Source organism: Arachis ipaensis, chromosome B3, assembly GCF_059453495.1.
Source record: "Arachis ipaensis isolate K30076 ecotype BB chromosome B3, ASM5945349v1, whole genome shotgun sequence".
Taxonomy (NCBI): domain Eukaryota; kingdom Viridiplantae; phylum Streptophyta; class Magnoliopsida; order Fabales; family Fabaceae; genus Arachis; species Arachis ipaensis.
Genome location: NC_142438.1, coordinates 6,912,575 through 7,023,577, shown reverse-complemented (window position 1 = coordinate 7,023,577; position 111,003 = coordinate 6,912,575). Strand labels below are relative to the sequence as shown.

General features: G+C 31.2%; 10 protein-coding genes and 3 pseudogenes across 12 annotated transcripts; 9 read left to right on the top strand and 4 right to left on the bottom strand.

Annotated features, from left to right (window-relative positions):
• The first annotated feature begins 1,859 nt into the window (after positions 1-1,859).
• Positions 1,860-4,614, top strand: LOC107628909 (BURP domain-containing protein 6-like). The gene is made up of 3 exons (XM_021117956.2): positions 1,860-1,906; positions 3,274-3,345; positions 3,411-4,614. The coding sequence occupies exons 1-3, from the start codon at positions 1,866-1,868 to the stop codon at positions 4,609-4,611; spliced, it is 1,314 nt and encodes a 437-aa protein (XP_020973615.2). The 5' UTR covers positions 1,860-1,865; the 3' UTR covers positions 4,612-4,614.
• Positions 4,615-18,499: 13,885 nt separating this feature from the next.
• LOC107628910 (BURP domain protein USPL1-like) lies at positions 18,500-19,355 on the top strand (annotated as a pseudogene).
• Positions 19,356-20,551: 1,196 nt separating this feature from the next.
• LOC107617036 (uncharacterized) lies at positions 20,552-26,158 on the top strand. The gene is made up of 5 exons (XM_088506604.1): positions 20,552-22,066; positions 22,391-23,895; positions 24,103-25,030; positions 25,110-25,196; positions 25,298-26,158. The coding sequence occupies exons 1-5, from the start codon at positions 20,552-20,554 to the stop codon at positions 26,156-26,158; spliced, it is 4,896 nt and encodes a 1,631-aa protein (XP_088362730.1).
• A 1,713-nt stretch (positions 26,159-27,871) lies between these two features.
• LOC107628911 (polyol transporter 5) lies at positions 27,872-30,449 on the top strand. Its single transcript, XM_016331543.3, has 3 exons — positions 27,872-28,209; positions 28,456-28,802; positions 29,115-30,449. Exons 1-3 carry the CDS (start codon positions 28,062-28,064, stop codon positions 30,168-30,170), a joined length of 1,551 nt encoding a protein of 516 aa, XP_016187029.1. The 5' UTR covers positions 27,872-28,061; the 3' UTR covers positions 30,171-30,449.
• A 5,245-nt stretch (positions 30,450-35,694) lies between these two features.
• On the bottom strand, positions 35,695-39,292 carry LOC107628912 (polyol transporter 5). 2 transcript variants are annotated; one of them, XM_016331544.3, is made up of 3 exons: positions 38,749-39,292; positions 37,942-38,288; positions 35,695-36,930 (listed from the first exon to the last, which is right to left on the bottom strand). In XM_016331544.3, the coding sequence occupies exons 1-3, from the start codon at positions 38,897-38,899 to the stop codon at positions 35,845-35,847; spliced, it is 1,584 nt and encodes a 527-aa protein (XP_016187030.1). In that variant the 5' UTR covers positions 38,900-39,292; the 3' UTR covers positions 35,695-35,844. The 2 variants fall into 2 exon arrangements, with proteins under 2 accessions (XP_016187030.1, XP_088364519.1); XM_088508393.1 differs by having other exon boundaries at positions 37,942-38,316; positions 38,429-39,019.
• Positions 39,293-56,468: 17,176 nt separating this feature from the next.
• LOC148569719 (uncharacterized) lies at positions 56,469-58,513 on the top strand. Its single transcript, XM_088506603.1, has 5 exons — positions 56,469-57,447; positions 57,526-57,699; positions 57,798-58,002; positions 58,087-58,253; positions 58,365-58,513. The coding sequence occupies exons 1-5, from the start codon at positions 56,469-56,471 to the stop codon at positions 58,511-58,513; spliced, it is 1,674 nt and encodes a 557-aa protein (XP_088362729.1).
• Positions 58,514-70,136: 11,623 nt separating this feature from the next.
• LOC107628913 (uncharacterized) lies at positions 70,137-73,569 on the bottom strand. Its single transcript, XM_016331545.3, has 4 exons — positions 73,041-73,569; positions 71,060-72,283; positions 70,903-70,979; positions 70,137-70,596 (listed from the first exon to the last, which is right to left on the bottom strand). Exons 1-4 carry the CDS (start codon positions 73,470-73,472, stop codon positions 70,314-70,316), a joined length of 2,016 nt encoding a protein of 671 aa, XP_016187031.1. The 5' UTR covers positions 73,473-73,569; the 3' UTR covers positions 70,137-70,313.
• A 1,209-nt stretch (positions 73,570-74,778) lies between these two features.
• On the top strand, positions 74,779-75,785 carry LOC148569718 (protein NUCLEAR FUSION DEFECTIVE 4-like; annotated as a pseudogene).
• Positions 75,786-76,054: 269 nt separating this feature from the next.
• LOC148569717 (protein NUCLEAR FUSION DEFECTIVE 4-like) lies at positions 76,055-77,012 on the bottom strand (annotated as a pseudogene).
• An 11,840-nt stretch (positions 77,013-88,852) lies between these two features.
• LOC107628915 (lipoamide acyltransferase component of branched-chain alpha-keto acid dehydrogenase complex, mitochondrial-like) lies at positions 88,853-89,928 on the bottom strand. Of its 2 annotated transcripts, none has more exons than XM_088509571.1 (3): positions 89,511-89,928; positions 89,282-89,370; positions 88,853-89,182 (listed from the first exon to the last, which is right to left on the bottom strand). In XM_088509571.1, exons 1-3 carry the CDS (start codon positions 89,788-89,790, stop codon positions 89,045-89,047), a joined length of 507 nt encoding a protein of 168 aa, XP_088365697.1. In that variant the 5' UTR covers positions 89,791-89,928; the 3' UTR covers positions 88,853-89,044. The 2 variants fall into 2 exon arrangements, with proteins under 2 accessions (XP_088365697.1, XP_016187035.1); XM_016331549.3 differs by having other exon boundaries at positions 89,571-89,928.
• Positions 89,929-91,175: 1,247 nt separating this feature from the next.
• On the top strand, positions 91,176-93,987 carry LOC107628914 (HVA22-like protein k). Its single transcript, XM_016331546.3, has 8 exons — positions 91,176-91,386; positions 91,477-91,538; positions 91,614-91,711; positions 92,031-92,082; positions 92,386-92,449; positions 92,664-92,759; positions 92,865-92,937; positions 93,362-93,987. Exons 1-8 carry the CDS (start codon positions 91,369-91,371, stop codon positions 93,466-93,468), a joined length of 570 nt encoding a protein of 189 aa, XP_016187032.1. The 5' UTR covers positions 91,176-91,368; the 3' UTR covers positions 93,469-93,987.
• Positions 93,988-97,342: 3,355 nt separating this feature from the next.
• On the top strand, positions 97,343-100,064 carry LOC107628916 (arabinosyltransferase RRA3). Its single transcript, XM_016331550.3, has 2 exons — positions 97,343-97,838; positions 98,717-100,064. Exons 1-2 carry the CDS (start codon positions 97,641-97,643, stop codon positions 99,830-99,832), a joined length of 1,314 nt encoding a protein of 437 aa, XP_016187036.1. The 5' UTR covers positions 97,343-97,640; the 3' UTR covers positions 99,833-100,064.
• Positions 100,065-103,381: 3,317 nt separating this feature from the next.
• Positions 103,382-106,696, top strand: LOC107632294 (uncharacterized). The gene is made up of 3 exons (XM_016335991.1): positions 103,382-103,549; positions 103,670-105,108; positions 105,214-106,696. The coding sequence occupies exons 1-3, from the start codon at positions 103,382-103,384 to the stop codon at positions 106,694-106,696; spliced, it is 3,090 nt and encodes a 1,029-aa protein (XP_016191477.1).
• Positions 106,697-111,003: the final 4,307 nt, after the last annotated feature.

Below are 111,003 nucleotides of genomic sequence, written 5' to 3'. Positions count from 1 at the left end.
CGCAGATAACACTATAATATAATATATTATTTGAACAAAATGTTAGAAAAAAAATTGTTTAAATAGAGCCACTGATTAAGTTATACAATTTCCATTTTCATTACAATCATGGTTAAGTACCCATAAAATTCAAATAATTTTAAATGAAAACCCATGACATTTATTTTCATCTATTTAAGTTAGTTAATTAATCGAAATTACTCTTAACTTATACAGTGCAGAAAGGAATTGATCTCCAAATTAAATAACTCCTGAAAAACGACACTTCAATTACATTTTTCTTGTGTTAATTAGCGTACGTGCATTACACAACTGATTATGTTTTATATCACATAAATTTGCATTGATGCGCATCAATTGCTCATCGATAGAACTTAAATATGATAACCTTCTTAAACTGCAGACTTAACATCTGTGTAATTCTTTAATGGTTAATTATCTTGTCTAATAAGCAACTTCTACTAAATTAAGTAACACAATCACCAAGTTTTGTGCAATGTGATAATATTATCCTATTCAATATGTTAAGTGGAAGAAGCCAAGTCTCCCTAGTGCCTATAAAAAGAGTAGTTCTCTTCAAGTGGAACTCATTCTCACTTCACAAGTGATATTAGTGAAGAAGCTTTTTTCAACATAGTACAAAAGATGGTTACTAAGCTTACTCTTTGGGTTCTTCCTTTTCTCCTTTTCTTCTTAATGGTAATTCATTTAATCTTGCTTTATATCATATTATTGGGGTCAATTTCCATTATGCATGTCCTAGTATCTAGAAATATATCACTATTCAGTAAAGGAAAAGTATGGATAAACAATAAAAATACTAAACAATGTGAACAATGGATATATCGGATGTTCATTTCACTATGTGTGCAGATGGTTATTCTAATATTAAGATTTAGATGAATAATTTAGAGGTGTATTGTGTTTTGATTTGATTGGTAGTTGTTTATGTTGTTGTTCAAGAAAATTATTGGTTATCTAGTATAACTCGTAAAGGAAATTAACTGCAAATATACATAGTTACATTTTTTACTTTTTTTTTATCTATTGATATTAGTATCTTTAATATATATTGGTGGGGTACAAAATTTAAATAGAATGAATTTCATATATTTTTTTTATTAAAGATAGGGATATTTGAATTCACAACCTCTAATTGAGTATGAGAAGATTCTGTCATTTGAGATATAACTCATTGACAAATGAATTTTATATTCTATTTTATAGTAAAAAAATAATGTGAATGATTTGGTGTCGAATAAAATTAAATTAGTTTCTGTACATATTTCTGTGCCTTCTTCTGTTATTTTCTTAATGAAGGGATATAATAAATATTTTAAAAAATAAACCTTTTTTGGGTAATTTTGTCTAAGGAGAATTAATATAAAGCGAAGGACATCTGTTTATAATAATAAATAAAAAATACTATGTATAGTTTGTTTTATCCACCGAAAATTAAACTCCAATGAAATTAGTAATTAGTTGCTAGCTGTGGCCAATAAAAATTCGATAAGTATCCAATAATTAAAATTCATTAAAAGAAAAAGACGGATGCTCCCGTAAAGACGCGTAAAATATATTTTTGTAAAGACGTTTACATATCACATTATTATTAGGCGTATTAATGAACCGGTTATTTTTAAATTTTTTAATAAATCAGAATAAAACCGATCTTTTTATAACAATAACAATAAATCTAATTGTTATCAGATCCGGTCGAACTTAATTGTATTTTTAAATTTTTAAAGATTTAAATGTCTGCAAAATAAAAATCAAGGATATATTTATCTTTTTATAAAAAATTTAAAGATGATTCGGTTTAGATTGTGTAAATCGATCGGATCGAATCAGGTCTAATAATTATAATGTGGACAATTAAATTTATTGTTTTTGCTATAATAAACCGGTTTATTTTGGTTTATTAAAAAAATAAACTATTAACCGATTTAATAAAAATGTCCAATAATAACAAGCCACGTATAAACATCTTTAAAAAAAAGATATTTTTAGTGTCTCTATCAGAGTGGTTTCCAAAAAAAAAAGAATGTTTTCTACAAAAATTTTGGAGATAAACAAACTGTACATATTATTTTTTATTATTAAAGAATAAATTATAAGATTTGATTTTGATAATAAAAGTGTTATCTTTTTTTTAAAGTGTGACTAAAAAAATATATCACACTTTTAACATAAGTATATTCATAAAAAGATGTTTTTAGAGAAAATTTCACTCCCATTTTCTGTAAGATGCTAAAATGACACTCCCCTCCTTTCTATTTTATAAATGTACATTTCCCTCCTTTCTAACTTTTAAAAACCTATTCTTTAATCCATTTTAAACTTTTTGTGTTAACTAATGTTAACTTTATCCATTTTTTAAGAAAAAATAAATTATTTTAAAAAAATACCTATTAGCAAAAATTTTATTTTTTATCATTAAATTTTGCTTACCAAAATACCCTTTAATAAATTATTCTTTTATTGATTAAATTATATTTTTAAAAAATTTAATAATTATATTATTTTTTTTCTAAAATATTCTTCAATAATTTTTTAATTATTAAATTATAATTTTATCAAAATTTTTGTTAACAATTTTTTTATATTTTACTATTAATTTTTTGATATCTATATATATTATTTTAACATTAAATAAAAATTTTTAGTAAGATTATTTTTCAATATCAATATATATTAATTGTTATACATATTAACAGTTGTAAGATTTTTTATTTAATATTAAAATAATATATATTGATATCAAAAAATTAATAATAAAATATAAAAATAATTGCTAACAAAAATTTTGGTAAAATCACAATTTAATAATTAAAAAATTATTGAAAGATAGATATCTTAGAAAAAAATAATTTAATTATTAATTTTTTAAAAATATTTTGATAAAAATACAATTTAATTAATAAAAAAATAATTTATTAAAAAGTATTTGGTAAGCAAAATTCAATAATAAAAATAAATTTTTTGTTAATAGTATTTTTTTTAAATAATTTATTTTTTCTTAAAAAATTAAAAATGAATTAAAAAGGTGGTTTTTTAAAAGTTAGAAAGAAGAAGAATGTAAATTTATAAAATATAAAGGAGGAAAATATCATTTTAGTATCTTATAAGTAAGGACAGTTAAATTTTCTCATATTTTTAACATCTTTGTTTGAATATATGTCTTATTTGTTACTCTCTAGATTCGTAGCATACCGAATTTCAAAGTTTGTGTGGCTGATGGATCCCTTGTTCTTTAATTGCATAACAGAATAGGCATGGCATCAGTGGCAGAGATCTGAAGGTAGAGTTGCAAGATCATACAGATACAAATTCACAATCATATATTAACCATATAACCACTTCAGACACTACCCAACTACCCAAGCAAATTACAAAGCATCCGTGAAACACAACCATGAAAAGCCCAATGAACCTTACATAACTAGCTATGCAACTTCAAGTGTTCATGATGCCAATAAACTTAACTACCTTACAGGTTATAAAACTGGTGCCCATGGTTCTGACAAAGATTTTTCCTTAAGCTCAACTAATAAACCTTATATTACTGCCTACACAACTACTCCCCGTGATGCCAAACAGCCATACATCACTCAATATAGTCGTAATACTAATTTCAAAGGAGATTCAAATGCACCATACATTACTCAATATGGTGATGATGTTGGTGCCAAAAGAAATTCAAATGCACCATATATCACTCAATATGGTAGCGATGTTGATCCCAAAAAAGATTCAAATACAGTGTACATCACTCAATATGGTGATGAACCTAGTGGTTCCAACAAAGAAATAAAAACAAAGTCTGCCACAGCCCAGGATTCAGCTAAGCCTTATCTGACAAGCTATGGCCCTCATTTCATGGAAGCACAATTGTTGAAGGGAGGGTCACCATCTTCTAATGTAGACCACAGTGAGGCATTCAAGGTTGGATTCTTTGCCATGGATGATCTCTACATAGGGAACATTATGACCCTCCAATTTCCTGTCGAAGACTTTTCTCACTTCCTACCAAAGAGACAAGTTGACTCCATTCCTTTCTCAATCCCACAACTTCCAAGTGTCCTTCAACTCTTCTCAATCTCTGAAGATTCTGCACAAGCCAAGTCCATGAGAGGCACAATTGAACAATGTGAAGCAGGAACCATCACGGGGGAGACTAAGATCTGTGCTAACTCTTTAGAGTCCATGCTGGAATTCGTCCACAACATCATTGGATCAGAGGAAAAGCACAACATTCACACAACTAGTCCATCTTCAGGGGCTCCTCTGCAAGAATACACCATTTTGAAAATATCAGAAGATATCTATGCTCCTAAATGGGTAGCTTGTCATCCTCTGCCATACCCTTATGCTGTTTACTATTGCCACTTCATATCAACAGGGACCAGGGTGTTCAAGGTCTTGTTAGATGGTGAGAATGGAGACAAGGTTGAAGCTCTTGGCGTATGCCACTTGGACACATCTGATTGGAGCCCAAATCACATTCTGTTTAAGCAGCTTGGGTTCATGCCTGGGGAGGCTCCAGTGTACCACTTCTTCCCTGTGAAGCATCTTATGTGGGTTCCCCAACCCTCAACAGCCACCGTGTGAAAAGAACAGAGTTCTGTTGTTGCTTAGTGAGCGAGTATCTGTGCAATAAAGGGTCAATGATCATCTTTGTTTCTATCCTTGTGTTTTATGTGTGAATTTTAACTTTTAAGATTATGCAGCAGATAGCTGCAATCCTAATATGGAAAAAGGTTAATATTGTTCTTAATATTTAAAATGGTTTATTTTTATTTTAAATATTTTATTTTATTTTTTGATTAAAATTAATATTTTCTTTTCAATTTTTTTTTCTATATTATTATGGTCTTTTTCTTCAAATTCTTTAACTAATTTTACTCCCAAATTATTGCAATTATCATTATACACCCAAACATCTATCCCCCTAATGCTTTATCCCTAAAACCCTGAATCCTAAATCCTAAACCATAAACACTAAAATCTAAACCTTAAATCCTAAACCTTAAACACTAAAATCTAAACCGTAAACCCTAAAATCCTTAAACCCTAAAACCTAAACCCTAAACCATAAACCCTAAAATCCTTAAACCGTAGTTAAAAAAAAAACAAATAATATTTTATAACATAATAAACAGCAGATTGTGAAAATATATATATATGTATATATGTAAAATGTGAAACACAAGAAAATCCACAAAAATACACCTAAAAGAACAGTACTTTTACACCCAAAGAGTTATCCGCTACTTCTGGTACCCTGAACTGATAATTCATAACACGTCTTTGATATTGGCTAGAATTTGAATGCACAACTGATGCACCATCAAAGAGGTTTAACTGAATATAACAAACTCACATATTAGCTAAACTATTAACGAGAAAATTAAACTCAATCACCACATATTTAAAGAACATTACTTTTACCTCGTTTAAAGCTTTCGTTTTCTTCTTCTTTGTGGCATTTACAATCTATTTGTCTAACTTTGAACCTAGCCTATTTTTTGGACGTCCTCTTGTTCAAATCCTTGGAGAACTTTGAAGCTCGTTAACGGATTCCAAGTTGGCGTCTTCGTGAGATAAAGAAGATATCCCCTTCCATTTGGCTTTCAATGATTCCATCTCAACCATGACGTTATCGTACGCACGGTGCAGAATTGCAGTCAGCTCCTCCGATTCTGATGCAAATTCGCAAATATTTTACGAACGAAAAATCAATTGGTCAAACCTCTTGCTTCTTGGCTCCAACAGTGGATCGTCGTGGCTGCTCTTGATGTGTGTGTGTCGCCTCTTTACCTTCTTGCTCCATTGTTCCAGTATATATCTAGGTGACACTTGGCTTACTCGTTCAAAACTTAACACGCTTAGTGCGTGACGGCACAATATCCCTCTTGACTCGAATAATAAGCATTGACATTTTACCTCGGCTGCTACTGAGTCGTAAGTAACTACAAACTTGTTGAATATTGAGCTGAAAACTTGTTCTTCAACTTCGTATACTAAATAGCCTAGAGCAGAATTTGTTAATCTAGTGATGCAATTCGCCTTTCCTCTGAATTGTGCTTGGACTTCCCTAAACTTTTGAAGAGTGTACACATTTTGAAACTGAGTTTCAATGGAGGATTTTGTTGCACACGGTATGACCGTATGAAAATCTGCAGCATCTGATTCTCTCTCTGCTTGCTCCCTGCTTTCGAGGCAATTATCGTATTGTTTGATAAATTGAATAAGCGAGCTGTTCTGAGTAATAAACTTGTTAAAAAATGAATGCATGCTCTCGCTCCTTTGTGTGCTTCTCATCCCTGTCCAGAAGTGGTGATCCAGATAGATTGGAACCCATATATGACGGTCTTCATAGAGATCTGCAGAATACACCCAAAAACAGACTATAAATACACCCGAAAAAAAATTTAATTTACACCTCTACTGCAGATTTTAAACAAACATTACCTGAAAGTCACTTGTTGTCCACAAGACCAAAATTCAGCAGAAAATCATTCCAATTCCTATCAAATGAGTCTTTACTATGAGAGTTTCAAACAACTTGGCTCATTTCTTGTTCAATTTCTGCATGTCCCTTGTACCCATTTAATTTGCTTAGAATCTTCTTCATGATGTGCCAAATACACCAACGGTGAACTGTTGTTGGCATACAAGCCTCTAAAGCCCTTTTCATTGATGCGCATTGATCGGTGAGAAACCCTTTCGGAGCATTTCCTCCCATACAACGGAGCCAACATTGAAATAACCATTTGAATGATTCAATTTCTTCATTTTTCATCAAAGAGCATCCAAGAAGTGTTGACTGACCGTGGTGATTCACCCCGACAAAAGAACCACAAACCAAATTATACTTGAAACAAGTTACCATAGTGCAGAATGAAAAATCATTACGTACACCCAACAAATACTTTGTATACACCCAAAAATACCCAATATACACCTCTGCGGTAGATTCATAAAAAAATATTAATTTAGCATCATAAACAGGGACATTTTATTACCTGTTTGTATTGTAGGTGGTGTCAAATGAAATAACATCTCCGAAATACTCAAAGGCAGCTCTACTTCTTGCATCGGCCCAAAAAGCCAGCTTAATCGATTGATCCTCCTCGAGTTCAAGCTCAAAAAAGAAATTCTGATTCTTCTCTTTCATTCTTAACAAATATTTTCCGAATTTCTTTGCATCTTCTTGTTCAGAAACATTTTGCACTTCTCTCGTAATGTAATTCCTCACATTCTTTTCAATAAAATTTAACTCGCGATGACCCCCGGCAGCCGCAACAAATGATTGGTAAGTTTTGCTTGGTCTAATACCAGCCTTCGTTATTCTCTATTGTACGACGAATGGACATGCTTAGTTCCCTGTACTGTTTGAGCATCTCTGCTTTACTTGGACAGCAAGGGTGTGAATGATCCAGCACAATCTTTGAAATGATCCAAGCACCAACATCCTTCAATGTGTGTATATAAATTCCTGCAGGACAGTTTAAACCAGCTGTTGAATTTGTCTTCTCGGTCGGAGATATTTTAGATTTCCATTTTTCCTCTCTGCTATATGTAATCAATTGATTCTTAATCTCGTTTTCCTTCCTATTTGTGCTCCGAACTCTTATAGAAAAACCTGCAGCCTTGGCGTAGTTCCTGTAAAATTTTCCAGCATCTTCAAGGGTAGTAAAGGTCATTCCAACCTTGGGAACAAACTTGTCATCAACAACAGAGAGAGGCTGCAGAATACACCATGTCAAACACTAAAAATACACCCAATCATGTCTGATCTAATACACCCGAACGACAACAACTCAACTAAAATAACAAAAAAAGCCATAAAGTGTAAATACACCCACACTTCCCCCTAAAATACACCAAAAAAATTCTAATCTACACCCGAGCGTCTGCTATAAATTGCAGATAATTAATCAAAACTAATACATTAGATTCAATCCACAGATTTATGCTCACACGTTAATTTCACAGTCAATGTTCACGATTTATTCAGCTAGACAATGATATACGAATAACTGCAACAAAATTCAGAGTAATCGTAATTAGCTGAATGTAAATCAAACCTCAGGAACTTCGTTAGATTCAAATTCAAAATCCACTTCGCCTTGATTCAGCTGACAATCTGAGGTTGAATCATCCATTATCTTCAAAACGAGTTCAAAATTTGATTTCAGAAACCAGAATATAAAAAAAAAAAACGAAGCTGGAGTTACAAAGAGAGGAACTCACGTCAATGACGAAGAACAAACCAGTGATAAAGGAAGGGAAAAAAACGATCGAAAAGGCAGGGGAAGACGCTCGAGAAGAAGAACGAAGAAATTTGGCAAGAAGGAGAACGAAGAAGGAAACGAAATCTTTTAAAATTGGTAGTTATATATTCGCGGGATCTGTTATATAGCGCGTGTAAGCTACGTAACACTAGGAGCGCGTTTTGGGAGTTACTGATTAATTGAACTTGTAAGGGTTACAAGCCTTAATCGCTTGTATGCGAAGAATTTCTGTATATTATTATGCTCTTTTTTTTCTTATTCTTTAACTAATTTTACTCCCAAATTATTGCAATTATCATTATAACAATTATAATTACAATTTTATTGTTACAAAATAAGATATATGCTATAAATATGAAATATTTTAAAAACTAAAAATAAAATTTGAATGTAGTCCGAAAATCAAAACAGTAATTTACTCAAACTATTGCGATCATTTGAATGAGCAATCATGATTGTGATGATTCAGAATCAAACATAATTGTAAGTGATTAAAATTCAAGCAATAACCACATACATATATATTGAAAAGGTATCTTATGGCAGTTATGGGAATAAAATTTTCATATAAGAGTGTATTTATAATTATTGAATTAATTTAAATGATTAAAATTAAATGTATCTAATAAATAGTATATAAATAATGTATTAATTATAGTCATTGAACTTATACGTGAATGGATTTATCACTATTAAATTTTTTTATTTTTGAAATTTACTAAAAATTGAATTCTAGATTTTTCAAACATAAAATTTTGATAATATATGATAAAATCACTCATCTCAAAAGTTTAAGTTTATATGAGAAGATAACGTAAATGGTTATATCGTATATATTTTTGTTTATCTTCTCATTAAAATCATATCTATTAAGTATCTCAAAAATTCAAATAATTATAAATGAAAATTCCTTGAATATTTATTTATAGGTTAGCTAATTAAGTACAGAAAGGAATTGATCTCAAAATTTAAAAAACTCCTGAAAATGATACTTGAATTATATTTTTCTTGTCTTAGCGTGCACATCACAACTTATTACGTTTTGTATCACATAAAATTTAGCGTTGATGCTCATCGATCAATAAACTTGAGTATGATAACCTTATTATTAAACTGCAAACTTAATTAGGTCATTCATTAGAGGTTAATTATCTAGTCTAATAACAAGCTAGCTCTATTAATTAAAATACTAAATTACCACAATCACCAAGTTTTTGTGCAGCCTGAATATTATTATCCTATTCAATATGTGAAGTGGAGAAACCTCCCTAATGCCTATAAAAAGAGTAGTTCTCTTCAAGTGGAACTCATCCTTACTAGCTAGTTACTTCACTAGTGAGTGCTGAAAAATCTTTTTCCAACATATATATAGTTGAAAGGATGGCTGCCAAACTTGGTCTTTGGTTTCTTCCTTTTCTCCTCTTCTTCTTAATGGTAATTCATTTATGCACATACACTGATCTCAGTATTATATTCTTTATTATATCAAATTATTGGGCCAATTTCCATGCATTATGTCCTAGTAGAACTATATATCCCAATCTAGCATATATTAATTAGTTACTTGTTTTTTTCTTTTTTTGATAATTATTAGTGACTTATTATACCTTTTTTTAATATCTTTTTGACATGCATAACTCAGGCCCCATAACTTTCATACATATATAAAATTTAATTTTAATGTACTAATAATATAAATTATTTTATACTATCATTTAATTATGTCTGTTTATTTAGATAATTATTCACATATTAATTGTTAAAAATAGTTATTTTTACTAATTTGGTGATACGTAATTAAATACACATATAAAATTCTTTTTACATATTTAGTACATTAAAATTAAATTAAATTATATATATAGTGACGGTGTAAATTTTACATAGAATAATGAGTTTTATACCCTATTTAATAATAATAAAAATAATGTGAACAGTTTGATATTGAATAAATAAGTCCAGCACATACATATTTTTCTATGCATATCTTTAATATATATTACTGGAGTATAAAATTTACATAGAATAAATTTCATATTCTATATAATAGCAAAAAAAATAATGTGAACAATTTGGTATTGAAGAAAATAATTTTAATACATATTTCAAGAATGAAATCATCAATTTTATATTGTTCTTCATTTATCTATACCAATATATAAAGGCAATACTAGAGTTTGGTGTCCAATTTTTATAGACACCATTTGCCCTCAAATAATTCATTTTACAAATCAAATTTATGGATAAAATAGTAATAATACATTTTTGTTTATAATTAAAAAAAAATCATTAACCCATTAAATAACTGCTGCAATCGTGAGGAAAATAAATAACTGCTCCACTTACAAATATTTCTCATGTTGTCGATCCTTTTTTCTGCATCTTGCTGCTATCTTTTGGTTCTGACATGTATTTACTAAGAAAGGGACACCTGCAAATCATCGTGAGAGAATTTGACAAGGAAGTTGATACAATTTTTATGCCAATTCCATTGCCAAATACAGCTACCTTTTGAAAAATAATAATAGACGTTATGAGTACTAATTTTTAATTTTTAAAAAAAATTCAAAGGACAAGTACTCTTTATCTTATTCCATTTTTACATCTAAAGTTTGTATTTTTTGTGTATAATTATAGATCGAGCACTACTACTCAAATATATTCTATAGTATTAAAATTTATCTATAAATATATTCTATATTTATTAAAATTTATTAATATTTTTTTTGCATTGTTTGATACGTATTATCAAAGTCTATGTTTATTAATTGATACGTATTATTAAAGTCTATGTTTATAATTTTCTAAACTATTTAAACTATTAATTATGTAGAGTATTAAATTTGACATTTATTTATAAAGAGTACTAAAATTGACATTTACTAATTTTTTCTTTATTTTTAATATGTTCTATATTAAAAAATATTATTTTTTATTAATTATTAGATTCACATATAACACAATAAATATAATAAATATAGTGAGATACAATAAATATAGTAAGATACGAACTTTGTTAATTGATTTTTTAAATAATCTGGCAACTTAAGATAAGAACTTTGTTAATTGATTTTGTTAATCTCTTTTTTATTTTTAATCTATTTTACATTGGATAATATTATTTTTTATTAATTATTAGATTGACATATAACATTTAAATGTGTTAAGATAAGAACTGTGTTATATATTTTTTGTTATTTCAACTTTCATGATTATTTCGTTCTCTTTATTTTTCTATGTCATAGACCAAGTAAGTTTTAATTTATTATTTTTCTTATATATATATATTCTATTTTAAAATTATTTTATTTTTTTAGGTTTTCTAATATGTTTTATTGTATTTTTCTTTTACTTTAAAGATTTTTTGGTCTGAAGATCTTCTGTTAAACGATTCTAATCACATGATCAAGGAAGAAGTTCAAGATAATAAGTTTGAATTTTGGTAATTTATTGAGTCTAATTGAAATAAACACATTGAAATATAATAAACAGAATCATTAATGCAATATTTATTAATGAATAATTACTAAAAAAATATTATCTATACCAATGTATAATAATTGTGGTATCCAATTTTTTCTTCTTATTTTATCCCTGTTTTCTTTTTATTAAAAATTGGCTTTATCATATGACAGGACTTAAAATTTAAAAACATACTCAATTCTTTTTATTTTATTTTATTTTTTTCAAAAACTGGCTTTAACTCACGACAGATTTAAAACCGATTCACTTTCAACCACGACAGAATTTAAAGTTGATTCACTTTCAATAAAAAAAACTATTAATACCTACTCAATTTAAATATCGATTCATTTTCGATAACAAAAACTTCTGCGCCTTCAATCGTACTTTATTCACTTTCGATAACAAAAACTTCTACGCCTTCAATCGTACTTTACTCAATAGAGTTAAATATCTGTTTCACTTTCAATCATGCTCTTGCAACCTTATGTTGTGACAAATATAATTGGAAAATTCAACGAATCAGCAATCATATTATATCAACTAATATAATTTCTATTCCAAATCCATTGTCAAGTACATAATTAACTACAATTAGACAAATGATAAGAGCCACCCATCATCATCATCATCATCATTTTGTTTCAGGTAACATAAAACTTAACATGTCTTATGATAATTTAATTTTTTTCGACTATAAATTCAATTTTTGCTTAAAATCTGTATTCTACTCTTTGAAAAATCTAGAATTGAAAGCGCATGATAATGAAATTGGTCCAAATAACAGACGTCATAGTAACATAATTGGTTGGTATTCTATAACAAAATTAATTAAATTAATATACACTATTTATATATTTCTGATGCTTATTATTTAACTTAAAAAAAATTACATATATAACAGAGCACTCCTTAATAAAAAATACAAAAAGTTACTAGAATTTGGTGTCCAATTTTTTTTAGACTTCGTATATCCTTACATAATTTATTTCATACAATAAATTTAGTGGACAAAATAATAATTTTTTTAATATTTCATCTTTATCATATAGTATATAAATAATTAAAAAATTAAAATAAACAATGTATTCATAAAACTAATAATAACAAATAAAATAAAGAGAAAAAATATTAACATATAGCTTATTTTTTTGCCATGTGTATTTTTAAATTTGAGTGATTAAATATATTTTACAAAGTAATAACTATAAAATGAAAATAAATTTTTTGCTCTAAATTATTAAAAGAAGTATTGAGTACTCTTTAACTAAAACTTTTATTATAAATTTATTACAAAAAAAATATATTTATGTTTCAAATTAATGTAGATGCTTGGGATAAAATATTAAAAATAAAAAAAAGATGCATTTGCATTCTCATATTAAAAAAATAAATAAAGTCATTTTAAATACAAAAATACTATGTTATAAGATAATTATAAAAAGTTGTCAAACATAATAATTTTATTATCAAAATAATATTTATATATTGTGTTAAATTAATGTAACATAATGATTTTTAATATACTTTAATTTAATTTTTTTAGTTTTTATTTTAATTTATATATTTTCATATTTTAAAATTTTGATAATAATATATATTTTTTATAATTTTAAAATAAAACCAGGAGAATTATGACTTAAATACAAACATAATGATAGAAAAAGAATACAAGAATATTGATATTTTATCTCATGTATTTAAATACATGGCATAAATAAAAATTAATCCTTCTTATTATAAAATTATTTTTCATTTAAAAATTTAACAAATGCCAAAATTTGATCACGGTAAAATGGGTCATAATTTTATAAAAAATCTAAATACTATATTAAATATTACAAACAGTGATTGGATAAATAATTTTCAAATTCTAAAATTAAAAATATAGATAACACTCTACATATTTATATGAGTTACTGAATCAATTTTTATTGAATAACTATCTTAAATATTAATTATAAAAAAATGCTACTATATCAGCCAATAATAATAATAATCATGAGACACGTAACATTATTTATTATTAAAAATATATTAATTTAATAATATTAAATATGTAGTAAATTTCTAATGTGAAATATTAAAATATAAACACAAAAAATAAAGATAAATTAGAGTATAACAAATAAACTATTTTTTAAAAAATATTTCTGCAATCTTAACGGACAAAATACTCATCATATTGTTAATTTATCATAATAAATTTAAAAAATAAATTTAAAAATGTCACAAATTAATGGACGATATTCAAACTTTGAAAAAAATCAATGAAAAAAATATAATAGAAGAATATTATTTTTAAAATATTTTCTGTTTTAGAATAAAATTAAATAAATTTAAAATAATTAAAATCACCTTTATACGCGACATAAAAGTTAACTTTAATCATGATAACTAATTTTAATCTTATGAATTCAAATTATGCTTATTATTATCTGTATTGCTCTTTAAAAATATAGGTCTGGAATCACATTATAATGAAGTTGTTCAAGTAAAAGATGTGGTGATGTCCTAACTGGTTAGTACCCTATATATTCAAAACATGTAATAACGTCGTTTTAAGTCATTTTGCCTATACATTAAATCTTAATATAGAAGATTAACAAAATTAATTAACTTAATTTACGCGATTTGATTTGATTTCTGAGAACTAATTTTTAATTCTTTTAAGATAATCTACAATATATTAAGTTTGTATTTTTTTGTATTAGTGTAGGTCGAGAAATACACCACTGCTACTAATTCAATGCCTCAATCAATCTCTTATAATGAACCAGTTACAAATAATACTAAAAGCCATGCAAATATGAAGTTAGTACTCACTTACTCTACTTATATTTTTAATATTTTATCTTCATCGCATAATATTCATTTAAAATATTTTTTGTATTGAATAAATTAAGAAGTTTGATATTGTGCACTATTATATAAAATGTCTAATGTTAAACAAAATTATGAATTCTATAATAAAAAAATAAAATAAATAATTAACAAATACTATAAATTTTAAATAGGCAATACATTCGTAAGACTAATAATAACAATAACTTTGTAATAAAATTTTGGTAACAACATATATTTTTTAAAATTAAATAGTAAAATTAGAAAAGATCTACCTTAAACACAAAATAACAACTATTGTAAAATAGTACAAAAATATGTCTTATTTTATCTCATGTATTTATTAATGTATTGTATAAATTATATAGATCCTTTTTATTATAGAATCTTTACCCAATTAAAAATTTAATAGATAGTAAAATTTGGTCATGGCAAAATGTGTTCTAATTTTTTAAAAAATATCAAAATACTATATTAAATATTATAAGTCAATAGGTAACTAAACTAAAAATCCTCAAATTAAAAATATAGATAACATTGTATATATTTTTATGAGTTATCGGACAAATTTTTATTGAATAACTAATTTAAGTACAAACTAAAAAAATGCTACTACAAATATTATTTAATGACAATAATCGTAATACATATAACATTATTTAGTGATGAAAAATAAATCTTAATTAAATTACAGTAACTAAATAATAAGTCCTTGATGATAAAAAAATTATCAAATTAAAATTTAATAATGTATGGAATATAACATAAACACCCAAAAAAAAAAACAAAATAAAGTACAATGAATAAACTAATTTTTAAAAATATTTTCGCAATTTTAGCGGACAAAAACTTCATCATATCGTTATTTTGTCATAACAAATTTAAAAAATTAAATTAAAAATATTATAAATTAATAGACGACATTTAAAACTTTTAAAGAAATACAAAAGAAGCATTATCATTCTGAAAATACTTTTTGTATATTTTAGAATAGTTGAGAATAAAAATTTACTTTATCGAATATTTCACCTCATATATTACCTAGAACTTTAACTATGACGATTTTATATTATCTCTTTATTGTGTGGTTTTATAATTTAACATTTTAAAGTGTTTTATAGTAATTTTAATTTCAACAAAATATGATATAAATAAGATCACGTCAATATTAAAATAAAAAAATATTTATCTAATAAATTTGAAAAGTAAATAATATATTAACAAAAAAATAAAATTAATTTCTTAAAAATAATAGAAAAGCGGCTGAACAGGCACGTTAGTGCCTGTTGAGCCGCTAGTAATATATAATAGCAAAACCTGTTTTGGTGTTCAAAATTTTTTTTTCATTTTTATCCTTTTTTTTAATAACCTACCCCACGTCAGTTATTCCGTATTACAATACTCTCACTACCTCGTCTTCATTCACGTTCTCTCTTATTTTATAAATCCACGTAATTTCTATAATAAATATCTCTTTCTTCCTTTATTCTCTCTCACTTCACGTTGGCTGTTACTAGAAAAACTTCCTTCATTTTTCATCAATCTTTTCATGCATCTTTCTCACTTTATCTAATATAATTTATTTTTCGTCATTAAATAAAAGTGTGAAACTATGTTTATACGTTTGTTTTGATTAATTACCGTTGGCAGGATACCAATGAAAGTGGTCGACCGACTTGGCAAGACTATGCCAGGCGACGAAGACAAAACATGAGTGAAGAATGATCTAAATAATCATGTATATTTATTTAATTAATAATAATTTATTTTTTCTTAAGTTTTGATTCGATAAACCTTCCATAATTATCCTAAATAATATTGTTATAGGTATTATTATAATATCTTAATGTACTTTAAATTAAATATTTATAATTTATAACAATATATAAAGGGAATAGCAGAGTTTAGTGTCCAATTTTCACTTTTCTATCTTAATCTTATTGATAAATAGTGTTTAATATAATTTTCGTCTTAAAATTTGGTCAAGAATGTAATTATTAGTTAATTTTTATTTGTTATTTGTACAGTTACTTTTTTATTCTACACATAACTTCTACCCACGTTGTGTTTTTTATTTGTTCCATAGAGTACATGTAGTATTTTCTCCCTATCTTTATTTCACATAATTAAAAAAAATAATTATAAATATGTGTATAGAGAATGGTAAAAAATAATAAAAATGAAAATAAAATTTTTTTAAAAAATAGTGAAACAAAAAATGATTTAACATATTGAATATAAAATAAAAAATAATTAAAATTATGCAAGAAAAAGAGTTCTTTAAATTTAAATTTTTATATCTGCTTCAAATTAAATAAGATTAAAAAAATAAATAAATTTATAAATATTTATAAATATTTATAAATATTTATCTTAATTGTTACATATAAAAATAACATAATAATTTTAGTATCATACTTAAATTAATTTAAATTTTATTATTCTATACATTGAAAAAATAAATAACTTATAAAATTTTTATTTTTATTTTTATTTATTAATAATTTATTATTTATTAAAATTTTTTTTATCTCAAATTTATAATTTAAAAAGCATAAAAATTAATTTTCTAAAAATATTAGAAAAAAATAACAATATAAAAATTACAATTTTGTTTTGAAATTAAATGAAATTTTAAGAACATCTTAAAAATTTTATTAGTTAGAGACATAGAAGTTGACATATTAAATTTAGAAAAAGATTAAGAATTATTAAAAATAAGTGTTAAGAATAGGAGAGATATTCAATAATAATGTAATATCTTTATATTCAATTGTATATGTTAATAGTAGCTAAAATAGTAGTGTCCATATAATATTACTCTTTTAAGAAGATATAAAATATTTGATATTATTTTTTTATAATTGTTGACAAATTTTATAATTTGATTAACGAAAAATATGAATCGTTGATATCTTAAATTTTGTCTGAAAGCAATAAAATATGACTTAACAAGTAAGTCTGAAAAATAATAAGGATCTATATAATAGGTATACATCTAGATATCTAAATCAAAGAAGAAAAAAATTTTCTTTAGAAAATTTGTAATAACTCAAAAGTTAACACCATGGTAGTTATAGATCAGAGTGATAAACAAAGATGAGAGTTAGGATAATGGTATGGTGATAATTAATTGCTATTAGGATGAATAGAAGAAGAAAAAATAAAATAAAACAAGGCAACATAATAATAATGATAAGAGAAACGATAGTGTATAATATGATGAGATAATATAATCAAAATAAAAATTAATAATCTTAAAAAATAATAAAATTAAAGATAATTAAAGAGGTTCAAGATAAAATTAAAAAATATATTTTTTTTATCTATTAGAATTATGGATGAAGATAAAAAAATATTTTAGATATAAATTTTTAAAATTTGCTTCTAATTAAATAGGATTGAAAAAATAAATAAATTCAATAATATTTATAAATAACTAATCTTTAAATAATATCAATAAATTTTTATATTAATTTTATTATACATAATAACAAATTAATATTTTTTTAATCTTATTTTTAAATTTAAATTTATTTTTTTTAATATTTTACATGTTAAATAATTTAAGATATTTTATTTTTTATAATTTATTTTTAATTATTATTAAATTTATAATTTAAAATAAAAATATAAAATTAATTTCTTAAACTCAATAGAAAAGCGACTCAACAGAAAAGCGGCTCAACAGGCACGATAGTGCCGTGCCTGGTGAGCCGCTAGTGGTATTAACGAGAGAATATAATAAAATATTTAAAAAATGCACCTCTTTTTGTTAAGTGTGTATAGCAAGCATCGTAACCAACCTCCTACTCAATAGAATTATTTTTGCAAGTTTGTGTTGCATATGAATATGAATTCCTTGTCCTTTAATTGCAAAACAGAATGGGGTCAACATTGGTTGCAGAGATCTAAAAGCAGAGTTGAATTCACACCATGGAAATCTCAATAAAGCTAACTACCTTATAGGGTACAAAACCAATACCATGGTTCTGACAAAGATTTTTCCTCTTCGTCAACTAATGTAGACCACACTGAGGCATTCAAGGTAGGATATTTCGCCATGGATGACTCTCCAATTTCCTGTCGAAGAGGTTGCTCACTTCCTATCAAAGAAAGAAGCTGACTCCATTCCTTTCTCAATCTCTCAAGATTCTCCACAAGCCAAGGAATGCTCACACAAGAGACTAGGATTTGTGCTAACTCTTTAGACTCCATGCTACAATTTGTCAACAACATCTTTGGATCAGAGGAAAAGCACAACATTTACACAACTAGTCCACCTTCAGGGGCTCCTCTGCAGAATTACACCATTTTGAAAGTATCAGAAGATATCTATGCTCCTAAATGGGTGGCTTGCCATCCTCTTCCTTACCCTTATGCTGTTTACTATTGCCCTTCATAGCTACAAACACCAGGATATTCAAGGTCTTGTTAGTTGGTGAGAGTCGAGACAAAGTTGAAGCTCTTGGTGTCCGCCATTTGAACACATCAGAATTTAACCCAAATCACATTATATTCAAGCAACTTGGGTTCATGCCTGGGGAGGCTCCACTCTGTCACTTCTTCCCTCTGAAGAATCTTATGTGGGTTCCCCAGCACACAACCACCAGTCCACCACCATGTGAGAAGGACAAAGTTCTGTGTTGCTTAAGAAGTAAGTATGTATGCAATATGCAATAAAGGGTCAAGATAGAAGACCTCTGCAATAAAGGGTAAAGTGTTTTATGTATAAATTTCAAGATTATGCAGCTGGCTAGGTGGCTGGTGTTTAACTTATCTTGTATGTCTATTTAAATAAACTATAATTATTTCTAATTGTTAAAAAAAGGTTAAATCAATAGAAGATCAGTGTACGGTGTAGAAAATAAAAAATACGTGTCGTTATTTGAAGAATGTTGCGTGCTAGCAAAAATATTAATGGAGATAAGTTCTGCACTATTAAGTCCCACAAAATCTTAGGATTACAGAACGATAGATTCCATTTGAAAGGTAATTTATGTTAAAAGCTGCTTACCGCTGAATCAAATTAATTAAGATATTAATTAATGATTATTTTTAATTCTTTTTTATCTATTTCTGTGACTGTATGGATATTTTAGAGGCTTGAAGTTTGGATATGGCTTTTTTGTAAGACACCAAGATATTAGGGAATTGAATTGGGTTATTGACTTTTCTTTCTTAAGTGGTCCTAGCCCAAACAACTGGTCTCATCAAAATGGATAAAAAATTTTTAGTGGTGGGCCTTAATATTTTTATTAGAGAAATATTTAATATCATTCTCAACTATTTATCACAAAACAAATAATCACATGAATATTAATGGATATAATAATGAGGAGTGTTAGAGGCAGCAAATTTGTGATTTGTAGCTATCAATTAGTTATCATTAATGTTTTTAATGGTGTGAGATTACATCTAATAGTGTGAGATTACTCACTTTTCTTTTGATGATTAAGTACTTGCCAAATTTTAATAAAAATGCTGGTCCTCTAGACTTTCTCTATAATAATATTGTTTTGATTTATTTATATCTTTAAAATTATAATATTTCAACATAATTATAATGCAATGTCGATGTAACTTCTAGACCTAAGTACAAATGAAGGGTGTATTTAATATAGTTTAGTTACACATTTTAATTAATTATTACTTATAGGGCTAATCACAGCTAGCGACCTGTACATCTACTGGCACTCCAGAGATTATCGTTTTGAATTTATGTCTGGATTTAACTTAGACAGGCAGCTTATCTTTGTGATGGGATGACACGTGTATTTTTATAGGTGTAGAAGAAATTTATCTTCTACACCATAGCATTCGCCTAAATAAAATTTAGGATTATAATTCCAACAAAAAACACACTTAGTGGAATAAACTAACTAAAAAAAATAAGACTGAAAAACCCTAGCAGAGAAAGAGTACGTACTCCGTACTCAAGGAGAATGAGAGAAGGAGAGAGCGGGGGCGAACGGTTGAGGGTGAAACACAGTGAGGAAGATGGCCATGCCATCGGAAGAGATAAGGGAGAGAGTGTGGGTGGGTGTGTATCCGGTGTTAAGGAGGGTTCTTTTCGAGAGGGGTTAGAAAAGCCATCCAAGGTCTCTTTTAGAGATAAAGTCATTGGTGCAGAAAAGTCTAAGGCCTTTGCATTAGTAGGGTCTTTATCTGGGGATGATATCGCGACGGTGACAGGTAAGCAGGGTGATTCTCGTCCACCAAGTGTCAATTTTACCAAGGAGGCAAAGAGTTGTCTAGCTGAACCTTATAAGGAAGCCATCGTGATCAAGGTGCTGGATAAGCATTATGGCTACACGGCTCTCATGCATAAGCTTCGGATAGTATGGCGCATCAAAGGAGGGTTTGATTTGTTGGATGTGGGATTTGGATATTTTTTGGTTAAATTTGATATTGCTGCGGATCGTGAGAAAGTCATTCTTGGTGGCCCGTGGTTGATAGACGGTCACTATGTTGCAGTAAATCCATGGGATGTGGATTTTAGGCCATGCGAAAAATCCTTTGGATCAACGCTGGTATGGATTCGAGTCTCGGGACTTCCAATTTGGTGCTACCAGGAACAAGCAATGCTGCGAATTGCTTCTGCAATAGGGATTCCGGTGAAAGTAGATTTGGCTACTAAGCTTGTAGAAAGAGGAAAATATGCCCGAGCTTGTGTTCAAATTAATCTTGAGTTGCCTGTAATCAAACATATTATAGTGGAGGGTGTGACTTATGAAGTGGAGTACGAGAGTTTACCGTTGATTTGTGCTACTTGTGCACGATATGGGCATGATAAATCGTTGTGCATGGAGAAGGAGTCCTTGGAAGGAAACGGAAATTCCTTTGGTGATGAAAAAAATAATGAAGCCCCGACACTAGTGCCACACAACAATCATGAGATTCAACAAGAGGCTGAATCAGAAGCTCGTGATTTGGGTGAGAATCCTCGTAATTTGGGTGAGAAATTAGGAGTTGTTAAAGGGAAGGATGTGGTTACGAAATCATTGGCTCCTCACGTGCCTGATGGTCATGTTAATGAGGCATGCATGGATGATGGAGAGGGCTGGCAACAAGTGCTCCGTAAGGGAAAATTCACAATGGGCCAGTCATCAGGTTTGAAGGACCAAGATGGAAAGCAGCACAAGTTTGGTTCGAGAAGGATTCCAAGACCCAATTTTCATGGTGATGGAGGTAAATCAATTGGCATTAGGATGGGGAAGCGAGAAAAACATGAAATTGCGCCATCTCCATCACGCAGAACTCCTGCACGTCGTGGAATTTCTCTACGGAAGCGTCCTCGGCCTTCCTCCTTGCAGAACTCGCCAGTTGATAAAAATGGTGGCACAATGGAGGAAACCTTAGTAGATGGAAGCATGGCAGGTGCAGTGTCAGGAGGTTCGAAGGTGGCAATTATTGAGGATCAGAGTGTGCCAGTACCGCAGGACAAACCACCTATTGAGGTTGGTGATTCTGTTTAGAGTTTTATGTTCTTATTTATTCTGTCCCTATTATCTATGGATAGTTTAAATATGATTGTTTGGAATATTAGGGGTGCTTCTAATAAGTTAGCCCGTGTGCATTGCAAGGAACTTGTTAGGAAATTTAGACCTGTTTTCTTTATTGTGGTTGAAACTCACTCCCCTTTTCAGCATTTAAAATTATTCTGGGAAAGATTGGGGTATTACTCTGTTGGTATAGTAGAAGCAGAGGGGCATAAGGGAGGTATTTGGTTTCTATCCTCTATGAAGGGTGTTTGTTGTAAGTTCATTGATGCTTTTGATCAGGGTGTTACTGTTGAGGTTCACTTTGATAATTTAATTTGGAGGTGTAGTGGTATTTATGGCAGTCCTCAATTTAATAAAAGGGTTCTCCTTTTGGATTATCTTGTTGCACAATCCATGGTTTTTCAAGGACCTTGGATTGTTCTTGGTGATTTTAATGAAGTCAAATTTTCTCATGAATCTAAGGGCTGTCAGTTTTCTCATCAAAGAGCAGACATGTTTGCTACTTCATTAGGGGATAGTGGTTTGTTTGATTTGAAGACTATTGGGAGGCAATTTTCTTGGTACAAGAGGGTGAAAAATTATGTTGACGTGGCAAAAAAGCTTGATCGAGTCTGTATAAATAATAGTTGGTTATCTATCTTTCCAGAGGCTTATGCAGAAGTTTTAAATAGGCTTCAGTCTGATCATTGCCCTATTCTGGTGCGTTGTAAAGGTCGTGCTCATCCTAAAGGGAATCGACCTTTTCGATTTGTTGCTGCTTGGGCTACTCATCCTGGGTATAGGGTTATTGTGAACCAGTCATGGTGGTCTGGTAATAGAGGAATTCATGGCAAGCTTTTGGAAGTACAGAAGAATTCACTAGAGTTTAACTCGAAGGTATTTGGTAACATTTTTGTTAAGAAATGTGAATTAGAGCAGCAGATTAATTATTTACAAAAGCGTTTGGAAGTGGTGGATAGTATTTATTTGCGTCAGAAAGAGCGACAGTTGCTTGATGATTATAATAATACTCTAGTGCAAGAAGAGCTCCTATGGTTCCAAAAGTCCAGAGAGCAGTGGGTAAGGTTCGGGGATAGGAATACAAGATTCTTTCATATTCAAACTCTTGCGCGAAGGAAGCATAATAAGATTCATGGCCTTTTTCTCAAGGATGGAGTGTGGGAAACTGATCCAGAGGTTCTGAGTCAAGAAGCAGAGTCTTTCTATAAAAGCTTATTCTGTCATTTGGATGATGTTGATTTGGGTTGCCTTGGTGATGTGCCTCTTCCTTCTCTAAATGAGGAAGCTTGCAATAACCTTACGGCACCAGTTACTATGGAGGAAGTCAAAGCAGCGGTTTTTCACATGAACTCTTTTAAAGCTCCGGGTCCTGATGGGTTTCAAGCTTTCTTCTTCAAAGAATATTGGGAGATCATTGGTCTTGATGTTTGGAAGATGGTTAAGCAGACATTCTCCGGTGTTCCTCTTGATCCGAGAATGTTGGAGACTTTACTAGTTCTCATTCCAAAGGTTGAATCACCGGTATCTATGAAAGATTTCAGGCCGATTAGTCTCTGCAATGTAGTTTACAAGATCATCACGAAGGTCCTTGTTAATAGGCTTCGTCCTCATCTTGCGGAGATTGTTGGCCCGCTTCAAGGAAGATTTATTCCGGGACGAGGAACTCCTGACAACATCATTATTGCCCAAAAAGTCCTCCACTTTATGAAGAAGACTAAATCAAAGAAAGGCACACTGGCATTTAAGATTGATCTGGAGAAAGCTTATGACAGAGTTGACTGGAGGTTTTTAGCTCATACCCTTAAAAGCTTTGGTTTTCCTATTCCTACACTTAATTTGATTATGAATGGTGTCACTGCTTCTTCCTTATCTATTCTTTGGAATGGGAGTCGTCTGAATGGCTTTACTCCTAGCCGAGGTCTTAGACAAGGAGACCCTATGTCACCCTATCTTTTTGTGTTGTGTATAGAGCGATTGGCATGCTTTATTAGTCATCAGGTTGATTTGGGCTTGTGGAAACCGGTTGCTATTTCTAGAGGAGGACCAAGAATATCCCACTTAATGTTTGCGGATGACTTGCTTCTATTCTATAAAGCTACAAAGAGACAAGTGCAAAATGTGATGTTGGTTTTAGAGACTTTTTGCAAAGCATCTGGGATGAAGATTAATGTGGAGAAGTCTAAAGCGCTTTGCTCCAAGAATGTCTCTGCAACAAGGAAAGAGGTTTTCACTGGGGTATCCTCTATCAGATTTGTCCAGGACTTGGGCAAGTATCTTGGAGTTACCCTTAGCCATTCTAGGGTGACTCGTTCAGCTTTCAATGGTGTCCTGGATAAGATTCGGAGTAGGCTAGCAAGCTGGAAAGGAAGTTTACTCAATCGGGCTGGTAGACTTTGCTTGGTTAATTCTGTTGTCGCTGCTATTCCCACGTACCAGATGCAGGTCTCTATTTTTCCCAAAGGAATCATTAGTAAATTGGAGTCTATAATGAGGAATTTTCTTTGGAAAGGACAAGTTGATGGAAGAGGATTGAATCTTGTTAGTTGGAAGGTACTGGTTACTCCAAAAAAATATGGAGGTTTAGGGATTAGAGATCCTTATTGTGTAAATATTGCTCTTCTTGGGAAGCTAGTTTGGACTTTCTTCCAGCAGCCAAACAAGCTATGGGTCCAATTGTTGGATGCCAAATACCGATCATCTCTATATGACTGTTTTAGTTATCCTAAGAACAAGGACTCTCCCATTTGGAGGTGTCTTTGCAAGGCTTGGGAAGTGTTGAAGGATGGGTTTGCTTGGTGTATTGGAGATTTGAACCAGAATTTTTGGTTTTCTAGCTGGAGGAAAGAAGGACGGTTATCTAATGAGATCGATTATGTTCACATTTCTGATTCGAATCTCCGAATTCAGGATATTTGGTCGGTTGGTAGGTGGCATTTGGATACTCTTTATTCTCCTTTATCTCAAAATCTGAAAGATAATATTCTTTCTTACAATCCAGATGAACAAGCAGGTCCGGAAGTGGGTTGGTATTGGAGTGGGTCTGCTGCCAAAGTCTATAACTCTCGCAATGGTTACTTGTGGTTGTGTAAGCAGCTGTTTGGTTGGGAGGAGCGGGAGAATTGGCTTTGGCTTTGGCGCCAGCTTGTTCTGGAAAAGCATAAAATTTTGGCTTGGTTGTGTCTTAAGGAGGCTTTTCCTACTGCAAGTTTTCGCTTTAGAAGAGGGATGTCGTCGTCGGATAAGTGTCCAAGATGTCTTTCTAGCCAGAAATCGGTTTTACATTGTATTCAGGATTGTCCCAAAGCTCAGCTTGTCTGGCATAGGTTGGATATTTCTTGTCATCCTTTGGATTTGAAGAACTGGTTCTTGTATCATAGCAGAGAGCATCCGTTCAAGTTCTTTTCGGGACTTTGGTGGATATGGCGAGCAAGGAATAATGACATCTTTAATCCCGATGAAACTTGGCCTCCGGAAAAAGTGATTTGTCTGGCATTAACTTCAGAAAAGGAGCTTAGGAATATCTTTGAATTACAACGTATGTCCCTTCCCTCTGCTCTAAATGGTTTTTGGAATCCCCCATCCATTGGTACTTTTAAGATTAATTGTGATGCTAGTTATTTTGGTTCGGGTGATAGTGTTGGTTTTGCTTGTGTTATTAGAGATTGTAATGGGAGCTGGCAAAGGGGGTGTTTGGGAATGATTGAGAGTAATAGTATTCTTCAAGGAGAATTGTTTGCTATTTGGAGAGGATATCTCTTAGCTTGGGATGTGGGTCAACGAGATGTTATTTGTGAGACGGATTGTGTGGAAGCATTTAATCTTGTTACTCAAGATGGTTTTGGGTTTATTGATCCACTGGTGCTCAAAATAAGAGATATCATGCATTGGAATTGGCGGGTTGACTTTCGTTTGATTATGAGAGATGCAAACACGGTGACAGATATTATGGCAAAGATGGCGATGAAGTTACAACTTTCGCATGTGGAGCTTCTTTCACCTTGGCAGGAGTTTAAGAGTAGTCTTAAACAGGACTGTCCCTCTATTTAGACAGTTCCTTGTTTTGTTTGTTTTATTTTTCTTTGTTTAATTTATTTCAGTCACCAAAAAACTAACTAAAATATAGAACTATAGTTATTTATAGCATCTATATATGCATATGCACATAAAACACAAAGATGCATCACATGATCCTATCCTTTGCTTCGCAGGATCCACAAATTAAAATCCTCAGCATCATTACGTATTCACATGCTACATTAAACAATTAAAGTTTCAGCTTGAAGCTTTCTAGTGCAGCATCTATTGCTGCTCTTTTCTGGGTATACAAATTTTGTTTCGATTGTCGCAGTAACAAAATCTTGATACGCATTGTTTAGATAATCAACTAAATCCTTCATTATTTTTCAGTAACTCTATGATCTGTGAAGAATACACAATCCAATCCTCATCACTTCTACACGACGGTTCATGAGTCTTCTTTTCTTCTTTTTTTTTTTTTCTTTGTTATTTTTGGCCATATTTACATTGGGCGAGGAATACGAAAGCCCAAAACACACATTCTTTCGCACTTTGGGCCCATTTCTATTTAACTGCCATTCACTTAGGCCCATTATTAGAAATTTTGGAATATTTTTTGTCAACACTGCCGGTCAAAATAATGACAAGAAAAGTAGCATTAGTCAAAGCTGCTTCCATTATTGTGGTAACAGGTGAGTTTAACTTTATCCTAGTTGCCAGTGTCCAGTGACACAAATAATAATATTAATATTATTTTTTTATTGTCTTCAAATATATAAAGGGTCCAATAGAGCAATTTCTAGCATGAATATATATAAAAGGCGATGCAGATTGCATATGCTTATTAATTGTTGTTATGGTGGTGGGGATACATGTGTTTTGGAAGTGGCTTGATTAGTGTGAGCCACAAGATTGGTAACATGCAGAATTCTATCTCCACAATCATATGGGGTTATGAAGAAAGAGAAGTGTGGAAATTAGGCACTCTGAAAATGACGTTTTTGAGAGAGAGTTGGACACTTTACTACTACTATTAAAAATACTATTTGAATATATGTATCAATTAAATTTATTTTTATGATATATTTTATATTAATAATTAATTGAGTAAAGTATCGTTTTTGTCTTCAATGTTTGGGGTAAGTCCTATTTGTGTCCCTAACGTTTAAATCGTCCTATTTATATTCCTAACGTTTATAAAAGTGATTCAATGTTATCTTATTATCAATTACACTAACAAATCAGATTATATTTTTCAATTATTCTCACTTTGATATATTCATTCTCAATTAGGTCTCACTTGTATGTGTTCGATTTTAATATTATACCCACTATTTGTGTTTAGATTCAATTATATTCCTAGAAAAGTGAATTATGTAAATGTTGTAGGAATTAGTTTCAACTTTTGATGAGCTATTTTTCGGAGTGGATCATCGATTCTATCCCATACATTTGTATTCTAACTTAACATTAAATCACTTTTACAAATGTTAGAGATACAAATAGGACGATTTAAATGTTATGGACACAAATAGAATTTATCCTAAACATTAGAGACAAAAACGATACTTTACTCTAATTAATTTTAGTACATATTTATCATACATGTGAGTGTGTGACTTCCACTACTCGGGAGGATTGCTCCTACCTAGGAACACCACATGATGACATCATCATCATCTCATTTTTTGCATTACCATAAGCTAACTCGTCTAATAGGAATATTCACATTTTAATTATTACTACCTTAAACTTACGTCTATTCAAAAAACTAAAACATCTGCATCATTATTACTTTATAGCAAGTATCCACCACCACTCCTTCCTCTCTTCTCTATTATCATGATAATTAATCATTAATATAGCAATATAAAGTACCTCACATGCTCATTATTCACAACTAATACATACACTTTCATAGCAGTGAAGACAGATGATGAATATGGGAAAAGAAGAAGTTGAAGCAGAGAGCAAGAACAGGAGCCTTGAGGATTTCGATCCACAAAAGAAGCCTAAGCGAAACAACTATGCTTTTGCTTGTGCCACTTTGGTTTCCATGACTACCATCTTGCTTGGTTACGGTAAGTACCACTAATTACCTACAACATCATCACACATGCACACATATAAGTATATAATTAATTAACCCCGTTATTAGTTCACCATAGCTTCAATATCTTATCCTTTCATTTTTCGCTTAGTTTCTAGAGAAAATGAAAACATGTCTTGTTGAAGGAAAAAGACAAAAACAAATACTATTTTTTAATAATAAAAAAATGAATGAGTGTTAATTAATTAATTAATTACATGTTGTTTATGTTGCATAGACATTGGGGTTATGAGTGGAGCAGCAATGTACATACAAAGAGACTTGAAGATATCAGATGTGAAAATTGAGATTCTGCTGGGAATCATAAACTTGTATTCTCTAGTAGGGTCATGCCTCTCGGGAAGAACCTCCGACTTGATTGGTCGTCGTTACACCATAGCGCTTGCCGGCGCAATCTTATTCGCCGGAGCCATATTGATGGGCTTCTCTCCCAACTATGCATTCCTTATGTTTGGCCGTTTTATTGCTGGTATTGGCATCGGCTACGGCGCCGTCGTTGCTTCCGTCTACATCGCCGAAATCTCCCCTGCTTCCTCCCGTGGATTCCTCACCTCATTCCCTGAGGTTGCTTTTCTTCTCCTACTCTATCATTTTAAAGACTTATATCAAATTAATTTCTTTTTAAGGAACTTTTTTAACATTGAAACACATATTCCCTGTAAATGTGCGTAGCTTCGACAAATTATTTGAATATACTGAACTTTGTTTTATTATATTTAATGAATTGTTGTAGGTAAGTGTCACTATCAGAGACATAATTAAGTTTAGACAAGATATTTCAGTCTTTTGTTTTAGTAAATACTTTATTAACATGAATCAATTTTTTTAATTAAAAAGTATTGCCCATACTCTCAAAAAAGTCTCATGTACATGCAGGTATTCATAAACGGAGGGATATTACTGGGATACATTTCAAACTTTGCATTCTCAAAGATGAAACTCCAAGTCGGTTGGAGAATGATGCTCGGAATCGGAGCTATACCTGCTATGGTTCTAGCTATTGGAGTCTTAGCTGTACCAGAGTCACCAAGGTGGCTCGTCATGAAGGGTCGCCTGGGCGAAGCAACAAAAGTGCTAAACAAAACCTCCGACACAAAAGAAGAAGCACAACAACGCTTATCAGACATCAAAAGAGCCGCGGGAATCGCACAAGACTGCAACGACGACGTCGTTCAGGTCGCAAAGCAGAACATCGGCCAGGGTGTATGGAAGGAGCTTTTCCTCTACCCTACACCCGCGGTTCGCCACATTCTAATCGCAGCCCTTGGTCTACACTTCTTCCAACAATCTTCTGGCATCGACGCCGTTGTTTTGTACAGCCCGCGAATATTCGAGAAGGCTGGGATCAACAGCGACACGGAGACACTACTTGCAACTGTGGCCGTTGGGTTTGTTAAGACGGTTTTCATTTTGGTTGCCACGTTTACTTTGGACCGCGTGGGGAGGCGTCCCCTGTTACTCTGCAGTATCGGCGGAATGATGCTCTCGCTTCTCACGCTCGCTACCAGCCTCACGATCATTGATCACTCGGATCACAAGGTGACCTGGGCCGTTGGATTGAGCCTTGCCACTGTGTTGTCTTTTGTGGCCACGTTCTCGATTGGTGCGGGGCCCATGTGGTCGGTTTATTGCTCTGAGATCTTTCCGTTGAGGCTGAGGGCGCAGGGTACGGCTGCGGGCGTTGTGGTAAATAGGGTCACGAGTGGGGTTGTCACAATGACGTTTTTGTCCCTCTCCAAGGCCATTACTATTGGGGGCGCGTTTTTCCTCTTTTCGGGGATTGCCATGCTTGGCTGGATATTCTTCTATACCATGCTCCCTGAAACGAGGGGCAAGACCCTTGAGGAAATGCAAGGGTCTTTTGGTAAATTCTGGGAAAAACCCAATTCCACGGAGGTTGATGGTGGTAACGCCCAAGTTCAGCTAGGATAATATAATGTGGATATTATCGTTACGAAAATAAAATAATGTGGATTATTACAGCAGCTAAGTTTTGTCTCTATTTAGGTATCATATGCTTCGATTATTACTGTGGTGGCAGGCTAGCAGGTCAAGTTGCAATTGGCAATGAATTCAAATATAGCAGCTTAGTTGCTCGTGACACATTAATTGATATGGACTCATATATATATTTATATGATGCTAGCATACATTAATTGATATGGACTCATATATACATTTATATGATGCTAGCATGCAAGGTGTTCGCAATTCTTTCTGAATTTCGTTTACCCTTGAAACTTATCCCTCCACAATTCTATATTTATGAAGCGAGACAAATATTTAGTAGTTTTGGATGGAAAAACTAAAAAGTGAAGGGAATTAAATGAAGATACATGATAACTAAGTTGATCAAGTTTAGATTAAGCGAAGATACATATCGATACATGTGACATAACTTCTGTTTCAGAGTCATTACTAATTAATTTCCTATTCTTTCTACTAAAATTAAAATACTAAAAGTGTTAGTCTCTTTAACGTTTTTCTCAAAATTATTTCCTACGCAAGTCTCTAATGTTTAGCATATAGGGGACTACATAACTAGCCCCTCATAACTTTGAGATGCATTAACGTTAGACAGCGATATTCTTTTGTTTTTTTACAGCAAGGACAAATATGACCCAACCAGAGATCTTTGGTAAAGATTTTCATCCAGCGATTTGAGGTAGCCTGATGTAATTAGATAGATGATATGAGTATGTATGACTTGATAGGGAAACTGCAGCAGTGTACTAATTAAACAACCATAACAAAATAAGAATTAATACAGAATTTACACTATATATATGTACGTGGTTGTTTTCGTTTGTTGCTTCATATATATATAGTATTTTTCTATCTCATATTCTCATTGTCCTTTTTTTATCTTTATTTTGTAATAAATATATCTTAATAAGTACAAATTTGTTTGATATAATTAAACACAATAACAGTATGACATATTCCCTCTATCGTGTTAAGAATCTTATAATGATGCGTCTTAGACTTATTTGTCATGCAATTATTTCTCGATAAAGAGTAGTAGACTGAAATTTGGTAGTGTTTGGTAGAGAGACAGAGACGAAAAAATTGAGATCGAGAGACAGAGACTAAGAGACAGGAATTAAAATAAATCTCAGTATTCTGTTTAGTGCAAAATGGGAAATAGGAATTGAAACAAGAATGAAACTCTAATTTAATTTGCACAAAGGGTAAAATTAGAATTAATTAATTGAAATGAAAGTATTTTAGGTATAAAATGTTATTAAAGTTTCAGTCTCTATCTCTAAAAATTTCAGTCCCCTGTGTCCCTACTTTTTGGAAGTACTAAAATACTGAAATTTTAGAGACAAAGACTGAAATTTTAGTACCAGTCTCTGAACTAACAAATACGATACTGAGTATCAGTCTCTCAGTCTCTGTCTCAGTACCTCAAAACAAACGCTACTAAAAAGAAATAAATAATATTCAAGTTAAGGAAACTAGTGAAGTGTACAACATTAATGATCCAGCTCTGCAAACTTGATTATTTATGGTATACAGGGGTGTTAGGGGAAAAAAAGTTAAAACTGTACGAAATTATAAAATAATTTAGTAAAAAATTAAGAAAAATGTGAGGATCAATATTTTTTTTATCAATATTAACTAATATTTTATATCATTTATATAACTAATATTTTATTTAATTATATCTATTTTATTAAATAATCATTTATGATATTAATATAAAAAATAATTATATTTGATGATGTAGCACTATGTAATTAAATATACATATAAAACTGTTTTACATTAAAAATACATCAAAATTAAGTTTTTAAAATTTAATATAAAAAAATATTTTTATCAACTAAATATTAACAAAAAAATAATAAAATTTATTGATTATATAATAATATCGTTAAAAGTTAACCTAAAATCACAATTTTTTATAGAGAAAAACTGAACTTTGATGTCCACCGGGCTATGATGGCCAAACCTGGATGATAGACACATGTGGATCGTGAATTTACACAAATGCTTACAAATTCCTCATCTCTTCTCATGTTTGATTGATGACTCTTAAGAAAAATTTTGCATAAACAATCTTAAAAATAACTTAATTAATGAGGATTTTGAATTCAGTAAATGAGTCTGGTGTGGAGCTATATATGCACAAATACAACATATTAAGATCCTAACACTTACTAATGAGAGATTTTTGTAGGGTTATACTAGGTAATTAATAATATTTTTGAACAATATGAATAATTACCAATCAAATTAAAATATACTATATTTTCAAATTACCCACCTAAATCTTAATATTAGAATAATCATCCGTACACCTAGTGAAATGAACAACATCCAATATATTCATTATTCATATTATTTAATATTTTCATTGTCTACCTATATTTTTTCATTTTTGTATTAGAAAAAGAAAATTAATAATTTATGACACATTTATCCATTCTGGTAACTTATATAGTCTTTTCTGCAACGTAGATATAAATATATGTGAGCTTGTTAAACTTAATTTTCTGCAACATAGATATTTTTTGCCGGTATATATATATATATATATATATATATATATATATATATATATATATTTCTGCGTGAAAATGAACTCTGAGGTATAGCTCGTTTGGCTGACGCTTGAATTGACTTTTTTTTTGAAGTAAAGAGTGTGGAACGTTGTCTTCTCGTGAGGAGGCGGCGTTGGATACCTGCAAAGGGACTCCAACGCTCAAGTAAGTATGAGTGTGAGAGAGTTCAAAATAGGAATCAGAATGAATTGCGTACCTTTAGATTAGCAACTCGTTAGCATTTATAGTGGGTTGTTCGAATGGTTTGTTATCTGAATTAGGTTTGTTATTAATTCGTATCCTTGTTGCAGGTTTGACGGGGTTTATGCTGGTCTGTCTGGATTTATTGGGATAGTGATAATCTTGAGTGAAGTGGTTATTCTAGAGAAGTTATCTCTGCCAGCTATACTAGATTCTGAGATTGTTGTTGTTGTGGGCCAGGTTTTTGGTAACGGATCATGTATATATATACATTTCAATTCTCAAGACAAATGGCACATGCCTGGTTTCCCACCACATCGATCGCCTTGATCCATGCTTAGTGATATTTGCAAATTATTTAGGAACCTTAGTTTCATTATCATCTTGATACCCTACAACTATAACTTATGGGGCATCTTTGTTTTTCAATAGCGGTGGAAAATTTTGATGCTAATCAGCCTCTCACAACTGGCACCTGTGAGAGACAATGCAGGTCTTTTTTGCTTGAGCTTATTAGGAAAGTAAAGGTCCATTTCATGATTAATGGTTTATGGTTGATTTGTGTCTAAACTAAACATGTGATGGATTAATTTGATGAAGCCGGACGATATATATGAGTGGATTATTATTATATGCATTAATCTTATAGTCCACATATAGTTGGCAAAGATATTTTAACATGTCATGATGGCATTGTTTAAAATAAGGATTCTGTATTATGGTAACAAATCAATAATAAAAACCAATTTTTAGGTTAAGTTTAATTTTAATTGATTGAAGGGGTAAAAAATTTTACATAATCATTTATTTCAATTTATGCGTGTCAAATGATTTTTTAATTATTTTATTAAAATTTTAAAAATTAATTATTTTTGTTGATATGACAATTATATAATTATTTATGTAAAACTCTTTTATACTAATAATAATATATAAAATTTAGTTATTTTATAAGTTTTGGTTGAATACCATGTGTTCTTGTGTGATGAGTCTTGTTAAATGTATAACTCTTCCGTTCAAGTTTAAGTTTGTTAAAAGAAAAAGTATAGGTAACAAACAAGATTTTTGAACAATGTGTAAACAATAGAAATTAATAGGATTAAAAGAGTAAATTTAATTAATAGCATTAAATTAGAGTATAGTTGGTAGTTGTTCATGATTAGGAGATTGACCCTAGCTATCATTACTCAATAGTAGCTTACGTTAAATGATTTCTTTTTGTTAATTGTGAATATTACTATATCTTCATGGTATTTCAAAATCATCTAATAAGTTCTCAATATCACTCCTCCCGTCACTGTGTATTTTTTATGTGCATTCACAGTTGGGTTTTGCTGGTCACAAGTTTCAAGGCCTTAAATAACATATATCTTGTATGTCGGCAAGTTATTAATTAATTTGCATTTTGCATGAGAACCCAAATTAAAATATCCCTCGATTCTTTGACGTGAGATATACTACTTGATATGCATGCGTTGAATATATTAGTCTACCACTTGCTATATATATATTATTGTTGTCGTGTATAAATAAATAAGAGAAATGTTAGGTAAATAAATTATTTTTTATAATTAAATTTAATTAAATTTTTTTATTTTTTTAATTAAAATTTTTAATTAGTAATCTTTAAATTATTAGATTAATTTAATTTAACTTAATTATTAATATAATTTGATCATCTAGTATTATCGAATAAATAAATACAATAACGTCACTCTCTTAGGCTTCTAGTTCAATCCATAGAAAAGTTATTGCAAAATTATTCGCCACAAAAAGAAAAATGAAATATGCAAGGCTGAAATTTCCATTGATATTGAGAGGTAGGTTGGAAGGAAACGGTTCTTACTTAATTAACTTATTAGAAAAACTTTAACTCATAAATACGCTGTTTTAAATCATGATCACGAAGAACCAATAATGGTCTAAAAATAATTATTTATGTACAGTTATTTTTATGTAAAATTATTAATTAAAAATTATTAAATAATTTAATATATTTGACTAAATTATTATAAGATAATCTCAATTAATAATTTTATACAAAAATAATTATATATAAAAACAATTATATATAAAATTTCATCTTATCCAAAACTTATACTTCATAAAGAAATATAATTGACTCTTAAGAAATACAACTAAAAAACTAATTAAATAATTATTAAATAAAATTTACTTTTAATATATTATTCGTATAAAATAAATTTATACATAAATTTAATTACAATTATTTAAAAAATAAATATAATTATACGATTATATAAAATATTTTATATTATCAACACATCAAAATTAAATTTTATTAAATAAAACATAAAGTGAACCCGAGGTCAATGTTATTAAGATGCTTGTAATATTATCAAATTCAATCAAATCCACAAGACAACAAGGGCAAGTGGACCACTCTTAATAAGACCCTCGAAAGATTCCTGAACACAACAAATAACAAGAAAGCAGGGAAAAAGTAATTACAACCAAACAAAATAATAATATTGCATCCACTGTCCAAATCTATCAAATTTCTACGTTTAGCCCTCCATCCTCATAGGAACTTTTTCCACTTTGTGGATTAACTAAATAAATAACCACTTGCTAATTAAGTGTCATCCAATCTTCAATAATTTTAATCAACTTTGTAATCGATAACTCTCCTAATTGGAGATCTATTTCTAATTGCATATAAGAAACGTGTGGGGAAGTAAAAATAATTAAAAAGCACCATTTTTTTAAATTTTCTTTTTGATTACATTACATACACACACACTTGCTCGTTGCACATTTGAAAGGTCACTCCTACCCTAAAGAACATAAATATAATTTATATATAAACCCTTAATAATACACATTTTTCCCCTCTAAGATTGGACATTATTGGTTGTTGTTCCTAGCTGGACTTGTCCCTTATTACCATTGTCAACTCCCTTAGTACCAGCAGGGTTAGCCCTGAATTGACCAAAAGACCCTTCCATGTCCTCAAGAGTCTTACCTCTTGTTTCAGGTAGCATGGTATAGAAGAATATCCACCCAACAGTGGCAATTCCACCGAAAAGGAAGAATGCACCACCAATAGAAATTGCCTTGGACAGGGACAAAAAGGTCATTGAAATAACCCCACTGGTGACTCTATTCACCACAACACCCATAGCCGCGCCCTGCGCCCTCAACCTCAACGGAAAAATCTCAGAGCTATAAACCCACGTGATGGGACCCGCACCGATCGAAAACGTGGCCACGTAGGACAAAACCGTTGCAATACTCAATCCAACGGCCCACATAAGCTTCTTATCGGAGTGAGTAATAATCGTAAGGCTAATACCGAGCGTGAAAACAGAGAGTATCATACCGCCCACACTGGATAGTAACAGTGGACGCCTACCCACACGATCCAACATAAACGTGGCAACCAAGATGAACAGAGTCTTAACAAATCCAACGGCCACGGTTGCAAGAAGCTTATCGGTGTCGCTAGTGATCCCAGCCTTCTCGAATATTCTAGGGCTATACAAAACGACGGCGTCTATGCCGGACGCTTGTTGGAAGAAGTGTATGCCGAGTGCAGCGATTAGGATGTGACGAACTGCGGGTGTAGGGTAGAGGAAAAGCTCCTTCCATACACCCTCGCCGGTGTTCTGCTTTGCGACCTGAACGACGTCGTCGTTACAGTGTTCTGGAATACCGGCGGCTTTTTTAATGTCTGAGAGGCGTTCTTGAGCTTCTTCTTTTGTGTCGGAAGTTTTGTTTAGCACTTTTCTTGCATCGCCAAGGCGGCCCCTCATTACGAGCCACCTTGGTGATTCTGGCATAGCTAACACTCCTACTGCTAGGATCACTGAAGGAACAGCTCCGATTCCGAGCATCATTCTCCAACCGAGTTGAAGTTTCATTTTTGAGAATGCGTAGTTTGATATGTATCCTAGTAATATTCCTCCATTGATGAACACCTGCATGTAAACGTAATAATAAGATAATATAATCACATTTAATTGATTGATTAATTTTTGTTTTATTTTATTTGTTTACTTAAAAGTACTACCATTCTTTGGTAACTGATGATGTCTATGAGTCAGAGCTGACCTAATACGCTAAATTTCGTGTTTACATGCATGTGGATTGTGAGTACCAATCAATTCTCACTCTCCATGTTCATCTTAATATTTTTATTTAATTTAGGTTAAGCACCAGATTTGTCCCGTTCAAAAATAGTGAAAACATATCCAAACTTAACAACTTGTAAATTAAGATAATGACGATTGCTTATATTTATCTGAAGATGAAATACTACAACATTTTACTGCTTAGTCCAATTTTTATTTTTTGTCACACTTAAAAATTTTGATCTAAAATCTCTTATGATCATGGTTTTTGGTCATGGTCTAAAACAAAATTTTTTATCATGCTTTATTTTAAATTCATGATCATAACTATTATGGTAAAAATTTTAAAAGATAATTTATTTTATAAATTTATTTTAATTTTAGGTCACACTTTTATGTTTAAAAATTGAGACTTAAAAGTGTCTAATATTACGATTTTAAAAAAAATATAAAAACATTATATATATATTCTATAAAAATAATTAATTTACAAATTAATTTTTTATAAAAAAGTTGTAAAAACAAGTTAATTTTGTTACGTGTATATTTTTTTTATAATAAATACAGTTTTAATTTGATATTAGTATTTTTTAATAATTAAATATGTATTCTCTTTGTTTTATTAATTAAAAAATAATTAATTAAAAAAAAACTATATTTTTATATATGTTTTAAAAACAGTCGGCGTATAAATAGTGTTTTTTGAAAATATAATAAGACGAAGAGAGAATCTAAAGAGCACAATAAAATTACCTACACATATAGAGTGCACATGCATGTATTTGATTTTCCAGCTCAGCATCTCAATTTTTAATAGATGGATAATAATAAAGAAAATGAATTCCATATTGAACGTACCTCAGGGAAGGAGGTGAGGAATCCACGGGAGGAAGCAGGGGAGACTTCGGCGGTGTAAACGGGAGCAATCATGAGGGCGTATCCGATGCCAATGCCGGCAACGAATCGCCCGAACATGAGGAACGAGTAGTTGGGAGAGAATCCCATCAAAATCGCTCCGGCGAAGAAGATAGCGCCGGCGAGCACTATTGTGTACCGGCGTCCGATCCAGTCGGAGGTTCTTCCGGCCAAACATGACCCTATCAAGGAATACAGATTGATAATTCCCAATAAAATTTCAATTTGGACGTCAGAAACTTTAAGGTCCCTTTTTATGTAGATTGCTGCTCCACTCATCACACCAATATCTGCAACCATAACATAATATTAATTACACTAAAACCAAAAATTAAGATTTTAGCATATATATATATATATATATATATATATATATATATATATATATATATATATATATATATATATATATATATATTATATTCTTTACCTTTTTCAAAATTTTGAATAACTGGATAATACAAATCTTTTTTTTTTCAATTTCACTAATTTTAAATAATTTTTTCAGCTAGCATATGTGTGGTACAGTATTTAGTTTTATTCTTTCCTTGGAATAAACGATTTTTTTTTTTATTATTTTTCTCTTGAAACAATGAAGAAGAAAGGACAAGAGAAACAAAGTGTAACCAGGCCTAGTTTTCTTCAATTCGTTGTAACAAGATGCAGGGGATAGGAAGACAAATAAGCTCAAAAGTGAAATAACAAGTAAGATTAGAAGGCAGGTAGGAAATGAAAGCGGTGAGTGCTGACCATAGCCAAGTAAGATTGAAGTCATGGAAGCCAAAATGGCACAAGCAAAAGCATATTTGTTCCTTTTAGGTTTCTTCTTGTGAGGATCGAAATCCGCAAGGTGGTTAGTGTTGTTGTTAGTTGCAGCTTCAACTGCTTTGGCCTCAGTCATTTTGACTAATTATTGCTTGCTATAGAGAAGAAGGAACGAAGAAAGAAAGATGGATGAGAAGTGTGTGTGTGTTAATGGTACATGTGTATGATTAATAATTAAAGTGGCATGTGATGATGCAGGTTTGTGAGGATGGTCTAACTGCTTGCTTATATAGACATCACCCCCTTGGACCATGGACTTATGGACTCACACACATTACTCATTTACTCTCTCTCTATGTACAGCCTCACAATCTTCTCTCTCTTTCGTCAACGTCTTTTTCACTCTGCCTAATTTTCACACTTCTCTTTTCAATTTTTTTTTAATTATTATTATTATTTAAAATCCCTCTACTTATTGAAACTATGCAAATTGAAGTGGATCTCACCTTACAACATATTTTTCTTATTTGTTATTTGTTTTTGTTAGGATGAATTTTTGAGGTATACTTCGTCTCTTACGTCGGACATCAAAAAATAATGGATGGATATATGTAAAAGATATTTAGTAAATATTTAAGAGGTATATAATAATTTTATGAATATAAAATATTAGACATGAAATTAAACTTATTATATTTGTGTGTGTCTGAGACTAGATATAAAAAAAAAATTTATAAACATAAAATTGATTAATGGAATTCATGTTATGACCGTTTGGTAATTAAAATAGAAATGATGGTCATTAAATCAATAATAAAAGTGTCGGTTATAAACAAAAAATGAATAATAATTAATACCAAATTATGACTCATAATGCACAATAAAAATCAAATTATAAAGTGACATATCACTATTTATTAGTGTATATTAATATATTAGGCTGCGTTTGTTTTTTGAGAGAAGACAGGACATGACACTAAGACATAGACAATAGGACAGAGACACTAAAAATTATTTTTTGTGTATTGTGTTTGGATAAGATGGACAATACACTAATGTAATGTTCTGTATTATGTTTGGATAGACATGGACAAAACTAAGATATTATGCAAAATGACTAAAATAGTTATGTGATTCTAAATTTTTTACATCAAGTACAAATTAATTTAATAAAAAATAAGAGTATATAGGAGTACAGAAAAGTACAAGAAGAATTGGTCTATGAACCAATAAGATAAATAAAGTAACAAAATTAAGAATAAATAAAGTAACATAAAATAGAAAAGTGAATTAAGTCTCCATTAATACAGCATGCCATAGAGAAGAGAATAAACGATAAAAAAGAATAAATTAATTATCTAATAAGAAGTTCTAAAAAAAAAGAGTATCTGAAAAAAAAGAACGCAGAAAAAAAATTACGATATAAAAAAGAAGTTAAAATTAGAAAAAATAAGGAGAGATAATAGTAGAATAATAAAAAATATCTATAGATAGAAAAAGAAAAAATTTTGATAAAAAGTCTGTGTCCACTCTTTAAAATTTCGTATCCATTATTGTCTTTCATAAAAAAATAAACACAAAAATATAAAATAATATCCTAAAAACACATTTTAATTATTAATTATCCATGTCTCTGTATCCTATCTCTAAAAATAAACGCTACTTATAGATTAATATTTCATTTAAAAATTTATCATTAACAAATAAACTATTGCACAAAGCGAAATGCAAAACTCCATACTTGCAATGAGCTAACCACTAAAAACAAATACTACTATGATAGCTACAGTACAGTTAACCTATATTTTCATATCTCAATAATAATAATAATAATGAAATTAATAATGTATTTATATTATTAATTAATTGATAAATGCTTTATCTCCATAGAGAAACATGGCAGCCGGAGAGAGAATGACTTACATTAAATCAATGGTAAAACAAATAACTACAGTTGTTTTCATTGATCTGCGTGTATATCTGAAAAATGGTTTACCAGTCTGGAGAGAGTTTCATTACGGACTTAATTGTATTAAAGATTCAAATTGACTGAATAAGACGGAAAAACACTTTCATTGTAAAAATTCCAGTTTCATTTTGCTGTCATCAATTTGATTATATACGTCGGCTAATCAACTTTTAACTGCCATTCATTTTTGGAATCAAGGAAGCTAATATAATGAGTCGGAACAATAAATAATGATGATTATCTTTTACATGAAAATAATAATTAAAAATGTAAATATCTTAACTATAATTATATATGTAAATATCTTAACTATTATTTTCATATAAAAAATATATTCATGTGAGTAGGTATTATTTAAGATAATACCAACTAACATTAATAGTCACAAAAAAAAAAAAAAAAAATTAATTAAAACATACCGATTATCATCTTTACCTGAATCTGCCACATATGGGTGGGTGGGTGCATGGAAGCAGAAATTAAAGTGGGCAATTTGATGAATTTTGTTATTTTTAGTGAAAGGACAATCCATACATTATAAATATTATTATTATATAATTACCTATCTGTTACTACTTAATAATGTGTTATTGCTTCTTTACCTAGCTAGCTACATATAAACTTTTTATTCGAAAATGGAAAAGATATTGCAGTGCTATTCATTTTTTTACCTCTCATTTTTCAAGTGCTAGGGTTAATTATCTTACCAACAAACACCATTTAATTATGACTAGACGATTATCGCGAGGTATTAAGAATGTTATCTAATAACTGTATTATTTAAGACTATCATTTTCTCATTAAAATTGTTGATTTGATATACAAATTAATGTAGTGCACAAGCTAAGAACTTGAAAGCTCTTAAGAATTTTAATTATCGATCATTTGTTGTTTGAAATAAAGGGCATAATTTATAATACTCAACTCTTTGATGTTAAGACTGTTTCAACAGAAACAAACTTAAATTAAAAAAATGAATAAATAACTAATTTTTAATTAGTTAATATTAGTTATTTTTATTACAAAAATATCTTTTAACTTATTTTTTGAAAGATTTGGGATTACGATTTAGAGTTTAAAATTATAATTTAGATTTTAAGATTTAGAATTTATTATACAAAAATAATTTTAAAATATTAACTGAAATTACCTAACAAAATTAATTTTCTAAAATTAAAAAATATATATACACTAAAATACTGTAGTTAATATTCATGTATTTTGTGAAATATGCCATAATCATCCCTATTACAAATATTATAATAAAAGAAATGCTCATGTAATCTTACCTATATGACTCAAGAGATTTTAGTATAATTTATGCTAAAATATTACTATATATCCATTTGTATTGATTTCATATTGTATTGTTCTCTATCATTCATTAATTATTGTAATAATTAATAAATGCTAAATAAAGTAAGTTATGACTATTTTTGGTTGATTTTTTTTAGTTACTAAATATTTTCGTTATATTAAATAAACAAAAATATTTGGTAACAAAAAAAATCAGCCAAAAACAACCAGAACTTACCTTATTTAGTATTCATTAATTGTTGCGAAAATTAATTAATGCTAAATAAAATATTACCCAAAAAAAGGGGAAAAGATTTGTTGCGATCCAAGACATTAATAAGTCAACAAAGTGAGTGAATTTGGATGGAAACAAATTGGCATGGGAGCTTGTTTCAGATAATTTACTTTCTCAAGTTGTTCTAAATAGTAGCTTATTAATATTTAAATTTATTTCCATTTATTTAGGTCAAGGGTCAAGTTTTGAAGTTCAACAATGACGGGCTGATGATATCTTTGATTGAGGGCCCCCTCAAACCTTCAAAAGTCTTTTTGTGGGACACCAATTACCTTTTAACCATTATTTCCAACTTGCAATTTTCCTTCTATTCAATGTCTTCAATTATTGAATAATGTATTTTATTCAACTTTTTCATATATTCCTGACCTAAAGAGGAAAATTTTTTAATTAAAAAAATATTCAATAAATACAAAAGATGAAAAGATCAGTCCTCATCACATATTTGTATATGTGTATAAATATTATTTTGTATATTTTTTTAACAATATAATAATTATTAAAATAATTAAATATTTTTGTAGCGGTATATATAATTAAATATTCTCATGAATACTAAATATATATTTTTATACTGTAGTTAATTCGTGGCTAATTTTTTATTCAATAAATATGGTTAATTAATAAAATAATTATTATTAAAATTTATTTTATAAAATTATTCTAACGCATGAAAACAATAACCAGATGGACATGAAAACAGAGTTTATTTTAAAGATTAACAAAAAAAATTATTATATAAATAAATTTTAATTTTAATATACTAATTAAATATTTTACAAAAGTTATTTAATTAATTTTTTATAATTATTTATATAATTAATATAAAAAATAGTGAGATATTATTATTTAAATAATATTATATAATTAAATACACATATAAAATTATTTTCTAATAACAGTACATTAAAATTAAATGTATAAATTAAACTATGCGTGGTTTGACTATTGAAATTGAGTACGTAGTCATTGACTCAGTGAGTCAGTGTGTGTTACATTATTTGAGTAATTGAGTCTACTATAATTTATATAGCACAACGCTAACTTAAACGGCAGTAAAAGAAGCTGACATAATCTTCAATGATTTTGTGGTCACATACTCACATGGGAAGTCATCTAAGTCTAAGTGAGTAACACCATCAGAACTTGGAAGAACGATCCACAATATAAAAAAATATAATACATAAGGAATTCATAGATATTCAGATAAGTTATGTTGAATAACAGTTCTCCTATTTCTCGGTAAGCTAGCAAAGTTATTCTTCAAAATTTATGTTCAATACGTTTATATTATTCAATTGATGAGTCAAATAGTGTTGTAACTTGTAAGAGTTCAATAATAATAAAACAATCAAATTGAAAGAAGTAATATGAAACTAGCGTATATATTTGCAACACTACTTTATACACCGCCGCATTTAAATGCTATCTACTCAATGACCAAATACATTTTCAAACATGTAATAAGTTGTGGGTACGATTTTTCAAATATATGAAGTTATTAGGGATGGCGAATAGCATATAGATGGGAGATGTTTTTATTTATTATTTTTTGAAACTGTTTTTTTTTTATAATAAATAAAATAAAATAAAAAACAAAACAAGTCAAGCTTGGTAAAGGTTAATTATTTCGGTATCAATTGACTCAATTCCATATACAAGAATAATGAGACACGGATAAATACATAAACACACATATATAAATTTTTGTTGAAAGAAGAGCCGCCATTATTCAGTAAAATATTTATTATCTCATTAATTATTTAATTTACACATCATTTACCAGCTCTTTTCGAAAGCCTAGCAAATTAAAACAATCACATGAAACATTGTTTATCTATAGTTTATGCGTATGGATATACAGCTGCTGAATTTAGGCCAAATCAATTACAAAAGATTCATCTTATCCGTATTATTATATGTTTTCTCATTTGTAGATATAAGATCAGAAAAATTTCAAGTGTACCGAAAACACCGGTATTTTAGTTGTTTTAATCGTTGATTTTAATTAATATATATTATATATATTTTTTATAATTTAAATCAACGGTTAAAATAATTAGAATACCGGTATTTTCAGTATACTTAAAACTCTTTCTATAGGATCAACTTTATTTTACAATAAATTCTTATGAAAAAAGATTTTAATTTTTAAAATTACAGATAATTATTTTCTTGGATTGTGTTTAATTTGAATCATTTTAAAACACTAATTGACTGAAATTAAATCCTACTAAATGACCTAATATTGAATGATCTTTATTTAATATGATATTACACAAAAATCAATAGTGATTGATTTAAACTATAAACTTGCATATGTATGTATGAATGCAAGTATAGCAATGATGATGGATATACTTGTCCATTTTAGGTTTAACCAACTTAACTACCATAATAATCAGAACGGTTCAATATGATAATATATAATATCTCCTCTGATAATGGGGTTGTCTTGTACCTAATCAAACTCTGGCCAGCCACCAATAAAAATACTCTACTTTTTTCAACTAGATATTTCTGTTTTTATATTTTATTAAAAAAAAAAAAGAAAAAGCGTAATTGCTTGAGTATTAAGGTTGAATTGTACCTCATTAATGTCCAATCTAGTTGATTAAATTGGGTGAAACAATTTCTTACTTTGTTTGCAAGTGGCATGGAATATAATATTTCACATATGTAGATATATTAAGATGTGAATTAATATTATTAAATCTTCTATCTATCCCTTTTTTAGGTATTATTTCATTTTAACATCAAAATTAAATATAAAAGTAAAAATGCTTGTTCATTAAAGCCTTCTAGTTGTGAGGATTTTTTTGAATAGATTTATAGTTAAGTACTTTTAGGTAATATTTCTTTGAGCTTAGTTATTATCGCTATAAGAAAAATGTTAAATACCGTCGGATTTATTATCGGATTTAACGTCATATATTAATGTCAGTTTTATCGACGAATTTATTGACGGTTTTGATGTGAAATTCATCAGGTCAAATCATTATCGACGAATTACTATTTTCAACGGTAAATTTGCCGATAATAACTGGAGAAAAAACGGAAAAATAGGTACAAAATGTAGCGTGGAATATACTGGCGGAAAAATCTGCCATTAAACATAATTAGTGGAACGCTGCATTTTGGTGACTCGCAATGCATTACCGTCAGATTTATCCGCCGGTAAATTCAACGGTAGCGCGCCCTAAAATTCGGAATACGAACCCTCTTCCTCTTAATTTCAAATTAAAATCCACCCCCTATAGCTCCAATGACAGAACCGCGGTGGGTAATTCCTCTAATGCGTCCCAGTCAAATGCGCTTCCACCACTGCCGTCATACGAATGAGAATTTGGCTTTATGGCATGCAGGTATGAGTACTATCTTAATATATTTTATCCGCAATCTATTTTGACTTTGTTAAGTTTTATGTGTTTTTATGTGTTTGTTAATATTAAGTTTTTTGTTGATATGTTTGTACCAAATAACAATGCATGTACACAGGAGATTTCCAATATGATTAAGTTCATGTACAACAACTCATGGTCGAACTACATCGAAGATCCCTACTTAGACCAGAGAGCGATGGTTTTATTTAACTATATTTTATTTTGAATAACTAATGTTGTTGAATTACTTTGTGCAGGAGAAATTTATATGGGATCAGGAACATGATATCTTGATCAAGAAGATCTTCGACCACCAGATAGCTAAGCGATTTTAGCAGACGATGCATGACGTTCATCAGGGTCATGACCACCTTATGATTTGGCTCCGTCTAGATCCTAAAAAGGAACTGGAGGTCTATTTTAGTACTGATAAGGGGTTCAAGCGTCGCTGTCTGACGAACAGAACTAACATGGCTTCACAGAGATTGTCGAAGTATACCGATGGATCGACGACTTTCATGAAGACGAAGAGCAGGCTGGTATGTAATTTATTTGCTAATCTTTGGTAATTATTACTTGAATTAATTGTTACTTGATTTATTTTATTAGTTGGTTTCAATATGTGTAGTCTAAGTCATTGGATCGTGAGGTGACATTGGTGGAGACCTTCAAGTATACCCATACGTTGAAAGCCAACAAGAAGGACTACACGCAAAGATTGAAGGCTACGACCTAGCAATCTCAGCTGCCTGGTGGGGTCATTCTTCGCCAGCAGCCTCCGCACCCCCGCATTTGCGGCTTTATCTACCTGTGCCTCTGCCACCAATCCTGTCGTTCTAAGGAAGTTGATGACTTGAGGGAGGAGGTGCAGAAGCTCATAAAGGAGCTTCATCAACAAGCTCAGTAGTCTGAGCAGAGGTACAATGAGCTTCTTGCATGCGTGGGAGACACCGTTGCTATCAGCTTAGAGCTGACGAAAAAGCTGGAGCGGCTAGAGCGTTTGAGAAAGTAGATGGAGGTGTACAACGAGTAGATGCGCGCTAGAGGGACACCGACATCAATACCTACTCCGCTGCCTCAGCAGGAGGAAGACAATGATATTTACCGTGATCCGTAGGGTCTAAGAATTTAATTTATTTTATACCTATTTCATTGTATTTTACTTCTTTGACTTTTTATAATATTCAAATTATTGATATTTAATAAAATCATTAGTTGATTTCTAGTAATTTTGTCTTTGTGCCTAATTTTGTAAACAAAAAATTTAATTTGACTATCAATTGTGTGCTAATTATACAAAAAAAAAGAAAAAAAACTATTGCGAGATGTACCGATGAAATAATCCGACGGTAATTGGACGCTACAAAACATAATATATTGCCAAATTTACTGTCAAAAAAATATGACGATATTCAACCGCTTATTTTTATCGTATTAATTAAAAAATTATATGCAAAATCCGTCGATAATTAGCATCGGACGAAATAATTTGCCAATAATTTTTTTTGACGCCGTTTATACCGTCAACTTCAATTCGACGATAAATAATCCAACGATAAATTAATTACTAATTAAGGAGGATTTATTTGATAAATCTGTCAATAATTCTGATGGTACTTAATATTTTTTTGTGGTGTACGATTAATTTTGATTTTAATAGGGTGAGTTGCATTGCGCTAAATTGATCTAAAATTTTGTGTGTAAAAAAAAAAATATACTCTTTTGAACCTTATATTTAATAATTTGTAGAGATGAAAAGACATAATTTTTCATTTTTAAAGCACTAATTAAGTATGCATATTTTGTAAGATATATCATTACTTGTTAAGTAAATCCGATATATAGTTAAACTTGGCTCGCTAGTATGTGTGTGTGTTTGATTACCGCTTTATTCACTAAATATCTACCCTTTTTTTGTTTTATTTTCTAAATATGAATGAATTTGTAGCTCCAAATTAATTATTCTAGTATTTGTATTATGTTTATATTAAGAGACCAAAATGCTGAAGGATTAAAGAGAAATGTGTAGCTTATGTGGTCCCAACTCCCAAACATAATGGATCCCACAATTGTCATTCGCGTTCAAGAACTTAGCACCTTTTTATTTTTCAACTTCATTTTCACACGTGGTTTTGAATTTAGAAATCTCACACTGCTACACGTACGTTTACTTATATTGCCATCAATTGATTACGAAGTAAAAGCCAAAATAATAATAATAATGAAATAAAGTGGCATCATACATATGCCTATCACATTGATTGCTTTATTTGCTTAATAGTCGCACCGGCCAAACAATTCGAGTGTGCACCTTCTTTATTTTTCTTTTCACTTTTACTATTTTAAGTGAATTGTGAGGTTGTATATATATATATATATATATATATATATATATATATATGGTTGCGTTTGTTTATGAGAAAACACTGAAACACAAAATTTTATATTTTTATATTTTGTTTGGTGATAAATTAAAATAAATTATAAAAATTTAATTAATTTTTATTTTTTTTATTTAAATAATTTGAGATAAAATTTTTAATAATAAAAAATATAATTATAAAAAATTAACAAGAATAATAATAAAAGAAAAAATGAAAAATGACTTCATATTTATTCATACAAAATTATCCCAATAACAAAACTGATTTGAATCCAATATGTTTTTACCCTTTACTTCCCTCCCATATTCATATTATGAACTGGTTTCATTGCTTCCGATGCAACTATAGTTACTTGTAAAGAAAAAATGTCAAATAGCATTTAGTCGTGGCTCTGAATTTTTAACAAAATGCTTTTCATTTGTTAAATTCGCTTTGGTTTACAACCTTCAATTTGGGACTTGTCTTGAATTGTTAGAAGTGCATTATGATAGCTAAGCTTTAATTTGATCTTTCTTCATTTCTAGAATAGTTCATATCAAGTGGAATGTAAGATGTTGTTTTACTTTATGCTCTAATTGTAATTTCAGCTTTGTTGGAGTGATAATGAACTCGTTAACTTGTTGCTTCAGAATTTTGGCATTACATTAAGGACCATTCTAAGGTTTGTTTCTACTTATAATATGTGTAAATTACCAAAGTATAATACTAAATAAGCTAAGCAATAATTTCAAGAAGAAGAACAACTAATGAGAATGAATTAGGATTATATAAAAATGAGGGATTAAATTTGGTCGAAATTTGAATTTGGCCACGTCAATTGGCCATTGTAGCGTCCAGCATGATAATGAAGTGTCACGTCATCACTGTAATTTATTACTGAAAAAGAGGTTTAAGTATCACTATAGTACTCGGATCTCAGTCTGAGAGGATTACTATATTAAAATTGAAATCTTAAGAACAAAATTGGATAATAACATAAATCAGTCTATTATAAAAATTTACTCATGTACAGTGACATAATACAACAAATAATTACTATTTCGCTTTATTAGATATTTATTTTTGAGTAATACTAATAAAGATAAGGTAGTATTATAACAAACTGCTAAATAGTCTAGTATAAAATCTATTGAAGATCACTACAAAAAAGGGTTAAAATGGCGGTTTTTTATAGAAATTACGGCGGTTACAACCGCCATTATTACCAAAAACGGCGCCTCCAAGAAACGCCGGTATTCTAGGCGCCATTCGAGTTATTACGGTGTTTTTCTGAAAACTGCCGTAATAACCAGTGGATAATACGGCGATTTTTTTACGGTTAAAATGGCGGTTTTAACCAAATAAAACGGCGATTTTATTGTTGTTTAAAATGGCGATTTGTAACCGCCGTTTTTACCAGGGTTTAATGGTATCCTTCTTGTTTAAAATGGCAGTTTCTAACCGCCGTTATTCTTCTAGTTTAAAATGGCGGTTTCTAACCGCCGTTTTTACATGAGTTTAAAAAGGATACCATCCTGTTGATTTCGAAAAATCATATATCAGTCATAAGAGTTGATTGATTTAGAACAAAAATAAAATTTGATCACATTAATAATAGGATGATAAAAATACAACAGATAAGAGTACTAAATCTATCTGTAATGTTACAGAGAGAGTGAGAGGAGCGATGGTATTCAATGCTAACCATTCCATCCAATGTTTTGCTGTCAGGTGTGCAGAACATAATTGTCGAGACAGGTGCAAGATGGAGTTCTATTTACTTATTTCTGACCTCAGGAGCAGGGTTCAATCATCATCCATTTTCACATTTTGTACCAATGAAAGAGCCTTGAAACCAGATAGTCAAATGTATCATCTTTAGCAAAATGATGATGACGTTGGTCTCTTTTTAGCTGCCATGATCTCCATTTAGATATGATTTTATCTACGCACATTGATTAAGTTATAATTACAAAAGGCGAGATACTAATTTACGCCAACAATTTGGACACAAACATAAATGAATGGTAAAAACAGAATAAAGGGATAATTTATACCGGAAAATGTTTCTTGACGAATGGCAAGCAATTTGAATTGTGGGATGTGAGCAATGTTTTGCCAATTCTATCCTCTTACTCTGGTGCATCACTTCTGCAGCTCCTTATGGCAAATTTTACAGCTTCATTTGAATGCATGTTTTGTTTCATGTACCTAAGTAGTTAAAATTTGGAACTGTGCTTTTCTTCTATAGGTTCAGAGATTAACCACGATGAAGCTGTACTTAATGCATTGGAAGCGCCTCTTAAATTGCAACGTCTTGAGATATTCTTTTATCGAAGACAGTGGTTGCCTGATTGGATGAAAACATTTAGGAATTTCTTAAAAGCTTTCAAAATTGAAAAAAGTATAACAACTCAAGTAAATTCCTTAAAAGTTTTTTTTGCAAACAGAAAACATGAAGAAGAACATCTATGCAGTTCACAGTGCACGTAATACCAGAAGAAAATAAGTATTCACATGATTCTAGTCAATCCTATAATTATGAAGAAATTCAGTGAAGACCTTACTCAATTTCTTCTAACAATCCCCGATTTTTGACCTAAAAATAAATTGAACAAGGAAGAAAATAAAACCTATAATTAAATAAAATAACTAGCAGTTAGCATAGAATAATCAAAACCTAGAATCAAACAAAATAAGGTAGATGAGGAGAAGAGAAGCTCGAAGAACAGAAACTAATAGAATACCTGGCAAATCGCATCCATGGAAGCAAATGTACCATCAGAGGAGAAGCATTGATGGACATGACATCGATGGAGGGGAAGAATCATTGATAGAGGAGAAGTTCGCAGAGCAGCTGTGATGATGATTTTGAATTCTGCCACACCAACGCAACTCTCACACACATAAAACAAGGAATCGAAAGAATAGTAATAAACAGAGAGGAAGTAACAAATCATGAATCAAAAGAAGATGAAGAAGAAGAGGATGAGAGTTTTGTATAAAAACCTAGAAGGGAGAACGGACACGGAGAAGACGAGTTAGGGTAAGAAGCTCGCACAACATAGAACGCAGAAGCTCGATGGAGGAGAAGCTCGCATCAATGGCATAGAAGCTCACAAGAATAAAGGAGAAGCTCGCATCAATGGCATAAAAGCTCACAAGAATAGAGGAGAAGAAGCCACCGGAGGAGAAGCTCGTTGCTCACGCTCTACTCTTCTACTCGCAATTAGGTTTAGGTTGGGTTTTTGCTACAGCGGGCCAAAATCACTAAAAATGTCCCTGATTTACAAATATATTATGGCAGTGATATAAACTGCCTTGATCTATGAATATTGTGGCGTTTTCACAAAATTACCTTAATATTAATAACGTTTTAACCAATTTTTTTGTAGTGGATGAATCTTTGTTGAGATAAAATTTTGAATGATTTTTTAAGGAAAAGTATAAATAGACAATGAAAATATTAAACAATGTGAATAATGGATATATCGGATATTCAATTCACTAGGAGTGCGGATGGTTATTCTAATATTAAGATTTAGATGAGTAATTTGGGGAGTAGTGTGTTTTACTTAAATTAGACTAATTTTAGAGTTCGCTGTTCATATTGTTCAAAAAAGTAATTAATTACCTAACATAACCCTTTCTTTAATTGAGTTTCACATGTTCTTATTTTTAGGAGTTTTAAATGTTCTTTTTCTTGTATTATGTTAGCTACAATATTAGTTATGCAATATTAGCTCTCGCGATTTTTTTGTATATTCAAGGACTCATTTGTGAAAATTTTTTGTTATTTAATCATGTTAATTAGGGATAAGAAAAAAGTTCGCAGAAACGGATATTTGCAAAAATTACCTATATGAAAGAGATAAATGAAGATATGCAAATTTACATAAGACCCATCCGCATAAATAAATAGAAATAAAAAAATATCAATTATTTTTAAGAGTTTTTATTAATATTTTTTTAGTTATGGAATATTTTCAATTGACTAACTAACTCTTTAAGGAATAATTATTGTTTTTGCTGAGTTTGGCCGTGTATAGCTCGTCCGTCGATGAATGTCTTCAAGTTTCTCATCGGGATGAGTTATACGTTGGCAAGGAGAGAATAAGGGGGTGAGCGGGTACCTGCAAAAGACACTCCGACACTCAAGTCAGTAAGTGTTTAAGAGGTATAAGAATAATTCTATGAATATAGAATGTAAGACATAAAATAGAAGTTATCATATGTTGTATATTATAATAATTTTATGAATATAGAATATATCTAGAATGTATATAGAATCTATAATGTATATAGAAATTGGTGCCTTTTATAGGCATAGAATTGATGAATAGAGTTGATGGTATTACCATTGATCATTAAGTCAGAATAATGGTCATTAAGTTGGTAATGAAGGTGTCGGTTACAGAATGAATGATAATTAAGGCCGAGTTATAACTTATAATGCACAATAAAAACCGAGTTATAAGGTGACGGATCATAGCCCCCAAGCTTTGTCTACCGATCATATGATCCAGGCTAAGCTTAGAAAATAAAATGATTTATAACTCGGTTAAAAGATAAGTGAATAATGATATGGTGAGCCCAAGCTTAGTCGGGTTATTATGTCGGCACTTATTCAAAAAATAATTGAGTGATAAGAGTCATTCAATCAAGATAGTTGTGTGGGGAATAGTTTTCCGCTTAAGAACAATTTTAGCATTTGATTGTATGTGAACTAAAAAGTTCAGAGATAGATATCCATTGACGGAATCGATTGTATGATCCAAGGATATAATGGTTAATTGTCTTGGAAATTTTTCTGGCCCACAACAACTTATTGATAAATTTCTCGCTCAAAGCAATTAGTTATTGAATATTTACAATTTATAATGAAGGTATGGCATGAATAAGATAAATTGAGAAAATGAATAGGTATAAAGTCGCAACATATATTGAATAATGTATATTGTAAAAGTAAAATAGTTCAAAGTAAAAAAATATACCTTGAAAGTTGATAATTGTAGAGAAGAAGACGACATATATGAATGTCATACATGCCAAATGTGAATATATGAATTTTGTTCTGTAGGATATGCTTTAATTTGATAATAAAGCAATAAGATAACAGTTATTGAATTATACATTTAGTATAATGTTTCTAGCCGTTACAGTATGACGAAGGATATTTCTCGTGCAATAATAGTAAATTTTGAATGTTTGCATGTGTTTTTACTTAACTTTTTGTATTAAACAAACAGTAACATAAAAGTTAATAGCATAAAGTAAATAGTGTAACAGTTATATACAATTGATATACAATTAATTTTCGATAGAATCCAATTTTAAGATTTGAACTCATCATTACCGTCATTTAATTGTATAAATGAAATCATTAAACAATAAGAATATAATACATAATAAAATAAAAATGCAATTGACATGGTTGATATATGTTATTATTGTATAGGACATATATTGAGGTTTAATTTGAATATAACTAATAAATCAATAAATATTAGTTACACAAAATATAAATGCATAAGTATGTTGAATAAAATATATAATTTTACTTGTGTAAGTAGAGAACTTTGAAAAAGTTAGCAAAATTGACAGGTGAATTTGTACTTGAATTGATTGAAAATCGAGTTTTTTTTTTCTTTTTTCGGATTGGTTAAAAGGCGAGTTTGTTCTCGGATTGATTATAACATGTGAAATATTATGATACGTTAGATTAAAATTTGATAAAATGTATTAAATAAAATCTTAAACAAAATTGTTGAAATTGGTTCAAAAATTTGAATGTAATTCAAGTTTTATGAACCTGAGGGGAGTACGCTCCTCACAGACGACGCCAATTGTTCTTGTTGAGTTTGGCCGGTGTATAGCTCGTCCGTCGATGAATGTCTTCAAGCTTCTCGTCGGGATGAGTTATACGTTGGCAAGGAGAGAATAAGAGGGTGGGTACTTGCAAAAGACATTCCGACGCTCAAGTCAGTAAGTGTTTAAGATGTATAATAATAATTTTATGAATATAGAATGTAAGACATGAAATAGAAGTTATCATGTGTTGTATATTATAATAATTCTATGAATATAGAATATATCTAGAATGTATATAGAATCTATAATGTATATAGAAATTGGTGCATTTTATAGACATAGAATTGATTAATAGAGTTGATGGTATGACCGTTGATCATTAAGTCAGAATAATGGTCATTAAATTAATAATAAAGATGTCAGTTACAGAATAAATAATAATTAAAGCCGAATTATAACTTATAATACACAATAAAAATCAAGTTAAAAGGTGACGGATCAATTTTAATATACGCAAAATGGCTCCATGATTAAGGAATAAAAAAGCACTTAATTGTTAATTAAGATATCAATTAGTAATTTAGTATAATCGCACGCCGCCTAACTTTTCCCGTGAAATCGTGAATTAATTAACATTCGTCACTAAATTAATATATACTAATACTTTATATATATACACGCTACTATTTTTCAAGTTGGGTTCAATAATAATATAATTGATATTACTTTCAAGTTAGGGTATTTCTAGTTTGTGCTTTTATTTTTTTATTTTTCAAATATTTTCTGTTATCTATTCATATTTTACTTTTATAAAATATTATAAATAAAAATAAAATATAAAAAACCCAAATCAAATAGACCGTTATTTTAGTAGTGTATATTAAGCATAGTTGTAAAAATCGGACCTGATCGGCTGGTTTGACCGGAAAACCGGTGAACCGGATCCCTAACCGGTCTGGTTGAATGATATGACCGGATAAAGAAGAGAACCGTTAAGAACCGGGTTGAACTGGCTGGTTTTGATAAAAACCGGAAAATCGGCAGTTTTTGGTTAACCGACCGGTTCGGAAGCGCTTTTTTTTTTAAAATTCATTTTCCAAAACGACGTCGTTTTGGTTTATAAAAAAAAAAAAAGAAATCGTATACGCACGGTACCCCCAAACCCCACTCCCAGCTTCCACTTTTCACTTTTCCCCTAACCCTAATCCCCTAACGGCTAACCCTCTCCGCCACCACCTCACCTCACTCTGTCACAGTGTCACTCACCCAGCCACTGCTGCCAGCCGCCAGCCGCCCGCTGTCGTCTTCTTCGTCTCACCGCCGGTCTGAACTCCGAAGTCTGAAGGAACTAAGGAAGTAGGAACAGCCGAACAGGACAGACCCGCGACTGTCTCTCATCACCGGCGCCGTCGCCCTAGCCGTTGCCGCGCTCTTCTGCTCTGTCAAACAGGTTAGCTCTGGTTCTCCTCTGTAGTCTGTTCTGCACTTCTTGCTGTTACAGTGTTATGACTTATGAATAATGTTGTTCACTTGTTCTGCACTTCTCCTCTGTTCTCCAGCAACCTCAAACTGCACTTCTCCTATGTTATTATATTCTGTGTTGAAAACTTAAAATTTTTGGGATGAATATGCTTGTTGAAAGCTTGAATCTATGAATTATGTTGTTTTGTTGATTTGTTTTGTGTTGAATATGCTTGTTGAAAACGTGAAAACTTGTTGTTTTGTTGATTTATTCTGGGATGAATATGCTTGTTGACTAATGCTTGAAACTGAGGTGTTGAATATGAATAATGTTAATCTAATGTTGTTCTGTTATGAATATGCTTGTGCCGTGAATATTTAAGATTGCTATGAATAATGTAACTATTTAAGATTGCTGTGAATTTAACTATTTAAGCCTTTAAAGTTGCTGTCTTGTTGAATAGGAAATAGGAATTAAGGAATTTAGGATTGCTATTGTTTTATACTTTTGCTGTTTTGCTACTCCATAATCCATATTCTTTTAGAATGGCTTCTGCGAATATACCATTAGAAACACCATCTTCGCAAGAACAAGGATCAACTCCTGATGCATCAATCGGAAACCAAAAAAACAATAATAGAGCAAAAACCGATCCTGCATGGGGTCATTGTAAACAAGTTGTGGAGTCTAGAAAAACAATTTTGCTATACATATATTGTGAGAAGCTTATTAGGGGTGGAGGAATTCATCGGTTTAAGGTTCATTTGGATGGAAAAGGAGGAGATATTGAGTCTCGTCGAAAGGTGCCAGCTGCAGTGAGACACCAATTCCATCAAAGTATTGAAGAGCTTCGAAGCAAGAAAAGAAAAACTCAAGAACAATATGCAGAAAGTTATAATGCTTGTGATGATGTTGAAAGAGAATTTGACGAGATCAAACGTAATGAGATGCAACAACAACAAAAATCCAAGTTCCAGCACCTATCTCTAGAAAAGGAAAACAAGTCAAAGGTTTACAATCCTATTTTCCATCGGCAACAACACCCGGAGCTCAACCAAATATCAAAAGCATTCTTCAAAGCAAAGAAATAGTGGAGAAGTGTGATATTGCTATTGTGAAATAAATGATGGATGCCTCTGTTCCATTTAATGCGGTTAATTCAGCTTATTATCAGCCAATGATTGATGTTATTGCAAGCATGGGTGTAGGGTATAAAGGGCCAAATAATCCAAGAGTCCGTGGGTATTTGTTGAGTAAATTAGTTGAGGATGTGAGGAAAATGATTGATGGTTATCGTGAGATTTGGAAGCAAACTGGATGCACTATTATGGCCGATGGATGGACTAATCGTTGTAGGCGTACTTTGATTAATTTTTTAGTTTATTATCCTAAAGGAACTATTTTTCTAAAGTCAGTTGATGCTTCTAATGTCTCAAAAACTGTTGAAACTTTGTTTAAGTTGTTTAGGGATGTTGTATTGTTTGTTGGTCCTGAGAATGTTGTGCATATTGTAACGGACAATGCTGCAAACTATGTTGTTGCAGGAAGGTTGTTGGAGGATGAGTTTCCTAAATTGTATTGGTCCCCTTGTGCCGCTCATTGTGTTAATCTGATGTTTCAAGATATTGGGAAGTTGCAAGAAGTGAGTCAAACTGTGTCACAAGCTTCAATGATCACTAAGTATATCTATAATCATTGCTATCCACTGTTCTTGATGAGAAAGTTTACAGGTGGGCCGGAAATACTTCGTCCAGCTCCAACTCGGTTTGCTACTAATTTCATTGCTTTGCAAAGTATTTTAGCTCAAAAGGATCCTTTGAGAGCTATAGTGACCTCTAAAGAATGGACAAGCTCAGCTTACTCCAAAGAAGCCAAAGCTAAGAAATTTGTGGATCAAGTCTTGGATTCTAAATTTTGGAGTCAATGCACTGATATTGTTAAGCTTACTGAGCCACTTGTTCGTGTTTTACGTATTGTGGATAGTGAAGACAGAGCTGCCATGGGTTTTCTGTATTCAGCTTATCATAAGGCTAGAGAAGAAATAGTGAAGAGGTTTCAGAAAAGAAAGAGGGTTGCTGATCCTTATTTGAAGATTTTAGATACCCGTTGGGATGCACAACTTAAGAAAAATCTCCATGCCGCTGGTTATTGGTTAAATCCAGCTTTTTGATTTAATGCTGAAGAATTTGAAAAGCACAAACAAACAATTTCTGGCTTGTTGGATGTCATTGAGAAATATGCTTATGATGATCCTGTATTGAATTCTAAGCTGACAAGTGAGAAGAGGATCTTTAAGAATGCTGAGCAAGATTTTGGAATACCCTCTGCAATACGTGAACGAACCACTGTTATGCCAGGTGAATTTCTTCATAAATTTGGTCTTTCATGATTGTGATGTATTTATTATGTAATATTTATGATTGTGATAAATTATTTATCTATTTTTTATGTTAAGATCAATGGTGGGAATCTTATGGTTGTGGAGCACCAAATTTGCAAAAGTTGGCTATTCGTGTTTTAAGCCAAACTTGTAGCTCTTCAGGTTGTGAGCGTAACTGGAGTATTTTTGAACGCATTCACTCAAAGAAGAGGAATCGGTTAGAGCATCAAAAACTTAAAGATCTTGTTTATGTTCATTACAACTTAAGGTTACAACAAAGGTACTTTCTTGATTGTTTTAAGTTGAAAGCATTATTTTAAAATCTTAATCATCACATGAGTAACGAAATATATTGATAACATAGGAACCAAATGAGAAATCAAGTTTATGATCCAATTTATCTTGATACATTTGAGGATCATTCGGAATGGATACTGGAAGATTCACCACCATTTTTAACTCCTGAAAAAGTTGATGCTTTACGAAATGATCTTGCAGATATGTCTCTTCAATCACCTTTAGATGATTTAGGTATGCTTTTATTTATTTATGAATTATGATCAACTATGATTTTCGTATGCCTTATAACATGTTTTATATTATTTTTTATCTTGATTTGTGAAACATTATCTATAATGCTAGATCAATTGGATTTGGAAGATGATCGGGATGATGATAGAGCTAATAATTATGTGGAAAATACAAATCAAAATGAAACCAATCAGGATGTAGCCCCACATTTGTCAAATGAAGAGCAACTTGCCGACTTCGAAATCACTCGTTGGATGTAGTTTATGAATTGTTGTCCTTATTGTGTTTAATTAAGATACTAATGTACTAGTACTAACTAATTTAATGTTTATCTTTGTATTAGTTATATTTAGACTTTGAAACTTGGTTGTTTTTAAAATGTTGGTGAAGAACTAAAGATATGTATTTTGAATTTATTAAGTTTATGACTATTTTTAGTATTTTATATTTTTTTATTTACGTGAAATCGATTTTATTGGTTTAACCAACAGTTTATTGGTTGAACCAATAAATCAGTAAACCAGTAATCTGACCGGTTCGATCACCGATTCGGTTCTTACAACTATGATATTAAGAGTATTTGTCGTGGATTTGTTCTAATTTTTAACAACAGTAACGGTATCATAACTAACGTGCCTACAAATGTAATAATAATAAGCTATATATCCTTACCTACGGTTGACAATGTTCTCAAAATGATAATAGTATATTAGTATCTAACGTAGTAGTATTAATTAATTAATGTATTATATATAAACAAGAATATAATGATCCCCTACATATATATACATATATACAAAAATTATTTATTGTATTAATTTATTATTGGTGTTGTGGATGTGAGTGAGACCGTGAACAGATAAACGCGTATATGATGAGTTGTGTTTTTCGTCATCAACGAAAAACTTACATTACAATTTCGCCCATTGTGAGATGCCCTTGAACCGCCACACATTTGCTGCATTGTCGTGTATTGCGAAATGCTAAGAAGTACTGAAATAGACACGCGTTGTCTATATAGTATGCTATCTTCTCCTCCTCTTATTATATAAGAAGCACTTTTTTTTTTTTTTTTTCTTTTAGTAGTGTTTTTCTATCTTGTAAAATGTTAGTATTGCAGATAAAAATTTTGGTGATTTATTGGAGCAAGTTAGTAAAAATGTTAGGAGAGTGATTTTTTTTATATAAAAATGAGTTAGAATAAAATGGTAGAGAGTATTATATATTTTATTAGTGTTAATTTTAAAGATTTATAAGCTGAGTATTTAAAGTGAGGGTATAAAAATATATATTTTTTATTTAAAAAATATTTAAAAATAGTATGAAATATAATTTTACTGAAGTCTAAAAAAAACGTATTGTTACACATTTATACAATTCTCAATATGTAAATTATTATTTTATTATCTAAGAATTATAATTTTTTTTATAATAAGTGTTATTATTTTGTTGTAAATGATTAACACTGAATATAATTAATTTTTACTGTTGTTACATTAAAATTAGTATAGTTTAATTACTAATTTACATGCGAATATTTATTTGTTTATTGTATATATATGTATTTATTTGTGTTACGTTGTTAGTTAAATCTATATTTTATTATTATACTTTGTTATATATGCTTATATAATTAATAACTAAATATATTTATACTAATATATATTAATCTATTGCTTCCACAAAAAAAGTTTATAAACTTTAATACTCTTACATTTTGAACACTTAAAAAAAAAAATCACAATTTTAGCTACATAAAAGAAAGTGAATGAATGTGTTCGTTTTGTTAGGTTAACTTTTTTATGTAAAAACAAAAATAATTTTTTAACTACTTTTAGTTACAAATCGATAAATTTTGGTTTCAAATAATATTAAACTATTATAATAACATAAAACTTTTTGCATTATACGAATGTTTGAAAATATTTGGTCAATTCTATAAATTATATTTTTATTAAAAAAAATTTTCTTGTTCATTATCAAATAATTTTTTAAAATAAAAAAATCTATTTTCACTTATAACGAGATGTCTTTTTAAATTTTTTGAAATAATTTAAAAATAAAAAATAAAAAATATCTCGCCTACCACAAATAGAAAAGTGAGTTTATCACCCAAAATTTAAAACTCACGTTTTCATCTTCAAGAATAACAAAAATAAAAAATAAAAAATTCATATCCAAATTTTTTTTGGCCATATAACGACCCTTATTTCATATATTAATTAGGAAATTAAAGGAAGACAGCTAGGCCACGAGAAAGGCCGAGAATTGAAGGATACAGTCTATATGAAGTTACACATATACAGATACACTTCAATATTATATTTTAGGACAATTATGATTATGCCTTAAATTTTTGTTTAAAATATAAGAGTTACATTAATTTTTTTTCCACATATATTTAGTTGACTCATTTAATTCCTTTTTTAATTAAATGATTAGCTAGCGTGTACAAGCTAAATTAATTAGATTCACAATTAATTTCTTCCAGTGTGTAAAATGATATCACTGAAGACTTGGAGAGTAGGAGCTCGATATATATAGTTGGGTAGGTAGATATATAATAATTTTATGTTATTATGTTATTCTGTATACAAAAAATTAATTATTAAATTAATTATTAGTATAAAATAATATATTAAAATAAATTAAAAAATACATATATTTATACATAAATACATGTTGAATAATTTAGTAAATAATTTTTTATATGCACATGCTATTTTTTTAAATCACAAAATTTTTATTGTAAATGAAAAATACTATATATACATATAAAAAATTAATTATTATGTATTTATATATAAATATATATTGTTTAACTTATTTTTAATATATATTTTATATTTTAATATATTTTTATAATAATTATTTATTTAGTGATAGTGATTGATTTTCAATACACACAACACAAAGCTCGGTTGTTCTTAAAAGCTAGTTGGCCAAGAGAATAAACAATAGAATGATTGAAGCTTATTATTGAAGTTCCGATCCATAGTAGGGGTGTCAAAAATCCCCAGGAGGTGGGGATCCCCGCGGGGACCGCCCCGAATGGGGCCCCAATAGTGGGGAATTTTCCCCGTGGGGATGGGGATGGGGAGCGAAATTCCCCCGAGACATGCGCGGGGACCCGAGCGGGGATCCCCGCCCCATCCCCGATAATTCCCCGAATCTTTTAACTTACTTAATAACCCTTACTTTATTTCTAATATAGGAGTTCTTTTAGTAATTTCACTCATTGAAAAATCATAACCCTATTGTTCAAGATTTTATTTTATGGACTATGATTTGCTATATTATATTTCTAGACTTATAATCTTGGATAAGATATGTTTGTGTGTTTGTAATAATATTTTGTAGTTTGTTTTTTGGTTTTTTGATTTTTTTTATTATAATTTTCATATGAATGTACATAGGGAGATGGGGAATGGGGCCCCGCGGGGAATGCGGGGAACGCGGGGAATGGGGATGGGGACAATTATTCCCCCATGGCGGGGAATGGGGCGGGGATGGGGATTAATTCTGGGGGCGGGGATGGGGAGCAGGGAGGCATCCCCCGCCCCCGCCCCGCCCCATTGACATCCCTAATCCATAGCAATCTGGAATGGCTGGAATCTCCAACCCAGATAGCACATCGTCATCATTGACTATTCTTAATTTTCAGTTTCAAAAATATTAAAAAATTATCAAAATTTATTATTTTTATTATTAATTAGTTATTATTATTTAAAAATATAAAATAAAATATATTATTAAATTATTAAATTAAAAAATTAAAATAATACTAATAAATAATAACTAAAAATAATAAATTTGAATAATCTCTTTAACATTTTCTCCTGCGGTATTCAATATAATCATGTATGCATGAGCTAATTAATAAGCAAAACTTTGGACTCGGAATTTTCTTTGGAGGGGACCAACATCACCAACGCAAAAACCAAATAAAGGAAAAGCCAATGCTTGCGTAAGAGAAGATTTTGACTAAAATTTTTCAATCTTCTCACTTCTTTGTCCTTTTATTGCGAGCTACGCTACAATATCAGAATATTCAAAAATTTAAGAGTTTTAATTTTTGAGATAAATAATTTTATAATATAGTACAAAAATTTATGATCTAAAGTTTAAATTTCAATTATTGTTATCTATAAAAGAAAAAATAATTAATATAAGACAACCTAACAAAAAAAAGTTATATAATCACACTTTAAGGCTTCAAATTTTAAAAATCTTTTGTGTAAATAGATTTATTAAAAAAAAATAATTATTCATATATTTTTTATTAGTTTAAATTTGTAGATAATAAGTTGTTTAAAGACAAAAATTTCCTTTTAAAATATATTTAAAAAATGTTATTATTTGTAATATTTAAACACAGAATCTCTTAATTATTAGAATATATAAATTATCTATTATATTGACTTTTTTTTATATTATTATTATTGTTATTATACACCTTTATATATAGAAAAGTGGATTAGTAAATATTTATACACTAATATAATATAATGTAAATAAGTTGTTTCTTTGAACTTATTTTATACACATCTAATTTATGATGATAATACTATAACTAACCCTAATGGACTTTAACTAGTGATCCTTGTCCAACGACCTTGATGCGAAGTATATATATGATGAGGATAAGTTAAAACTCTGACAAGGAAAGTTGGCCTCATTTTCAAGCTTATTAGTAATTAATTACACGTTCTCATTATGTGAACATAGACTTAATTAAGAAACGATAGATAGTTTAAACAAAGACAACCGATAGGGGGAAAGGAGTGAATCATCATCCTATTATTTTATACACTCTATTATATTAATTCGACTTTGTCTACACTAAAATTAGTCACTAAAATTAATTATTAATAAAAATATATATTAAAAATAATTTAAAATATTTATGTATTTATATATAAATATATTAATAATTAATTTTGTGTATAAATAATATTTTTGATATTAATAATATAGTGCCATCACTCATCATCTTATTAATATGGTGTCTTTCTAGTGACTTCGATTTCCTTTTTCTAAAGAAAAAATCTGTTATCATAGGTACAACTCACCCGTCAATAATTCAGATAATTTTTCAAAGGAATTTGGTAGGAAACTAATTTTTAATTTGGTTACAGTAAGATAAATATTATTTTGGTCCGTAATATTTAGGATCAGAATCGAAATTGTTTCTAATATAATTTTTAGGAAATGCTCCCATGACGATGTTTAAACAGTTTTTTTGTAAAAACACTTACGTTTCGCATTATTATTAAACGTATTAATAAACTGATTAGTTTAAATTTCTTAACAAATTAGAATCAAAGCGATTTTTTTATAACAATAACAACAAACTCATTTTTTTTAGAAATTTAATTGTATTTTTAAAATTTTAGGGATTTAAATGTCCACAAAATAAAAAATTAGGGATATATTTATCTTTTTATCAAAAAGTTTAAAGATATTCAACTTAGATTGTGTAATTCGATCAGATCAAATCGGATCTAATAATTATAATGTAAACAATTAAGTTTATTATTATTGCTATAATAAACCGATTTTGTTCTGGTTTATTAAAAAATAAATTATTAACCAGTTTAATAAAGATATTTAATAATAATATGACACATGTAAACATCTTTAAAAAAAGACATTTTTAGTGTCTTTATTAAAGTGATCTCCATAATTTTTTATTTAGAATCGTTCTTAACGTTTTATTTCGTATTAAAATCGTCCTTTTAATTTTTTACAGACAAAAATATCCTCCTCCACCACCAACACCTTTACCACCACCACCACCTCCCTTACTCCACCACCACTATCTCCTTTACTCCCATCAAATCCAGAAACAACAACATCAAATTCAACAACCAAATTAACACACAACAACAATGAAATCAGAAAATAACAAATCAAAATCAGATTAAAAGTAAAAATAGAAGCAGAAGCAGAAAACAGAGGCCGAAGCAAAAAGCAGAAGCGAAGAGATGTAGTGGCGAGGTGCAGTGGCGAAAACGCGGTAGTGAGGAGCAGCGGTGCAGAAACAGAAGTTCTCTTCATGGCTCGCGACGGCGACGGCAGCTCCAATCTTCGCCGGTGCCATCCCCCCTCCCCCTTCTCCTTCCCCCTCTCCTTTTCCCCTTTTCCTCCCGCTTCCTCGCGTCCTTTTCCCTTTCCCTTTCTCCCCTCTCCCTCGCGTCTTTTCTTTTCTTTTTTTTTTTAATTTTATATTTTTTTATTAAAATAGGAGTAATTTAGTAATAAAATTAAAAATTTTATTAAAAAGAATGATTTTAATATGAAATAAAACGTTAAAGACGATTTTAAATAAAAAATTACGTTGAAAACAGTTTCGATTCTGACCTTAAATATTAGGATCCAAAATAATACTTATCCTTTATTTTTTATTGTAAAATTATTTTTTCAATTTTTTTATTATTTAGAATTTAGAATTATGGCTTAAAATTTAAGATAAATTTTAGAATTTAAAATTTAAATAAAATAATAGTTCAAAAAATTTGATTCATAAATTAAATTTGAATTATAATTGAAATTAAATAAATTATCCAATATCTTACTACTTGATAACAAACTGATAAAAATATAAGCAAATTAATATAAATTAAAAATATCAATTATGTTATATATATATATAATTTTAAGATTAATTTTAATATATAAATAATATTTTTGTGAAGTTATAACAGTATTAAGTATAAGAATGCACATTATTATCAAATATCAATCAATCAATATTCAATAATAATGTAAAGGTATTATAAGAGCGAGGGGAATGTCTCCCACTGTCTCACTCATCAAACTCCGGAACCTGCTGCATATATTCTCTGTATCGCCACCATATCTTAGAGTTTTGTGGTACCAAATCATTCCTCCATTATCATCATGAATCAGCCATGCCATGTTTCTTGTTTTTGTCTATTTCTGTTCTTTTTTTCTTCTTTTTTTAAAATTAAGTTGCTGATTTGAAGCCAAGGGAAAATGATATTTTTACATCCTAACATTGTTACACAATTTTGAGTTAAATTATAATAATAATAATAAAAAAAACAGAGATAAAACTTAAAAGAAAGAATGCATTAGATTCACATTTTTATCAATTCAATATAATTTTGATGAAAAATAATTTATCTAATAAGTTTGATTTTTAAATTTAGTTTAATTTGTTGTCACAATCTATCTGCAAGGAAAAACAATAATAATATATTATTGATCTGTTACGCAATATGAATTATATATAATTCGAATTTAATTATTCATTATTAATTATAATTTATTCTTAATTATCATTTATTCTTTACTTATAATTTACTCATTAATTCTATGTTTATAAAAAAAAATTTCTATATTTAATCTCAGAAGAACATGATATATTATAAGATTCGAATTATTTTATTATTTTATTTGATATATTTTTTGTACTGACTTAAACTAGCGTATTCCATGTTTTTCTTTTTGCCGAAATATACTTTCTTTAGAATTGAAAAAACAAATTTACTTTTTTTTAAGACAAAATATATCTCAAAATTATTACCATATAAAATTAATTATCTATTTATCATGTTACTAAAAATAATTTTTTTTTTTTTATGATATACATCTCTATTAAGTAGTCATTTTAAAATATAAATTTGATTACATGAATTGAAAAACTGGAAATCAAAATCATCAAAATATGAAACGTCACTTTTAATTTATTGGCCCCTTGTAACCTTTTTCTCCCCTTTATAATTTGTTGGTTTCTCTGTTGCTATCCCATCAAATTGAAACTCTTAAACATAAGATTAGCCACACAATATAGCATCATAATAAAAAAAAAAATAGCCACAAAAAAGAATAATAAAAATAAAAATGATTAGCCATAATATATACTATCACACAAATGAGAGACAGGAATTAGAGGCCATACAATAAATGAGAATGGAAACTAAAATCCATTGTCAAATTACAAACGGTGTATACTAATAATAATAATAAAAATAACACCACCATTGATTTTATATATATATAAAATATTTCATTATATTGTCTTCCATATTTGTATTATTTGACTCATTGTGTCATATGTATGCCACAATTTATATTTATTGACTCACCATTCTTTATTATTATATTATTTGATCTGCACATTCATTTCTCTCTTAAAAGAAAAAGGAAATATTAATAAAATATATTTTTCCCTCAAAATTTCTAAAATATTATAAAAATACTTAATCATATATCATATATAATCTCAGCAGAAAATAAATGATATACCATAGTCCATACTCCATAGCTGTATATTTAATTTTAAGAACAAACTATCATTCTGTTCTTCACTCTCAAAATGGTTCAGTGTGCATGTATCCCTATCATCTTTATCTGTTCATTATTAAAGCCACAATAATTGCTGACAAAAGAATTAATAATACAATACTTTAATAAAGTTACTTACGGCTTTTCTTTTTGTCCATACTAGCGTTTTTATTTATTTATTTATTAAGACTTTGCAAGTTAAATAGTTCTCTTTTTCTATCTAATGATGAAATTCATGTATAATTGGGCGATATATATACTATCAAATAAATTTTAAAAATAATTTGATTTATTTATATTTTCATTATTTTCTCTGTTTATGTTATATTTCACACTTGGGATGTATGTGTCGAGATATGTATTAATATATATACTTAAAAAAAAAATCAGAAATTCATATATAATGAGGCGTTGATTTTTCTCTTGCTTCTTATGGGAGATAAGAGTAGCGTGGTGGGAATTAGTATCATGCATCCCTTAAAATAAAATCATCAATAGAAAATCAATTTTATAAATTAAATAGATTTGAACAAATAAATATAAAATGTTCAACTATTTACTCTGTCTTTTTCAACATTATTACGTTTTTTATTATTAATTTTCGTATCGTTAGAGGCAAGCTTATAACAAGTAATGTAGTATTAGAGCTACAATTAATAAAGTTAAGAATTTCATAGTTCAAGTCTTCAAGAAACAAATTGTTTCAACTAACAGAAGAGCAACATTAAAAAAATTAAAAAACACAAATAATAGTAATCATAATCAGGAATTTGATGAAAGTTATGTTTTTTTATAGATTGGACTACTAACACTCCGGTCCTATTATAAAAAGTTTAAGTAATTCAACTTAATTTAATTCATGTTTCAAGAAGTGCATAAGAACTTCTCAACTAAAATGACATAAATTATATGGATTTTTTTATTTGTTGTGGGTATTCAAACGAACCTGAAGCCCAATAAATTATGCTCATTATCACTTAGGTATGACTTCGGATGGTCCATTTTTGGAACCTTAAGGCCCAGCTTAGAATGGTCCATTTTTGGAAGGGTTACCTGATTTAATAAGACCTTGGATTTATGGATTTCAGTTTTTGGTTGGCAAATATTCAACTGAAACATTTTTCATTTCTTCAGGAATGCACCATCAACATAAATATATTCTTTTACCAAAAAAAAAAAAAAAAAAAACATAAATATATTCAGTTATTTACCCTTTCTTCAAGAGCAAATTTTTAAATAGAGTTTAAATTCGTAATGAATTAGTATTGGACTATCAGATATAGAGATATTATAAAAAAATATTAAAAATATAACCATTAATATTGTCTCTTTCTATCAATTTAAGTGTTTGGAAGGAATGATTTCATGACATAGTATCTGTTATGTGGGTAACCTGAAATAGGTAGATTGGGTTTGAAGGGTTGGCCCAAACGTCAGTGGAGGGCGATCTCCGACTTGATTCGTGTTTGGGAGCCGCCGTCCGACTTGTATGAAAAAATGGAGGGTGGTACCTGCAAAGACACTCTGATGCCTAAGTTAGCAAGGGATTAAGCAGGTTTGGAATATATTGGAGTTTAGAGATACCTGAGGAGTGTCAATGTATTTATAATAGTGATCCAATAACCACTGTTGGAGTAGTCCCACTTCAGAAGGTGGATAACCGCCCCCTTTATCTTAGGGTGGTTGGTGTAAACCCCGGTTAAATTAGTAGATAATTAGTCAATAAATTAGTTTTTAATAAGGAAGATTAGAAATGTGAATATTATATCAAATTAGGATAGAGCTCATCGAAACGAGAATTTTGACACCAATTTAAAAAAAAAAACAGTCCCAGATTGGACCGAACAGGCCAAACCGGTTTAATTGGGCCGTGGGCCCAACTGGACCAACATATTAAATGAGCCCGAAAGCCTTTTTCTTCCTCATTTCACCTGTAAGCAGCGTGAAAGCACCAGGGAGAAGAAAACACTCCCGAACCCTTACGGCAACTTTCCGAAACAATTTCATATGTAACTTGTTATTTCACACTTAGTCTTCTTTTCCCCCAATTCTTGAACTTTTGAATAGGAATGTTGAATTTCTTTTATTTCTGATGTTTTAGGATCCAATTAGTTTGAGAAAAACATTAACTCTTGCTTATGTAAAACTTGGGTAAGGTGAGGATATGATAATTCTATTTTAATTTTATTAAATTTGAACTTTGAGTATTAAATTAGATATATATGTGTTATAAATGTGTATTAAGTTGAAAATAAATAATTGGAGTTTAAAATTGTGAATGTTGGAACTTGGAGGAAGCTGAATTTAGAGTTTGTTGAATTTTGAGGGGCTACCTTGAAGATAATTAATTAATTATATATATTGAGAAGAGTGAATATTTATCTTAAATTTTATAGCTTATTTGTCTTCATCAATCAATGTAGATCAACGAACACATATGGTCAATGTTCTCTAAATTAAATGAGAATGAAAATGCATTGGTTTAAGTTGGTAATACTATTATAAAAAAAGACAGAGATAAAGAAAAAATAAAAAGAAAATTCTGTAAAGATTGTAAATTTGTAATTAATTAATTATTACCTGTCGAAATAGTCCATGAGAGATGGCACCAAAGATGAAGGGTTAGAGTTTCCTCTTGTAAATTTGTAATTAATTAATTATTTCCTCTTGATGAAGGGTTAGAGATGGCACCAAAGATGAAGGGTTAGGGTTAGAGAAATGTTCTTATGTTCGGTATTATTTATTTATACAGAATACAAATTATGGTGATGAACTGATGATTGTTGACTACAAGTTCTAATGTTTGTTGCTAGTGATGGTCATGTACTAACTTATCTTTATCTAGTTGTAATTTAGGGAGGGGTTTCGTTCAAGATTAGAGAATATTGTTCCTAGTCAAGCAAGTACCAATTCTGATACTGCATCAAATAATCGTGATTAGCACTGTATTGAATTAAATTATATTATATTGAACAATAAAATCAAATACAATATAAATCATAATAAATTATAGATTTAACTACACTGTTACTCCTTATAGTTTTACTAAATTTATAATTAAATTTCTATACTTTTTCTTTCAACTAGGCTCTTATATTACTTTTAATTTTATAATTATGTCATTATCAATATAAAACATATTAGAATTGACTATTTTTCTATAAATTAAAAATATCTATAATTAAAAATTTAATTAGATCTTTGATCATATATTTTTGAAAAAAATATTTTATTAATTTTAACATTTTTAAATTAAAAAAATTTAATTACAAAATTAAAAGTAATATAAAATCTAATTGATAAAAAAAAATAAAGTTAATTATAAATTTAATACAATTATAAAAATTAACACAATAATTAAATCTAAATTATATCAATATTATCCTCTAAATCAGTATTATAAATGCTTTCTTTAAGTTAATCCAATAGCTTGATCTAGTTGCTAGTTTACACAAATGTCGCTAGTTGCTAGTTTACACAAATGTCATTTGCGCATACCTAGCGGCTAGAGCAGACAGTACCTAATTTGAATTTATGCCGCTTTTTTCCGAGGTGAACCGATATGCGAATTGCGTACAACAAAACTAATGTGCACATTGGATGAAAGAGTTATGGTTGAGTTGTTAGACTCTTTGTGACCAAATTTAAAAGTTCACATCTGAAGGCAAGTTTTTGTTTTTCCTCCTATTAATAGATCGCATATACATTAACATATTTTTACATGAAATCATCAATCAAATATAAACATCACTTCCAAATCTGACGCTTGGTAGACCTACCCATTTTCTGACGCTTACAAGACTTTCCATTCATGACTGCTTTCTTCTTAATCTTTCTTTGATCTATCATCTTCTCGTGTCTCTGTTTTCGATATCGTGTGCGGTTATTCAACCAGCTGAAATAATCTTTTCCTGTGGTGCAGACAACGAAGTCCACAAGTTCATCATAATCATCGAGTTCTTTGGGGTTTCCTAGTATGCAATCAAGGAAAGCTTCCCTATTGCAGGTGTAGGAGGTGGCAGAACCTGATCTGTAAAATATAAAGGCAGAAGGGACACTATCAGGTATCCTGCAGGAACCTTTTCACTTAAACAAAACTGTAATTACTTCATCAAGCAATTTATGAAGCTGGTTCAAACCTCAACAACTCATGAAAAGAATAACAATAGCACTAAAACTGAACAGTATTGACTCGAAGGCACTTTTTCTCTATCTTTTCATTTCAGCTACATTATAATTCATCGGACTAATTGCATGACATTTCCTTTTTCTTTTCAAAGACAAATGCCAACACCTAAAAGGCCAAACTCGATTACAATTTAGAAACAATGTGTACCTTAAATTTTCCTTTTGAATTCCAATGAACTGCTCTACAACTTTGTAGATAGATTCTTTATCTCCATATCCGACCCCCTGCAAATTCACCAACGATTTAAGAACAACATACAAACCAAACTTAATTCAAGAACAAGAGAACTGAAAGCACACTTCACCTCTTCAGTATTATTAGATTGGACTACAATGGAGCAAGATTTCAGTCGTCCATGCCTTAATGGATCTAAAGAAACTAAATCCCCTTCTTCAAAAGCAATGAGAGACATCAGTGCCATAATTACATATATACACCCCTTTGCCAACAAATGTAGCTCACTACTAAAACTTATATATAGCAAGCCAGAGAAATGCACAATCATCGATTTTGAGACACTGTGACTTGTTTGTTGCATTTTCATCAAATCACACAAAAACGCTTGAAAGGGTAAGCAAAACTTTATTTCTTGAAAATGGCGAACATGGCTGATCAATGAACCATATTTCTCGTGGAGAGAGGTATTTTCCATGGTTTTCAAACAACCTGAAGCACCACTATTATTTAGACACTTAATCGCTTGCATCAACGAAACACCCATGAACTTCAATATGGATGCAAGAAGACATATATCTCTGGCACTGGTATTTTCCTTTACACAAAAACCATCTCTAGAAGGATATTGGGAGAAAGCTCGATGAATTAGGCCTTCCAAAATTGAGTCAGCCATGCCCCTGCATGAATCAGCAAATATGCACTGCTTCCCTTTCATAAAAGCAATGCAATCGGCCAAAATGTTGGCTTTTGTTTTGGAGGATATTTTGCATGAATTATCTGACAGCAATAAGACTTGGTTTAATTTGCTATTTGTGACTTGCAGAATAGAAGATTGAAATGTTGGATGATGCTTCTTATGCTGGGACAAATCATAGCCACATTTCGATTTGGAGTAAAAATTATCAATTTGCAAATGAGTAATGTGCATAGAGTACAAAACAACAGCTTTTTGGAATCCAATTAAGTACCAGTTAATATTAGGAGCCAAACTAGTGGAATCTAAGCCAGCATCAATGGCTTCAGAAACCAAGGAGATTACATGTGCCTGGAACATCTTTGGTGCAGAAGGCATAGTAGGGTCCATAAGCAATGATATGGCAGGTGCAGGGCTAAGTCCAGGAAATCGAGAATCCTTGTCACAATGCAAAAATAATCTACTGACAAAATTCTCAAAAGCATTCTCATTAGAAACTGACAGATTAAAATGGACAGCTATCACCAACAAAACACTTGCAAAATCATGATGCATGGAATTGTGCACAAAAAGCTTTTCACCCATGGAAGATACTGAATCGACAAGCATGAGATAGCTTCTTAAAGTTTGATGTCTTAGAAGCTCATCTGCAAAAACCTGAAATAACTTTCAAGTTTAGTTGGACATGAATCATAACATTTCTATACATGTTTGTGTTTGGAAGTTAATAAAACAGCTAATATATATAGAAAATATGACTACAAACGTCAAAAACTTGGATAGCTGTGACAAGAATATTGCATTTGCAACTACAACTAAAATTAATGGTAAGCAAATTGAAACTAAAACTTCAAACAAACTGAAAGAAAATATTTTCAAAGCTGAATCTTGTTGCGCATCGACACCATGAGGCTGGTCATCAGAACAAATAAGCGCCAATGACAATATATAGAGAAGACTGCACTGAAGAAAAGACGTAGACACTTATCTACGCTGATTTGGTAACGTCAAAGGAAAATAATAGGCCTTCCACAATCAAAGTGAACCAAAAACAGCTAGTCCAATTAAGACAAAAGTCTAAAACTTCATAAAACCTTCAGAGAAGCCACTAGAACTTTACGGTTTCCTCTGAGTTATTCTAAGGGACAAAATATTGCTTTTACTACAGTCGAAACCGTATAGTTGAATCCATGCAACCAACTAAAGCTATCAAAAGAAGACGTGGCTATTGCTAATATTCTCGACCGCAATGTGTAATCAATGCACCCAAATTTTCAAGTAAGAAACAAAATCACAGGCTCCACAAAACAATTTAAATTAATAAACAATCCTAAATTAAACATCAGAAACATTAATCAGGCAGAGAACATAGCCACAAAAGCAGAAGCTAGGCAGTTGCAGGTAGTAGCCTTGCCTCTAGCAGCGCACACAGAAACAGACGGCAAGAATCGGATAGTTCCACGTCAGCACCTGAGACGAAGTTCCGGAAGCGCAGGCGGCAATTGGCGACGTGGACGGAGACGAAGGCGTGGGGTGCACGGTGGAGAAAACGCGTCTTGTCGACGAGGAACTTCTGGTCGGAGTGAAGGAGTGTCAGAGAAACCATGCAGCAGCGAAGAAGGATAGCAGCATCTTCAACAAGCGGCCAAATCCGTGAATTCTGATCCGGATTCGGATCTGACCCGGCAGCGTGACGGTCATGGAAGAGAGGGAGGGCAGAGAAGAGAGTTCGGAATGCGGTGCCGAGATTTTCGAAGAGGATTTCGCAAAGAATGAGAAGGTCACTGTGGTTGAAGTTGGAATTGGATTTAGAGAAGGAGAGGTATAGGGTCTTAGGGTTTTCCATTCTTCATGAGAAGGAGTTTCTTTGGCTGAGTGAGTGAGAGACACAGAGAGCAGAGGTTTTGGGAATTTTGAAAGTGTTGTCCACGCGGGCGAAATATGAAAAGAAAATACAAACAAAAATCATAACTAAATAATTTTGAGTAAATAATTATTTTTTATTATCAAATAAAGGAATGTTAGGGATCAACAAAATTTGTAATGTTTAGTTATTAATTAGTTATTATCAATATTTTTAATGGTGTGAGATGATATTTAACGGTATAAAATTATTTATTTTTTTTATGGTTAAGTATTAATCAAATTTTAATAAAAATACTGCCTTTAAACTTTTTCAATATGTAAATACTTACAAAATTAACTACGAAAAATTAAATTAAACATATATTTATAAAAAATAAATTTTGTTTAATAAAAATACTCGATTATTAAATTTTTATTGGTTCTATTAAAAAATTATTTAAAATTTTTAAATTATTCCTATCGTCAATTATTTTTTTGATATACAAAATCATCATTATCAACTTTAAAACTCGCAATCTAATATTATTATCAACCATAAAAATTATCTTCACCTTTTTCAAATACTAGGAATAACTAATTCCAAGTTTCACTAGCATAGTATTATTAATGTCAAAATTGCATATCAAATGACGATATGAAATATATAGTTACTTTGTTGACAAAAACAATGGATGAAAATTTAAAACAAAGTTTTTTTATTCTACAATCTTATTGTTATATAGAAAATAATATTTTCGATAAAGATAGGTATTTTGATAGGTACTCTCTATTAATGACTATTTAATGTCTACAAATCACAAAAGTTGCTGCCCCTAATATTCCTCATTAATATTATCTTTCTCCAATTAAGCAATTGCCTTATCATTGCCTAATTTCTATTTCAACTTTGATTTTTTTGTTTGAATTTTAAATTTATAATCTCTTGCGCGCAAGTGTATATAAATCTTTCTAACCTCATAAAAATTTATTAGAAGTGCATAACACAAAAAATAAAAAAGGAAATCAACTACTTGCAGGCTGACTCCTAGTACCTGTGACAGTTTACTAGAGCACCAGCACCGGGACTTCCTGACTTTATTCGATTCTTCTTCTGCCCTTCCTGGTCTGGAATTACTTGCTTAGCTAGTTTCCTTGCTCGCGGGGTTAGACTGATAGAGGGATTAGCTTGCTCCAACTCCTACAGGGTTAGTTGGTTTATCCACTTCCTTACTTCCTCAAAAAAAAGGGGAGACAGGTTTTGAAACCAGCAAACCCTAGAAGTCAAAATAAGGTCATTCATCATAAGCATGTCTTCCTCATTATCATCATCAACGGCTCTTCAATGGTTAAGCTTAGTAGGAATAATTTGGCTCCAACATATAAGTGGAACAAATACAAATTTTCTAGCATACTCATCCTATTCAAAGAACTTCTATCAATCTCCTAAATCCATGCTGGAAAACTCTTTGGTTGGTTCTCTGGCCTTGCTTCTTGGCTTGTCCTAATGATAGGTTCAACTCTTAGTCTCATTGGTTATGGTGTTCAATATCTCTTCCTAACTAACTATATCTCAAATCTCTCTTATTGGCATGTTTAATTTGTTTGCTAACTTTTCTTGTCGGCAATAGTATTTGCTGGATCAACACAGTTTGTTATGTCGTTATAATAAGGAATTTTTTGTCTCATAGTCAAGTAGCTGTTGGAATCGCAACTAGTTACCAAGGTTTGAGTGCTAAGATTTATACCAATGTTGTTGATATTTTTTCACCACAAAAGAACAAGGCTAGAGCATTCTTGTTGCTAAACTGTATTTTGCCCTTGGCAATAGGGTTAATTGTAGCTCCTATACTTAAACAAACCAAAACCACATCAAATGATTATTATCTTGGGTTTGGTGTGATTTTTGTGATCACATGTCGTTAGTGGTTTGGAATTTGTGTCTAACAAAATTTCACCACTTGGAGTTTTAGTTGGCATCTTAGTGTGATTGTTGTTGCCACTGTTAGTTCCAATTTCATTCAAGATTGAGTCATGGCATGAAAAGAGGGAGAACTACACCACCAATACTAATAATGATGAGGTCAAAGAAAGTGAGGAAGAAGGAGAAAGAGAAGTATGTGTCAGAGAAGAAATTGGAGTGAATTTGATGGTGTAAAGAATAGACTTTTGGTTATATTTCTTTGTGTACTTTTTTGGTGCAACAATTGGTTTGGTTTTTCTTAATAACTTGGGACAAATTGCTGAATCAAGAGGAAGCTCTAACACTTCATCTTTGGTGCCATCTCTCATGGACTATTTCTACAGTAATAATTAATTAATTACAAATTTACAATTTAGAATTTTTTTTTCTTTATCTTTATCTTTTATTTGTAACAGTATCACCAACTTAAACCAATACATTTACATTCTTATTCTCATTTAGAGAACATTGATCATATATCTTAAATTTTATAGCTTATTTGTTCTCTAAATTAAATGAGAATGAAAATACATTGGATTAAGTTGGTAATACTATTACAAAAAAAGGTAGAGATAAAGAAAAAAAAATTCTGTAAAGATTATAAATTTGCAATTAATTAATTATTACCTGTAGAAATAGTCCATGAGAGATGGCACCAAAGATGAAGGGTTAGAGTTTTCTCTTGATTCAGTAATTTGTCCCGAATTATTAAGAAAAACTAAACCAATTGTTGCACCAAAAAAGCATACAAAGAAATATAACCAAAAAGTCTATTCTTTGCACCATCAAATTCACTCCAATTTCTTCTCTAACACATACTTCTCTTTCTCCTTCTTCTCACTTTCTTTGACCTCATCTTTATTAGTATTGGTAGTGTAGTTCTCCCTCTTCTCATGCCATGACTTAATCTTGAATGAAATTGGAACCAACAGTGGCATCAACAGTGACACTAAGATGCCAACTAAAACTCCAAGTGGTAAAATTTTGTTAGACACAAATCCCAAACCACTATCGACATGTGATCACAAAAATCACACCAAACCCAAGATGATAATCATTTGATGTGGTTTTGGTTTGTTTAAGTATAGGAGCTACAATTAACCCTATTGCCAAGGGCAAAATACAGTTTAGCAACAAGAATGCTCTAGCCTTGTTCTTTTGTGGTGAAAAAACATCAACAACATTGGTATAAATCTTAGCACTCAAACATTGGTAACTAGTTGTGATTTCAACAGCTACTTGATTATGAGACAAAAAATTCCTTATTGTAACGACATAACAAACTGTGTTGATCCAGCAAATACTATTGCCAGCAAGAAAAGTTAGCAAAAAAACATGCCAATAAGAAAGATTTGAGATATAATTAGCTAGGAAGAGATATTGAACACCATAACCAATTAGACTAAGAGTTGAACCTATCATTAGGACAAGTCAAGAAACAAGGCCAGAGAACCAACTAAAGAGTTTTCCAGCATGGATTTGGGAGATTGATAGAAGTTCTTTGAATTGGGAATAGTATGCTAGAAAATTTGTATTTGTTCCACTTATGTATTGAAGCCAAATTATTCCTACTAAGCTTAACCATTAAAGAGTTGTTGATGATGATAATGAGGAAGACATGCTTATGATGAATGAATAAGATTTTGATGAGATAAAATGAACTAAGGTTTGAAGTATTTATATACATTTACAAAGAGATTAGGAATTTAAAATTCAAACATTTTTAAATATATTCACACAAAGATTCACACAAATATTCACACAAAGATGTTCTAAACATTTTTAATATATTATCAAATATATTCACACAAAGATTCACACAAATATTCACACAAAGATGTTCCAAACATTTAAAATTTAAAATTAGAATTAAAATAAAATTTAGTTTTTAAATTTAAGTAAAAAATAATTAAAAAAATTTATTTGATATCAACCGAAAAAAATTTGATCACTAATAATTGATTTCGAATTATAATTGAACATAAAGAAATTATTACATTATTCAATACTTAACTTGAAAACAAACTAATAAACATATACGCATAAGAATGCACATTATCAATCAATTTATCATTAATAATGTAAAGGTATTGTAAGAGGGGAATGTCTCCCACTGTCTCACTCTGCTGCTTATATTCTCTGAATATTGCCACCATATCTCAAAAGTTTTGTGGCTACCAAATCATTCCTCCATTATCACGATGATTAATCAATCATGTCATGTTTCTTGTTGTTTCTATTTGTTTTGTGTTCCATTTATTTATATGTTTTAATTAGAAATTGTATATAATATATATAATTTAAATTTGATACATTGTCAGTATAAAACAGTTTTATAAATTTAACTACGTAATAATTATATTTTATTTTGATCATGTGAATAATCATTTAAAAATATATATGTAATTGAACGATTATATAAATATTTTATACTGTTAATACATTAAAATTAAATACATATCATATATAATTAAGTTGCTAGGGAAAATGTTACTTTTACAGCCTAACGTTGTTACACAGTTTTGAGTTAAATTATAATAAAAAAAAATATGAGTTAAATGAAACAATGCGTGAGATTCACATTTTTCTCAATTCAATTCAAAATTATTTTATAATTTTGGTTTAATGAAATAACATTTTATCTAATAAGTTTGATTTCTCAAATTAGTTTGATTCTTGCATTCTAACAATCAACAAGGAAAAACAATTTAATATATTATGATATTAGTTAAAATTACTTTTTTTAATATACATCTCTATTAAATAGTTATTTTAAAATATAAAATTGATTACATGAAGAACATTAGTACATAGTCATGATTACTGCAAGGTAGTGTTTCTTGGTGGTTTTAGTAATCTGATTCAGTATACATAGAACGAGAATAATAATTTTTTATATTTTTATAATATAAAATGTTGAAAGAGATAAAATAAAACATTTGGATATTATATATAAATATAAATTAGTTTTACATTCAAACATAAAAGAATGTTTACTTGTTAAAAAGAAATTTAAAAATAATTAAGTTTTGATATACTTTATTTTACATAATTACTTTGTTTTGGGGCCAGGCGTGATAATTGATAAGACAGTAGACACCAATACTGATTACACTGAAGCACATTTTTTGAAACTGGAGATCAAAGTATGAAATATCACTTTTATTGGGATTTGGATCCTCTAAAGTTTGGATTTCACTTTAGAGAGTAAAGTGTGATTTTCTACCCTTGAATAGTTTTTCTTTCATATTTATTATTGGTCCCACCTATGAAATCAACGGTGAGAGATCACACCTTACTCTCTAAAGTGAAATTCAAACTTTAGAGGATCCAAATCCCTTTTATTGATCCCTTTTAACTTTTTTTTCCCCTCCACTTTACATATAATTTGGGAAACTTTTCAAGTGTACCGATATTTCGGTGTTTTAGTGATTTTAATTATTAATATTAATTATAAACTATATAAAATATATATAATTAATATCGATGATTAAAAATTATCAAAATATTAATGTATAATTTTTTATAATTTATAGTCTTTACTCATATGTGAGGAGAAAAAAAAAATACAAATATATAAAAAAAAAGTATAAACTATAAAATATTAAAAAGTTTTTAAGTATATTAATATATTGGTGTTTTTATTATTTTTAATCGTTAATTTTAATTATATATATTATATATATTTTTTATAATTAAAATCAATGATTAAAAATTATTAAAATACTGATATATCGATATATTTAAAAATTTTTAAAATTATGACAGGTTTTTTTTTTCCATTCTGTATTTTATATAACTTTAAAATATGTGAGTGAAAACAATAATTTGTCGGTTTCTTTGTTGCTAACCCATCAAAATAAAACTCTTAAACATAAGATTAACCACACAAATGATGAGAGACAAGAATTTAGGGCCATACAAATGAAAATGGAAACTAAAATCCATTGGAAAACCAGTGTATAATAATAAGAAGAACAACAACGACATCAACATTCAACAACCATGCAATGATATATCATCGAGACTTGGATTTGTATTATTTGACTCATTGTATGCCACAATTTTCTATTACTTATTCAATTTCCATTGATTGATTGACCATTCTTTATTATTCAATTTGCACATTCATTTTCCCATTAATAAAAAATAAAAATTATATCTCTTTCTATTAAACGAAAGAATAAAGTATATTTTATGTTTTTAAAATTTTAAAAAGTTTAAAAAATGTTTAAAATATTTAATTTGATCTAATTTTAAAATAATTTTAATTTTATTTCTTAATTTAATGTAATGAACCCGATTGTCACCTCTTAATTTGGAAAAAATTGAGAATAAAAAATTTGAAGAATTTTAAAAATTAACAAAAACTTCCAAAATCCTAGTTTTTCAAATAATAAAATTTGTTAATGAGATTTAATCCTTCAAAATCTTTTTTTTTTTTAAATTTAAAATTATTTAAAATTAAACTAAAAAGATACTCTAAAATAAATACGAAGACCTTTTGCATAGAAAGTTTTCATCCCAAAACAAATTTTATTACGTTAAAATTTTTAACTTTATAATAGTAAAATATATAAATCATCCTGTCATATTTTTAAAAATTCGTTTGTCCAATTAAAAATAATAAATTTAATTAATATAAGAATTTATATATCTTATTTTTATAAAATTTAAAAATTTTAATATAATTATTTTTTTTAAATAAAAAAATCTAATATATAAAATATTTTAAAAATCTATCTAGATATAACTCTATTATTATATTATATATTTTGTTACATATATGATCTGCTTTTCCAGATTGTTATATGATAATGGGCGGCGATTAGATATACATTGAGAAAACCTTTTTTCACTCATACTCATAATTATTGGGGAAAACTTAATCGTATTATTATATGTAATCTCAGCAGATAATAAGTGATATACCATAGTAGTCCACACTCCAATACTATATATTTTATTTTAAGAACAAATTAAAATTATTATAATTTATTCTGCTCTTTGTTACCAAAATTATTCATGGTATGCGTGTATCCTTATTCTCGAGAAAAATATATACCTTATCTGTTCATTAAAGCCACAATAATTTCTGACAAAGGGATTAATAATCTACTACTTAAATAAAGTTACTCATGACTTTTCTTTTTGTCTATATACTAGTGTTTAGGGTGTTTAGAGTTCGTACAGATTCGGTCGATTTGGCCTAAAATTGGCTTAATTTTATTTGGATTTAGTCATATTTAAAATCAAATAATTTTATCTGGTTAAGTCATTTAATTAGATTGGAATCCAAATTTATAGTCCGTTATCTATACATTTAAGTCTTTTTGTTAAGTTTAACCAAATTAAATAATAAGATTTAGAATATTAAAAGATTTTCAGAATATATTTGAATTGGCAAATGGGTCAGTTTTCAATGGATTTTAAATCGTTTGCTATTTCTATTGAATATTTCATTTAACTATTAAAAAATTCCCTATGACAAATTAATTCTTAGCCAGTCAAATTAAAAAATAATTTAAAAAATCAAAAAAATTATTGGGAAGTCTTCGTTAATTTGAATTGTTTAAAACTTTTTTATTTAACTAGTGTGAAGCCACATGATGCGCAGGGAAGTAAATTAATTATATTATATGATGTATTTTAATAAGTATTATATTGTTTAGAGATTGATTAGAAAAGATGTAAACTAATGTTAAATTTAAATTATTTGATATTAAAAATATTTTGTAAAATATTTATTTGATAATTTGTATATAATTCTATATAATTATTCAACTAAAGTATAATAAAATTAAATATAATTTATTATTTTAAAAATTTAAATTTATTTATTTTTAAAAAAGACATAAATCTTTTATATTAAAATTGTATAAAATTATATTTTTATTTGTTGTTTCTATTTTTATATTTGTTTTAGTTGTCATACTTTGTTTTCTCATATGGTGTTCTTTGAGTTATAAATAATTAAAAAAAAAATTTTAAAAATGAATGACAATGAAAAATTTCAAAAATGTACTATATTTAATATACTTAATAAGGAGATATGTGAAATTTGAACTTATTTGGATTTAAAAAAATGAATTAAAATAAAAAATATTAAAAATATAAATATAAAATTATTCATAATTTTATAATTGTGACAAATTTAAACCTATTTGAAAGAGTTTTTGTTAACTGGTACGAGAGAGAAGAGTAGTAAAGTCTTATGTAGTATGCATAAAGTAAACCAAATAATATACTAGTAAGAGTGCTAACATGTATAAGTTGTTGAATTTCAATATTTGTAACTGAAAATTTTTATAATTATTACTATTATTATGACACTTTTTAATGTATATTCATTGTATTTAATTAATATTTTGTGTTTTAATTGAATAATAATAATAGATAAAAATTTTATTTATTTATTTAATTTTTTTACTAAAAATGATTAGTTAATTTTTAAGTTTTGCCAAGTAAGCAAAATTGTTAATATGACATCGTTAGAAAAGAAAATATGGTTTAAACACAATATAGAAAAATTTAAGTATCAACCTTTATATAATAAAAATAGATAGATAGATAGATAGATACTAGTATCCATAACTAATCTTTGTTGATGTTAGACCAACTTGATTAGACTTGGTTAACAAAAAGACTTGGATGTACAGTATTATTCAAAACGACCCAGCTAGGTAAACAACGGAAAATATGAATAACGTAAATAACAAGCTAAAAATTTGGCCCAATGAAGTTTAAAAAAAAAATACTCCACCCAAATTACTCAACCAAAAAATCCCATTCAGTAATTCAAAAATTTTAACCATCCATTGTACCAGAATTTACCAACGCACCAGCTTCTTCCCAGATTCTCTGTCGTCGCTGCTATCGCACCAACTAGCCCCTATCGTCACTGCTGGTTCGTCAACAAGGACCCCTCATCGGCGTCGCTCCAGACCAGAAACGAACGGCGCCGCCGGGTTCCTCCTCGTCGTTGCTGCTTGGCTTGCCACATACCGTCACTGCCGTTGCTCACCCCTTGTGAAAATAACCATCCACTTAAGGATAAAAATAATCACCCGTATATACCTAGTGAATTGAAGATCCAGTATATTTTAATTGTATATAACTAAACATAATCTAATAAAATAACCATCCACATAAGAATTAAAATAATAATTCGCATACCTACTAAAATGACCATCTTGAACTGGCCATTGAAGTAGCTTCATTGAAAGGCCGTGGTAAAAATGATGCAATGACTAACATTATTGCTGCTCCTTCAATGGTTCGACAACTACCGACAGCAGCCACCGGTGAGGATGAAGGTTCTTCTCTAGTGATTCAAGTGAAAACTAGGCAATCGCTAACTCAAGTGATTATTGAGGTAGAAAATCACACAATTACTAACACCGCCGCTGCTCCTTCAACCGATGAGAAGGAAGGATTGGGCGAAGAATAAGAAATGATTAAGGGAGTAAAACTATACAACTTTTGCTGACCTCGCTGAGGAGAATGAAGAGTGGCATGAAAACAGCAGCAGTAGTGGATGGACAGTGGGTGAGAGGCGCGTTGGGCTGCGCGCAGGAGGGGGAGGCGTGTCCGACTGACCGATGGAGGTGGAGGAGTATTGGACAGAGCGACAAGGGAAGGATCGGGATGAACAACGTTCTGATTGGAAGAGCGGAAGAGAGTTGAGATGGAATAAAAAACGTGATGTGACGGTATACTAAGAAAAAGTTACGTTGCCTAACCCTAATAATTTAAATTCAAAAATTAATTATTCTAATAAATTGAGAATCTAATTTTAATAATTAATTTAATATTTTTTTAAACCGTTATTCAATGTTTATATTATTTACCTATATTTTTTCTATTCCAAAAATTAACAATACCACTGTCATAATAAAAGACACAGAAACAACATGTCTAAAAATAATACAATTAATTCCTTTGACCCACGAAAATCTCTCGACTCATTTACAATTTTTCTCAAACACATCGAATTATTGTTACTCTTACACTTATATACACAAATAATATTTTTTCACTGTAGTTTTACAAAAATAAAGAAATAAAGGGTACATGATTATAGGGATGAATCCAAAAATATTACTCTGAAGGAGCCAATAACATATATAATATTAAAATATTATACAAAAAATTATATAATATCAAATGTATTACAAAAATATATCGATAGAGAATATATTTTAAAGTACAAAAATATGTATATACTTTTTATTAACGAAGTGGTCGATTTTTCGTATCATAAAATTTATCGATAATAGAATCTTTGTCAAATTTTTCAGCAATTTTCTTTTCAATATAATTAAAAGACAATTAGCAAGAAATTAACCTTTCATTTTGTTTATGAGTTATTCTTCACAATATTCATCGTTAAAAAAGATCTCTCAGTTGTAACAGTTAAAATAGAGAGAATTAATACCAAATGAATCAAGAAGGACGCTCACAAGAAAAAAAATCCACTTTATGGGATTTGAAAAATTTTATTTAATTAAAAAATATTAGTAATAATATATTTTTAAATTTTTTTAATATTATTACTTACTTTTTTAGATATTAGAAATCATTAATATTTAGGTTAGGCTAGACTTTTATTTATATTAGACTAAATACTAAATAACTTTTTAAAAAATTAAATTATACTTAATAACTTATTACTATTAATTTTTTTTTAAAAAGTTGGGACCGAGACCTCCACTCGCCCCCTAAGATCCGTCCTTGCATGATTAAAATAATGCACATAATTTACCATGAATTTTAACAAACTATTTCTTCCGCGTTGCAATAATATTTTTTTCCATGCATTTCGAAACTATTTCAAGAAGAAAAATGCTAGTTGTTTTTTTTTAGTCTTTAGTCAATTTTTTAATTTAAATAATATTATTTAATTAATAAAAAATATTATTTATCTTTTAAATTTTTAGTTTTTAATTAATCAGTCTTTTAATTTAAATAATATTATTTAATTAATTTAAATACTCACTTTTATAAAAAGTTACTTATTTTTTAGTTTTTTTTTTAAATTGAATAATTAATAATTAAAAAAAAACTTAATTAAACTATTAATGAATTTAAATACCAACTTTTATAAAATGTTACTGTTTGATACCTGATGTTCTCGGGTACTCGACGGGTCGAGTGGTGATGAGTAGAGGAGAGGATGAGACCCTAGACTGACGTAGAGCGAGGACAAAAATGCTCGTTGGTGACGTCGGAGGTGGAGTGGAGTGTGGGGGGTGGCCACCTACAAGGACACTCTGACGATTAAGTCAGTGTCCGTACAATGTGGTAGCCAGATTAAGTAAGAATGTCACGTACCTCGGGGGAGAGCTGATATTTCCCCTTTTATACTGTGTGGGACGGGCCCTGAAAGTGACCTGGCCCACTACCCAAGAAGCTTCTATGAGCTGTCATAATCCACGTGGGAGGGGCAGGTCGTTCCGGACCCCGGGTCGGAACTTCGGGCTGTGATCCGAAGATACTGACCCGACCGGTGTCCTGGGTCGTGCGGGTGGTTAAGTCGGGTATGTCTTGAGTCGGACGTTCAAAGGACCGACCCGTCGATCTCTCTTTCGTGGGGGTACTTTGGACCCGGGTCAAGGACGGTGCCCCAATTCGGCGGCTAGTAGACTGGACTCGTCGGTCCGTAACAGTTACTTATTTTTTATAGAAAATTATTTATTTTTTAGTTTCTCTCTTCTAAAATTTAAATAATAGACAATGTTTCAAAAACCACATGCGAAAACTAACCAAAACCCTAAAAAAATCATCATGCCCACCACTCTCAAAAACTAAAATCCACAACGACCAAAAAATATTGTCGTGTATAAATAAACAAATAAAATAATAATCGAATAAATTATCTTTGTAATTAAATTTAATTATTTTTTATGTCTTTTTTTAACTAAAATTTTTAGTTATCGATCTTTAAATAATTAGACTAATTTAATTCAATTTCATTATAAAAATAACTTCATAATATAATATTATTAAATAAACAAATACAATAAAAAATCACTCATATAAATATGTTCAAAATAATTTTTTAATAATTTGTCTTGTAATAACTAATAAGGACCAATCTTAGTTTCTAGAAGGGAGGAGCTGGAAAAAGAGACTAATATCTCTTTATAATTTGTCTATTCTAATAGGTAGTCATTATCTAAAATCTTCTATGATATCAGTGTCGAAAAAGTTTGTTTAGTATGCTCTAATAATATTCCTTAGAGGATATATGTCACTTTGGACATAAGACCATTTACATTATTGTATGATGATAGGATATGTATCCAAAATTATCAGTAAAAATTGAATCATTATTATTAAATTTCTTCCTTATCATCATGAAATGGAAGTCAGTCAAGTCACTAGCTCTACTCAACATGAATGATGAATCACATATCCATCCTTAATGCCGGACACTATTTTTTTATTTATCAGATAGAGGTTGAGTACGGCAAGTTACCAGATCCCATTATTTTTTATTTTATTTTATTTTTTATTTTGGTTGGCAAAATTATGTGAGGCATTATTGTTTTCACTAGGGGTGGCAACACTACCCGAACCCGCGGGTATTCACCCCGCCCCTACCCGCTCGGGGCGGGTAATTATCCGCCCCCGCACCGGGGCGGGTTCTTGGGCGGGGCGGGGCGGGGTCGGGTTTAGGTTAAATATATATATATATATATATAATATTTAACATATATAAAATAATTAGTAAAATGATTAATAATATTATATCATATATAAATTTTTACTTTAATTTATGTTATGTATGTAAATGGTGGTTATATAATTTTTAAAATTTTATTTTATTTGTTGGATTTAATAATTATAAGGGCGGGTAGGGGCGGGGCGGGTTAGGGTTTAACATTTTACTATCCGCGGGTAGGGCAGGGCGGGTTTTATGCGGGTTTTTTGTCAGGCGGGGCGGGGTCGGGTAGAGCAAAAACCCGCCCCTACCCGCCCCGTTGCCACCCCTAGTTTTCACCATGATTTTGAAAATTAGATTGAATTGGCCGGTTGAATCTGTTCAATTAGAAACCGATAATAAAAACAGTCAAATTCGATATTTATAATTGTTGGAGAGAAAATCGTTTAAAAATTGTCGAACTGGCCGTTATTGACCGGTTACTAAGTGTTTTTTCAGTGCTTTTTCTTATTGTTGATTATTGTGATGAACTTTGTTAAAATTTGCATTGTTTATGTTACTGATTTATCCCTCTCGTCATTATCATTGGCATGAACTCCAAACCAAAACTCCCTACTTAAGGTATGAATTAGAATGATGAGACCAAGTTGTGAATACACAAGTGTCAACGGGCTATAATATATATTGAGTTTGTGACATTAGAAGGGTGTAATAATAACAATAATGGAGTCATGTTATTTAAATAATGAGGTTTAACATTTAAACTCTCAGCTTCTCAGCCCTATTTGATTCTTCATCTCATGCAATTGAATCAACCAGACCTTCCTTTTCTTTTTCTTTTAGTTGATTCTTAATTTTTCTAATATATGTAGCTTTCTGAATCAAGTGGATCAGATTATGTAGTTTTCTTGATTTGGAATATTTTCCAAGACGCATTAGAAGAACTATTTTATTATTATGTTTGCTATAATAATATTCACATATTTTGTATGCTTAGTCACTTGCTGTGGTTGTTCTTTGAGTGCTGGTTGAATATTATTGTATCTAATAAGAGTTCTTAGAATACTTTTATCTTTGGTCTTTTATAATTTATTTATTATTTTATTTTATTTTAAAATAATTTTTTCGGTTAAATTACCAGTTGGACCAATAAATCAGTAAATCGATGACTAAAACGATTTGATGACTGGTCCGATTTTCAGAACTTTAGTTCTCACAATGAGACATTCATGGATATTCTTTTTCCAAGAAAAAAAATTAAAGAATTATTAAATAATCTTATATATAATTTGTTAATACGTAGTACATGGTCGCATTATTTCATAAAATCATACTATGCAGATAGCTATTTAATTGGCTCAAGTTATTTCTTTCTTGAGTTACTAGTAAAAGTATTCCTTAATTATCAACACGTTTAATCTTCATTCCATGCATCATGTACATTGCCTAATCATTGCCTAATTTTATGCCCAATTCAAGAATTTCCGTTTGAATTGCTTAATTTTTTCATGCATCATGTACATTGCCAATCGCCTAATTTCTATTTTAACTTTGAATTTCTATTTGAACTTTAAATTTCTAATCTCTGTGAGTGTATATAAATTTTTCTAATTCCATAAAAATTTATTAGAAGTGCATAGCACAAAAAATTAAAAAAAAATCTCTCAACAAAACCTTATTTATTTATCAAAATCTTATTAATTTTTTTCATTATCATCGTCAACGACTCTTTAATGGTTAAGATTAATAGTAATAATTTGGTTCCAATTCATAAGTGGAACAAATACAAATTTTTCAGCGTATTCTTTTCAATTTAAAGAACTTCTATTAATCTCCCAAATCCAACTCAACCACCTTATTTTTGCCTCAGATGCTGGAAAACTCTTTGGTTGGTTCTCTGGCCTTACTTCTTGGCTTGTCCTAATGATAGGTTCAACTCTTAGTCTAATTGGTTATGGTGTTTAATATCTCTTCCTAGCTAATTATATCTCAAATATCTCTTATTGGCATGTTTTTTTGCTAACTTTTTTTGGTGACAATAGTATTTGCTGGATCAACACAGTTTGTTATGTCGTTACAATAAGAAATTTTTTGTCTCATAGTCAAGTAGCCGTTGAAATCGCAACTAGTTACCAAGATTTGAACGCTAAGGTTTATATTAATATTGTTGATATTTTTTCACCACAAAAGAACAAGGCTAGAGCATTCTTTTGTAATAAAAATAGAGTTTAGCAACAAAATTGCTCCACCCTTATTCTTTTGGAGTGGAAAAACATCAATAACATTAGTATAAAACCTTAGCACTCAAACTTTGTAACAAGTTGCAATTCTAATAGTTACTTAACTATGAGACAAAAAATTCCTTATTGTAACAACATAATAAACTATGTTAATCCAATAAATACTGTTGCCGGCAAGGAAAGTTAGCCAAAAAAAAAAACATGACAATAAGAGAGATTTGAGATATAGTTAGTTAGGAAGAGATATTAAACACCATAATCAATGAGACTAAGAGTTGAACCTATCATTAGAACAAGCCAAAAAACAAAGCCAGAAACCAACTAAAGAGTTTTTCAGCATCCGAGGCAAAAGTAAAGTTGTTGAATTGGATTTGGGAGATTGATAGTTCTTTGAATTGAGAAGAATATGCTGAAAAATTTGTATTTCTTCCACTTATGGATTGGAGTCAAATTATTCCTACTAAGCCTAACCATTGAAGAACCGTCGATGATGATAATGAAAAAAATTTATAAGATTTTGATGAATGAACAAGATTTTGATGAGAGAAATTCTTTTCTTGTGCTATGCACTTCTAACAAATTCTTATGAGGTTAGAAAGATTTATATACACATACAAAGAAATTAGAAATTTAAAATTCAAACGGAAATCCAATGTTTGGATACAAGTACTTATGTTATGCAAGCCATCTTCCACTTTCATCTCGAATTAGACCTCCACTACCCGGGTTCCCTTGGGAGGCACCATCAGTATTAACTTTAACCCATCCATTTGGGGGAGGTTTCCATCGAATGAAGACTTCTTTTCTCCTGCTAGCTTTTCTAAAATTCCAGTCCCTCTTGCAAGCTTTAGGCACAGTTTCAGCAAATTCAGTTAACACTTGATGGGAATTATGTGGTCTTTTGAACGGAGGATAAAAAATTTCACCTAAGGTTGAAAACTAACCTGCAAGATTGAAAGAGACTGGACATTCTTTATGTTTGGTACAACTAGACCATTTGGAGTAGCCATGGCAACTCCAATGTTGTGTGAACCTATAGCAAGTAAACCCATCTTGTCAGATCCAAATTGACGGCTAATGCCTCAAATAAACTATTGAATTAACAGACCCCACATATCAACCAACTATAACCAGAAAAAACATTGAATCTACCAAAATTCAAACACATTCAACCTTCAAAGAAGGCTAGCAAGACATATCGAGAGTTCAGCCTGTAATGTTTAAGAGACAGACCTTTGAATATGACCTCCATTAAATCCTCTTTGAAGCAACTATTCAAAGAGGGGTACTTGGTGAGGGCCATTGACAATGATTTGACTAATATTGGCAGAAAAGTGTGCTTGACATCTGGATAAGGATTGTTTTTCTGAAACGCTGTTTTAAGCTCCACTAGAGCATTGCATTTTATCTCATCTACATAATGGAAATGTGGGACCTTGGCAGCCAGAGACATTGATTTTACATTGCTCTTTGGTATCCCCTAAAAGAGAATAGAGAAGAAAATAATTAACTTCCAAGCTATTCAACATTCAAGGTCGTCACGGTTTTCTTTCCAGGTTGACATGTATCATTGTCTCGTAAGAAAGAGACAGAAGAAAAGGGATTCAGATTCATATGGATGCTTTTACCTTAGGGGAAGTATCCTATTTATACCAGGTGTCACACTCTTTAGACCTATTAGTTGTAACTGATGTCACACTCTTTACACCTATTAGTTGTAACTGATGGTGATTTGTACCAGGTGTCACACTCTTTACACTTAAACGGTTCCAGATGGTTGAAACTGCAGGAGTAAAACGTGCTCCATAGTTTCCTGGCACTCTTTACAGTTTACACCTATGACAGTTTAATAGTATTTAAGTATTTTTGAAAAAAAGTAGGCTCCAAGGGCGGTGCTTGCATCTTCCTGTTCAAAACAGAAATCACGTAGGAGGTGCTGGTTTTTAATTTTGCGAGCCTTATGTGGCCCAGTTGGAATGTCCATTTCTCAAAGGTTACATGATTTAAGAAGACCTTTTAGGTCGAAAAAAAAAGACCTTTTAGTTGACCAAGAACTGAAAAAGAAAGCTTTTTATTATCAAGTCCAAAAACAAAAAAGGTCTTTTATTATGGATTTAGCAAATTTTCAAGTGAAAACATTTTTCATTTCCAGGAACGGTCCATTTTTCTTTTCAGCTACAGTCATATACTAGAAATATATGTTTACTATTTTATAATTTATATTTTATTACTAGAAAAAATTGATTATTCTATTATGATAAAAGTGATTATTTGAGTGGTTAATTATTTAGTTAGAAAAGATGTGAATTAACAAGTATAAATATATAAATACATAATAATTAATTTAGTAACTATTTTTTATGTGTATTTAATATTTTTTATTTTTTATTTATACCATGTATATCTATATTTAATCACTACTCAGTTTAGAATATATTTTTTTATAACGACTAATTTTAATAGTTAGTTTTTAGTTTAATTATTTTGTTAGTGTTCATAATTTTATTAAATTTTTAATTTTTTTTATAGATTTTTTTTAATTGAATCCTTATATTACTTTTAGTTTTGTAATTAGGTTATTCTTAGTATAAAAAATATTAGAATTAATTAAATATTTTTTTACAAATTAAAAGTATTTACAATAAAAAATCTAACATATCCTTTAATCACATATTTTTTTTAAAAAAAATCTATTAATTTTAATATTTTTTATATAAAAATAATTTAATTATAAAATTAAAAATAATATAAAAACTTAATATATATACAAAATTAATTAAAAATTTGGTAAAAGTATGCGACTGAAGGAATAATTAAACCTTAGTTTTCTAATGTAGCATTGATTATACATTTAACTAAATTGCAGGGTACGTAACAAGCAAAATCAAAGTAAGGTTCCTCTTTGATCGATTTCTCAACAATTCAATTCCCCAACAACGCCATTGAGCACGAGCTTCGCGCTTTCTTCTTTTGCAATTGAAATCCCTAAACCTCAGAAATCAAATCCCCCTTCTCTGCAAATTTATGCTTAATGGCTCTTCACACCCAGGTTCTCGCCCTCTTCTTCATACATCACAAAAAGTTTCAATTTTTATTTTCATTTTCTTTTGGGTTATGACTGTGTATGTTGGTTTTGCAGGTTGTTGGGTTGGCACAGCTTCTTTGCCCTCTTAATTCCAACATTGTTCTCAAAACAGCATGGTATCCTATTTATGCTTTTATCCATCAAATTTTTCATTCTTTCACTGATGATTGGTTTCCTTGATTGTTATGAAGCTGTTCTATAGGGATTGTGATACCCGTTTACTCTACCTTTAAGGCTATTGAGAGTAAAGACCAAAATGACCAGCACAAGTGGTTATTGTATTGGGCAGGTTCCTAATTTTCCTTCCTTCTTAATGTGTACAAAATTGCTTAATTGCTGTTATTGTTGTGTTAAGTGTTTCATTCATTGATCCCTGTCATATACTTGTCCTGTAATTGTTAGTGCTTATAATACTTACTTGTGTTTGTATCATTCAAGTTTTGATTGACCATTTTGGAAGAATTCCCAAGTGAGTGGGAATTACTTTTGATAATCATCTGTGCAATTCATTTTATTTATTTATATTTTTTTAAGAGTTCATTGATTCGATGGTTTTATCTGGAATATGGGTATGTTTATTAATGCTGATCTCTCTTATGGTTTTCCAGCTTATGGATCTTTTAGTGTAGCAGAAATGTTTGCAGAAAAGTTACTTTCCTGGTACGGTCAAGTCGTCAGTATCTCCATAAGTTTATTTCATTTGCTTCTATTAACTGTAATGGTTCATCTTTTTTTCTTCCTGCAAACTTGCCTATTTATTTATTCATGTCTTCATTGTTAAAGTAGCTAGTCCTATGTTTTCTTGTTATTTGCTTCCAATTTTTTCTTCTTGTGATCTTCCACAATTTATGCTCTCCTGATGCCTGGAACCAATTACATTCAGATTTTCTATCTTGATTTGATTGTGTTTTAACATTTTACTTGGAGTATTGTGGGATCTAAGCGTTTATCATATCAATTCAGGTTTCCACTCTATTACCACATGAAGTTTGCATTTCTTGTTTGGCTACAGCTTCCCACTATTAATGTAAGCTTAATCAAACTGCTGTACATTACTGCTTTTGTGTTTTTTCAGTTGCTTCGTTAGTCAGTTAGTTAATAATATCTTTTTTAGCTCTTGAGCAGGATATATTGTATTATGCTATTTTACTTCTCTTTTACTTGTGCTTGTCTCCGTGATAACATTTCCGGTATATCGGGTGGTAGTAAATAAACAAAACCACATGGTGCTTGTTGAACAGGGTGCAAAACAACTCTACACGGATCATTTGCGTCCATTCCTGTTAAGGCATCAAGCTAGACTTGATCATGTTGTCGACGTTGTGTATGGTGAAATGGTAAAATTCTATCTGTTGATTTTGTTATGATTCATTGTTGGAAATGCATTGTTTATTTTATTTTCTTTTGAAAACAAAAATATGTTTTCTCCTTCCTTTCCGCAGAGTAAATTTGTCATTGCACACCAGGTGGAATTCCAACTTGCAAGATCTCTACTAATGAACATTTTAGTGACAGGTATGCATGTGAACTCTGTAGCTCTATTTTCACTATTTAATCTCCTATTTCAATGCAATATAGCCAATCTGTTGTTTCTAAAGAAAATGTATAAACGAAATGGCTAAATGAAAGTTCGCATTTAGGAGCTATTTTAATTGATTTAGCTTTTCTATTTGCTGTTCTGTGTTTGTTCAAATTCAGTAGATTTGTTGTGAACTTGTGATTGGAATATGGCAGTGTAGATTTAAGTACATGGTTTAACTAAGAGTTTCGAAATTCATTGCATAGTAGGATTTATTTACTCCTCCTTCAATATGTGGTCTTGTGGTTTTGGTCATCAGAAGGGATTAAATTTTCTTTTCATATAAAAGATTTGTTTAATTTGTTGTTAGTTTTTCGCTTAAGAGATCTCTTTGCTCATGTTATCTGCATTCTGTGTCAGCAAATCAAATGGTTAGGAGTATCATTCTACCGGCTAGAAGGGAACCAAATCATATCGAAGGACCGAAGGGGCCACCGGTTCAGGATTCTGAATCAGACGAAGAGTGATCTGTTTGTTTCTCGTCGTTAGAAAAGCATCGATTGGATAGTTTTATAATGCACGAATTTTGTGATATGCATGTGGTTTTGTCTTAGTTCTGAGCTTCAAATTTTCTGTTCTCTTTCATTTTTCCCTTGTTTCAATCATTGTACATAGGAAATTTGCATATTGTATCCAATAAGAAGAACGTTCTTGGCAACTAGTTGAACTTGGGAGTGACATATATAAAACAAAAGTAATATAGTACCTCACCTAATGTCCTGCAGCACACTTGGGGGTTTTGTCTACACCATCTCTCTACCGGCCGTCAGTGCACCCAACCTGGCCAACCAATCTACCGCCTGATTTGCTTGCCGGTCAATGAGCTCGAAGCAGATAGACCAACTTTGACGAAATAGTAAGGTGGGATAAATCTGTAAATATTTTAGGCAGCTCCATTGGATGGAACTTTTATACAGAGCTCCATCAAATTTGCTATACATTAATTTGCTACTCGGATTTTTAATATCCATCATATAATTTCCCACTATTTGATCTTGATAGTTCAGGTTCTTCTGTTTATTTGGGTCATGTTAGGAGGAGTTTGCAACATTCCTAATATATAAAAGCTAGAATGATATCAATCACAGGAAGAAGAAAAAGGTCAAAATGAGAATGGATATTTGAGAAATAGTGAAAAAGGTATAATCCAAAAACCAATGGATGTGAAGAATTATGCATAGTTGTTATATATTCTAATAATCTTAATTCTTAGAGAAAATGATAAATGAATTTTCGACCTTTTGATCCGCAGACATTTAAGTCATTGATCTTTTTAAAACTTAGACATATTAATCCTTTATGTTTATTTAGATCTGTTAGATCTAACGAAGAAATCAAACGTGACTTCTTTTGTACTGATCTAGTTGATACGAATGCACATATCAGTGAGTTTTTAAAATAGAATAAATTAGATTCAAGAATTAATGTGTCCAAATTTTAAAGATGTCAGAAACTTAAATATATTTTTAAATTCTTAAGAACTTAAATATCTGTAAATTAAAAAGTCAGAGATCGACTTGTTCTTTTCTTTAATTCTTAATCACTTCCTAATCGTCCTCTGCAGACGAATGAAGCTTGGAAAATTTTTCATTTAAAGTATTATACTATAATAGCACCCTGCTTTTCAATTAACTCGCATGTGCTCAAACGACCACTATATGTCTTGACAGCTCATCGGTTATATAATATTGTTATTAATGTTAATAAGGTTTGAGCATCTCATCCATTTCGAATTTTCTATAAGGAACAAGGAAACAGATATATGCCGATATGCACACTATGAATTTTCTATAAGTATCATTTTTGTCTCTAACGTTTGGGATAAGTCTCAAAGTTGTCCCTAACATTTTAATTATTCTATTTAAGTCCCTAACGTTTCAAAACTGACTCAATGTTATCCTGCCATTAGGGATCCGTTAACAGAATTGACGGCAGGACAAAATTGAGACGATTTTGAAACGTTAGGGACTTAAATATGACGGAAACGTTGGGGACAAAAATGATACATAGAAATAAATTTTAATTTTATCATTCAATAATATCAATTTTTTACTATACATAGTATTCAATTATTTTTTAATCACATCTAAGTAAATTACACTTAATCATATTACTTTCATTTTAAATAAATTAATTTTTTTTATAATTTTACTCTTAAAAATTTTTAGTTATCATGAAATATTTGTAGAATGACTAGTATATAAACTTGTAGAAAAGAAAAAAAAAAAATATATATATATATATATACAATAAAATATAAATTATACCTTTTGTCTCTAATGTATCAAAATTCTTTAAATTATAAAAAAATAAATTTATTTAAAATAAAAGTAATGTGATTAAGTGTAATTTATTTAGATGTAATTAAAAAATAATTGAATACTATGTACAATAAAAAATTAATATTATTGAAAGATAAAATTAAATTAAAATTTATTTTTATGTATCGTTTTTGTCCCTAACGTTTTCGTCCTATTTAAGTCCCTAACGTTTTAAAATCGTATCAATTTTGTCCTGCCGTCAATTTTGTTAACGGGTCGCACAACATTGAGTCAAGTTTAAAACGTTAAGGACTTAAATAGGACGATTGAAACGTTAGGTTGGAGACAAAAACAATACTTTACTCTATTCTAAAATAATTCCACACTCCTTATTGTTATTAAAGGGTGTATAGAAACGTTTATAGCCAGGTAAACTGTATCCGAGTTGGTGGATATATTTAAATGAGGGAAAATTATATTTATTTTATTTTTTCATTAAAAGCATTCTCCTCCGCAAAAGAAAGTCTAAATCAGCATTTTTGTTAAAATTTGGTTAATATTTAATAAAATTTTTTTTATATTATTAAATATAATTTTATACTATTAAAAATATTAATAATGGTGAATTAATAATTATAAATTATAAAATTTTTTAAACTCTTAGTACTCCTCTTGTAGCAAAGTCTACGAAAATATTACTTACTTTATTTTTAATTTAATTTGCCACATTGATACGGTAAAAATTCTAAGAGCAACTCCAGCTAAAATATGAAATCCTATTTCTAAAAAGCATAGGCTAGCCATTAAAAAAAAAAGAAGTCCCAGCTTGCTTTTTAAGAGGAGAGAGCCTATGTGAACATGAATTTTTATTGTCTAATAATAACTTATCACGTAACAAGTTATTATAAAAATAAATAATTATATAAATTCATAATTAATAAATAATTATATTAAATAATTAAATTATAATTTATTATATTAAATAATTATATATCTATTTAATTAATAATTTATTTTAATTATTTCAGTTAGGAAAAAAATTTTTTGTATTGTATTATCAATTTTTTTAAAAAATACCAAATTTTAAAATATGCAGCAATATTAACAGTTAAAAAAAGACTTAATTAAATATATATGGCAATTTCAGAATATTTATCGTTAATTATAGAGTTCTATTATACTTTTTTTTATATTGCGTATTTTACTAATTAGTTTAATTTCAAATTATATGTTGTACACTATGGTTATATATGAAGTTATTAATTTTTTTAATATTAATATTTTTAATAGTAAATTATTTTTTAATTTATAAATTTTAATAATATTATTACAAAAAATAATAACTATATTAATTTTAATTATTTTAATTAATTAATTAATTAAGTGAAATTATAATAAAAATTAAAGTTAATTTTTTTTAATAAAAAAAATATTTAAAATTTTTATTTATTATTTATAATGTAAAAATTAATATTAAATTATTTTTTATGATAAATAGGCCACAAATAAAGACTAAAATGAGTTTCATACTAAAAACGGTGTAAATTTATCATCTAGTTGCTAGTATTATATAAAGTCTTCTATCATTAACTCATTCCTAGATCCTAGTGGTTTGACTTTTATTTGTTACGCACTTATCCGTATTGATCTGAGTAAATGTTTAAATTTATTTTTCAAATTGTGTGTGCGAGTCAAGTTCTCTAAATTTTCATTCAATAAAGAATTGGAACACCGATATTCAATTTTCATTAAGAATACATTTAGATGAAAAAAATTATTGTTACTTTTTAAGTAGAAGAAATGTATATTAAATTCATTCTTAAAATATCTTCTTTATACCCCTAAACTGAAATAAAAAATTTCAGTAACTCAAGAATTCTTTTAATACATATTTAGACATTATAATACTATTTCTTAAGAAAAAAATATAATAAATAAATTATTGAATTATGAGAATTACAGCACATAAAGTTCTTGATTTTGACCTAATTATTGCAATCTACCCATAATAATAATAATAATAATAATAATAATAATAATAATAATAATAATAATAATAATAATAATAATAATCTCTTTTACTACATAGAAGATCTAGAACTAGCTGAGGCCTGAGCTGATTTGAGTGTAACAACAATCTAAGAAGCTTGTATTGTATTGTATTGTATCCCAAATCAACGTCACTTTTTCTTTACTGAATCAAAAGCTGAAACCAAATGGTATACTCACAATCACAATAACCTTCATTCCTAAATTCTTGACCCTTTAACGCTCTCCAAACCCCAAAAACAGGGGAAATAAAAAACCAGAAACCCACCATCTCAAAAAGGTGGTTCTTTTTCGTTTGAGGTGGGTACCCAAAGAAGAAAACACACACCATGATTGGACGCAGAGAAGGAGCATTGATGAGGAACAACGGTTCCCATTCTCTTTGGAAATCGAAGGTTGTAACCGCCGTAGCAATTGGGGTCCTCATTGGTTGCGTCTTCGCGTTCTTGTTCCCAAATGGTTTCTTCTACTCTGTTCCCACTTCAACCCCAAATCGCCACCTTTCTCTTGCCGGATCCAAAACCCAGGTTCCAAATTCAGAAAAGATTACAACTTTGCCTTTTGTTTTGAATTATCTTATGCTCTGAATCTTAGTCTCTTGCAATGGGTTTTTCGTTGACTTTTTAGTTCCTCTGTTCTGACTTAACTGTTACCTCTATTGTCATTGTGGGATTATGCTTGACCTTGTAGCACTGCAGATCATTTGTTGAGTCATTTGATTACGTAATATGGATCATGCAAGTACTTAGCATATATGTAATAGTCTTGGTTAGTCACCTATTTTAAATAGGGATGTTAGTAGTGTTTGTTTTCAATATGTGGGTAAAAAATATGTACTTTGTGCCTGGATTGGTTTGATATTGTAGAAAATTTGGCCAGATTCGGTTTATTTCTCTGCATTGAGATAATGCAGTTTCCTGGGTTTCATCTCAAACTGGAATTCAGTTTTTCAGCTAGTTAGAGTGGATGAATCTAGCTGATATTTTCAAGTTTATCAAATGTGCTTAAAAAGGGGGTTATTTAATGGTTTCCTATGAAAGTAAGGGTACTTCATCTTTTGCCCTGATTTGCATGTACAGTGTGTTTTGTTTGGTAGGGGTCTCAGGACAGAAAACACAGACATTGAGCCAATAGAGACAGAGACAAGACAAAATGTTCTCTGTTCCTTTCTCCAGTTTTTTGTTGGATGGAAAATTAGGCAAATTTTGTCCTAGAATAAAGGCATTCCTTCTCTACTTTGTATTTGTCTTCTTATCTGAAGAAGTTTGTGTCTCCTAGTGTTTCTGTATTTGTCTTGAGGTAGTTACCAGATGGAGCCTTGGTTTATGTTTTGGACATGATTTCTAGATTTATAGACCATGTGCGTAGCAAGATTCATTCATTGTGTTGTATTTTTCTTTGGCAGGAAAATCCAGCTGAATGTGAATCCTCTGATCGGCTCAACATGTTGAAATCAGAGTTGGTGGCAGTATCAGATAAAAATGCTGAGCTGAAAAAACAGGTGAGGGAATTGACAGAGAGGCTGCGGTTTGCGGAGCAAGGGAAAGATCAGGCTCAAAAGCAGTTTCTTGCATTGGGTAAACAGCAAAAAGCTGGACCTTTTGGTACCGTCAAGGGATTAAGAACTAACCCTACTGTTGTTCCTGATGAATCCGTGAACCCAAGGTTGGCAAAGCTATTACAGAAAATCGCAGTTAAACAAGAGCTTATAGTTGCGCTTGCAAACAGAAATGTGAAGGAAATGCTGGAGGTCTGGTTCACCAACATCAAGAGAGTAAACATAACCAATTATCTGGTTGTTGCTTTAGATGAAGAGATTGAACAGTTCTGCCAATCAAATCAAGTCCCAGTGTATAAGAGAGATCCGGATGCAGCTGTTGATAACATTGGCAAGACAGGAGGGAACCATAAGGTCTCAGGGCTTAAATTCCGTATTCTAAGAGAATTTTTGCAGTTGGGGTATGGTGTTCTTCTATCAGATGTGGACATTGTATATTTGCAAAATCCCTTCGATCATCTATATCGGGATTCAGATGTGGAGTCCATGAGTGATGGCCATGATAACAGGACGGCTTACGGTTATAACGATGTCTTTGATGAACCTGCAATGGGTTGGGCTCGATATGCACATACCATGAGGATATGGGTGTACAACTCTGGTTTCTTCTATATCAGACCAACAATTCCCTCCATTGAACTTTTGGATCGTGTGGCAACTCGACTTTCCCAGGAGGATGCATGGGACCAGGCAGTTTTCAACGAGGAGCTCTTTTTCCCCTCGCATCCAGGCTATGAAGGGCTACATGCTGCAAGAAGAACTATGGATATGTATCTGTTCATGAACAGCAAGGTTCTTTTCAAGACAGTGAGGAATGATGCTAAGCTAAGCAAGTTGAAACCGGTAATTGTTCATGTGAATTACCACCCTGATAAGCTTCCGCGAATGAAAGCGGTTGTCGAATTCTATGTCAACGGGAAGCAGGATGCTCTCAAAGCTTTCCCTGAAGGCTCAAATTGGTAACCTTGCCTTTGTTCAGAACAGGTTTTTCAGTAGATTTTATTAGTATATAAAAGCATAACTTTAGGTCAAAAAGGATGTGACTTATAAGCACATTGAGTTATGTTGTTTGCCCCATTTCTTATATGGTTCCGTTCTCTTCTTCTCTTTGTTGTGCTTTCTTTAGAGGGGGCTTATATGAGATTTTCTTGTGTAACATTTGTTGTTTGCTAATGGAAAAGCTTTGTTGTTTTTATCTTAACCTCGTAATAAACATTGGAAAGTAAACATTAGAATAAACATAATATCACTTATATGTTCAGATTCATGAAGCAACATACATTAATTCAATCAAGATGCTCCATGCACCTTACTTTAGAGGATTAACCAAATCCCCAGAAGATTCAAACATTTTGTTAATGAAACTTAAATGTTGGAATGGGCCAAATCCAAATACTGTTTGGAAAGTTGTGCTATTGTTTCTTCCCCATACTTGTCTACCATTGCTTCCAGCAGAGAGTCATTTTCGTTTGTGATATCCACACACTTTTGAGAAAGCCAAACAAGTTCTTTCCTTAATTCTTTATTTTCATCTCTCAGACTTTCCACTTTGTTCTCTACCTCCTCATATTCTTTCTGCCAAGGGAATTGAAACACATACAAATTAAATAAATGGAAATTAAAACGTTGTATACTTGTATGTAAAATGACCAAGATTTTTTTGTACCTTTTTCTTCATCGTTATTTTCTTGTATGATATCCCATTTCCCGCCCTTTTTCTTGCTTTTATTTCTTCTTCTTCTTCTTTTCAAAGTAAATAACACCATAACAAGAAATATTAGTACATGATTAGTTAAGAGTTAAATTACAGTCATTAAATTTAAAGGCTTCTTTTAACAAAATTATAGATAGAAATGGATTAAGTCATTCTTATTTCTCCTGTACTGAGAGGATGTGAGGCCTAAATCGATTAGGCCTCACACACCACGTCTATGATAAATGGTAGCGAGTGAGCACAGTACACGTGAGAAAGGGCGAACGCAAACAAATATACATTAGTACCGGAATTTCAGGTCGGACAATGCCAGTAGATGCATTGATTCCTGTCTCCAAATTCTGATTCAGTTTAGTTGGATTTAGTGTTGCTGAAGAACTTCCATTCTGATTAGCAGCATCACTATTTTTCATTCTAGTAATAACCTTCTGTGCTTCTTCCCCTGCATAAATCTCATTATATCATAAAACATCAAATTTCATCTTTATTCCCTATAACTATAACAAATTACAAACTTCGTTTCACATACCATTTCCTAATACCACACCACATTGCTTCTTAGTTGAAGGAAAATCCTGCAACACAAAATATAAATCTTTCTAAGTATGCATCCTGAACCATTCATCTGAATATATTAGCATGCTTTAGCTTAATCTCTCAATAATCAATATAACAATATATTAATCTTTACCTTTCTTTTCATCATGGGTTTCCTGCTTGAAATCACAACTGCTTTCCCTTTTCTTGCTTTTCTTTCTTCTTCATCTTCCTGTCGAAGTAAATTTTATATGCACCTTAGCATCAACTATTAGATTAATTGAGTGTTAAATATACCAACACTAGATATAATGATAAGTTGATTGATAATTGAATAAACCAGACTATGCAGATTGTGATATTATATATAGGATTCAACAATTAAACATGGAACATAAATGAATTCAGTCTTAGTAATTATCTATCTATATATCTATGGATCTTATCATGCATGCATGCGATTTTAAACTAGTGATATTCATGTCAACATTAGATTTGTTCTCCTTTGTTATTCATCAGTACAAATCGAATTGGTTAAGTCCAGAGATTTCGCTGTTTGGTAACAAGCGAAAAGTTGTGTACTCTATCATTTTGTATTTGTATACTAAGTCGACACACACCAAATTGAATGAATATAAACCAACTTTTATGTATAGTACCGGATTTTCGAGTTGAGAATTGGTGCCAGATTCATTGATGATGTGTGTTTCCAAATTCTGGTTCATAAGTTGAGTTGGATCTGCTGAAGAACTTCCATTCTGATAATTTTGCATATCAGCAACAAGCCTCTTAGATAATATTTTTGTATATACATTGATATTGTTAGCATCATGGCCTTCATTTGGTGATTTCTTGTTTCCACTTGCACACTGACTAGATGGTCCTACTAGAGAAGAACAGATAATGTACCTCCTCCATGGTACTACTCCTTCCAAATTGGTTTCTGGGATTATTGAAGATCTTTTCCCATTTATTGGTTTCTGGGATTATTGGACACGATTAGTGATTTTCAAACGTGGAAGACCGCTTTCTCTTTCGGACAAATGGTTAGGAATTTACTTAATATAAAATACATAAACTTATTCATGATGGAAGTTTAGTTTTCATATAAAAGAACCAAAACATAAATCAGTAAGTTTGGATGTATGTTTGAATATCAAGTCTTTAACATTTGAAGTAAAAATAACATTATTCTAAAAACATCATAAAATCTGATCCGTTAGGATAAAACAACAACAAACTCGGAACTGAACACATAAGCCCTCCCCAAATCTCTCCTCAACTCCGAAAACAAAGCACACAACGGATAGAAATTCTACCCAGTCCAACAAATCCGCGTAACCACCCTCAACAGACTCCAATATATACGAAATACATACTCAAGTGAGAGGTACGCTATTGACTCTAGTCTTTCTCCTGAACTCTCTCATACTTACACTTACTTGAGCGTCGGAGTCCCTTTTCAGGTACCCAACGCCGCCCCTCCGGTAGAAGACGACGTTCCTCCCTCACTACTCCAAGGAAAGCCAGTCTGTGTGTTATCAGAACGTGCTATACCTCGGAGTCAACTCTCACGCAGGAACATTTGGCGCCCACCGTAGGGCCCGATTCATTTAACCCCATTTTTTCTTTGCCCTGTGCATTTTTTATCTCCTCTGTTTTGCAGGACACAAACAATGGCAGACGAATACAGCCACGCTCCCTCCGACGTCAACCCACCGGAGATGATGGCAATCAATGAGGCCCTCAGGGCCGAGAATCAAAGGATGGCCGAGCTCCTGCGCCAGATGGAGCACGGCCACGCGAAGGGCGAACGCAAAAATGCCGAACAAAAGGAGGACAACAACGAGCACTCCTCCGAGACCAAACAAACTACTCCCAAAACGACAAAAACCATAGTCAAAAGAACCAACCCCTTCACAAAACCAGTTATGAATTTCAAAATGCCCGAAAACCTCACACTGCCGACAACCCTAAAACCTTACTACGGAATAGGAGACCCAAATGTCCATGTAACCAAATTCTACACTATGATGTTCATGAATAAAGAATCCGACCCCCTCCTGTGCCGAACCTTCCCGACCTTCTTAGACGGAGCCGCACTCATCTGGTTTTCCAACCTACCCGAAGGCTCCATCTCAAGTTTTAACGAGTTGGCCGACCAGTTCGTCAACCACTTCGCTGCCTCAAAAATCTATGTCCATAACTCAGACTACCTGAGCACAATCAAACAGGGACCAAGCTAAAGTCTAAAGGACTACATGACCAGATTCGTAGAAGCAACTAATGAGATACCCAACCTGAACCCCGAAGTCCACCTCCACGCCCTTAAAAGTGGCCTCCGCCCTGGGAAATTCCAAGAGTCCATCGTCATAGCAAAGCCTAAAACCCTGGCCGAGTTCCGAGAAAAAGCAACAACCCAAATCGAGGTAGAAGAATTCCGAGCACTCAGGAGGGCATAAAAACCCACACAAAACAGAGAAGAAGACAGACGAAGCAGACATCCAACCAGCAGGTAAGACCAAAGGCCATTCAGACTGACACCCAAGTTCGACACATACACTCCCTTCAACACAAAAAGAGAGGACATAGTGAAAGATATCCTACATTCCAAGCTCATCAAACCACCAAGCAGAGCCGGCACCTACCAGGACCAGAGACACGTGGACAAATTCAAGTACTGTGCTTTTCATCAAAAGTACGGCCACACAACGGATGATTGTGTGATAGCGAAGGACGTGCTTGAAAAATTAGCACGCCAGGGACTGCTGGACAAATACATCGACACACGAGGTCAAAGGAAAAACACTGAAGGCCTCGGCAACCAACAAAAAACAATCGACAACCCCCGAGACAAGGGGCGAAAGGTAGAAAACGATAACAACCCACCCCGTCGAATAATAAATTGTATTTCTGGTGGTTTTGCAGGTGGAGGATGCACGAGCTCGGCGCGAAAGAGGTCATACCGAGCCATGATGACTATGACAGAATCAGTAATACCTCGGCCGAACAACTCGGACAAACCTGGAATATCATTCAACTCCGACGATTACAAGGCCGCTGACCGAAACCTAGACGACCCTGTGGTCATTTCTGCACAAGTTGGAGAGCCCTTGGTCAAAAAGATCCTCATGGACCCAGGGAGCAGTGCCGACGTATTGTTCTATTCAACGTTCCAGAAAATGAACTTATGTGACAAACTCCTACAACCGTCATCCGGAGAACTGGTAGGTTTCTCAGGTGAGCGAGTCTCTATCCGAGGTTATATTTGGTTAAAAACTACTTTTGGGGATTACCCCAACAGCAAAACTTTAGAAATACAATACCTGGTAGTAGATTGCAAAAGTCCCTATAACATTATCTTAGGCAGGCCATCGTTGAATGCGTTCAACGCTGTTATTTCCACTGTACATTTGTGTGTCAAGTTTATTTCACAGGACAACAAGGTGGTGACAATCCATGGAGACCAGAAGGAGGCCAGACAATGCTATAACGCCAGTCTAAAAAACGAACAACCAAAACACCTTGACCAGCAATATGTCCAAGCAGTATATAACTCAGACCAGCTACATGCCCTGGCAGACTTGGACCCAAGAACAAATAACCAGGAACGACCTATGCCCCTTGATGACCTCACCAAAGTACAATTGGCAAGCAACAAAGATAGATACACATACCTCGGAAACGCACTAAAGGAAGCAGAACGAACTCAACTGGTGGAACTCTTGAGACAAAACATCGACTTATTCGCCTGGACTCCAGCAGATATGCCCGGAATTGACCCGAACGTTATCTGCCACAAACTTGCAATAAACCCGTCAATCCGACCTATAGCCCAGAAGAAGAGACACTTAGGAACTGACAAGAGGACAGCCTCCTTGGAGGAAACCCAGAAATTATTATCCGCCGGGTTCATCAAGGAGCTCAAGTATTCAACGTGGTTGGCCAACGTCGTGATGGTAAAGAAAAATAATGGCAAATGGAGGATGTGTGTCGACTATACAGACCTCAACAAAGCCTGCCCGAAGGACGCATACCCACTACCGTGTATCGACAAACTTGTGGACAATTCCTCCGGCTTCCAATGCTTAAGCTTTATGGATGCCTACTCCGGTTACAACCAAATCCTAATGCACGAAGGAGATCAAGACAAAACCGCCTTCATCACCGACAACGGTAACTTCTGCTACAAAGTCATGTCATTCGGACTCAAAAACGCAGGCGCCACTTACCAACGCCTCATGGATAAGATCTTCTCAAAACAAATTGGACGAAACATAGAAGTCTATGTCGACGACATGGTAGCAAAATCAACACAAACGTCAAACCACGCCGACGACTTAACAGAGATCTTCCAACAACTTCGGAAATACAATATGAAACTCAACCCTGAGAAATGTGCCTTTGGGGTACAAAGTGGGAAATTTCTCGGCTTCATGCTCACGTGCCGAGGTATAGAAGCAAACCCAGAAAAATGCCAAGCCATTCTTAATATGCGAAGTCCGAGGACAATAAAGGAAGTGCAGCAATTGACCGGCCGACTTGCGGCACTCGCAAGGTTCCTACCATGTATAGCGCAACGATCGCATCACTTCTTCAAAAAGTTGAGAAAACAAGAACAATTCCACTGGTCCGAAGAATGTGAAATAGCCTTCACAGAACTCAAAACACTACTCACAACACCCCCAATCCTCCGAACGCTAGAAACAGGTAAACCGCTATATCTGTACTTATCGATCACTTACTACGCTATCAGCTCCGTTTTGGTAACAGAAATAGACAAACAACAGCATCCGGTATACTTCGTCAGCAAATCACTTCAGGGTGCCGAGTCCCGCTATCCAAAGCTAGAAAGATTAGCTTTAGCACTTGTTATAACAGCCAGACGACTACGGCACTACTTTCAAAGCCACACCATCATAGTCAGAACAGAACAACCCTTAAGACAAATACTGACGAGGCCCGAACTGGCGGGAAGGCTAATCAAGTGGTCCATCGAGCTTTCAGAATATGACATACAATACCAGTCCAGAGGCGCTATCAAATCACAAGCGTTAGCCGACTTCGTCGCCAAACTGACACAAGAAGACACATCTCCTCAGGAAGACCCATGGACGCTATACGTCGACGGGGCCTCAAACAGCAAAGGCTCCGGAGCAGGAATACTCCTCGAAAACAGCCAGGGAATACAACTCGAACAATCACTACAATTCACCTTCCAGGCAAGTAATAACCAAGCAGAATACGAAGCTTTAATAGCAGGACTATGCCTAGCACAGACCATGGGAATAACAAAAATAAACGTCAAGTGCGACTCACTCTTAGTAGTGCAACAAGTAACAGGTAATTTTCAGGTAAAAGATCCACTTCTTGAGAAATACAACGCAATGGTTAACAACCTCATCAGAAGATTCGACAGATTCGATATTCTTCATATACCAAGGGAACAAAACAACAGAGCAGATCTCCTCTCCAAGTTGGCAACAACAAGAAGTCAATACAACAGCCCCGTGTTGTCACAACTAACACTGGACGAACCCAGCGTCACCTTAACAACAATGGCTAGTGTTTCATAGGAAGACGACTGGAGAACACCATTCATAAACTACCTAAGAACAGGAATAATGCCCGACAACATTCAAAACGAAAAGAAATTCAAAAGACTGGCGAGCTTTTACACGATACTGGGGACTAGGGGTGGCAACACTACCCGAACCCGCGGGTATCCACCCCGCCCCTACCCGCCCGCCCCCGCACCGGGGCGGGTTTTAACGGGGCGGGTTCTTAGGCGGGGCGGGGCGGGGTCGGGTTTAGGTTGAACCCGCCCCTACCCGCCCCGGTATATATAATATATATGTAAATATATATATTTTTAATATATAATATATGTAACGTATATAAAATAATTAGTAAAATGATTAATAATATTATATCATATATAAATTTTTACTTTAATTTATATTATGTATGTAAATGGTGGTTATATAATTTTTAAAATTTAATTTTATTTATTGGATTTAATAATTATAAGGGCGGGTAGGGGCGGGTTAGGGTTTAACATTTTACAACTCGCGGGTAGGGCGGGGCGGGTTTGATGCGGGTTTTCTGTAGAGCGGGGCGGGGTCTGGTAGAGCAAAAACCCGCCCCTACCCGCCCCGTTGCCACCCCTACTGGGGACCGAGCTATACAAGAGAGGATTCACAAGGCCACTCCTCCGATGCATAAACACGGCCGAAGCAAAACTGGCCATGGACGAGGTCCACGAAGGGGTATGTGGCACTCACATTGGCGGCAGAAGCTTAGCCGCGAAAATCCTCCGAGCCGGTTACTATTGGCCGACGTTAAAACAAGATTGTATCCACAAAGTCACCCACTGTGATCAACGCCAACGCCATGCACCAATCATTCACAACCCGGCCGAGCAGCTACATACATCCGAGGTATCCTGGCCATTCAACAAATGGGGACTAGACATCCTCGGACCATTCCCTCCAGCTCCAGGCCAGGTCAAATTTTTAATTGTTGCTATAGATTACTTTACTAAATGGATAGAGGCCATACCATTAGCGAAAATCACTTCTGAAAAAATGATTTCTTTCGTATGGAAAAATATAATGTGTCGCTTTGGTATACCTCAATCCATCATCATCGATAATGGAAGACAATTCATAGACCAACGATTCACCAAATTTTTACAAAACTTCAAAATAAACCAACAATTTACCTCAGTTGAACACCCACAAACTAACGGTCTAGCAGAGGCTGCCAACAAGATAATTTTGCAGGGCCTTTGAAAAAAACTGGAAGACTCAAAAGGCGAATGGGCCGAGCTCATCCCAGAAGTGATCTGGAGCTACAACACCACAGAACAGTCTTCAACAAAGGAAACCCCGTTCAGATTGGTGTATGGGAGCGACACTATGATACCAATCAAAGTATCCCTACAAAGTAACAGAACTGCAAACACGAACGAAGCTGACAACATAGAAAGAAGGAAAACCGAACTTGACCTGATGGAGGAAGATCACAACAAATCAACACTACAACAGCTAGCAACAAAACGGGCTATAGCTCGGAAATACAACAGGAAAATCAAACCACAGACTTTTTCAAAAGGCGATCTCATACTCAGAAAGGTCGAAGACATACGAAAGCCGCACGGACATGGCAAGTTAAGCGCGAATTGGGAAGGACCATTCAAAGTGTACAAAGTCGTCGGCAAGGGGGCTTACAAAATACAAAAGCTCGATGGAACTATCCTACCAAACACATGGAACATATCGTCCCTGAAATTATATTTCAGCTAATGTATAAGTCGAACATGGTGATGCACTCTTTTTCCTACTACCAGATTTTTTCCCTAAGGAGGGTTTTGCTGGAGAGGTTTTAATGAGGCACACCACCCCGCACTTTCCAAATATATTACTAATATTTTTCTATTCCTATTTACACTATGTTATCTAGCGCCAGATTTTCGATTAGAAAAACTCAACCCCTCAAATCAGCAAACGCAATCTATCCAAAGAACTCCACAAATGCAACAATAAACAATAATAAACTTCATACTTGCACAAAATATAACAGAACAAGCAATATCCACACCTCCAACCGAGGAACAAGGTTTCAATCAAAACGATTCACAAAAAATTACATAAGTCAAACTTTTCACAAAGTCAGCCTTCAGAAAGGCAACACTGACCTAACACAAAATTACATATATATAAGTTAAACTTTCCACTACGAGGCAGGATTCTCTCCTTCCCCCTCAACCTCGTCGTCATCATCAACCAACTCACCTCCAACAATAACTTTGCAGGGATCCATTCTGGACAGATCACAATCAGGCAACAAGAACTTCGCCTGCTCAACAGCTCTATCAAAACCAGCTGCAAACATCTCCAGACCATCATGTTCCTTATCCTCCTCAGCCTGCTTCTTTTCAATCCCAAGCTCAACAATTATAGCTTCTAGAGCAGCCTTGTCCTCACCAGATTTCTTCAAGGACGACTCAGCCTCTTTAAGCTTTTCTCCCAACCGATCCACCAAGTCCAACGCATCTCGGAGCTTACCACTCTTTTCCATATTCTCCCGCATAAGTTGATCCATCGCCGACTTATCAAAGACAGCCCTGGAGCACTTCAACTCCTCAGTCCGACCAACACACATTAAGCGTGCCCCAATCACCTAAAGAAAACCAGGAAAATAAATACCAGCAAAACCAATATAACACGAAAACAAATACCAACAATTATACCTGTAAGTACTGGGCAACTCCAACCTCACCCACTTCATGAATCAGCTTAATGTCGGAAGGACTCTGCACATGCTCGTCCGCCATCACAGTAAAAGGAAAATGCTCACTCCATAGGGAGGTCAAATCATCATCACCCCTATAGCCATGCAATACTTTCTGGTTCTCAGTGAATTTTTTCACCTGGTCCAAGTTAACCTCGCCCATCAATTCCTCCTCGGCCGTATTTTTATTCTTCTTTACCTCCCCTCTTTTTCTCTTAAAATTAACCTTCTTCGGAGAAGGTTGGTCAACCTCAGCACCCTTCTCAACCATAGCCTGACTAGTCGACCCCTGCTTTTCAACATTCTTCGTCCGAAAGAAAGCCCGCAAACTGGATGAAGTCACCTTCGGAGCCTTCTCAACTACAACAACACAAGGAAAATATGTCATTATCAATAACCAATAAACGAAACACAAAAAATTCCAAAGCAGTTACCTATATATCCAACAAGGGCATCACTATCACCCTCTAAGTCAAGAAGCTCAACAACAGACAGCAAGCTTGACGACGAGGTATGATTCACCAGAAACTCCACCAGCATTTCATTCCTATACTCCATATTGTCCATACCCAGTATCTGCCTAGGCCTCGGTACCCAGAACAGAGGGAACCTCTCCAAAAGACATTCGTCAACAAACCATGGAAACTCACCTTCTACAATACCAACCTTCAAGAACATTGATTTGAAACCCTTATACGAAGACTTATACAAACTAAAAATGGAACGACCAGGAGCACTAGCTAAATTCAACCAACACCCCCGCCTAACCCCCTTACATTGAAACAAAGCAAAGAAAACCTCCAACGACGGCTCCACCTCCAAATAGCTCATCAAAATCTGGAAAGCCCTAACGAACGCCCAAGAATTAGGATGTAACTGCGACGGGGCACATTTCAATTGCATCAACACACCACACTCAAACTCGGAAAACGGAAATCTAACCCCCAAGTCAACAAAAATACAACTATAGATGAAAAAGAATTCAAAACCTTCTCCCCGATGGAAGACACGATCGTCAGCAGTACAGGGAAGAAACCTAAGCTTCACACTACTACCCTCCCTAACCCAGGAAGAAACAGAACCCAACTGTGCAACACTAAGTTCATCATCAAACACAGAAGCATAACCCTTCACCGCATCGGCTACCCATGAAAAAGGACTAACTGGATCCCATTCCCACATGTCCTCAACAAGTTTCACCTCTGTTTTCACCACCGACCCTACCTCTACCTTTTTCCCTTTCTCCATTCCTCGAACAATAATATAGAAGAGAAGCCAAAACGAAGCGACAAAGACAAAACAAACAAGGGAAAAGCACAACTAACCTTTGCTCATCTTCCGCGAACAAGATAGAAGAAAAAAGCGGAAAACACATGCAAATGGATAGAACAAAAAACCAAATAGTTAGCCCACTATCCTTACTACAAGCGTTACACCTCCCAGAAGAAACCCTAGCCGTCCAACGTGCAGAGTACCAAATCCAATCAATGGCCTGATCTTAACACTCTTTCCAACACCCAGAACGCATTAAATGCAGTTTCCCTTTCCAAAAATAAAACTCTCTCTCCCACAACACACTCCGCGCGAA

Excerpts from the sequence above, each read along its gene's own strand:
- LOC107628909 (XM_021117956.2), top strand. The coding sequence starts at position 1,866 with ATGTGGACAATTAAATTTATTGTTTTTGCTATAATAAACCG. Across the intron at positions 1,907-3,273 it reads GTTTTTGCTATAATAAACCG|GCATGGCATCAGTGGCAGAG; the intron begins GTTTATTTTGGT and ends ATAACAGAATAG. Across the intron at positions 3,346-3,410 it reads ACAAATTCACAATCATATAT|CAACCATGAAAAGCCCAATG; the intron begins TAACCATATAAC and ends ATCCGTGAAACA.
- LOC107617036 (XM_088506604.1), top strand. The coding sequence starts at position 20,552 with ATGAGAGAAGGAGAGAGCGGGGGCGAACGGTTGAGGGTGAAACACAGT. Across the intron at positions 22,067-22,390 it reads AGGACAAACCACCTATTGAG|GGTGTTACTGTTGAGGTTCA; the intron begins GTTGGTGATTCT and ends GCTTTTGATCAG. Across the intron at positions 25,031-25,109 it reads GAATTCAGGATATTTGGTCG|ATGAACAAGCAGGTCCGGAA; the intron begins GTTGGTAGGTGG and ends CTTACAATCCAG.
- LOC107628911 (XM_016331543.3), top strand. The coding sequence starts at position 28,062 with ATGATGAATATGGGAAAAGAAGAAGTTGAAGCAGAGAGCAAGAACAGG. Across the intron at positions 28,210-28,455 it reads TACCATCTTGCTTGGTTACG|ACATTGGGGTTATGAGTGGA; the intron begins GTAAGTACCACT and ends TATGTTGCATAG. Across the intron at positions 28,803-29,114 it reads TCCTCACCTCATTCCCTGAG|GTATTCATAAACGGAGGGAT; the intron begins GTTGCTTTTCTT and ends ATGTACATGCAG.
- LOC107628912 (XM_016331544.3), bottom strand. The coding sequence starts at position 38,899 with ATGACTGAGGCCAAAGCAGTTGAAGCTGCAACTAACAACAACACTAAC. Across the intron at positions 38,289-38,748 it reads TTCAATCTTACTTGGCTATG|ATATTGGTGTGATGAGTGGA; the intron begins GTCAGCACTCAC and ends TTATGGTTGCAG. Across the intron at positions 36,931-37,941 it reads TCCTCACCTCCTTCCCTGAG|GTGTTCATCAATGGAGGAAT; the intron begins GTACGTTCAATA and ends GTTTACATGCAG.
- LOC148569719 (XM_088506603.1), top strand. The coding sequence starts at position 56,469 with ATGGATGCCTCTGTTCCATTTAATGCGGTTAATTCAGCTTATTATCAG. Across the intron at positions 57,448-57,525 it reads TTTGAAGATTTTAGATACCC|AATTTGAAAAGCACAAACAA; the intron begins GTTGGGATGCAC and ends TTAATGCTGAAG. Across the intron at positions 58,254-58,364 it reads ATCACCTTTAGATGATTTAG|ATCAATTGGATTTGGAAGAT; the intron begins GTATGCTTTTAT and ends CTATAATGCTAG.
- LOC107628913 (XM_016331545.3), bottom strand. The coding sequence starts at position 73,472 with ATGGAAAACCCTAAGACCCTATACCTCTCCTTCTCTAAATCCAATTCC. Across the intron at positions 70,980-71,059 it reads AATCTAATAATACTGAAGAG|GGGGTCGGATATGGAGATAA; the intron begins GTGAAGTGTGCT and ends GTGAATTTGCAG. Across the intron at positions 70,597-70,902 it reads ATTCAAAAGGAAAATTTAAG|ATCAGGTTCTGCCACCTCCT; the intron begins GTACACATTGTT and ends TATATTTTACAG.
- LOC107628915 (XM_088509571.1), bottom strand. The coding sequence starts at position 89,790 with ATGTCTCTGGCTGCCAAGGTCCCACATTTCCATTATGTAGATGAGATA. Across the intron at positions 89,371-89,510 it reads CTTGCTAGCCTTCTTTGAAG|GTTCACACAACATTGGAGTT; the intron begins GTTGAATGTGTT and ends TACTTGCTATAG. Across the intron at positions 89,183-89,281 it reads AGTCTCTTTCAATCTTGCAG|CTTGCAAGAGGGACTGGAAT; the intron begins GTTAGTTTTCAA and ends CTGTGCCTAAAG.
- LOC107628914 (XM_016331546.3), top strand. Across the intron at positions 92,083-92,385 it reads GCAGAAAAGTTACTTTCCTG|GTTTCCACTCTATTACCACA; the intron begins GTACGGTCAAGT and ends ATATCAATTCAG. Across the intron at positions 92,760-92,864 it reads ACGTTGTGTATGGTGAAATG|AGTAAATTTGTCATTGCACA; the intron begins GTAAAATTCTAT and ends TCCTTTCCGCAG.
- LOC107628916 (XM_016331550.3), top strand. The coding sequence starts at position 97,641 with ATGATTGGACGCAGAGAAGGAGCATTGATGAGGAACAACGGTTCCCAT. Across the intron at positions 97,839-98,716 it reads TTGCCGGATCCAAAACCCAG|GAAAATCCAGCTGAATGTGA; the intron begins GTTCCAAATTCA and ends TTTCTTTGGCAG.
- LOC107632294 (XM_016335991.1), top strand. The coding sequence starts at position 103,382 with ATGACCAGATTCGTAGAAGCAACTAATGAGATACCCAACCTGAACCCC. Across the intron at positions 103,550-103,669 it reads AAGCAACAACCCAAATCGAG|TTCGACACATACACTCCCTT; the intron begins GTAGAAGAATTC and ends CTGACACCCAAG. Across the intron at positions 105,109-105,213 it reads AATAATGGCAAATGGAGGAT|CTTTATGGATGCCTACTCCG; the intron begins GTGTGTCGACTA and ends CCAATGCTTAAG.